This window comes from Myotis nattereri (assembly GCF_964212035.1).
Source record: "Myotis nattereri genome assembly, chromosome: 10".
Classification (NCBI taxonomy): Eukaryota; Metazoa; Chordata; class Mammalia; order Chiroptera; family Vespertilionidae; genus Myotis; species Myotis nattereri.
In genome coordinates this window covers 59,539,915-59,684,093 of record NC_138085.1, presented here as the reverse complement: position 1 = coordinate 59,684,093, position 144,179 = coordinate 59,539,915, and the positions used below count along the sequence as shown (strand labels likewise).

Genomic DNA, 144,179 nt, shown 5'->3' with positions numbered 1-144,179 from the left:
AGGAGAGGGGAGAGGACTTAGTCTACACTTGTAGAAGGGAAGAATATCAAAGAGTTTGTGAAAATATTTTAAAACCATCACAGTTACAGACCTTTTCTTTTTTCTTTTTAACAAGGGAAATTTCAAACATGCGCAAAGGCAAAAAGAATAGTATACCAGCTCTGAACAATTATGAACACAGGCCAAGGGTATCTTTGTCAGCTTTATTGAGGTATAAATGACTGCACACATTTAAAGTGCACAATTCAGTAAGTTTTGACATTATGTTTACACCCGTGAAACCATCACAACAATCAAGATAATGCGCGTATCCATCACCACTGAAAATTTCCTGTGCCCCTTTGTAATCTATTCCTGACCTCCCACCCCACTTCACCCCATCCCCAGGCGACCCCTGATCTGCTTCCTGACATTGTGAAATAGTTTACATCTTCTAAAACAGTATATAAATGAAATGATACAGTATGTACTCTCTCTTGTTGGATTCTTTCACTCGGCCTGATTGTTTTGAAATTCTTCAGTACTGTCCTGTGTATCAATAGTTTGTTCCTTTTTATTGCTGAGTAGTATTTCATAGTAGAGACACACTAAGATTTGTTTAGCTATTCACCTGTCAATGGACATTCGCATTGTTCCAAGTTGGGGACTGTTACAAATAAAGCCGCTATGAACATTCATATGCAAGAATTTGTGTAGACATCTGATTTCATTTCTCTTGGGCAAATGGCTAGCAGTGGAATGACTAATATTATAAAGGTATGTTTAACTTTTTAGGAAGCTGCCAAATTCTTTTGCAAAGTGGTTGTACTATTTTACATTCCCACCAGTAGTATCTGGGTTAGTTGCTCCACATTGTCACTGACACTTGATATGATCCATCTTTTTAATTTTAGACACACTAAAATTAGTAGTGGCATTTCATTGTGGTTTTACTTTGCTTTTCACTAAGGATTAATGAAGTTTAGCAAATCGTTTTTATGAGCTTATTTGCCATCCCTATATTGTCTTTGGTAGAATGTCTATTGAAATTTTTTGCCCATTTTTTTTATTGGGTTGTTTGTTTGGTTCTTACAGAGTTTTGAGAGTTTTATGTATGTTTCAGATAAAAGATCTGTCTCAGAAATGTGATTTGCAAATATTTCCTCCCAGTCTGCGGCTTGTCTTTTCATGATCTTAAATGTCTAAATTTTGATGAAGTCTAATTCATCTCCTGTCCTTTTTTAAAAACCCCTTTTTAAGTAAAAGGGATCATGTTTTTGGTGTTGCAGCAAAGCAACCTTTGCCAAACTCAAGGTCATGAAGATTTTCTCTTATGTTTTCTTCTAGAACTTTTATAACAACTTCAGATTTTACACTAAAGGTTTATGAGTTAGAGTTTAAAATTTTATATATGGGTCAAAGCATGGCTGAAAGCTCCTTTTTGTGTGTGTGTACATATATCCAGTTTTTCTGGCACCATTTGTTGAAAAAACCCCTATATTTTCTCCATCTTTGTAAAAAAACCAATTGGCCACATATTTGTGGATTCATTTCTGGGCCATATAATTAATTTATTATAGAGTCTGGACTCCATTAATTTATTTACCTACCTTTAAGCCAATAAATACTGTTAATTGCTGCAGTTTTATAAAAAGCTTTTTCCTGTTTTGTTTTGTTTTTAAGTTGGGATATAATTCACATATCATCACAATATTCACATTTAAAGTATACAAGCCAGTGGATTTTGTGAATTCACAAAGTTGTGCAACTATCACCACTGTCTAATTCTAGAGCATTTTCATCACCCCAAAAAGAAACCCCGTAAACATTAGCAGTCACTCCCCACTCCCTTCCCTCTCTCACTGCGCCTCAGGCCCCTGCCAGCCACTGATCTACTTCTGTCTTTATAAAAATACATCTAATGATGTGGACGCTCCTCACAACTAACCTTTCCTTCCTTCTCCCCACATTATGTAACAATAATCCGAAATCTCTCTTCATTTCCTTGTCCTCCTTTTTAAGAGTCTTTATCTATGTAATTCCTAAAATGTTATTTTTAAAGTTTTTACTTATTTGTAACTTTATAAAAATGATGTTATGCTACATGTAATGTTGAGGGGGGAGGGCTTATTTTTTTTCACTTGCTGTTGTACTGCTGAGTTTTATTCGTCCTGTTGTCTGTCGCTGTGGTTTCTTTTAACCCCTGTGTGAGAATAGACTGCAATATAATCTTCTACTCGCTGTAGATGGACACTTGGGTTGTTCCCAGGTTTTTGCTATTGTGAATAGTGCTGCTATGAATACTCTTGCACATGTTTCCTGAGTACATCTGAGTGAGTGAAAATCTAGGGCATAGGTTATGTTAATTTTCAACTTCAGGAAATAACGCAAGACTGTTTTTTTTTAAAAAAAAAAAAAACGGTCCCACCAAGGCACTCCCACTGGCAATGTGCAGAAAATCATGTGGCTGTGGCTGCACATATGCCCTAACTTGGTATTGTCAGACTTTTTAAAAAAAAAATTTGCCAATTGAATGGGTGTGAAATGGTGTTTTATTATGTCTTGATTTGTGTTTTCCTGGTCACCACTCATGTTGAACATCTCTTCGTATGTTTATTGGCCATATGTGCTTCCTTTCTGTAAAATCTCTGCTCATGTCTTTAGGTCATCTTTCTGTGGCTTTATCAGCACCATCTTTTTATTTTAAACTAGAGGCCCAGTTTGGGTTCTGGCAGGCCCAGCCCCAATCGGGGGGTTGGGGCCTGGCCTGTTGGGAGGAGGAGATGGCAGGAGGTTGGCCTGTGGGCCTGCCCTGATCAGGGGCTGGGCCGGCTGTGGGGAGGGGCTGCAGATGATTGGCTGGTGGACCCCGCCCGGGATTTGGGTGGAGGGGATGATCAGGGGTGGGGCTGGCCATGGGGAGGGGCTGTACATGGTGGGCTGGCCAATCACCCCCCAAATGGGGTGGGAGGGCTGATCGGGGACCAGTGGCCTGGGGGAGGGGCCATGCGTGGTTGCCAGCAGGTCCTGCCTCTGATTGGGGTGATGGGGGGGTGGGGGCCATTGGGAGCAGGTCCGGCTGAGGGGAAGGGCTGCAGGAGGTTAGCCGGCTGGCCCTGACCCCTATTGGGGTAGAGGGGGCCATCAGGGGCAGGGCCGGCCAGCGGGAGAGGCTTTAGGCTACTTGGGGTGATGGGGGCCCATCCCCTGGGGGGAGGGGCTGCAGGAGCCACACCACTGGGTTCTATTTCTTTTCTTTTTCTGTGTGGGAGTTTTCTTCACTTTCATCTTTTGGTTTAAGAGTTCATTTCTCAGCTGTAACCATCCTGCTATTTATTTACCTATTGCAGTGATTTTCAACCAGTGTGCTGCAAGAATTTTTAAAACATGCAATACCTGACTATCTAATCAGGGGCACTGACCTCTTTTCCCTTAGATTGTCAGACTAAAAAATGACAACAGCCAACACAATAATAGCCTTCAGGTGTGAATGCCTTGTATGGAACCATAAATATATTGATCACATCACATAATAAGATTGTCTCTGGTTGGTTAATTATTGGTATTAGATAGCCTTATATACAATAACTAGAAATTTGTGCATGGGGGGTGGGGATGTCCCTCAGCCCAGCCTGCACCCTCTCCAATCCAGGATCCCTCTCGCAATCCAGGGCTGCTGGCTCCTAACTGCTCGCCTGCCTGCCTGCATGATTGCCCTTAACTGCCCCCTGCCAGCCTGATTGCTTCTAACTGCTCCCCTGCCAGCCTGATCACCCCTAACTGCTCCCCTGCTGGCCTGATCGCCTGTAACTGCCTCTGCCTTGGCCCCTGCACCTAGGACCCAGGCTTCCCTCCCTCTGGCCGGCCGCAGGCGCCTGGGACCATGGGTGGCTTCACCCAGGTGGCTTCGCCTGGGCCCCAGCTTTGTCAAGAAGGACATCCAGAAGGTCGTCTGGAAGATGTCCGGTTTATCCAGTCTAATTAGCATATTTCCCTTTTATTAGTATAGATAGGAACCTGATTTTTTAAAAAGTCACTTTGGAGCAAAAAGGGTAGTTAATTACTATTATTATTTTTCTAAATCAATAAAAATTATACCAATTTTTGGGTCAGATTGGCAAAAAATATATTTTTGGAATACCACAGAATTTTAGTAATTAGTTTATGTGTGGCATGAGATGAAAAAGGTTGAAAATTGCCAGTCTATTCTGTTCTTTATTTTAAATTGTACATGTTTATAACTAATTTAAGGAGGAGTGGTGGTCCTTAAAGATGCAAATCTTATTTCAGTTCCTCACTCACCTGGCTGAAGAGCATTCATTGGTTTCCCATTGGACTTTTGGACTCTTAACTTGACTCTTAAAGGCATCAATCAATTATAAATGAAACAGGAGGCTTTGGCTAGAAATAAATGATAATGATTTATACAAGGGTCTTTGGGTTTGCAAACCAGAAACCTAGAGTGTTCCAAATTGAAAGAAAAGCTTGAGAATTTTATAGTAAAAAGTCCATTCTTGAGAAGAATCAATCCTACATTCTTAGCCTCTGAATTGGTCTTAGATGGTAATCTTCCAGGTGTCTGGTTAATGGATGTCATGTGAGTTGGACATGGAACATTCTTTCCTACGTCCTTCAGGGGCTACTAGGGGGTTTTCTAAAGGATGTATATATTTGCATACCTATCTCCAGGCATAACTGAGGAGGTTAAAGTTTAAGATCCTATACTAGTTAAAGCAGGAGTAGAATTATTTCCTCTTGCCTCTGTCTACTTGATCTTAGTAATTAGCAGCTTGACTATAGTGACTCCATTTCATCACTCTTTCATCATAGGAAAAATTTATTGTAACCTTGGCTCCTACCCTCATCCTAGCTCCCCGCTAAAGAGAGTTACTAACTCAATGCTTAAAGTTGAGAATTGCTGATTTGGCCTCATGGAGAAGTGGGTGGAAGTGCCATGTCTTAACAAGTCATATGCATCCACTTGTCTTCCTCCATCCAGCTAGACAGACAAGTTGATTTAGTAAATTAGGCCACATCTTGCTCTTCAAACCTAACTGTATTATTCCCACCTCCTTAACTTCCTCCATACAACCTCAGACGGAAGTTGGTGAGCTCAAAAACTTTGGATTTGGGCCAGGGGGAAGTAGGAAGCCTTATTCAGCTTAGAGTCTAAGGTTCATGCTTCAACCCAGCTTTTGTTCAAAATCTGCACTCGTGCAGCTAATAAGTGTGATTTTGATTCCTATTTGGCTCCTGTTCCTTCCAATGGGAACTTTCAGGGGCTGAGAGGAAGAGAGAAGAAATGATATGCAGGTCAAGTGTCTCAGTTTGCAGGATTCCTGAACGCAATGTATCAAATGCCAATAGTACCTCTTCACCCTTGATGATCAAGGTTGAATAGCCCCTCTGAGTTGGCTCCTGCCTTATCATTGCAGTATTCTTGCCATTTCACCTCAGTATTTGGTGCTGCTGATATACTGGCCCATATTGAGTGATTGAGTGTCCCCAACATTTAACATAGTGCATATATACACTGAGTGTCCAGATTATTATGACCAGCCAGATTATTATGACCACCCCATCAGTACAATGAAATGAATTAGTTATGCAAATAATAATAATAAAACCTTGAGAGTATTTGCTTAGGAAGTTTTCCATATTCAGTATTTTTGGAAGTGTCAATGAAGTACCGATGGGGTGGTCATAATAATCTGGCCAGTCATAATAATCTAGCCACTAAGTGTATATATACATATATATTTAAATAAAATAGAAACTGTCACTCCCATTTCCTGAATATAACTCAGAGAAGCTAAGTAATTTACCCAAAGCCACACAGATCTGAGATTGAATCAGGTTGGCCTGATTCCCAGTCGGTCCTCCTCTCCACAGGGCAAGGCAGAGAGCCACTTTCCGTGGCATGGCCCCATGTGCATCCAGACAGGAAAGCTTGGCCTAGCGGAGATTATGTGCCCTGGTGCTGACGGCTTGCTTGTCTCATCCACTTATCTGTCATCCATCTTCCTTACTAGTGGAGATACTGTGGGCATAGTTCTTATTAAATTAAGCGCGGGATGAAATCATTTATTTAGTCTTTTACCTGTCCATTTCCCCAGGGCAGTTCTTTATTAAGTGATGTCTCACATTTTCCGAATGACTCAGTCACTTTGATGGGTGGTGTGCTAGGAGACGACGGAGGGAGGAGAGAGACAGGGAGACACTGAGAGCTAATAAAGGCCGAGTGGGTATTTGGAAAGAACTAGGGATAGGATGCATGGGAAGAGAGTATCTAAAGCCTACGAGGAAGGCCCTCTGCTCTCAAAAAACAGATGCGAGCTTCTGCAAATGCCTTCATTACAAAGTATTCCTTTTCTGAGCTATTCCCTTTTAAGTGCTAATTTCCCCCAAGAGAAAAAGCAGCTGATCTTTGCTGTGGCAGGAGGGCCTCAGGGCAGAAGGCAGGTCCTGCGTTCCCAGAGGCATGGAAAGCAAGTTGGAAAAGTCTAGAAAGGAGAGGGAAGTTGGAGCCAGATTTTATGCAAAGTAGGGTGTTGAGGAGGCTGGACCCCTGCAAGAGAGAAAACCTCCCTAGAGTGGAATTTGAGGCCTGACATAGAACCAAAAATAATTGACCAAGGTCTCATCACCACTGCTAACAAGACGTTGAGAAACTCCACAGGAAGAGTGAGGAGAATCTGTTGAGAGGAGACGCAATTGGACTGGAAACCAGGACTCTGGGCTGGCTAATACTTTGCTCTCTGGACTTGAAGTTCCCATGTGTGTCAAATGGAGGCGTTAATCTGATTGTTCTCTCGGGCTCTCCAAGCCCTCGGTAGGCTCATCTGTCTGGGCCAACGCTTCCTGATGATGATGCTTTCTGAACCATGACCACCAACTTGACCACCAAGAGTATCCATCATGATCCACCACCATGTATGGATCATATAAAGGGTCCATGAGGCTCGGACTCTGCCCTGCACCTCAATGTAGATTAAACATTTTCGTATACACCTCAGAGCTTGCAGCAGGCTGACTGCCCAGATATCAGGGGTAATACCAGCTTCCTGTGTGACTTGTTCAAGTCACTAATATTTCTGGGCTTCAACCGTAAAATGAGGAAAATAATACTCACCCTTCCTACCACCTGGGATTGAGAGATTTGAATGGAATATGACTGAGAAGGAGCTTGGAAGAATATAAAGTTCTCCTGCAGAGCAAGGTGTGATGAACAATACTAACTATAAAGAAGAGATCCTAATACCTCAAAAGAACATACACTTAATTTTATGAATGAAGAGGTGTTTTTCTTGGATTAATTTTAAAATATATAATTTTCTTTAAAGATTCATTCCAGACTAGCTGGACAAGGTGTTGGTCAGAAACTGACCCTACTGGGAAGCCCGGGTGCTGCCATGCCACACCCTGAGAGATTCCCATTGGGGGGTCATCAGGCTTGGTGCCACATGACACACTTTTTGGCTACAGCCAAAAGGATAAGGGATAAGTATATGCAACCCTAGGCTGGCAAGAGAGCACATATGTAAATTCTGCGTCCTTCCCCTTGTCCCTGCAAGGTGTGTGCTCCCCTGGATGCTAACTGAGTGATCCACAATGCACCTAGGTCCATTCCCCATCCTTAAAAGTCCTTACCCTAACCCATAACCCTACACAGCCATGGCCTCATTCTTCTACTTCATTTTATTTCAAGACTCCTTAAGGAGTTGTCTAAACTCAGTCTTCTGTAAGGAGGAGCTCTTCTCCTCTCCTTATTTTTTAAAACTCATTCTAATTAGACTTCTGCCCCCCTCTTTCCACTCTTGAAGGAGACATCAATGGCCATCATGTTGCAGAATTTATAGTCGATTCTCAGCGCCCATCTTCTATATCCCAACAGCTTTGATACAGTTGATCACTCTCTTCCTTGAGGTATTTCTTATTTTGATGTCCAAGACCATTCTTTCTTGGTTCTTTTTCAACTCAACTCACTTCACTTGCTGCACCTTCTTGATCTCTCTCTCTCTCTCTCTCTCTCTCTCTCTCTCTCTCTCTCTCTCTCTCTTTTTGCATGATCTACTTTATTTTCTCTATCTTTGAATGTTGAAGGACCCCAAGGCTCAATCTTCAACTCTTCTCTTCACCATCCATATTTGCTCTCTAGTTGAGTTCTGCCAGTTCCACATTCAACCATGAATATACTGATAATCCCAAATGTATTATTCAGTCCAGAACTTCCCCTAATTACCATTCATGTATTCAATTCCCATTCAGATTGTCAACTTGGATATCAAACTAAATATGTTCAAAACCAAACTGCTGACATCCCCTACCCCTGCCTCCTCAGTATTTCCCTATCTTAGCAACTTTATTCTTCCAATTACTCACACTAAAATCCTTATGTTGGTCCTTGAGTCTTCTCTCTTATTCTCTAACTGTAATCCATCAGCAACTCTTGTTAGCTCTACCTGACTACTTTGTACACTACCCTGGCCCAAGTTACCCTCACCTCATCTAGAAATCTGTAATCGCCTTTTCACTGCTCTCCTTGCTCCTTGCTCCATCCCCATCCTTCACTCACAGCAGCCAGAGTGATGCTTTTATAACACAAAGGTAGATCATGTTATGCATATGTCAAAACCCATAGGATATACAATAGGAAGAGTGAGCCCTATTATAAACTATGAATTTTAGTTAATAATAATGCCTCAGTCTTGGTTCATCAATTGTAACAAATGTACTGCACTAATATAAGATGTAAATAATAGAGGAAACTTGGGGAAAGTGTATGTAGAATCTCTCTGTCTTTTACAATACATTTTTCTGTGAACCTAAAACTGCTCTAAAAAAATAGTCTATTAATGTGGGGATAAAGTAAATCACGTCACATCTCCGCTCTAAATCCTCCTAGGGGTCTCCATCTCACCTTGGGAGGAGGGACAAAGCCCTTTACAATGGCCCACAAGACAACCTGTAGTGGGATCTCCAACCTCACCTCTCAGCCTCTCCTTCCCCTTGCCATACTCCAGCCAGTGGCCTCGTCACGCTTCCTCCATACAGACAGCAAGCACACTTCTCTGCCTTCCCCACTGCTGGAAAGCTCCTCCCCAGCTGTCTCCTTGGTTCACTTCCTAGCTGTCTTCAGATCTCACCTTGATGTTCACCTTGTCAGAGAAGTCCTCCCTTACTGCTCTATGAAACACAGCACCTCCTCTCCTCCTCTCTTCCTTTATGATGTGTTATTTTACTCTGCATGTAACACCATCTGACTTTTGGCATATACATGTGTGTGTAATTTTTGTGTGTCTTTTTCCACTAAATGGAAATAACCATGATCCCAGGGACTTTGTGTATTTTTCCTAATGCTATATCTTTGGTGCCTAGAAAAGAACCTTGCTCATAATAAGTATTTAATAAATTTTGTTGAATTAATGAATTAGCAAATGATTAGAACCATTTATATTCTTTCCTGGGAGTCTGCTCTGGAAAGGCTCAGAAAGTCATACAGTCAGAGGACAGAGAGTGTTCCAGTCACAGCAATGATGGATGTGACAGAAAAAGCTCCAGCATGTGTTGCTGAGGGGCTGGCCAAATAACCATGTCACTACAGCTGTGTTGTATTCTAAACAATCTAATCTTTCCCAACTGGTGGTTCAGCTCCCTGAGACTTGACTGTTTAGTACAGGGGTCCTCAAACTTTTTAAAGAGGGGGCCAGTTCACTGTCCCTCAGACTGTTGGAGGGCCAGACTATAGTTTAAAAAAACACTATGAACAAATTCCTATGCACACTGCACATATCTTATTTTGAAGTAAAAAAACAAAACGGGAACAAATACAATATTTGTATTTGCATGTGGCCCGCCGGCCGTAGTTTGAGGACCCCTGGTTTAGTACATTTGAGGTTGTTTTTTTGTTAGTTTCTGTTTGTTTTTTTTAACCTAAACATGTCTCCTCTATTTGTAAACAGAAGGACCTAACTCATACAGGGAGGTATAGAACCACCCTCATGCTAAGTCTAGAAATTTAGTATTGTGTTTAAAATTATTTACCTGTTTATTTAAAAGTATTTACCTGCTCAATTTGTATTAGGTTTCAGAGAATCAAAAACAAAAGATGATAATATTGTCTCAAAATGTTTGATGTTATAGATAACATCTCTTGAAATAAGTTTTTCTTTACATCTCTGATTATTTCCTTTGGTTGTCTTCCTAACAGTAGAATAATTGGATTATGCACAAGTGTAAGATAAGGTGTGTTTTTTTTCATCCTAAATTATTCCTTGGAAGAGAGGAAATCACTAATTGTCAAGTGCTTATGAATGCTTTTATTAGCAGCACTCTTTTAAAATTTATATTTAACATGAAATATTTAGTTTTAGGTGTACAACATAGTGATTTGACATTTATATACCTTACAATGTGATCACCACAATAAGTCTAGTACAGGGGTGGGCAAACTTTTTTACTTGAGGGCCACAATGGGTTCTTAAACTGGACCGGAGGGCCGGAACAAAAGCATGGATGGAGTGTTTGTGTGAACTAATATAAATTCAAAGTAAACATCATTACATAAAAGGGTACGGTCTTTTTTTTGAATAGTTTTATTCATTTCAAACGGGCCGGATCCGGCCCGCGGGCCGTAGTTTGCCCACGCCTGGTCTAGTATCTGTATCTGTCACTATATAAAGTTATTACAGTATTATTAACATATTAATATTCTCTGTGCTGTACACTCCATCCTCATGGCTTATTTATTTTATAACCTTCTTCACCCATCCCCTCACTTCCCTTCCCTTTCTCTGTATCTATGAGTCTGTCTCTGTTTTTTTTTATTTGTTTTTTCATTTGCTTTGCTTTTTTAGATTTCACATATAAGTGAAATCATATGGTATTTGTCTTTTCTCTGACTTATGTCACTTAGCATAATACCCTCTATGTGCAACCAGAGCAACACCCTTTAAATAGCTTTACTTTATTTTATTTGTTTTCCTTTTTTATTTACTTAACATATTTTTCTTGATTTCAGAGAGGAAGGGAGAGGGAGAGCGAGATAGAAACATCAGTGATGAGAGAGAATCATTGATTGGCTGCCTCCTACACACCCGACCCTGGGGATCAAGCCTGCAACCCGGGAATATGCCCCGACTGGGAATCAACTGTGACCTCCTGGTTCATAGGTGGATGCTCAACCACTGAGCCATGCCAGCCGGGCTAAATTGCTTTATTTTAAACAGCAAAGAGCTGTAGGAAGAAGATACATAAATTAGGGTTTCTCAACCCTGGCAGGAATCTTAGGGGTAGTTAAGAAAAACTGATAATTGGGTCCTACCTGAAACCAATCATGTCAGAATTTTGGGGTGATTGTGCTGGACATTGGCCTTTTATAAAACTTCCCGGCTGCTTTTGTATGCAGTTAAGACTGAGCGTCCCTGTCCCTAAAATGACCTCAATTCTTGCTAATGTATATTTATAAAAGTCACTGCTTACAGCCAGTGTCCAAGGAGCTAAAGACATTTAGCTTGGATTTTGTCATTTTTTCTGGGGAGTGTGACTTCCTTCTCTTCTTATCAACCCATTCTCAGGAAACTGACAAGCTTAGTCACACTGACGTGTCAATGACTGATAATAGCCATGTGTTAGTTAGCCTTTTGACGGACATCCCTTGCCCTAAACATGAGGAGCCATGGGGGCCTTCTGCTTCCATGCTCCTTTCTCTCCTGTCCCTCTGGCTGCCTCCCCGAAGGCCCATTTGGATTCTTGAGAAATTCTCTAGGGCTTCCAACCATCAAAATAAGGCATTCCAGGGCCATAACCAGCTCTGGGCCTGTGAGCAGCAGTGTCCCTTTAATTTGCTGCTGGAATTGGGCAGCATCTGAGATCAGGACCTTTTGAAATATTTATCTGCTTGTTATTTATCTGGGCAGGCTGCAGAGGAGAGGAGAGGTCCTGGGAACTATGCCCAGAGCCAGAGAGAGCACAGGGAAAACTTTGCTAAATTTGTTTTAATAACTTTTACTGTACTTCTTTTTATTAGAAAAGTAACAAATCTAGAGTATAGAGAAGAAACACATAAAGTATAGAGAAGAAAAAGTATAGAGAAGAAAACACATCATCCATAATCCCACAAGCCAGAGATAGCCACTGTTAAAAGTTTGGCATATTTCCAGGTAGCCCTCATTTAAGCACACACACAGGCACTGGACATAATTATATAGAGAGTTGCATCCTGTTCTTTTTCCTTTAACATTATATCATGAGCACATTTCTATGTCATCCAAAGTTCCTTTAAAACATAATTTGGAATGGCTCCATAACATTCCCTCATTGGCTATCTTACAATTTATTGAACTAATTTCCTATTCTTGGATATTTAGGTTATTTCCGAGTTTTCATTTTAATGAAGAATAATGAGGCTAGCATCCGTCTGCAGCTCTGCTTGCTTTGCTGACTAGTTTTTAGTTTATTCTTTGGCCAGAAAGGCAACACACTATAGAGAAAAGCACATTTTTCTCATACATATTTTTAATTATTGAAGCAAAATTTGCATAACATGAAATTTAACCCTTTTAAAGTGTGCAAGTCAGTGCCTTTTAATACATGTACAATGTTGTGTAACCGTTACCACTAATTCCAGAACATTCGCATCACCCCATTCCCTCTCCCCCCAATCCCTACAGCCACTAATCTGCTTTCTGCCTTTATAGACTACAGCACACTATTCTTGTACTCAGGAATACCGTTATTCAAAGCCTTATTCACCTACTGGCGAGGCTGGTGACGATAAGGATGTTAATGCGCCTTGTTCAGCCTCAGAATTCTCATATCTCAGAACTGAGTTCTTGGCAACATAAATGCGATACAGTACGGGGAAACTCATAGTAGATGCTCAATAATTTTAAAAATAAAAATATTACATATGGACTTTTGGGAATAATGTAATAACAGTCTATTCTACAGATGAGGAAACCAAGGCCTACTGGGTAAAAGTAGCTGGGGCCAAAACCGGTGTGGCTCAGTGGATAGAGCATCGGCCTGCGGAATGAAAGGTCCCAGGTTCGATTCCGGTCAAGGGCATGTACCTGGGTTGTGGGCACATCCCCAGTAGGAGGTGTGCAGGAGGCGGCTGATCGATGTTTCTCTCCCATCGATGTTTCTGACTCTCTATCTCTCTCCTTTCCTCTCTGTAAAAAATCAATAAAATATATTTAAAAAAAAAAAAGTAGCTGGGGTCTTCCCAGTGTAGCTGAACTAGAGCTTATGTCTACACTAGTTTGCATGCATGTTTTGGACTGACAATGCTCTGCTTTTTGTGAAAAATATAGTCTACACTTCTGATGGTTACAGACAGCTCTCATCCCAGAGGCCAGCAGCTTTCGGAGGCCCCCAGGGATTCCAATGCACCTGGCCTCAGATTAGTGTTGGGGAACCCAGGCATCTGGTTACCACTGTACCATTGTCTGTTTTGTGTTCCCCAAACACCTGCAAAGGTGCTAAATATACCAAAGATGACAGTCAAAATATCACTCCCCAGATGACTTGTTAGTTACAAAGGGAAAACGGTAATTTACAATGGAGAAACCAGTAGAAACCGCCTTAACTACATGATCAAACTTGGCATCACCAATAAGGGGACAAATTGATGTCATGTGCCTCCTGATGTGATGCGCGGAGAAGGACACAGAGTCATCGTGTGGTGTTTTTGCCAACAATGTCTGACCTTCTACTCATGAGGATACATAATCAGACACATCCAGAGACAGTCTCGTAACAACTGGCCTGGGCTCTTCAAAGTTGTCAATGTCATAGAGGACACAGGAGGACCTGTTAAAGATGAAAGGGCACTCAAGATGTGTGTCAGTCTGGATTAGATGATGAATTTAAAAAAGAAAGCTTCACAAAGGAAATTATTGTGACAACTGGGGAAGTTTGAATATGGACCATATATTAATATGATATCATGTTTAGTTTCTTAAATGTAGCAGTCATATTCTGGTTATGGAGAATTATATATCCTGCTCTTAGGAGATACCTGCTGAAGTATTGCAGGGTGAAGGATGATATGTTTGCAACTTACTCTCAAACATTCAGCCAAAAAGGATTTGTGGAGAAAGAGGGAGAAACAAAGCAAATGTGGTAAATGCAATAATCGGTGGGTCTAAGTGAAATTGGAATATGGATATTTCTGTTACTCCTCTTTCAACTTCCCTGAATTTGAAATTTTTCAACATAATAAACTTAGGGCCAAAAATTAAAAGTAATTGATTCTAGCCCATAGAAACATACTATATAAAGTTTACAGTGTTTAAAAATTTTTGAGCCAGTGTTTAAATATTAAGGAATTTTATTTAAAAATCTAATATCCAGTTTCTTTTAGAAAACTCTCAAATCTGGTCACACTACGCCCACATTGTCAACAGGACAGCAATTGGTGCTGTTGAGGGGTCTCTTTCTGATTTAAAGGGTCCACCACTCCAAGGATGCATGCCAGGGCTCTTACACTCACTGGCATTGACCTGGAAAACCTTGGTTATGGAGAATTTGCACATCAAGCTCTATATGGGGAAGGAAAAGGTTCTGGATCAGAAACCTACAGAGTGGGTTGAGGTGACAACACTGTCAATCAAACCAGAAGGCCCCTCACAGTGTGACTGTGGCACTCCTCCCAGACATCCTCCCACTGAGGATGGGGCTGAGCTACCTCCTTCAGACTTGGGGACACCCTCCCCACCCAGGGCCTTGTCCTCACCAAATGAGGGACTTCCATGAGAACAGAGACCATAGGCTTCTGTCTTTATGTTATTTCCAGAGAAAGGTGTTTGCTAGGGCACAGAGCCTTGAGAACAGGCACACAACTAACATTTTAGGAATCTCAACCACATCAGCACCATAATGACCACTCCTAACAAAATATTTTTCTTGGAAGCCTGTGGGCTATTGGTGGCCAACCCATCACCAAAGTGCCCATCAAATTGGCCAACCAATCACAGATCAAAGCAGGCTGGGGCAAGGGCAACACCTCTTGTCCTCCAGAAGATTATGACACTTAATTGGCTAAAATGAATCTAATCAGGAGACACATATACATGCCTCACATGACATCATCATAATAGGCTAATGTCCTTGACACTGGGGGAAGAGAAAAAAAAAAACACAATTTTGATTTCAGCTTTACCTCTGACATATTCTACAACATGTATGAGATACTTAGCCCAGCTGAGACCTCATTTATTTCATTAATCAATTGGAGATAATTGTTCCTGCCTCATCTATTTCACAGGGAGGTTGTGATGAGAGAATAATACATAGGAAGGTTTTGAAAAGTACTTTAAAATACTAAATGCTATTTATTTACTATTTGGGGAATATATAGGGTGGGGCAAAAATAGGCTTACAGCTGTGCATATAGAAAATAATACAATAATTAACAAATAATAATACAAGAATAAAATCTGTTTCATGTATTCACAACTATAAACCTACTTCTGCCCCGCCCTGTATTGTAATTTTTTTTCTCCTAGAGATACCTTCCCAACTTCAAGATCACCTAGTCTGTTTTGTTTGTTTTGTTTTGCCATTATCTCTCCTTACTCCAAACTTCCCCTCACTTCATCCTGGAATTCCTAAAGCTCTCAAGGATAACATTCCTTGAAGATTATAGCCCAAACGAGTATGGACACTTGAACTTCAGGATTTCTGCAGGAATAGGAAAGGGCCTTACCTGTCTCTCTAGCCCACGACTCGGCCCTGCACCTGGCACAAGTAGGAGGATAGTATTTGTTTGTTGATTGAATGAGTGAGTGATTTAGGGATGTGGGTGGGCCCTGCCTAAGTTGGAAAGGAAGGAGGCAGGCCAGGAACCAGCAGCCAAGTTCTGTGCAGCAGAATGTTGCATAGGGTAGAGCGGAAGGATCGGTATTTGGAGCTAAAAGAGAGCCAGGCCTTCCAGTTTGTTGTGTTGGTAGCCTCTGGTTTGGGCAAACTCCCTCTGTCACATTGGGTGCCCTGGGAGCCAGTTGGGCAGTGTAGAATGGGTTAATAATGAATGATCTGCAGTCAGGCATGGCTGAGAAACCCCACACCTCACCTGCAGGCCTAACAGGAGGGGCCTCCAAAACCACTGCTCTTGGATTCACTGGGTGGACAGGAATAAAAGTCCCCCAAACCCTCAAGGCACTTCAGTGACAAGAAAAGAAGTGAGAAACTTATGAGAAAATAAGCAGTCATTGTGGGGCTAGGGATTTGAAGCACCAGGCCTCAGGGCTCTGGAAGGCATGCTTAGCCCGGCCCTGGGGCCATGGCGGCTTCCTGGAACAGAGGAGAAGGGGATAAGAGCATTAGATAGGGGTTGTTTGACATCAGCTTTTTTAAGAGCCATACTTTTGGCCTGTGTGTAAGCACACACTTGTGATAAGAACAATTTTACTTTTAAGTTGTTATTTCTAAATCCTGATCTTAAATGCTTCAAAACAAGCGAAGAGCTGGGAAGGAAGATAGTGTACAAAAATGCAAGCTATATAGGCATGCATGCAGATTTAACGAATTCAGCCCTTTTCTCCTCCGGTAATCATAGTTCTCCTCCTCCATCTCATTCCCTCAGACGTGATCATGTCTCTTAGGCAATCCCATAGTGCCTGTCACCTGTGATATGAAGCCCATTCTTTTAGTAGTAATTATTTCCTTTGTTTAACATGTGTTTGTTTATGGAGGACCTGCTGTGTGCCAGGCACTGTTCTAGGGGCTGGGATACATCCTGAACAAAACAGATAAAACCGATGCCTCATAGGGCATATATTGCAGTGGGAAGAGATAGACACGTAAAGAAATAAAACAGCTTATATTAATAACGTACGTCAGATGGTGATAGATACTATGGAAAACATGAAGTAAGAAAGGGGGCTAGGTAATGTGCATCTGTGGAAGGCGTTGGAGGGCAGACTGGAATGTCGCACTAAGGGTAAGTTTGAGAAAGCCTCAAGGAGGTTGAGGAGTGAGCCACGTGTTGATCTGGAGAAAGAGTGCTCCAGGCAAGGGCAATTACAAGTGCAAAGCCACCCCCAAGTAAGAGAGTGCCAGCAGGAACAGTGGGGGCCAGGGCGGCTGGAGTGGAGTGGAGTTGGGTGGGGTGGGAGCTTTAGTGGGAGATGAGGTCAGAGAGGCCACAAGGAACCACATCACACAGGACCCCAGAGGGTATGGTAAGAACATTGGCTTTGATTGTTTTAGTGGGGCCGTGACATGACCTGACTCCATGTTAACAGGTCCACTTGGGTTGAGAGGAGATTGTAGGGGACATGAGGAGAGATGACAGCGGGTTGGACCAAAGTGGTTGTGTTGCAGCTGGTGAGACGTGGTCAGCTTCTGGGTATGTTCCAAAGCAAAGCCTGTGAGTCTTGCTGATGAATTGAACATGGATATAAAAGAAAGAATGAAGTTGAGGATGACTCCAAGGCTTTAGGACTGAGCAACCAGAAGGATGGGGTCACTAAGTGCAGGCAAGACAAGAAGGGCTGATGGGGCTGGGGAAGAGCAGGAGTGTGGCTTTAGGCATTTCAAGTTTGAGATGTTTATTCGACATCCAAGTAGAGATAGCAGGTAGGCAGTTGGCTATGAGAGTGTAATTTGGGGAAGTGGTCCAGGACAAAGACATAAATTTGAGTCATCAGATTTATATTATTTGTGTTTGAGTAGGTCCATCAGGGCAAAAACTATATTTTAATTATCTTTGAACCCCACCTAACCTAGGAGTGGCTTGCCTACCCATTGTAGAGACTCAGTAAATATTTATATAATACATGGATACATCTGTCTGTGAAAATAAAGCCAGGATTAATTGAGTTGTGGAAACAATGGCACACACACACACACACCCCCCCCTTCCATCATGTATAGATAATAGCAAAAGACTAAGATCTAGAATGAACTGATCTAGACATGAGTCTTAGTTCTGCTGCTATAACTGGGTAATCTTGGCCAACTCACTTAACCTTTCCAGGCCAGTTTTCCTCATTTGTAAAGTGGGAGCAATCTCAAAGGCTACCTCAAAGGGCAGTTATGAAGGTTAGAGGAGATCATGAGTATGAAATGTACAAGATGGGAGTTAGTTGTGAGAATCAGGCAGGGATTAGTAAAGACAAGATTCCATACCTCAGGTTATTGATATCTTCTTGTCCACCTGCAGGACTTTGAGTAGGTGCCTTCAAGCTGGGTTCAGAATGCAGTGGCCAGATATTCCTTCCTGCTATAGAGCCAGTTTAACACCATCACTCCCTCACTGCACATCTACTGCCTTCCCAGTCACTTTTCTGGACCACCTGAACCTAGGCCGAGCTGTCCTTCCTCCCCTCCTATAGCAATGGCCTCCAAAGTGCCAATAGTTTATCTACTACTAGAGTAAATCTAGAAAGTACTGGAGCACTTACTCATATTTATTTTTTATCTTTTTTTAAAATATATTTTATTGATTTTTTTACAGAGAGGAAGGGAGAGAGATAGAGAGTTAGAAACATCGATGAGAGAGAAACATCGATCAGCTGCCTCCTGCACATCTCCTACTAGGGATGTGCCCGCAACCCAGGTACATGCCCTTGACCAGAATAGAACCCGGGACCTTTCAGTACGCAAGCCGATGCTCTATCCACTGAGCCAAACCGGTTTCGGCTATTTTTTATCTTAAGAAATGACTAAATAAAAAATTCTCAACATCAGTCATTAGGGATATAAATGAAAGTCATAATGAGATAACACCACACACATTAGAATTAAAACTAAACAAAAAGCATAGATATCCATAATCTTGACAATACCAAGTGCTGGTGAGAATTTGCAGCAATTGGAATTTTCATATATTTCTGGTGGGAATGCAAATGACACAGCCACTTTGGAAAAACAGTTTGGCAGGCCATCATAACATTAAACATACACTTAGCATATATGATCCAGCAGTCCTACTCCTAGCTATTTACTCAAGAGACACAAAAACTTACGTTCACACAAAACCTGTGTGAATGCCTGTAGCCCCTTTATTCATAAGTGTCCCAAACTGGAAGCAACCCAGATGTCCTTCAATTAATAAATGAAAACCAAACTATGGTATATCTATAAAATGGGTAGAACACTATTCAGCCATAAAAAGGAAAAAAGTATTGATTCAAACAATATGGATGACTGTTAAATGTATTTTGTAAGTGAAAGAAGCCAGAGCCAAGAGGCTCTATATTATACGATTCTGTTTCCATGACATTCTAGAAAAGGCAAAACGATAGGGACAGAGAACAGATCAGTGGTTGCCAGACATTGGGAGGAGTTGATGGCCAAGACAGCAGGAGGGAATTTGGAGGTGGCAGGATTGTTCTGTATCGTGTGCATGTGGAGGTCAATACATTGCTTGCTCTAAGCATTTTTCAAAACCATAGAATTCACTATAGAAAGTGAATTTTACAGTATGTAAATTAAGATAAAGAAAGAAACAAAACAACAACCAGGAATCAGGGTGAACTTAGAATAGAATATGAATTGTAACAAATGAACTTACCTGTATTATACATGATATATGGATAAAGGAGGTAGGGAAGAAAAGAACTAACCTACTGACTTTTGGAAAACAGTATTTTGACTGGCTATTTGATAAAAACATGAACTGTACACAAGTAATGTGAATAGTAAATTTGTTTCTCACAGGAGTAAGCATTAGCCATTCTGAAAATGGATATATGTGGATTGAACAAATAAGTAAATATGTATAAGGAGAGCTAGATTTCTCACTGTCAGAGAAAGAAGTTACAAATAAGAGAAGGGGAGCCCAGAATGAACTCTGTGGTGTTGGATTGGATTCAGAGGTACCAGCATGAACTCTATTTGTTTTTGTGGTATAATACACATAACATATCATTTATCATTGAACCATTTTTAAGTGTAAAATTCAGTATTATTAAGTACATTCATAATGTTGTGCAATCATAACCACTATCCACTTCCAGAACTTTTTGTTCATCTCACACAGAAACCCTGTGACCATGAAATAATAATTCCCCAGTTCCCCATCCTTCCAGACCCTACTAACCTCTATTCTACTTCCTGTCTCTTTGGATAATCCTGTTCTAGGTGCCTCATGTAAATGGAAGTATACAAATTTGTCCTTCTGTGGCTGGTTTATTTCACTGAGCATAATGCTTTCCATGCTGTCGCATGTGTCAGAATTTCATTTCTTTTTAAGGCCGAATAATGATCCATTGTGTGTATATACCACATTTTGTTTATGCATTCAGAGAGACAGTTATGGAAATAAAGAAACGCGTATAGCCACTTATAAGTATCATGCATGTGTTTCCTCTGTTGAGAGGGCCTATAAACAATGACCCTCCAGTAGCAACGAGCACCCATATCTTGGTTTCTAAATACCTTTGTCCAGTAAAAGGAACTAGGGCTCTTTGGAGAAGTGGTTGATGTCAGGCCTGGAGCAGGGAAAATACGAGAGGAGCCTGAGCATCTTGTGGAGCCAGAGAGTAAAGAAGTGCTTTTAAAAGGTTGGGAGCTTGTTAAAAAGGCACAGAAGGCAACCTGGAAGAAGTTCCAATAGCCAAAGTTAGGACAGTTTGAGGAATGAGGTAAATAATAATAGTAATAATTATCTTAGATTACAACCACACCGCTATCCATACATTCATACTGATGTAGAGAAATAATTGAGTGAATAAATAAACGGAGGTGAAAGAATAGCTCCTCCTTTCAGAAGAATCCCAACTAAATGCATTTGAATAAACTTCCTCAAACAAAAGCCCTAATACCATGAAAATAAAAGTTTAAAGTGTTTAAGAAAAGGAGAATTCCAGCTAATAAATGTAGAATGAATGAAGGAAATAGAAAAACCACTGTTAGGCCGCCACAGCAATAATCACTGAAGGCAAAATCCACACAGATGCTAAAACTGGTGGGCAGAAGTTTGAGGAGAACATGGATATTTGCATAATCACAAAGTACATGTCCCAAGATATTTATCGTTTATAAAGGGAAAAAGTGGCCCTGCCAGTGTTGTTTAATGGTTAGAGCCTTGGCCCATGCACCAGAGGGTCACAGGCTTGATTACTGCTCTAGAGCATGTAGCTGTGCTGTAGGTTCAATCCCCAGCCCCAGTAGGGGCACATGTAGGAGGCAACCAATCAATGTGTGTCTCTCTCTCTCCTTCCTTCCTCCCTTCTACTCTCTCTCTAAAAATCAATGTGGCAAAATAGGGGAAAAGTGTAGTTTCACAGTGGGGAAAGCCCAGCAGTCACCACCTTAACCAAGTGATCAAAGTGGACATCACTAGTAGCAAAACACGTGGGCATCCTGGAGAGTGCGTTAGGGTACACTGAGAGGAGCACATTGTTGCTGTGGTGTTCTTGCCAAAACTGTAGAACCATAATCTAAACATCAGAAAGCCTCACACAAATCCAAATTGAGGGACATTCTACAAAATGTCACAGTCACGAAAGGCAAGGAAAGACAGTCACTATCACAGATTGGACCAGGAGACACAGGCAGCATGACAAGTAAATGATTTGGGATTCTGGACTAGATCCCAGAATGGAAAATGCATGCTAGTGGGAAAACTAGTAAAAATCCAAATAAAGTCTGTAGATCAGTTAATAGTATTTTACCCATTTTACCATCTTAGTTTTGATAGTTGTCCTGTGATTATGTAAGATATTCGCAGCAACTGGGAGAATACTATGGGAACTACTATTTTTGCAAATTTTCTGTAAGTCTAAAATTTTTTCAGAATAAAACATTTAAAAAAAGGAAGGGCTAAAAGATTTACTGCTCTCTATATGTTTTAAAATACACAGTCTATTAGTATAAGGATGTATGTGTATTAATTTATAAATTAACTAAAGGCCCGATGCATGAAATTTGTGCAAGGGGCTCGGCCCTTGCAGCCCTGGCTTCGTCCAGAAGGTCGTCCGGGAGGTCATTCTGCTGTTTGGTCATCCAGTCTAATTAGCAAATTACGCTTTTATTATTATAGAGTAGAAATGCGTATAGCCACATATTAGTATCATGCATGTGTTTCCTCTGCTGAGAGGGCCTGGTGCACAAAATTTGTGCAGAAGAGAGGGGATCCCTCAGCCCGGCCTGCACCCTCTCCAATTCAGGACCTCTCAGGGGATGTCCAACTGCCTCTCACAATCCGGGACTGCTGGCTCCTAACTGCTCGTCTGCCTGCCTGCCTGATCACTCCTAACCGCTCTCCTGCTGGCCTGACCGCCCCTAACCGCCTCTGCCTTGCCCTGCATCCAGGACCCAGGATTCCCTCCCTCTGGCCTGCTGCAGGCACTCAGGCCCTGGGACGGCTTCACCCGGGCCGGCCGCAGCCGCAGGGGACTGTGGGTGGGCAGCTTTGCCCAGGCCGCAGCCACAGATGCCAGGGCCACGGGGCATGCAGTTTATCCCTCTCCCGGCCCGCAGCCTGGCTGGCTCCCATTCCTCTCTCGCGAGCTCATTTGTGCCTGGCTGGTCCCCATTCCTCTCTCCCCTGTGTTGAGTGTCTGAGCAGTTCCAGTGAGATGGTGCGAGGATGTGAGGATGTGATGGCCATTTGCATATTATCTCTTTATTATATAGGATTATAGGTACATTGGTACTGTATGTGCAAACTTATTTAACTAATGGGAGCTCGTGGTTAAAAAGATTTGGCGACCACTGTCCTTCAGCATGAGCAAAAAGTACTGCAGATACCTGGAATGGCCAAACTCATAGAGACAGGAAGTAGATGGTGGTTACAAGGGGTTGGGGGAAGAGGGAATAGGGAGTTAGTGTTTAATGGGTACAAAGTTTCAGTTATGTAGATGAAAGAGGTATGAAGATGGGTGGTGGCGATGCTTGCACAATGTGAATGCACTAATGCTGCGGAATTGTACACTTAGAAATGGTTAAGATGGTAAAATTTATGTTTGTTTATTTAACCATACATAATTCAAAACAAGGACTGCAGAGTTTACGTGTGATTCGATTCTGCACTCTCTTGTTCTTACATGTTTATTGCAGGGTAGACTTTTCTTCCCAACCACACCCCGTGTGATCTGGGTCTGGAACTCTTGCTATGTGAGACAGAGCTGAGTATTCCTTCTTGCCAAATCCACAGATAGGGATCGACAGGAGATGGGAACGGCCTGAGCGCAGAAAGAGAAATCCTGTTGACTTGGGGAAAACTATTAACAAGGCTTCACTGCAGGTTATCTCAATCTCCCAGAGATAAGACAAGCCTGTCCTCAGATCTCTGAGGCTGGTTACTGGAGGCTCCAGGGTAACCTGGAGATGCAGGCCACCCTCCATCTTCCTTCTCCACCTTCCTGGGGGGTTGGCTCAGGTGATGTGTATTCCTTGGTTCTGTGAGATCTTCCTGTGGGATTTATGCAGGAAGCCATCTGTACAGGCAATACTGTGGTAGTAAATAAGCCTCAAATATCAGTGGTCTAAAACGTTAGAAGTGTATTTCTTACTCATTCTCTATACCTACCAGGCTGAGTGGGGCTCTTCTGTGTCACGGTCCCTCTGGGGTCCAGGATGACGCTGCAGCCACTGCTGGGGATGCTGTGGTGACTATGGTGCTGGCTCTTGCAGCCTTTACCTGGAAAGGACTCAGGTGACTTCTGCTCACATTCCCTTACCTAAAACAGGTTGTATGGCCCCGCATGACTTCCAATAGGTGGGAAAGTATAATCCTGCAGGGAGAGCACTGACTCATGAGGAACAGTAAATACAGCCCACTGCCCTGACCCAGGCCCCCCCACCCCCCCCCCCACCCCTCGCCCCAGTGCTTCTCTCACAGGGAAGAAATTTGGGGGCTGGAGAGAACTCCATCTCCACCCTCCCCTTCACCCTACACCTTCTGCCCCATTGAAAGAACCCTTAAATGCCTCTACCTTCTGCAGGTGAGGCCTCAAAGCCCAAGAAGGGGAATATTTGGGGTTTAGAGGTCTCTGTTAGTCCTCTCCATGCCTGTTTGTTTCTTATTTCATTTCCACACTCCGAGCTGCGTCTGCCCGGATGGCTTCGAAGGTCCCATCCAAATCCCTCTGAGAGCAGACTCATGGTCATTGACAAGGAGCACATGCGGGCTGCCCACAGGGGCCAATGTGTGACTCACTGGCTTCCCAGAAGCTCATCAGCAGACTGTTTATTGGTGATGCCACAGCCTATTTTCCCCTCTGTCCTTACTGGGAACCAGAGGCTGCAATCCTGGAAGAAGAGGAGAAATCTTATCACTTATCTGCATTTTTAAAGGCAATAGTGCCTGTTTTTTGTTTTTGTTTTTGTTTTCCGCTTCTTTTTTCTTCTTGACTAATCTAATGTAATCTAAGCAGCAGAGAAAGAAAGATATGGGAGAATGCAGCGAGTGTGTATCTCTGTGTGTGCCTAATTTCTGTGATTTAGCTGTGATTTCATTTTAAACTAACTTATCATATTACTCATTTTCTCTAAAAATTCGTAGCAGTCTTAAAATAGTCAGCTCCCATTGTGCATTTCACATACTAATTGTTCCATAAAAACCTTATTTATACCCAACTTTTGGGGAGCATTGTTCTTTTATAAAGCAAAGCCTTACTGTGCTGGAGTTTCTCAGCAAATTCTTAGAATTACAGACAATATGGGAATGGAGGTTCTTGGATACAACAATTGGAATATTGGTGACTCACCCCAAACTTACTTCCCTTTTGGGATGGGGGATTTCTGGGAGGAAACAGATTCATTCATTTGTCTAACAAATATTTGTTTTGTTGAGTGGCTTCTAAGAGCTGAATACTCTGATAAGTACTGTAGAAGATTCGAGGAAAGATTGGCTCACATTACTCCCTGCTAAGAGTTTACAGTATGATGATTTCATCATATTTCATTTGCATGACATTCTTGAGGCATCTTCCTGCCCCAAGACCAGATGAGGAAACTGAGACCCCAAAAGGTCAGGCCTTTAGCCCCATTGTACACAGATCGCCCCTGGCTAGAACCTCCTCAAGTCTAACTTCAGACTTATTCCACCACACAAATCCCTCAGCAGATGACAGCTGCTGATGCTCCGGGGCCCTTTAAGCAAACCCTGCCCTTTTCTCCTGGCACACCTCCCCTCAGAAGCTGTCCTTGGCACAGCTCCCTCCACCAACCCTGTGGCTTCACAGGACCTAGCCCTGGCCCCAAGGAGAGCAAATCAACCTGACACACAGAGTGTCCAAGCCCAGGCTTCTCTATTTGCTTAAGTTCATCGTTTGTTATTGTTTGGCATTAGCATCTTGTTAAATCAGGGTGGGCTGGGATTGGCCTGTGAGTGTGGTAAGAGTAAATGGCTTTGCAGAGCTAGGCATAGGCATGCCCTGGGGACAGAAGCCAGCACCTTGGTTTGTCCAAGTACAATGGTAGTGGTGGCAGTGGGTATAGCCCGGAGCAGTTCATCAGGCTTGGGAGATCTGGTCAGTGATGGTCAGGCATCTGGAAATGGCTGGTCCGTTCTCTAGGGTGAAAGCACGTGTTGCCCCAAAGGGCAGACAGTTCTAACACAGTACTCACAAGGCGAACCTCATAAAAAACTTCTCTAAGCCTGACCTGCCATTTGCTTTCAAGGCCTTGTATCTTTGCAAAGGGGTTGCGAAGACCACCTGGGCTCCCTGGAGGCTGTCCTGCTCTGGTTGTGCGGAGAGGCGGGGAGAAGCGAGCTGGCTGACTTGGGGCTGGGGTGGGATTGTTGTTTCTCTCCCTGAGGGATTATTGCTCTAAACACAAACACCCCTGCAGTTATACTTTGGGATTTTTTTGTTTTTAATTCTCAGACTGAGGATCAAATCCATAATCCAGATATGTGTCCTGACCAGGCATCAAACTGGCAACCATTCCGTGCCCGGGATGATGCTCAACTAACTGAGCCCCAACTGAGTCACTCTGGCTGGGCTACGATTTGGGATTTTAAAGGGGATTTAAGCAGCACAGCCCCCTCCCTCAGGACAGCATGTCATTTATGCTTTATGCTTAGTTATGCTTCCCTACATTTCCTCTCGTTGGGGCTCCCCTCATCTGCTCAGCTTCAGTGGAATGTCCCCCTGCAGACATGGTGCTCCCTCCTCTCATCCTGCAAGCAGACCTCAATCCCAGACAGCACACTTCGACTGACCTAGTTGGGAAGGGAGAAGGCAGGATCTTGTAGTTCCTGTTGTGGGCCCAGACCCCAGCACGGTGCCTGTCGCAGGGGATGCTCACACAGCGCTGCGGAATGGAACCCACGGCTTCTTCCCTGCCCCCGCCAAGAGACTTACCGTCCTCCCTCCATGTCTCCTTTCCAACTCCCCCAGCCGGTTCCTAACCCAGTTCTTACCCCGCATCAACCTTCTTTCCTTGGAAATAAATTGCCGGATGGGAGATGGCTTCTTCCCCACTCTCGTGGTTTCCATGAGGAGGGCTTTACTGTGCCCTCCTGGCTGCTGGCTCCACCCATACCCTCACCCACAGGGGGAACTGTGTGAACTGAGGGAAGAGCTTGGGGGGCGAGCAGGGCCCAGTCAGGTAACAAAAGGTGACATTTTTACCTCTATCTGCTGGTTCTGTATTTCAGAACTTGGGTGGGGGAACATGGATGTTATATGTTGACTCCTGGAGCCCCGGAAGGCCCAGAAAGGAACAACAGAGGCATTTTAAAAGCTGTCTTGTGCCCCAGAGGCACATGGCAAGGTGTGCCCAGGGCCTGGCACCCATGTGACTGAGCAGCTCTTTGGGTGTTTAAATTCATTCCCTATTGTTCCCCCTCCCTAGGGCCTCCTTCCATTGCCCAGGAAATTGCTCCTTGACCCTTTTCATGGTGCCAGGCTGGTTGCCCAGCCCAGGCTCATGATCCAGAGTCAAAATGAGACATCAGGCAACCCAGACTGAAAACGGCTCCCTCACCATGCCCACCATCTACTGAACGAAACCTCCGGGTAAGGGTGGAGGTAGAGAGAGTAAGGAGCCAACAGGGAACTGGACTAGACTCTGGGTGAGACAGGAAGGATGCTGAGGTATCTCAGGAAGAAAGTCAGGACCTCCCAGCACCCATTCTTCCATTGTAATTAGAGCCCTCACCCCAAGCTCTCTCCCTAGAGAGCAGGAGTCCCGGCCAACACCTCCCGATCACAGCAAACATTTACTGTAGCTGGATTTTGTGGCCAACTCCTGAAATGGGGACATATGAAGGGTCATTGAAACGAAATAAAATGTGTATTTTAAGGATTTTTGAGTTAGGCTACACTATCTATTTTTCTGAATTAAATGGAGAAGATTCCTAAGCTTTCCATTGCCCAGAGAAATTGCTCCTTGGCCCTTTTCATGGAGCAATAACTGGGTGAATATTCCTGGAAAGAAGTCCTGAAATTTCTGAGCCCACTGTGGGCCCAAAATTAAACAATTCTAAGAGGTCACTCTATACTCAACCAACTCTATAGCCCAGCTGAGCAGGAAATAAATAGCTCTCGGTAATTTTACTGCTCAGTTAACGCCAAGCTGTAATTTCCATGGCTGGTGGACTGACCATTTATCACTCTATAAAGAATAGCTCTGTCAAGCAAACCTAACCAATTCTTCTCTGATGTGTCCGAAGTCTTTCAGGATACTTTGGGATTTCAATGTCCTCTTGGGAACATGATTCACATTGCACAGACCTGTTCGGTCAGAGGGCAGGCAGCCTATGGGAGGAGCCAGGACACTTAGCCTAGAGAAAGGAAGACTCAGTCTACAGATAGGGGGAGGGATGCCTTGTGGGTCAGGGCCAGACAAACTTAGTACATCTCAGAGAGCAGAACAGTGTTCAGTGGATGGAGATAGTGAGCTTCCTGCCACTGGGGAGTTAAAAAGGGCACTACATATGCATCACTGAGAGCGGGTGTTTCTGTCACCCATGAGGGTTGGCTGCCATGACACTTCCCACCTGTTTATGGACTTAATGTTTGTGTCTCCAAAAATTCATATTTTGAAGTCCTCACGTTCAATGTGATGATATAAGGAGTTGGGGCCTTTGGGAGATAATTAGGTTTTAGATGAGGTCATGCGGGTGGAGCCCCCATGAAAAGGTCAGTGTCCTTATAACAAGAGGAGGAAGAGACTAGAGCTTCCTGTCTCCATCATGAAGTGAGAAGCTAGCTGGCAACAAGCCATAAAGTTGCCTTCGCCAAGAACTGAATTGCCTGGCACCCTGCTTTTCGACTTCCCAGCTTCCAGAACAATAAGAAATGACTGTTTGTTATTTAAACCAACCACTCTTGGGTTTTTTGGAATAGCAACTACAACTGACTAAGGACACCCTCAGAGAGTCATTGATTTTATGGGGGTTTAAGAGGTAGCACCAAGTCTACCCCAACCTTATGGGCCCTATGAGATGCCCAGAACATTATAAAAAAACAACAAAGATTTCTCCCTTGTCTGTCACGAAAGCAGAAGAAAATCCTTCTATGGTTTATACTTTCATTGGATTGTGGATAAATAGGAATCTGCAAAATGTGCATGTGTTTTCCTGGGACCTGAAAGGTGCTATTTGGGGGTGCTGAGTTTTATTGTACCTCATGAGCCCATGAGCATCTTTGTAAGTCCCCCCTCATTCAGAAATTACCGGGACAGATATAGACCTGTTACCAGGTGATGATATGGGGTCCACCCCTTTTGGCTCAGACCACCTCACCTATGAATTTTCTCTCATCCAACTCCTCTACGTTCCCACTCATGTGACAGCTGAGGTCTCGCTCAGAAGCAGAAAACAGAACATGCAGGAAACCAAGGTAGCGGGCCTGGCCTTTATGTGGGAAGAGCAGGGAGCACTCTGGTTAGTAAGACTAAAGATACTCTTAGAAGCTGCCTTTGACTCCAAATCCTCACCCTACCCATACTTTGACACCCCCCGCCCCCCCCCCCGCCCCCGCCCGCAATCTCTTCTGCCCACAGAACTGCCATGGTGCCTTGGTCTCCCAGATGGTTCAACAGCAGCACCCAGGCCACAAACCAGGATATTCATTAATCCAGAAAACCTCCGGGAATCATCATGGGGGGAAATGAATCCTGTCACTCTTTCTTATATATATTTCATTTTAATCTCAAGACATTTTAAAATTACAGAAAAGTGAAAAGACTATGACAACCAGCATCCACATTTTCACTACTTAAAATTTAGGATTTTGTTCACCTTTGCTTCCAATCATTTTATTACCTAAGAGATAACCATTTCAGACTGGCTGAGTGCCCTTGTATTCATACCCTAATCCTAATCTTACATTTCTCTTAGTTTGGATAGCCTTCTATTTGTCTAAGAAAATAATAAACGCAATGTAATTCTAAAATTACAAATGGGAACCTGGACCCCATGGTATTTTCAGTGCTTGGGGCCCCGTTTAGGGGGTCTCAAGGAGCCAGCTGTCGCTCAGGGAGGGGTGGTCTGGAAGACCCTACGTTCTTTCTCCTTCTCTGAGTAGGAGGAGGCCAGGCAAGTAGGGGCCACTTCCTCGAAAACCCCACCCAGGCTTCCTTGACTGCTACGTCTTCCTGTGAGCCATTGTGCCCAAGTCCGGCTGAGCACTGACTGAGGGGAGGGTTTCCGGGACCCATGGCCAGGCAGCCTGGCAGGGCAGTCCCGCCTGAGGAAGCACTGGATTCTCCAAGTGGCACGTTCGCCTCCGGCTGTGCCAAGTGCCCCGCTAGGCGGGGAGGGAGTATATGTGGCACCACACTAGGGTCCAAAGCAGGCCTTTACTGGTTTGCTGTGAAGACCCGGTGCACTACCTCCTTGGCCCCTTCCTTCCATTCTTCCTTCCTTCCTTCATTCCCCAAGTCATTATAGCACTTCTTACTGCCAAGCTCTGTGTGTGCCAGGCACTGTTCTAGGTGCTGTGGCTGCAGGCAGGGAACAAAATACATAAAGATCTTTGCTTCCTGGAACTCCCATGCTAGCAGAGAGACAATGAATAATAGACGTAATAAATAAGGATGCTATACTGCAGGTGGCAAGTGTTACGGAAAGAAAGAGCAGAGTTCGGTAGGGAAATCAATGGGGGTGGCTATCTGGAGGAAGAGCAGCAAGGTAGAGGAAACAGACTATGCAAATCCCTGAGTGGGGCAGAAGTGACTTATAAACAGAGGCACCTGTGTGTGCCTCACCTGGACTCCCAGAGCTCAGTTGGAGGGGAAAAAAAACCTCCCTGAAGCAGGGCCAACAGTGAGTAGCCACAACCGTGCTCCAATAGCTCCCCACGACCTGCAGGATAATTTATACACCTTGGGATGCCCACAGATACCCTCATTACCTAGACCTTGTTTCTCTCTCCAGGTCCATTTCCCATCCCTTTCTTCTTGCACCTGCAACTTGACCCATGACTTGTGGTTTCCCAGGTGCACTGTGCTGCTTCAGGCCTTGGCACATGGCATTCCCTGGACTGCTATTCACTTACCTTCTACCCGTGTCCACCTGACAAGCCCTTGCTATTCCTTCAAGATGCTGTTCAACATCACTTCCAACATGAAGCTTTTTTCCCCACTTTGCCCTGAAGGTTCCAGCCCTAGCCTCTGCTTACGCCTGGCACAGACCTCGACTGGCAGATGTCTGGCTGTATTGCCTTTATGTGTTGACGTACCCAAAGCCCAAGGGGGCTGTGGCCCTGTCTCCCTCACCTCTGTATCCCCAGCATCCAGCACCTTCCAGGCACAGAGCAGGTGTTCAGTAAAGGCAAGTCTACTGAGTTCTCAATGCTTGGCAGCTTTGGTCCCTGAAAGGGGGGACCAAAGTCAAGCCCTCTCTTGTCTCCTCTTGGCTATTTAACAGACTGTATTCACAGCTGTAAACTCCCAGGACACGGATTTCCTGTGGGTGAGGGGCTGGCATGGAGAAAGGCCTTCATTTTAACTACAGAAAATGGCTGGCTTAAGGGGCATTGTTGTCAGAGAGAATAGGAGAGGCTGCCCTTTTCCCTGGCTCCACCCTTGCCCTGAGTGCTGGTCTGTGGCTGGCCACACAACTCCTGGAAACCCTGGTAAGAAAAGTGCTTTCTCTCCCTTTCCCAGGAACTCCGCGCACTCCTGGGGCAGTGGCATGTACATAGAGTGCAGTGAGCTGGCTGGCCAGCCACCACTCAGCCCCCGAGGACTGCCCAGTCTTCCCTTAAAAGTCCCTGTCCTTTATTTCCCTTCCCATTTCCACAGTCCTAATCCACGTCCCTGTCTTCACACTTGAATGGATGGTCTAGATCAGTGGTTCTCAACCTTCCTAATGCCGTGACCCTTTAATACAGTTCCTCATGTTGTGGTGACCCCCAACCATGAGATTATTTTCGTTGCTACTTCATAACTGTAATTTTGCTACTGTAAACAATATGTAATTATATATGTGTTTTCTGATGGTCTTAGGCGACCCCTGTGAAAGGGTCGTTTGACCCCCAAAGGGGTCGCGACCCACAGGTTGAGAACTGCTGGTCTAGATTGTCTCACTGCCTTGTCTCTACCCCCTAACAATTCCTACCCTCTCCTGCCAATGTTAGAATCATCTGTCCTGGGTTCATTCAATTATATCCTGCTTTCCCTGCCTTCTTTGCCTGGGTATTCTGCCAGTTCTAGACTTAGGAGTAGAAAGAGAAAAAGGGAACCACCCATTTACAAGGAAGCTCACCTCTCACTCCTTCACTGCATGCAAACTTTACCCCACCCTAGATGTCATCCCTGAGAAGAAACCATGTGCATGGGTTGTCTGAGCAGAGGGAAGCAGGTATCATCCCGTTCCTTTGACCCTGGTCAGCAAGGCTGCCGGGCACTCCTACCAGCACCTTGCCAGGAAGGAAGAGCTGTGGGAAGGAGCTAACAGACCCACTGGGAAGACAAATGTTCCTCAATGAAAGGAGAGAGAGATAGCGCCAAATGTGCATAAGGTTCAGAATGGGAAAGATGGGTGTGGGGGGAGGAGAAAAAGAGGGATGATCTTGCATTTATTGAACACCTGTTGGGAGTCAGTCACTATGCTGGTCACACTCACATCTGTTAACCTAATTTAATCTTCCCAATGATCTTGTGAGATAATGATCATTAGCTGTATTCCCAACACGGAAGTTTATTTCCTCTCACACCCTTTCTCCATTATTGTTTTTCCTTTTCTAGTCATAAAGTAATTAGTGTACATTATAGACATGTTATAAGAAAATAATATAAAAGTGCAAGGAAGAAAAGAAAAATAATCTATAAAGTCACAACAAAGATATAACAATTATTAGCACTCACATTGTATATTCCAGTTTTTTATTCATTTTAAACATATGTAATATCACATTGTATATACAGCTGTCTATTCACATTTTAAAAATGTATCTTTATGAGAAAAATGTTTTCATGTCATTAAAAATTCTAAAAAAGCATAGGTAGTGCCTTCACAGTGCTCCATGATGTGGATACACAATTAGTTTCTTAGCTTTTCCCCAATTGCTGAGCATCAGTTTTTTTATCTTTTGAAATGATAAATAATGGTTCAATAACACCTTTGTTCCAACATCTTTCTCTGCATTTCTGATTTTTTAAGGGATAGTTTAAAATACAGTGAGTCACTGGGTCAAAAAGTGTAATTGTGATTTTAAATAGTAGTTTTATCTTCTGGCTTTAAATGTAACAGTTGTTTATTGTGAAAAGTGACAGTTGTTTATTTTTAAAAAGAAAATATCATCTATAACCTGTCAAATTACTATATTTTTAACCTTTTGAGGTGTTTATTTCTCAGTCTTTTTTCCCAATGGTATACATATATAAATGTAAGTAAATATAGCTACATAAAATTGGTATTACACAACATATACAACATATACATATATCCTGTTTATCAGCAAGCATTGTATTGTAATCATTATGTTATTAATTCTCTTTGAAAATATTATTTTTAATAGTTGTGCAATTCTACTTTAAGAATGCAGCCTATAAATTTAAGTGTCTTTTTACTCATAACCATTTGGATTTTTGTTTCCAAATTTTTCTATTAATAACTCTGTTATGAATATCTCAACATCTGTGAATATTAAACTTTGACATCACATCTAATTATATCCTTCAAATATATTCCTAGAGGAGGAATTACTAGGTCAAAGAGTGCAAGCCTTATCAAAGCATAGGCACATATTGCCAAATTGTATTCTGGCTTCAGACCACACTAAAGCGCCATCCTTTTATCTCCACAAATGACACACCCAAAGGGTGGATTCATCAGGCACCAGAGCCCTGCTACAGTGAATCCCACTTTAGGAGGTCAGCCCCCACAAAACAGCTTGTCCACTACAGTCATGGCCAGTCCCCACAGCCAGTCAGCCTGAAGTTCTCTTCTATCCATTAACATGTCACTAGCAGTCAAGCTACAACTACAACAGGAGGGCACACACAACTCACACAAGGGACACCTCTAGAGCACCTGGCTTAGGTGACTAGGAAGACTGTGCCATTTGATCCTACAAGACACCTACTACATAAGACCACCCTGCCAAGACTGGGAGACATAGAAGATCTACCTAATAAATAGAAACAAACACAGGGAAGCAGCCAAAATGAGGAGACAAAGAAACATGTCTCGAATTAAAGAACAGGGAAAAAAAACCTCCAGAAAAACAATTTAAACAAAATGGAGGCAAGCAATCTACCAGATACAGAGTTCAAAACACTGGTTATAAGGATGCTCAAGGAACTTAGTGAGAACTTCAACAAAGAGATAGTAAGCATTAAAAAAGGACATAGAATCCATAAAAAAAGAAGTAGCCAGAAATGAAGACTATAGTAACTGAAATGAAGAATACACTAGAAAGAATTAGTGTGTTCCGCAGATTAGATGAAGCAGAAGAACAAATCAATGATTTGCTAAACAAGGTAGCAAAAAAACACCCAATCTGAACAGCAAAAAGAAAAAAGACTTTTAAAAACTGAGGATAGTTTAAGGAGCTTCTGGGTTAATATCAAGCATAGCAAAATTCACATTATAGGGGTACTAGAAAGAGAATGAAAAGAGCAAAAAATTAAACACCTGTTTGAAGAAATAATGACTGAAAACTTTCTTACCTGGCAAAGGAAATGAACATATAAGTCCAGGAAGCACAGAGAGTCCCAAACAAGATGAATCCAAAGAGTCCGACACCAAGACACATCATAATCAAAGTGCCAAAAGTTAAAGACAAAGAGAGAACCTTAAAGGCAGCAAAGACAGTTAGTTACCTACATGGGAGTTCCCAAATTGTCAGTAGACTTCTCAACAGAAAGTTTGCAGATCAGAGGGACTAACATGAAATATTCAAAATGATGAAAAGCAAGGACCTACAACCAATATTACTCCACCCAGAAAGGCTGTCATTTAACATTGAAAGAAAGCTAAAGAGCTTCCCAGACAAAATGCTAAAGGAGTTTATCACCAATAAACCAATATTACAAGAAATGTTATAGGGACTTCTTTAAGAAGAATTATTAAAGATCAAAATCTATAATAATAAAAGTGTAATATGCAAATTGACCAAACGACTGAACAGCAGAAAGACCATCTGGACGACCTTTTGGACAACCACACTATGACACCCACTGGTGCCAGGCCAGACAAGGCAGGTGCAATTCAATTGGTTGGGGGCCTGGCCATTGGCCCATGATCGCCCTACAGAGGGAGGCCCAAGCCACGGGTCAGTGGGGCAATTGGTCAATGGAGGGGCTCCACGATTGCCCCAAAGAGAGAGGCCCAGGTCACCGACCAGTGGGCTGTGGCAGGTGGGTGGGGCCTCTCTCTTTGGGGCATGATCTATTGCCCCAAAGAGGGAGGCCCAGGCAACCTGGCCAGCAGCACTGTGGTGGGTAGCCTGGGCCTCCCTCTATGGGGGTGATCCATTGCAGAGCCCTGGCAGAGTGAGCAGGGCCTACCTCTTTGGGGCAATCCATCGAGGAACCCCAGCCAGTTGGGTGGTGCCTATCTCTTTGGGGTGATCAATCATGGGGCTCCCAAACTGTGAGAGGTCACAGGAGACCTGTGCCGAGGGGACCCCTCCCCACCAAGTGCACGAATTTTGTGCACCAGTCCTCTAGTATGAAAAATAAAATGGTAATAACTACATACCTATCAATAATCACTTTAAATGCTCCAATCAATGGCTGAATGGATAAGAAAACAAGACCTATGCATATGCTGCCTATAAGAGACCACTTCAGATAGAAACACACACACAGATTGAAAGTAAAGGATGGAAAAGGATGTTTCATGCAACTGGAAATGAAAAAAAGAAAAGCTGGGGTAGTAATACATTAGACAAAATAGACTTTAAAACAAAGGCTATTCATAAAAGACAAAGAAGGACCCAGCAATTCCACTTCTGGATATTTACCCAAAGAAACCCAAAACACTAATTTGAAAATATATATACATCCCTATGTTCATTGCAGCAGTATTTACAATAGCCAAGATATAAAAGCAGCCTAAGTGTCTATTGATAGACAAATGGACAAAGAAGAAATGATGCATGTATGCAATGGAATATTACTTGGCATAAAAAGGAATAAAATATTATTTACAACAACATGGATGGACCTAGAGGGTGCTGTGCTGAGTAAAATAAGTTAGAGAAATGCAAATACCATATTATTTCAGTTATATGTGGACTCTAAAAACAAAAACAAAATAAATGAACAAACAAAACAGAAACAAACTCATAGATATAAAGAACAAACTGATGGTGCCAGGTGGGAGGGGGTTTGGGGGACTGGGTGAAAAAGATGAAGGGATTAAGAAGTACAAATTGGCAGTTACAAAATAGTTATGGGGATGTCAAGTACAGCATAGAAAATATAGTCAATAATATATATATATATACATATATATATATATATATATATATATATATATATATATATAAAAGCCTAAGCAACCATTATGACCAGATGAACGGCCGGTAGCTATGTTGCACACTGCCCACCAGGGGGCAGACGATCAACGCAGGAGCTGCCCCCTGGTGGTTATGCGCTCCCTCAGCCAACCTCCCACAGACTCTCCCCCTAATTGCCCCGATTGCCGGCCAGGCTAAGGGACCCCAGCCATGCACGAATTCATGCACTGGGTCTCTAGTCTATAATAATAAAAGCATAATATGCTAATTAGACCGGACATCCTTCTGGACAACCTTCTGGACAAAGCAGGGCTGCCAGCAGCCAGAGGGAAGCCTGGGTCCCAGGTGCCAGAGGGAACCCAGTGCCAGCAGCCGGGGGAAGGAAGGCCTATTCTTGCATGAATTTTGTGCATCGGGCCTCTAGTATTATAATAACTGTATGGTGTCAGGGTTACTAGACTTATCAGGGAGAGCACTTCATAAGGTATATAAATGTCTAACCACTATGCTATACATTTGAAACTAATATAATATTGTATGTCAACTGTAACTAAAATTGCAAATAAAAGTTCAGCCATGAGACCGGTATAATATGGCACAAAACACCCCCCACTAATCACAGCAGTTGGAGTAAGTTAAGTTTACTAGTTCAAATGGCTAAGTTTTTTCTTATTAATATTTGTGGAGAAGACAAGATTTGTTTTTGTCCTTGGTAAGGAGCCTTGGAGCCAGAGGGGCAGTTTGTGCTTAAAAAAATCCCTCATTTTCTATTTTTTCTCCCTTCAGTGTTAGGAATTGAGGATGGTAAAGATAAGTGTGTTTTGAACTGCTGCTAGAGTTACATTTCTGGTTTCACCAAGATTTGTAAGATAAGGACAATTACTCTCAATTCCCCCAAATTGCATTTTGACTAAGGTGACATCATAGGGTGATCTACCCATACAACTGTATCATTCCTAATTTGTTTCTTTCCCTTTGAGTACTTAGTTTTATTTTATCTCAGGGGAGGAGGTTTTATTCTTTTAAAAAAATTTTTATTAGGCTTTGAATATTTAGCTTCCAGTTTTGCCTAGTTTCTGATAAAAAAAAAAAGTTATTAAATCCTTTCAAATATTTTGTCAGGTTTCAAGTGGGAGAAACAGTAAAAAATTTTAAAGTACCTGCTCAGATGGCTTAAGTTTCTTTTAGGATCCTTTTTGAGCTGATTTTTTAAAAAATATATTTCTTTATTGATTTCAGAGAGAAAGGAAGAGGGAGAGAAAGATAGAAACATCAATGATGAGAATCATTGATTGGCTACCTCCTACACGCCCCCTACTGGGAACTGAGCCCGCAACTGGGGCATGTGCCCTTGGCCAGAATCAAACCTGGGACCCTTCAGTCCGCAGGCCGATGCTGAGCCAAACACCTAGGACTGAGCTGATTGTTTTACAAAAGTCATTTGTCTTTTAGAAGCTTCTGCATATTAATCAAAGAATGCATCCCACTGTTCCCTAGAGGTTTGGTATTCTTTTTTTGAGGGATGGTCCTGCAGGTGGATTTAAAACAAAGGTTTTCTTGATTGGCCATTAGACTTTTAAATTATTTAGCTAAGTTGATACATTTTATTTTTTTTAAAAAAAAGCACAAGAGGAGGAACCAAAATGTTTGTATATATAATTAGAGTTCCTGAGGAAGAAACTTTTGGGGAACTTTTGTAAGAGGGTAAAGGTCCTATGTTAAAGACAAATCTCCCTAAAAGCTGACATGGTGGGACAAAAAGATGAGAAGTTTAGGTGATATTTGAATCATTTAACTTATTAAAGGCCTCTAAATATATACCGAAAATGCTTCCCATTCAGCTTGTTTAACATTTCCAAGATTCTCTAATTGTGCATGTAAATATACTAATTTTGGAATTTCCAAAGATCCCTAAAGGGGCCACTGTAATTCTAAATTGTTCTTTGTATCAGAAGTCCATCAAAACAAATATTTACCAGAAGATGGACAGTAAATCCAGCAGGCGTTCCAGAATGGGGTTGTCCTTCCCATGCAGAGTTAGAAAGAGGATGCCCCATGACAAAGACCAGTATCAGAGGACCCAAGAATAAAAGATCTCAACCTCAACAAAGGAGGGAGGTTTAGAACTGAGAGAATGCACCACTGGAATCCCAGAGCACAAAGGGCTCCAGCAATTACCTTGTCCGGATCCAATAGTGGAACCAGAAAGCAGAGTGTTCTTTAGATCATACAACCCTGACGTCTTAAATGTCAACCTAACAGTAAAGAGTCAGGAGGCTTTAGCTGGAAATAAGTGGCAAAGATTTATTCAAGGGTCTTGGGATTTGCTAACGGGAAACACAACCAGGCAATAACCAGTGTTGCAAAGAAGAAAGAAAAGCTGATGTACATTCTTGAGAGTCCTGCATTCTTAGCCTCTGGATTGTCCAAGATGATAATTTTCTAGATGTGCTGTGGTCTGGATAATGAATGTTAGGCAACGTGGACATGTGGGCATTTTTTGCTAAATTCTTCCTTCTTTCTTCAGTCCTTCAGAGGGTTATCTACAGGAATTTATGTATCTCCAGGCATTGATGAACAACTGAAAAGTTCAAAGTTTAGGTTCCCAGGACCATTAAAGAGTATCTTAGAATACTTGATTTTAGTAACTTAGCAGTTGGACTATCGTGACTCCATTTTATTTCTTTACTTTTTCTTCAAGCGTGAACAAAATCCCTGACCCCACCAAGCTGATACTCTGACAGTGAGAGACAAGAAACAAACATGATTCCAGAGAGCAAAAATTCCAGTAGTTCAGAGGCCTGGAAGTCTGGGAAGACCCTGGGATTGATGAGAAGCAGGCAGGCTGTGAAGACCCGGCGAGGGAGAAGGGGCAGCATGAGAAAGGCCTGGTCATGGGCCAAATGCAGCAGCACAGCCCGAGAGGCGAGCAGAAGAGGAGCTTAGAGAAGGAGCAGCAGCTGCACCAGGTAAGGCACCTGGAATGTACTCTGCCCCTAATGAGAAGCCATTGGACATAAGGTACATACAAGGGAGCGCCAGGATCTCCCTAGCGATTTGAAAGATGACTCTGGCTGCTGTGTAGAGGATAGTCTGTAGCAGTGGCAAGAGAAAACCAAATAAAACTAAACAATAGACTAAGAGATAGGAGCCCTGGATTCCTCAATATGCTGTGTGTGATCTTAGATATGCCCCTTAGTCTCCTGTGTTATCTGTCCTTAAAATGCCAGTGGTCATGTCTACGCTCTTTCTATCATAGAGACAGGGTGGCAGTCAGTGCTAGGCTGACTTAAAAGTTACTTTTAAAGAACAAAGGGCTATACAAAAGCAAAAGCCATGGTATTTTTCTTTTCCCTTTGGTGTAAACACTCACTAAATTCCATTGATTAAGTGGAGTCTGTACAATAATAACTCGAGTTAATTTTCTACATGAACCTTGTGGCTTCTGAGACTTCACTTGCTCATGGCGGGTTAGCTAGTTTGGGTAAGGAGGCCAAACAAGTGAGTGACCCCAGTGCCAGCTGGATCCTTTTCCTCCTGATCCATGCTGATCAGACAGTTTTCGATTGGATGTCACTGGTCACACCAGCCCCACCATGTTATGTTAAAGCTCACTGAGAGCGTGGCCCTGCCCCACGGCCAAGGCAGCCCTGTGCGAAGGCGTGAGAGCAACATCGGGATTGGAGACCAGCTTCAAGCCAGCTGAGTTGCTTCACTGTCTTCCAGGGTGATTTCCTCTCAGGCTAATAGGGGCAAGAACCTTGTCCTGGTTTCCTCACAGGGAGACGTGGAATCAGCAGAAACCCTTGGGGACATACTGGCAGCCTAGCTGTGCTGCCGCTGGGCTGAGAGAACTCCTGTTGTCAGTGGATTGGGAAAGAGTGCACGTGACACATGTCACCCTGCACCCAGCCCGGGCCCCGCAGGTTGAATTCCAACAGAAGATAATTTTTCTGAAAATACGTGTGCACAAAGCAGAAAGCAAAACAAAACACAACAGTAAGAAGCCAGACTTCATTCACATGTACACTTCGGGTGGTATTTAGGTGGTTTTTAGCCTAAGCGCTATGTGTTAAAGCTCACTTAATCATCACATAATCCCCTCCAAGTAGGTGTCAGTGACTGATATTCAAGAAGGTAATGGATTTGTCCAAGGATTCAGAAGAATTCCAGAGCTGGGAATTGGCCTAGGTCAGCCTACTTCCAAGGCCTGAAGAGCTCCATCCTCAGGCTTAGAGTCCTAAAGCATTCGTTATGCTTCTCCATCATTCTTTCCATGCAGGCCAGCGCTCCAGGCATCCTGGGAACCCCTCCAGCCAGAGATAATTGAGGGCAAGCTTAGACCTCTTGGGGTTGGTTTGTCATTCAGTCCTCCAAAAGACAAATAACCAATCACCCATCAAGTATCATTTGAGGGCCTGGGTGAGAAGTCTGGCAGGGGAGGCAGGAAGTGTACAAACTTAATTCAAGAGCAAGACACAGCCACATCTATGCCCAGTGGAGGGACAGTGCCAGCCACTGAGGAATGAGTTAACCAGGGTCTTAGGGTGAGGCAGGGACTATGTATACAGAAAGTGGAAGAGACCTGGCTGGCGTGACTCAGTGATTGAGTGTCAACCCTTGAACCAGGAGGTCACAGTTTGATTCTTGGTCAGGGCACACGCTTAGCCTTTTATATATATAGATGTGGTTGTTATATATATAAAACAGGGTTGCAGGCTTGGTCCCCAGTGTGGGACATGCAGGAGACAGCTGATAAATGATTCTCTCTCATCACTGATGTTTCTATCTCTCTCTCTCTCTCTCCCTTCCTCTCTGAAATCAATAAAAGTACATTTTTTAAAAAGAAAGAAAGTGAAAGAGGGTGAGGCCATGGGCTTGGCTGCCTCCATGGGAAAGCCAGAGGGCCTGACTGCTTCCCTTCCCTGGGCCTGGGACTTAGGGCCCTGGATCCCTTCAGTGGTCACCAACCAGGGGTCCATGGACAACTGGTGGTCCGTGAGGTCTGAAAGGTTGGCGACCACTGCTATGGAGCACAGAAGAAGGCCAGGGCAGGGCCACTGGGAGTGCCATGTACAGCCTGTACCCACATCTCAGTCTGGCCGAGGTGACTCTGGCCCCCACCATCCACTTTCCCTACAGAGCCATCCTTTCAGTGTGGCCAGCTCCTAGCTGATTATGGCTGGGTGACTGAGGCTGCCTGGGGTACAGGTGAAGGAACCATGTTAGGAGAAGGGATTTCTTTCTTTGTCGGGGAGGCCCCTGGAAAAAAGGGAAAATTAGTGGGAAGGACAGATTCTTGTGGAAAGACTCTGTGGGGCCAGTGCAGTGCCCTCTAATGTGAGCTCCTCTGGGGTGACAAGGTGACAGGGTGTGGGGCTCAGCCGCTGGGTCTGCCTTGAGACTACAGGCAGGGAGGGAGGCAGAAGAACCTGCCCATCCTGTCAGGTGGGCCTCCCTCCCTCCTTCTCTCAACACTATTTTAAAAATGTAACCAGAGGCTTACCTTGTCCCACCCATCTGCTCAGGGAGAAGGGGAGGAAGTTTACCTAAGAGCCCAACCTTAGAGGGTGGGGAGGGGAGCAGGCTAATTTAGTAATAGCAGAGACAGCAGGGGAGAGGGATCCCTCCTGACTCTAAAAAAAAGCCTGTTAATTTTAATATAAACTGATTTTAAACAATCTCAAATAAAAACTAAGCTTTGAAATATACAGAATTTATATTAACACAGTGTGCAAGATTTCATTTTTTTTTAGTCCATTTTGAGACTATTCTCTCTTGCTGATGCTCTCCCTTCGGAGATCCATAATGATATAAGAAACTATGATATTGATAGGATATTAACAACCACATCTATCTATCTATCTCTCTCTCTCTCTCTCTCTCTCTCTCTCTCTCTATATATATATATATATATATATATATATATATATATATATGTATGTATTAAAGGCTAAGCGACCGTCCAACCATCTGACCGGCCAGTAGGTATGATGCACACTGACCACCAGGGGGCAGATGCTCAATGCAGGAGCTGCTGAGCTGCAGTGACTTGGCAGTGACGGTTCTTGGATGACACACCCCGGAACCAGAGAGGAGGGAGCCTGATTCCTCTCAGAGCCATGCAATTCCACCTTCAGCTGTGGGTTATGTTGTTGCTGGGGCACTGTCAGCCGCAAATCTGGTTTACTGCTGAGCTGCGGTGACTGCAGATGCCCTTCGAGCCACAGCACCATCCAGGTGCGGCCGGCCAGGGAGGGACCATGGGAGGTTGGCTCCAGTGCATGTCCAGTCCTTCTCACCCAGCCCTGCCCCACTAGCCTCCTTCTAATTAATTTCCTTTCAATGTGCATGAATCCATGCACCGGGCCACTAGTTGTATTATAATTTATAAGATGTTTCTGGGCACTGTATTGCATCTGATCCTGTCTACTTCACAATCTTAGGGACATCTTGCAGATGAGGGAGATGTTGACTCAGAGATGTGGTGGTCATCTAAGAAGTGGAGATCATAACCTGGACTCCAGGCTTCAGACTCCAAGCCCCACGCAGTGGGCTCTACAGCATCCTCCCATATAGAAACTTCTGGGCCTAAAGGAGAAAAGGGAAACCTTTAAACCACCTCCTCTTCCAGTTTCACTCTAGTCCAGAGCACTTTAGCTCACACGGACCCAGTTCAGTCAGATCAAGCCCTTGTTGTTATATAGGGTTTTAGGCTTTTCCCATCTCGTGTCTCACTTAATTTTTCATCCTGTAAGAAAGACAGGTTTCCTTTAATTTGGAAGAAAAATTAATGTAGGAAGAATGGGATCTGTTTGTTTCTGATGCCTTCTCTCCAGCTCTCTCTGCCATACCTCTCCAGGATCTGTTGTTCCCGTGCCCTCTCCAGCACCACCCCCAGACTGAGCATGGTGCTAGGCTCCTTGGCACTGGCCTGAGTGGCTTCCAGCCACGGAAGGGCTGGAGCATGACCTTCCACTTGCACACCTTTCCCTACTGCTCTTCATGGGCAGTCCAGCCAGGCCTGCGACAGGGGCCCATCCGGTTCTACTTTTTCTTATGCAGAGACTCATGGAAAAGGACTTCATCCCTGTGATCATCATGACTGAGAAGAGTCTGGTCATTGAAAACCTCAAAGTCAAAAGAAACTTCTGGAGAGAAATGACATATTCACTGGGAAAGAGGAATGGGCAAAGGGGAAAGAAGAAATGGAGAGGAGAAAAAGAAGAAAAGGAACAGGCACAGAGCGCAGGGGAGGGGCGGGGTTGCCCAGGGCAATAATTGAATGGAAACCCGCAGGGCTGGGCACTTCCTCTAGGTCCACTCTTCCCAGAGGTAGGGATTTCCTCGTGCCCACAGTTAAATAACCCCTGAGTTGGACTGGTGGGGGGGGGGGGGAGAATTTGATTTGTCTTTGACCCTATTGCACCTCCCCAAGATGCAATGGCCTCCACAGCCACCCATTTATACTTCCAGGGCCCTATATAGAGACAGTGTCCCCTCCAATGTCAGGGCTATAATAATTGGCTCCTTGCTCAGAGGGGGCATACTCAGGAGATTCTAGAATCCACAGAAAATTTTCCTCTGATGCATGTGGTTATTGAGCAAAAATTTCAGTATAAAAGAAGCATGCACGTTTTCTAAAAATTGGGCTGAACAAGATTGTTCTGGTGGAAGACTGAGCCAAAGGCTGCCCAAGTCAAGGACATCAGTGCTCTGTTCTACAGATGCTTCTACAGTTTGCAGAGCAATACCATTATACTTTGGTGTCATTACTGCCATCGTGGCCACCTGATTATTGGGAACAAACCCATGGTGCCACTGAGATGGCACCCACTTTGCAAGGTGCCTGTTTCCCTCAATCATGAGATTCAAAGTCTGAGCAGATATATCTAATTCAAAAAACCTGGGTCCAGCCCTCCTAGTGTGGCCCAGTGGTTGAGCATTGACCTATGAACCTGGAAGTCATTATTCAATTCCCGGTCAGGGCCCATGCCCGGGGTTGCAGGCTCCATCCCCAGTAGGGGGTGTGCAGGAGGCAGCTGGTCAACGATTCTGTCATCATTGATGTTTCTCTCTCTCTCTCTCTCTCTCTCTCTCTCTCTCTCTCTCTCTCTCTCTCTGAAATCAATAAAATATATATTTAAAAAGAAAAATAACCTGGGTCCACATTCACACCCAGGTTTCCAGGGAGGCTGAGAATATCTGGCATTTTTACTTTCTATATCTATAGTGAAAGGAAGGCTTTGTTGTGTAACGTAAGTGAGTTATTCCCCAAACATAGAAAGATGCTAAGGTCTAGATGCTAAGGGGCTAAGAAGAAAAAAAAAAAAGTCCATTACCATGAATGAATGAAGAAAATGTATGGTGCAAGATGTATGGTGCACATTGAACATTTGGCTGACTCTCGCAGCATGATGCCCCTCCCTCTTGCGGTCTCTCCATCACTTATTTCTGGGAGTCCCCGAAGCATTCTTTTTTATCTGTGATTGCTATTTGCTTCCCAATCTTCCACAGCACTTCCTGTGATGTCCATAGTTAAGGCCTCCTTTAAAATTGAGTCAGTATCCTTGCCACAGCCTCCTGGGCCCACCTTTTTTCTTTTTCTGGGCCATTTCTTGAGTCTCTTCCAATGAGTCACCAGATTGTTGTGGCTTCTGACATCATCCTCATGCACAGACTTGAAGGGGCCCAAAGGCCCCTGGAGTAGTTATCTTGAACAAGTAGGATTTGTACGGTACAATTAGAAAGCAACGTTATTATTTTCTCCCATTAAACTTTTAAGTAGACTATTCCCTGGATTATTGCATTCCCACTTTGCATAAAACCTCATTTAGGACCCAAGAATTTTCTAATCACTCTTAAATAATAAAAATAGACATTCCTTTGCTCACACTTAATCAAGTACGAGTTCAGCGTAATAATGAAAACTCTTAAGCTTTATCCTAAATTAAAGCTCTGTCTTCCCCAACTCAGACCTCTTTCAGCCTGTGTGGACAGGAGGAGAGATGGTGTCTGTTACTTGCAACTTAGAATCTTGATGGGTACAGTCATTTGTTCATTTGTTGATACATTCACACATTCATTTGGTCGCATTTACCGAGTGACCATTTTATGCCAGGTGCACTGTTAGGCATTAAGGATCCTAAGATATTTCCTCCCCTAGCACCTCTGCTCCCATCCCCCTAATAGTCTACCTAAGGAGTAAGAAAGCTTTGTTGTTTTTTGCTACCATGGGCATAATCTCTGGTTTTCTCTGGCCATAGCAGCTGTTTCCCTTGTTGGTGTCTTAGTGGGTTCTTTGACTTTTCCCCCGTTGATCTTCCTTCAGTCAGCCACTGTGATCGACCGCCAATGGCACCTCCACCTTCTTCCACTGAGATCTATTTGAAGAAGCTTACATGGAAGGATCCCCTTAAATATCCTAGATGGGTTTCCTCCCGTAGATAACCATCTCTTCTGCAGACAGTGTGTGCTGTGCTAGATCTTGTGATGCTGCCTAGATCACGCTTCAGGAATGAAGGACATTCTCCCCCAAGTGCTGTTGTCAAAGATCCCCCCTCCCTCCCCCCCGAGGGCAGGCCAATGTCTTGGGACCTCAGTGGAAACCGAGCTAGAAAAAGTCCCATTTTAACCCTCGTTAAAGGCTGAAGACACACTACAGGAGTGGGAAGGGTATCTCTGTCCCCACTCAGTATCATTCTTAGTGATCTAGGCTGCAGGCCCAATGTCATTATTCTTTACTCACTGTAGCACCTTCATTTCTGTTGTGCCTTTTTCTCTCTAAGGTGGGGCTGGTATGTCCCTCCTATTGGCCATTCCTCTCACATGGGAGATATTTTAACACCCCAGAGATATCACCTTCCAGCCTGGAAGACTGGTAAGTCGTTTCTTAGTCCTAGCAGTGGACATGGCTGGGACTGTAGCTTTTTCTGCTTTCACACTCACTCACTCACTCACTCACTCACTCACTCCACCTTTCCACCTACCACCACCAAATTCCCACAACACCTATTGTTTAAATTATATGATTTTTGCTCTCACTTTTTATATTATTTTAATTAAGAATCTATAAATTGTCCCAAGCTGGTTTGGCTCAGTGGATAGAGCCTTGGCTTGCAGGTCCCAGGTTCGATTCCAGTCAAAGGGACATGCCTGGGTTGCAGGCTTGATCCCCAGTAAGGGGGGTGGGAGGGGGGGGGACGTGCAGGAGGCAGCTGATCAATGATTCCCTCTCATCATTGATGTTTCTATCTCTCTCTCTCCCTCTTTCTTCTTCTCTGAATTTAATAAAAGTTTAAATAAAAAAGAATCTATAAATTACATATATGAATTTAAAAAATAGTTTTGAAATCTACATTAAAAGGTGCTTATTGATTTCGGAAGCCTTAAAAAGTGAGTAAATGTGTAGGCATAATCTGGGAAATGCAGTGTGTATACAACTAAATTGTTTGCTCCTGGAGGGAAGGAGGCAGCTGGCTCTCTTTTCCAGCAGATGGATGCCTTCTAGTCTCCCATGGGCCAATGACTCCTTTCCTCTTAGTTGAATGACAGAATGAAAAACAGACAAGACCTTTCATGGACCAAAATCTCATCCCCAAATTTAGGAATGGAAGACATTAGTCTCTATGTTATTGATAATCCAGGTATGAGGGGTGGGTGGCGCTGTGGTTCTTTAAAACGGGATCCTTATCAGTAGAGGGGAAACAAAGCTTTACCCTTTTCTCAATAAGCGTCACAGAACTCTTTTGGAAAGAAGACAACTTCTGGATTTGCCACGGCATTTCATGGTAGCTAAAGTTTATGTCTCTGTGAAATATCCCACAGCTTTGGCCTGAGGCCCAACACAGGGAGTATGGTTTCCTGCCCTGGAGTTCAGTGACAGGGAGAGATTTTGGGTAGTCACCATTTAAGAGCTGGTTTTGTTTTGAGGGAATAACATGCAAGTGTGAGGGAAGGGGGTGACTCGGTGAAAGCATTTCAATAAAGGAGGAACCATGGCTTCTGCCAGATAGGCCTTTCCTCCACCTCCACTCCCTGGCCTGCATGCTCTCGCCAGCCCAAAACCAACTAAATGGCCAGACCAGGGCCAGTTGCAGAATCCTAGTGCAGGGACTGGCATGAGACCCTCTTTTTCACCCAGGAGCCTTCCTTGCTTCACTGCACTGAAAATTGTAAAACAGGGAAGAAATAGCCAAAATCTCTTCTGCTGTTAGATCCAATCCATCCCAGCTTGATTTCCAACCACATCCTGGACCATCCTGCCTGTATGTTGATGGGATGACTGACGCCCTCTTTCTCCCACCTGCCCACTTCATCCCAGTTGCTGCCTCTCTACCAAGCTTGTAAACTAAGTCCTTATCTTCATGCCACGCTCCTAAGGGTGCTCTATGGAGGAGAGAGGAAGCTAGAGACCCAGTCTTGTCCTCTGTTAAAACAAGCGGGCATTTCCCTGCTGCCATGGCCTTTGTCTCTGAGCAGTCCCCACCAGCGACCAGCGTAGGGAGACAGGTGAAGAGATTAGCTGGGAGATGGGCAGTCCGTCCCAGCTTTAAGCAGCTGGGAGCTTGGCTTAGCGGTGCCCTCTGCTGCCCTCTATGGCTAACACATCCATGTCTCCAGAGACACTACTAGTAAGTCCTGGGACCCAGCTTTCTCATCATCTCTTAAAGCGTTTCTTCTTTAGTTCTCCATGGGCTTTAACAAGTAAAATGGGACACTCTATCCCAGCGGTTCTCAACCTGTGGGTTGCGACCCCTTTGGCGGTCGAACGACCCTTTCACAGGGGTCGCCTAAGACCATCCTGCATATCAGATATTTACATGACGATTCATAACAGTAGCAACATTACAGTGATGAAGTAGCAACGAAAATAATTTTATGCTTGGGTCACAACATGAGAAACTGTCTTTAAAGGGCCAGAAGGTTGAGAACCACTGCTAGCCGCTAAGCCTTTGTCTGGTTTATACTCCCAGCTCCTTCCTGCAAAGTTTGTTGAACTGGATCCTGGAAGAAGTCTTAAGAGGTCATTGGGCCCCTCGGCTATGCTCTAAGCAAGGCTGGGTCCAAGACTTCTGGGAATTATACAGGCTTTGTGTGATTCTCCTGACACTGCCAAAATCCCAAACTTCAAAGTTACTCACTGGGATTTCCACAAAATCTGTCCAATTGTTTGTCATAGCTTGGGACCTTTTGCTTAGAGGGCACAATCCCAATTAGAAAGATGGGCAGGCTGGCCACGGGAAGGAGCTATATTAATATGGCTGCTGTGTTCTTCAGTGACCTTTCACCTTTCTTCTTTCTTTCCTTTTAAACCTTTCTTTCCTTTGGGGACCTGGAAAAGAACCTGTTTCTTCTCCCACTCCAGCCCCAAGTGAGATGAGTAAGCTTATTGCTGATTAAGGGAGCACCTTGTCTTACCAATTTGAATTCCTCATTGAGATAAATGTGTCCATTAGGATCAGCTGGCTGGAGAAGCCCAATACGAAGTCACCCCATTTTTTTGAAACCCACCAGTCCCAAGAAATGGCTCCCTAGAGAAATTTGCAATTTTTGTTTGGATGCCTGACATTTGATTTTAAAGTCTGCATGCACAGTTCCCATTGGTTCTAGGAAAATGAGAAAATGTGCCTGAGTCCCCAATTCTTTCCAGGTTTTTTTCATCTCTCCCTAATTCTGCTTTTCCAGAGGCTTGTGAAAGATACCCTTTTCTCTGTTACTATGTGCAAGGGAAAAATAGGTGTTTATTTTGTATTTTGGTGGTGACACAAAACTATACTCCCCAAATTCCACTTAGGTTATTTTTTCTTTTTGTATTGTAAAAATACACAGCCTTAAATTTACTATCTTAACAATTTTTTAAGTGTACAATAAATATACTCCCGTTGTGGTGCAACAGATCTCTAGAACTTATTTTATCTTGTGACACTGGAACTATATACCTGTTGAACACTTCTTCCCACCCCTTCCCCTGGCCCCCCTCAGCCCCTGATAACCACCTTTCTACTCTGTTTCTAGGAATGGCTACTTTAGCTACTGCGTATGAGTGGAATCTTGTGGTGAAGTGAAGCGGGGAAAGGCGCAGCACAGTTTCCAGTCCCAGGGAGGACCACTTCCCTGGCCCTTGCTTTCTCTACTCTGATCTGTGAAGCCTTTGGGCCCTCTCAGAGCTTCAGAGGCTAAGAGCCTCCCCGAGATACCCCTGCTGGAGCCCCCTCACATAGGTAGGGAATGGGGTGGGATTCTTGGGACAGTAGCTGAGCACAGGGCAGGGGCGCAGGGGCGGGTGAAGGCAGCATTTAAAGCGCAGCTGAGATATCCCTGCGCTCGAGCCACCTGCCCTTTAGAGCTTCCATGTACCCACACCGGACACTCGCAGCCTCCAGTCCGACTCCGCGGGCACATCAGGCAGGCCTGCGGTCTCGTGATTGGAGGACACGGTGTCAACTCTTTCCCCATGATAACACAGGGAAGCCGAACTCGCTTGTCCAATTCTGAACGGGCCGGGTGGCCAGGAGTTATGAGCAGGGTTTGACAGACCAGTCGGTTCCGGTTCCGAGGCCCTCTTCTCCCTCATCCCACTCAAAGCCGGTATACCTCCTAGCACCACCCCGCAAGCCACGAGGACAGCAGAGCAGGCGCAGCCCCACCACTTTCACTACACTGTTTCCCCAGACCCGACAGGAGCAGGTGATCGGTTTCCCTGTCTCTTTTCCCAAAAGGCAAAGTCAGGGCGTTCAGCCGAGAGAAAAAAAGAAAAAAGCGCAGCGCCTGGGCCCCCAGCGCAGCAGCTGGCCCCCTCGGAATTGTCCCCACCCGGCCTTAGCGTCCAGGCAGCGGGCCGGGACTTGCCGATGGGCTCTCTCCCGGCACTCGCGCCCGGCCCTCGCCCCAAGGGCACGGCGGGGGCGGGAGGGCACCCGCGCGGAGGCGCACTCCCAGGGACCGACGTGTTGCGGTCGCCTGGCCCGCACACACACACGGCCCCTACCTGGCGCGGAGTCCCACCTCGCTACCTGCCAACCTCATAAACAACTCCCGCAGCTGCGGGGGGAGGTGGCGGGGTGGGCGGGCCGCGGCGGAACCGGCGCCGGGGCGGGGGGCGGGCCGTGGTCCGGGCAGCGGCGCCTCGCCATTGGCCGGGGCCAGTGGGCTGCCCGTGCTCCGCGGGCGGGGCCCCTCGAGGCGCCCGCCCCGCACCCCCGGGGCCGCACTGCCCGTGCCTCCCCCGCGTGGGCCGCCGGAGTTTTTAAAGTGGGGGGTAGGCAGCCCGGGGAAGCAGACCTTCGGGAGCGGCCCGCAGCACTGCTCCGGCGCCCGCTGCGCTCCCGCCCCGCGCCCTGAGCCGGCCGTACAATCCTCGGCAGTGTCCTGAGACTGTATGGTCCTCTCGGCCTGCGCCCCGGATCCTCCTGACTGTGGGCGTCGGGGCCACCTCTCTGCCTTGGAAAGAGACGCCTAGGAAAGAAGGAACGTCGGTGCCCTCCTCGCTGCCCTCTTTCTGGCGTTTGACAACCTCCTCCCACTCCCTTCCCTGACCCCGCCTCCCGGCGCAGGTTCCTCCCTGTCACCTTTCTCCACTCCCTGCCCCGCACCTCGCCAGCCGCCCGCAAACTTCCACCTGGCCGTGTGGGGCTCGCGGGCCTGCGAGCACTCAGGACCTTTCACACCGGCCGGACCTCGGGGAGAGCGCCAGGGCGCCCGCGAAGGCAGCGGCTGCAGCTCCCACCGCGCTCGGCGTCGGCAAGGGCCACGGCGACAATGACAGCTGACAAGGAGAAGAAAAGGTAAGCGGGCGGCGGACCGGCCGGGGAGCTCGTCCGAAGGGGTGGCCGGGCTTCGCGGCGCCGGCGCGGCGGAGGGCAGCGGGGGGAGCCGTGCAGAAAGGTCTGCGAGGCCCGAGGATAGATTTGGGAGGTTTTTTGAGGGGAGAGGGGAGCAGGTGCTCCGTCTGGGGACGCGGTGCTGCAGCTTCGCAGTGGAGAGTTCTGTAGCCCGAAGGAAGCGGGAATCCGAGCGCGCACGGAGGCCAGGAGGCCGAGGGAGATGGCCCTGCGGGTCGGAGGAGCTCCCGCGGCCCCGGACTCCCCGCGCCCGCAGGTGGAAATGGTTTTCTAGGCTGATTTAACTCAGGTCAACAACTTTCGACTCTCGCATGCGGGGCAGTATCCACGTCGGACCCTTTGGGTCCTTCCAAACGGGTTGCTGTGTTCTCTCTGCGCCCCAAACTGGCGAGGGGTCGGAGGCGGAGCGCAGGGGCCAGGATGCAGCAAAGGGCCCCCACTCCGGGCCTCCAGATCCCACCGAAGTTTGGAGAAACTCCTTGCCTGATATCCTCCCGCATCTTGACTCCGTGAGAGGCGGGTGGCGAACCCGGCTCCCTCGCCGGGGCAGGTGTCTTGGTGCGCGGCGAGGTGATGGCTACACCGGGAGCTCCCGGCTGGTCCCAGTGTTTCTCTCCCGAGGACAGAGAAGGGCAGCCGCGATCTGTCTGCTGCCGGCCCTCACAAGCCTCTCTAGGCACTGGGTGAGAGGCCACTCCGGCCAACACTCACTGCCCTCCCGCCCCCTCCCGGCCGCTCCCCGCCCGGCCCTCGCCCAGCCAGGCTGAGAGCGCAGCGCGGGGCCGCACTGACCTGGGTACCGCTTTCTTCCCTAATCGTGCACCGCGGGCCGCCTGGCCTCACTTCTATCTCCACTGGTGCTGCCCCGGCGGCTGGAACTTTCAGCGCCGCGCTTGCAGGCAGCCTGGTAGAGCTGCTTGGGGGACCGGAATGGAACGCACCGCCTGTTGAAAGGCCTAAGCCTCGGAGATGAGCTTCTGGCCTGGGATGAGAGCCGCAGCGACAAAGGGAGGGGGTGACTGGCCTCGAGCTGGGGGCCCAAAGAGCTCAGTGCCTGTGCTGATTTGCTCCTGTTCTGACTTCCACTTGGAGATCAGAGCCAAAAACCGTGTGGAAAGCTGCGGTTCCCACCTCGGCGCACCGATAAGAATTTGATAAAAGGGAGTGAAATGCGCCTGTTCTGGACTGGCGCCCTGACCCTTCGCTCTCTGATCGCTGGGAGCAGGGGGCTGAGCCCGCTCCCTCTTCCAGACCCGCAGCTCCCCCTCCTGCATCACTGTGGCGCCCCCCGGGCCTGAGATGGGAGAGGAAGCTTTGGCCCAGCCACCCTGAGCCCCCAGACCGCGCCCCTGAGGCCTCAGAGCCCAGTGAGGCAGGGAGGAGAGTTTAAGATTCTGACACATTTTGTAAAACCAATGTATCCTAATTAAAAATACCAATAATAATGACCGAACAATCAAAAAACAAAATTAGAGTCAGTTCCCATGCATACACTCTAGGCCCCTGAGCAGACGCAGGAACTTACTGTACATTTACAACTGTGATGCCTCTTGGTGAATGTCAGGATGGGGGACTGGATCGAAGAAGGTAATCCTGACAGATATTCGAAGTGTCAACTTCCCCATGTGGCTCAGCGCGGGTTCTGTGCTATTATGTGTATTAATTGTCACAAGAAACTTGGGTAAATTATTTCAACACAGCTGGCCGTAGTGCCTCCTTCATTAAAGATACAGGCAACCATAAGGGGCAGGAAAAAGTGGGGTAATCAGACTGAATTATTCGTGAAAACCACTGCCAGGATTGCCTACCAGTTGCCTAGGAGGCCCCTTCGGCTACAGCACCCAGTGTGCCTGCCCTTTGCGACTTCCCTTGATTTTTGTGTCGCAGACTGGCAAGGCAGAGGGCATGCCCCTCACCATCCAGAGTACCTGGAAGGGTTGTCTAATTCTTGTTAGGCTAATTGTGTAGAGTCATATTTACTTTTCATGCCTGGCTCTGTTTGCTGGTGCAGGCTCCTTACAGGACAGAGGTGTAATTAAAATATGTGAACTGATACACTGAAAGTTAGTGTGACACGTAAGCGGTTCTCCAAGTGCAGTGTGCTGCCTGCCATGAGGGCTCTCGGATGGTGATTCTGCACATTAATTCTTAACAGTTTTGATTCTTATGGTTCAGCAGAGCCATTTCTTCCCCCAAATTCAAGATGCACGGATACTTGCAATGTTCCTTCTAACAGCCCTTCAAGAAGTGGGCAGGATCATGTTGTTCCAAAATGTTCGTGTGTTGATGGGTATGCTAATGTTTCATAATAAAGAGTTTGCTTTCTAAGAGTTGGCTGGCCGGCTGGCCTTGATAGAAGGTATCAAAGGGCACTTTTTGGGTGTTAGTGGCATTCCCGTTGATATCAGAGATGGTCAAGTGAAGGGTGGTAAGGGTGCTGCCCTCACCTCTCGGCACTGATACGTCAGGAGTGAAGTGGAAGCCTCATGAATCAAGGTTCCTGATTCCATGAAGAGCTGGCAAGTGTCTGGGTGTCTAACCTTCCGATAAGACAATTTCTGAATCTCTTCCCTGGGAGAGAAAAGAGTCTGGAGGTTTTTAGGTACCTGGAGATGGGAAAGTGGTTCCAGTGAATGTAAACGAGATCCTTGTATAGTCAGGGATCAAAGACCATCCCCAAAGCCAGACCCAGCTCAGAACACCTTCTCCAAGGAAGGCTTAGAGTACTGAGTGTGGGGCCAGTGCTGGAAGGAATCGGAGACACCTTGATCAGAAGTTTTCAAACTATCTCCTCCCCTCCCTGCCAGCTGGACGACGTTGTTCCTCTGCTAAAATAAAACCCAAGTCCAGTTTTCTCCAATACTGAAGGCAGAAATATTGGTGGGTAGGTTTTCTCAATTTACGTATATCTTCTATAAATATCCCTTCAGCATTTGACTTGTCTCTGTTGCATTATCAGAATTCAGGGTTAAAGAATGGATGTAGGTTCAGGCATTTTAACATTTAATTTGTACAGCTCTCATGAAGTTCAAAAGAATGCTGTGGCTAACAGCTTTTTTCAGTGTCACTGATGGAGCTTAGAATTATTTTATTAGGACCGTGGAAATCATCTAGTCAAATGTTTCCCTTTCTGGATAGATCATGGAGGCTCAGAGAGATGACGTGACCTCCAGTCACAAGGAAAGTTAGCTCTGGTAAGAATTAGAACCCTGGTTTATTACTTTCAACTAAGTATGTATTTTCCTATTGTTGGCAAAATAGTACCTCCAGTCCTGAAGTGCCTAGACCAAGCATGTCAAACCCGTGGCCCACAGGCCGCATGCCTCGTTTATTTGGCCTGTGTTAGCTTTTGAGTTTGACATGCTTGCTCTAGACCAGTGGTTCTCAACCTTCCTAATGCCGCGACCCTTTAATACAGTTCCTCATGTTGTGGTGACCGCCAATTTCATTGTTACAAATTGAACATAATTAAAGCATAGTGATTCATCACAAAAACAATATGTAATTATATATGTATTTTCCGATGGTCTTAGGCAACCCCTGTGAAAGGGTCGTTCAACCCCCAAAGGGGTCGCGACCCACACGTTGGCAACCCACAGGTTGAGAACCGCTGCTTTAGACAGTTCCAAAGGATTACAGTGCCCACCTTCCCCAAACGCTGAACCTTAGAGGAGACTTGCTTTGCTAGATTATAAAAGACTTCAGGCTGCACCAGGAGGGATTCTGTTTGCTTTTTGCAAAAAAACAAACAAACAAAAAAAAAATGGGGGGGCGCGGGGAGTCGAGTTGGTTTTGGTCCCAGTGTCTATAAACTCTGGGAAGTATGAATTCATTGCTTTAGTGCTCTCCCTGTATTTCACTTAGAAAAAACTTTTCTTATATGTGGAGCTCATTAAACAAAAACAATGAAAGGTCTCCTCCCCATTGGAGCAGAGGGCTTTGTGAAATGGAGAGCTCCCAGTCAGAGGAGACATCCAAGCAGCTATTAGATTGATTCCTATATTGAGTTAGGTGGCATTTTCACTAGAAATGAAAACCACAAGACTAAAACTGTTTAATTCACTTCAAATGTAAATCAATCAATAGTTCATCCTCTCTCTCTCTCTCTCTCTCTCTCTCTCTCTCTCTCTCTCTCTCGTGTGTGTGTGTGTATGTGTAGGGTGATCCTAACTTTCTAGGAATCTATTGTATAAAATGTTTACACATAGAAAGGACCAATCAGATCATCTTAGTGCTCCAAGACTTTAGCCCAATACATTTGAAAATATTTACTGTCATTAATTATCTCAAGATTTAGGCTTTTCTACTTCTCAGGAAATCTATCTAGTAGTATTCACTTTTTTTATATTTTTCCCATTTCTATTCCATACCAGCTTTTCATTTTAGCCTAATGAATCTTCCGTGTTGCTCTTAGTACTGACCATCACTGCTGATGCATAACAGGCAGGCTTTTCCCAATAATGTCAACTTAGCAAAGTTTGCTCACTGGGCTCCTGATACCCTCCCCTGCCCAGTACTATGCTGTCTGTTCTCATGATGAAAACCAGCTCTGCCATTCACACCATGATATAAATCAATAAGACAACAAATATCTATTGAACACCTACTCTTATTCTGGATAAAAGATCGAAGAGGAAACTAAGGAATAGGGGAGGTGGTCCTTGTCTTCAAATTGCTTAGTTTGGTCAGGGATGGGGGGAAAGACATACCAGGGAGTTTAAATAAAACTCTAGGTAGCTGGCAGCTTACAGGTGAATTTTCTGTTGGGATTAAATCTTTTGAAGCTAAAGGTAAGATGCTCTCAGTAGCATTTCAGGCAGTTGTAACCATCCACACAAGCATACATGATTATTAAAAAGTATTGTGTGTGTTTGGGGGTGGGAGGGTTGGTTCATAGTTTTCCCTGGAATCACCCAGGATACGTGCTGACCACCAGCATAAAGACTGGCTCTGAGGGCAGGTCAAATTCGGGTAGTCAGTGTCGGGGATAATGAGAGTAAAGAAAAAGCTGGAGGGTTCAAGAGTATTCCTTGTCATGTACTTCGACACCATAGTCAGAAAGACCCCCAGTGATGAATGAATGTTTGCTGTTCTCTACACACTTGTTCTGGGCACGGAAGGAGTCATCTGATAGGAATGGCTCCAGGAATGAGAGGGCTCGAGGTTCTGGTACCACTGTGGAGGCAACCATGACCAGGAAGGCCAAAGGAGAGGGAGCTTCTTAAGTTGGACTTTATGAATGGGCTTCAGAGGATGGTCTGTGAGCCTTTGAAATTCACGCAAGGTATTATGTATATAAGTATGTGTGTGTTTTCTCCCTCTGAGGGAAGTCTGTGCAGCTCTAAATAGCCTTTCAGAGGCTCATGATCTGGGAAAGGCAGGCTCTGGCTCTTAGACTCGGTGACTGCCTTACATTTCAGTGTCTTTCTGTTTGGGTCCCAAACACTTCTGATGTGAGGGTTGGTGTGCGCATCGAGTACAGGTGCTGCGGTGCAACCTCACCTTACCTGTACCCCACGTCTGCCCTCAGTCCTGGGAGGAAAGGGAGCTGAGGGCCCTGCACAGTTACTGGGAGGTCATTTTATGCGCAAGGAATGCATGTGTGTGTCCTAGGGGAAAATTATATATGTGATAGGACGAAACAAAAAAACCCCCGAACACTTAGTCTTATTTGTGTTGGCACTGTCCTTAGAACTTTACATGGATTAACTTTTAATCCTAATAACAACCTTGTGAGATATGCCCTGTTATTATCCCCATTTTACTGAAGGGAAAACTGAACTATAGCAAAAAAGAAAAAAAAAAAAGAGCAAACTCATGAACATGGACAGCAGTGTGGTGATTGTGGAGGTAGAGGGTAGGGGCGGTAGAAGAGGGCATAGAGGAGATAAATGGAGATGGAAAAAATGAAATTAAATTAAATTTGAGAAAAAAGAAAGAAAAGAAAAAAAGAAAGGAGAATTGCCAAAGGTCAAACAGGTAGTATGGGCTGAGCTAGGATTTGAACAGGTCTATACTCTTAACCAGTGATGCACATCGCCTTACCTTCTTTAAGATATCTGTAAAGTATTTATTATCATTCCTGACTCGTGGTAAGTACTCCATAAATGATAACTGCTTTTGTTGTTGGATTTATAATTATTATAGTTACTTTCCCTTTTATGACTCATCACTCGTATTGAACCTTACACTCAGACAGGGATTGAAGATCTGAAGGGTGGAATTGGCAGTCCTGGAAATTTCGTGGATTTTATTTTTCATGGACTTTCCTCAACTCTGGCAGGAGGCAGTTCCTTCTTGCCCTTAAGAAGTTCAAAGCTTTCCACCTTCCGCCCTTAGCTGGTGGCAAGACTTCAATAATTACTTTAGCCTTCGGACTCCATTGTGCAGGAGAACCTGTTAGAAGCCTTCCTCTGTGGCTTCTGAAGAACCATCTCCAAATCAAGATGCACAAGACTTCCTCTGGCTCTTTTGATCTTTTGAAATTGCAAGCACAGGAAGGAAAGAATGGATAGGGGAATAAAGAATAGCTGTCGTTGTTGCAATAATAATGTTGCGTTTTTACAGAGCCCTTTCTCTCATGAGCCCAGAGCTTTCACAGCCGTCACCCCATTGGCCTCTGCATTGTGAACCTAGAAGTCATCGTGAGTGTTTGCAGAGCTGTGAAACAATTGCACAGACACATACAGCACCAAGAGAAGCAAGCCATGGTGGCAATTGCACATCACCGTGGGTGTGGTAGTCATGCATGGGTGCATGCCGCTCACAACTCTGTGATGTTCAAGTAGAGGTTGGGTGTAATTTGGTGCTAGTTGTCTTGTCCTGCAATTGGCAGTGGTCTGCAAGCAAGAAGCGTGGCAAGGCCCTCGGAGATCTCTGGAGCTGAGGAAACAGTTGTGGAATGGACCGGAATGTTATCTACTTCTAAGTGGCCTGGTTGTTTCATCTGATTCCTCAAGAAATACTGGTTTGCTTGACTGCCTTAGGCTCTTTCTAGAGGCTACTTGTACATTAGCAAAATTCTTATTATATGGCATGAGCACCAGAAACATCACGTGTTACCGGGAGGCACACCCCCACCCCTAGCCTCCACCTCCCCTCCCCCCCCCCCAACACACACACCTTTCCCCTTAAATGGAAAAAGTCTTCTGTTTTAAAGTTACAAGTAACTTCTGTGCAAGATAATGACTCTGGGAAACAATTGCTTTCCTCATGTGGGAAGATATTTTCAGAAAGGGTAGTTCCTCAGTAAGGAAAATGACTCCATTAAAAACATATTTATTTGCCATTTACCCACCTGCCATTTTCTCAATTCTACAAAGCCATAAAAGTGAATTGTTATAACTCTCTTCTTATAATCCTCAAGTGAATCCCCTCCAGGGCACCTCCCCTCCCTCACACCCTCCAATAAAAAAACCAAACCTGCGAGGTTAGTGCTAGGAATCCTAACGGATCAGGGATTGTATTGGGTGAAGCTGTGCGATAACACATAGGAGCGGAAAATGACTCTGTATGCTTCACTCATGATTGTGATGCTGGAGGCTCGCCCCTACTGCCCACATTGCCGGGAGGACAGCCAATAGTAGACTTTTTTTTAGAAATTAATCAACTCTGTCATGGCTTTAGTTGACTCTTTCAGTCTCATTTCAGTCTGAAGTGCCCTGCTCACCTGTGATCCTGCGGGGTGGGTGGTTTGCTACGAGTAAGAGGACATGGGCTCAATTTGAGACAGTTCAGAAACAGTTTATAAATCCTTTAAAATATATAAGTGACAGTACATGATTTTCTCGGTAGTAATCATTTCAATCGCTGTGCTATGTGCTTAGCCAGATGGTGTTCTCCCTGTGTCTCTTGTATTTATACTAACAGATATGCATATTTTACTCTTGATAAAATAATTTTCATATTGCCACCACTTTGAATAAGATTTGTCTTGACTGCCTCTGGGGGAGGGGCAGAGAGGGAAGGAAAGGCATCACGTTTACCTAATATTTGGGAAATTGAGCTGCTGAAAGAAACAAACCACGCCATCTGCAATGAAGTGTAATACTGGACCCTGACATCCCTGGTGAGGCTAAGCCCCTAGGTAGCACCCCAGGCTCCTGTGACATGGTAATGAAGAGGCCGGAGCACAAAGGGGCTGACTCAAATTTTAATGCTAACTATCCTCATTATTAATGAGTAATTACAGCAAATATTTACAGACCTCCTTCCTACCTTTATGACTTCCTGTTGCTGAAGCACTTTGGAGTATTGAGAAAGACTGTCCTGGAAAAATGCGTCACACACAGATGCAGAAAGAGTGGCTCTAAGCACACACACAAAATAGGTTGCCTGGCTCTGTTTATGAATTTTATGTGCAAACAACAAAAAAAATTATGCTTGGGAACCACAATGTTTCATGATATTTTTAGAGAGTATTCCAGAAATATCAGGACTGTGCAAGCTAGTAAAGTAAATTTTTGAATTAAAGCACAGGCCATTTGATGAACACTCTTTGAGGAACACATGACCTGTACATTATTTTTCTGAATGAAAACAATTTTGCTTAATGGTATCAAATAAGGTGTATATAATAAGCTACGGGGCGGGAGGGGGGAGGGGACTCAGGGAGTTAGAAGAGTACCACTTACAGAGATTCTAGAATGAACATTGATAATGCTCATTTCCTTTTTTAAAAGAATATATTTTGTTGATTTTTTACAGAGAGGAAGGGAGAGGGATAGAGAGTTAGAAACATCGATGAGAGAGAAACATTGATCAGCTAGCTGCCTCCTGCACACCCGCAACTGGGGATGTGCCTGCAACCAAGGTACATGCCCTTGACTATAATTGAACCTGGGACCCTTCAGTCTGCAGGCCGATGCTCTATCCACTGAGCCAAACCAGTTAAGCCAATGCTCATTTCCCTTTTTTGTTTTGTTTTGAAAAGCACTCCAGTGAAGTTGCTTTCTTCAGTAAGTGTCTGTAAACTACTGAACCCTTGTATTTCTCCCCTGTGTTTCCAAGAGTTCTCCGATGCTATTTTAGAATGGCAGCATTCACTCCAGCACTGGCCGAGGTTGATGATGCTAATTTTGGTGCCCAGGGTAAAGGAGAGAGACAGCATGGGCAGTGCCAAAAGGACTTTCTGGTGCCTGGGTTTGGAGCAGTGTGGTGTTACCGGACACACCACATTTCACCTTTAGAACCTTTATTTGTGTGCTTGCACAACAGATGTTTACCCAGATATTAAGATAAGAAAAGTATGAAGGTCACATTTCACTGGTGACAAGAGAGCTTCTATAAATGTAACTATATCACCGTGTGGCGGGAGTCTGTCTTTTATTCTATACCAGTTGCTTAGGGGAAGTAATGGTGAGAGTGGCATAGGAGCCAGCTGAGGTCCTTCCCAGTATTTGGCTTTCTTGCCTTCACTCTGGATGCTCTGGCTAACCTGGCATGCCCCTTCCATTTGGTGGGGCCCATTGGGGTGGTCAAGAAGTGAGGGGGAAGTTCCAATGTACTCGGTGGGCTCCCCAGGCTCTGGAGTTTTCTGGTGCTCCATGGACATTAGTGTCCCCTGCATTTCCCTGCTATCTGACCAACCGGGAAGCACTCAGGCTGCTAAGGCAGCTCTCCTGCCCCTCAGAAGAGGTTTGCATGGTGCCAAGGCTACCCCTGTTTTAGGCCTATTGGGCAGGGTTGTCATGTCCTCAGAGCACAGAGTCTTCAAGGCGGGAAAAGGGTGTCTTTTATGGATTTGAGTGCTTCCCTTAAAGATCTTCAAGGATTAGCTAGACACACTCAGACCCTGGATGAAGACGTGGATCCTTGGTCCAATTTTCCTCCCAAGGACAGTCTATACGGCTGTGGGAATCCACCTCGCTGACAGTAAGGGACCACGCCCCTCCAGCTCTCTCACCCCATTCACCATCATCCAACGTGTCTCCTGAGCTCCAAATATGCAGACCTCCTTTCTCGCCTCAAAGGCCTGTCTGCCCTGTCTCACAGGACTCGTTCCCACCTCCGTTCTCTCACCCTAGTCCCTCCATCCTGGAGGCGCCTTTCCTCGATTTCTACTCAAATATCTCCCACTTTCCTAGTGTGAGCCCACGTCCCCCAGTTCCTACAAACCCTTCTGTAGTAATTCCCACGGTGGCACCTCCCCCTCCACTTGTTTCTAACACTTGGTTGTGTTTGCCAAAGAGCCTGCCTGATTATGTTTCCTTGTTATCTAATGACATTTTATGTGTTCTTGTCTGTCCAACCAAGATCGCATGTTGCTCAAGGGCAAGGATGTCTAATTTCCTGATGTGTCCTGTAATATCTTGCATATTTTGAATCCCTAAAATTCTAATTTTAAAAATGTATAGAATTGTTTTGTTGTTGTCCCTCGGGCTTTTGGAAATCCTGCCTCTTGGGCTCTGCTGTTTTCATTCGTGTAGATTTGAGCTCTTTACTCATTTTGCTTTAAAAAGAAAGAAAAAGGAAAAGAAAAAAATCAGGGGGACCACAGGCAGGTCTGGATAAATGATTTTACATCAAAGGCAAATATCAGGCTAGTATTATGCCGATGCTTCACTTCAAGAATGACCAGTACACCAAGGCAAGGAACAGCCCAACAAAGCACTCCAGCTTATTCTCAAAAGTTAAAAAAAAGCCAGGCAGGAAAGTGTGCACATAGAGTCCCAGCTCTCTGCAAGAAGTCCTCTTCCCAGGGGAGCCCTCCCTGATTAGCAGCACACTGGTCACCCCTTATCTATATGGTCTTCAGTCTGTATTTTATTATTTGTCTGATGCTTTTGCAACTTTTGTTGTTGTTGTTCAGTGTGTGTGTGTGTGTGTGTGTGTGTGTGTGTGTGTGTGTGTGTGGTATCTGTCCCTGATCACCCCTTGGGTGGTAAGCCCTCCAAGAGCAGGGACCTAGTCATCTTTTTGCTTCTTCTTCCTAGAGACAGGCCTACATTTAGATGCCCAGTAACTACATGCAGACTCACTAGTTCTGTGTCAGAAACCTTGGGAACTCAGTGCAGTGGGTTAGAGGCACAGGCAGAAACCTTCACTCAGATCAACTTACCCCGCCTCCTCGGTCACCCAACATACATGTAGTGAGTTTGTGGGGAAGTTGGCAGCATCACTGTGTGTAAACATTTGTAGATTACCTACCAAATTCAGGTGCCATGCCATACTGTGTGGTTATAAAGAGGCATTAGATGGACCCCCTACCCTCAGGAGGCTTATAGTCTAGTTGGAGAGTCAAGAAGTTCATAAGATTCTTTTCTTAAAACATTGCAAGATGGTTTTGTTAACAGAGGCCCTAGGCCAGTGATGGCGAACCTATGACATGCATGGCAGAGGTGACACGCGAACTCATTTTTTTTGGTTGATTTTTCTTTGTTAAATGGCATTTAAATATATAAAATAAATATCAAAAATATAAGTCTTTGTTTTACTATGGTTGCAAATATCCAAAAATTTCTATATGTGACACGTCACCAGAGTTCAGTTAGGGTTTTTCAAAATGCTGACACGCCGAGCTCAAAAGGTTCGCCATCACTGTCCTAGGCCCATCCTTAAGATGTTACTATCTTGTTAGTCAAAACTATCTCAGATAAAACATTAAGCAAATGGAAGATGATTGGCAGTAATTAAGTGAGAGTGAATAAGGGTAAATAGGTCTTCTTTATAGATCAGCATAGATTAGAGGGAGGTATAATGGAGGAGCTTTAAAACCTAGGTCTTGAAGATTAGGTGGAATTCTGATAGGCACATGGGTTTGGGGCATTCAGGTTGGGGTGAACGGCTTGAGTCAGTGAGGAGGCAGGAATACACAGGGTGTGCAGGTGAGGTCTGCCTCAAAGGCCTGTCCGCCCTGTCTCACAGGACTCGTTTCCACCTCTGTTCTCCCACCCTAGTCCCTCCATTCTGGAGGCGCCTTTCCTCGATTTCTACTCAAATATCTCCCACTTTCCTAGTGTGAGCCCACGTCCCCCAGTTCCTACAAACCCTTCTGTAGTAATTCCCACGGTGGCACCTCCCCCTCCACCAGAGTCTAATTTGGAGTTCTGTTAATGGGTGGGAGAGGAGGACCAGGCCTGGGCTGGTGCTGGGAAGTTTAGGGACAGTCCTCTCTGAGTCATGTTGTGATGAAATCTTTGGGCAGCCTTGGGAGCCTTTGGAGCCATGGGAGCAGTTCATGCCTCTCTTAGGAATTAGTGGAACCAGAGGGAGAGATCTTATTCCCTTTCTCACTCCAGATTCGAGATTTTTGAATCTGATCACTGCAGAGAGATAGGACAATCTCTTCTACATTCCCCTTTTTGTAGGGAGGAGGCCAATTCAAAACAGACCACCCCTTTTGTCATCTTTACCAATAACTGTCTGTTTCATGCCCTGTGGGGAGCACTGTAGCCGAGCTCTTCCCTGACCTTCTCCTTTCCTGCGATGTGTCACACCGTTCCTTAAAGCCTGAGCTCTGATGGTCTTTGCCGGATGCTGCCAGAAGAGAAAGAAAAAGGGGCCACATTTCTGGAGTCACCTGAGTAGGGCAGCTGGGGCTTTTTCCTCTCCCAATAGGTCTAACCTTTCCCCTAGAGGTATTTAGAAGCTCTTAAGGTCATGGCTGGACACTTTCGAGCAGGGCCTTGGCCAGAGATCCCAAATCACTGGAGAAGATCCCACACCAGCAAAGGCCAAGCAAGTCACTTGAGTGTACCCTGTCCAGTGGTACTTTGAGGGAGGCTGCAGCTCCGGAATGCTTGACTTGGAATTTAATCTCATCATGACAACTTCATGTCTCATCTCATTCCTTTTCTATCCCCTCCATAATCAATAAATGAATATAGAACCGGGAAGCTGCTGCCCAGCCCAGGCAGAACTCCTTTATTCAGTGGCAGACTTGTAATCATTTAAATACCTACTCTGTGCAGGATACTGAACATTGGATCTGAGTCCTGGAGGAACCTCTGGAGCCAGGTGGAAGGAGCCCGCCTCCTCCGAACTTCAGGGGGCAGCCGAGCCCAGACGTAGGGCTATCTGGGGCCTTGGTCATTCCCCCGGGAGCTGCTTCAGGGTCATCCTAAGAAACCCATAGATTCGAAACTAGTGTTCACTTGAATCTAGCCAAAGTTAGACATTTGAGTCTAGCATCTACCTTCCTACAGCTGCAGACAGACCTCAGGAAGGCAAAGGACGATGTCCTAACCAAGCTGATCTGTGACTATACTGTTAGGGTATAAAAACCCATAAACTTACCATGTTTTGTTTTGTTTTTCTTTTCTCTTCTTTTCCAAAATAAAGGTTCCTTTTGAAACTTTCAACTTTGTTTCTTCTGAACTCCTAGCAAACTGTTTTTCCTACCTGGATCAGAGAGGTGATGGGACCTGGGCACAGCTGCCGGCTGGCGTCGGGCCTTGGGAGTATGAGATAACTGTGAACGTTGATCCCTTCTTTTCTGAGCTATTCATTTGAGCACATTAGAAACATTTTCCATATTCAGATCAACATAGCCCTATGATTCTGGGCTACCCGTAGCTCCTTCAATGGATCCAAATGTTATGAGGGTAATGATGACAGCTTAACTCTCCTTGAATTAGATCTTCCGGGCCAAGGCAGAGTACATGTTTATTTTGGAAAAAGACAAACTTTCACCCACTTGAATTCCTCCAAAATTAGTGTCAGGGGCTGACCACAAGAGTTCCATATTTCTTAGCTTTTGTTTTACCAAACAGATTACAAATGCTCCCGTGACACCTTCTTTTGAGTCCCTGGCAAAGCCTGCCTGCACGTGAGGTTCAGAGGAGCTCTCAAGAGGGTCTAGGAATCTGTTTGGTAAAATAAAGGCTAAGAAATATGGAACTCTTATGTAACCTAGAACAGGTAATTTAACCTCTCCGCATCTTCCCCATTCCTAATTGGGGGTTAGACACACTAACTGCTTTCTAAGAGGACTATTATGAGGTAGAAATGAGCTAGAGTTTCAATAAAACCATGCATTTAAAAAGTATATTACACTTTTAAAATCTTTTTGCAACCATTATCTTACTAGAAAGACCTTTGAAAAGTTTAAAGTGCAGACCATTAAGGCATCATTATTAATAAGCAAGCAATATAATCATTTGGCACATCATTACCTGTTGGAGTGGTTTGTCTGCAATTGGGAGTCTTAGGAAAATCTAAAAGGAGATGCTTGTTCCCAGGCCTTTAAGTCCCAATCCCCCCAGTCCCGCCCCCGGCTGGGCTTTTCACGATTGTGGCTTCTTTCCAATAGTGATTTCAGGGTATGAGCTATATTTCTGCCACACTCTGAGATTCAAGGAAACCTAACAACACCAAGAGACTGAGGAGCCCTCCAGGACTCCTGAAAAGTAGTCTGACCTTGGATGTGCCCCTTCCATGCCTGGCCGTTCTCCCTCACCTGTGAAGAGAGAGGCTCCACACCAGCTGCCATCCTGTATGAATGAGAATTTGCCCTTAGACTTAGCACCCCCAAATCTGTAGACTGAAAGGCTGTATCCACAGTATATCTGCCAGGTTCCACTTGTTGCTTTCATCTTATATGCAAGACATCATTTTGGGCTCCCGACATGCCTGACCCAAGGTCTTTAAAAGGTCAGACAGCTTATTGGTGGGTCTAGAGATGAGGCTCATGCATGCCCAGAAGACACCTGGGCCTGCGGGAGTTACTGGGAGTGGAACGAGGCTTTGTTTGTGAAGGGCCTGGCTTGGCCACGTAATGATCTGAGACTTGGCTGGTCAACTCTAGCCTCAGATCCATCATCTTTAGCACCCCTGATACCTTGTCCTTGATCTTGCCCTTCCCTCAGCCCTACCCTGCATCAGGCCAGCTGACTTGGGCCTTAGGTCTCAGTTTAAATACAACCTTCTCAGGAAAGCCTTTCTAGACCTCCCTCAGTTAACCTCCATCTCTATACTATTTTCTTCTTCTTCTTAATAACACTCCCCAAATGCTGTAATTTATTTGTCTGTTTATTGTCTGTCACTTTCCCCTAGTTTGTAAGCTCCTTGAGGTCAGGGACTGTGCTGAGTTGCTCAACACCAAATGTTTTGTGTCTGGGGCAGCGCTGAGCACATATAAGATGCTTCTTAAGTAAAGGTTAAGTGAAATATCAGCCCAGGCTTGTAGGTCTTTGTCTTCAACTCTATTATCATTTCTTACATTTGTTCAGTGTTTGTTTTTACCAAAGCTCAGGATGTAGATTAAAGCACTTGTCATTCTCATCACACAGATGAAACAACTGAGGCACAAACATGGGATCCCCAAACCAGAGAGTGGTACAGCCCATGTTAAGAGATCCCTGGCCCCAGCCTCTTTCCACTGGCTGGTGCCGTCTCTCTAGGCACCTTCTTTTTCTGTCATGGCGATGTTATTGTCGTATTTGGCAATGTGTTTACGCCGGAGGAGTCGGAGCCATTGTGTGTTTGTGGCGTCTGGAAATACACAGTGGAGTCCCAGGAGAATGCCACTGTCGGTCCTTACCACAATTAGCAATTGTCAGGCCAGGGGTAGTGACTGGGTGGGAGTCATTCCCTATGTGGCTGATTCTTCCAGTTAAAACACCACTGCCTGCTCCTAACAGTGGCAAAAGGGAGTGGGGGAGGAGGTGGTCCTAGGACCACAGCCCCACTTCTGCCTGGTACCGTCTACCCTACCACACGGACCTAGGTCCTTTCTGCTTGAGAAATGTCTTGATGTGTCTAGTGGAATTCCTATGGCCTGATGGAAAGGAAAGAGGAGTGCTAACCAGCCAGGTGACTTCTGGGCTTCAGGTTCTCCATCATGAAAGTGGGCCAGTAGGTGGGAAGCAAACAAGATAAACTCAAGCATCCTTCTAGGGTTCCAGTTCCATCGTGAAGTAAAGTCTTAGCGGAGCCTGGTTCTGACACCTGTTTCCAGGTGCTTCCTTAGGGAAGGAAGATGGCAGGTTAAAGGTGATCAGTGAGGGTTTGGAAGAACCCTCTCCAACTCCCCTGTGACTCCCCTTCTACAAGAGGAGGTTCTGTTACGGTGGAGTGGGGCAGAGACTTGGAAATCACTACCGAGCGAGAGAAGGATCTGGATCCACTTCCACAACAGCAGCTGGAGCACCCGTTAGAAGGAAGTGGGTTGAGGTGTGACAGAATGGGCACTGCCCAGTGGTTTCTACAAAACAGAACAGCTGTGTTATCAGGAGGGACAGCACTGGTCCCCTAATGCCAGGGAAGAAGGAGGCTGGCTACTGGGGGGAGTGAGAGTACCCTTCACTAGGAGCCCTGGTTCCCACCTCCAACACGACACCACGCTGCAGCCTGTCATGGGCTCATTCTCAGCCTCGGCTTCCCATCTGTCAGATGGCTGCATTAATTGCTGCCTTGCCAATTGGTTTGGGCTTGATAAACTGCTACAAAAGTGGGGGTTATTACTGCTGTGATTTGCATACACACACACACACACACACACACACACACACCTGGAGTGCTCAGGGTTGATACTGATGTGAGGTGATTAACACGATCCTGTCACATACCCAAAGGACTGTGTCTTTTAATCTGAGGCAGAAGGGAGGGGGGGGGAGAAAGAACCGAGTCAGAAAGCCGGTGGCCTTGAGAGGAACAGGCTTGAAAATTACTGAATGGAGCTGCGCTGTATTGGGGAGGCGGGGGAGAGCTCTGTGGGACAGAGGTGAGTCACAGTGCATGACTGTTGGGGAGTCACCTTGAAATTGTGCCAAAAAAGTGGAAATATTGGGACTTGGGTTTATCTGCCTTTCATCAGGTACATCAAGTTCTGGATGGCTTCCCACTGGCCAGAGACCTGAGGTGGACGGCTCTCCCCTGCCGCCCTGGGAAGGCTTTCTGCTGGCTTCGGCCCTGCTGAGCAAAGTCCGCCTGTTCGCTGGAGTTCACACAGACTCTTTGCCAGGCCTGCCCAGAATCCTGTCTCCTCTGACTTCCTGTGCTCTTGCATAATATTTCCTTGCTTCTTGAATGCCTGCCCCCTGTGTGGGAGCAGCTCACTGACGCTGCTGAACGGGGAGCAGGATGTGGAGGGAGGACAGGGATGTGGGAACATCACCCAGGGGTGCACTGGGCCCTGTGGATGGCAGGAGAACAGGGCTCCCCAAATTACTTGGCAGAAGATTTTAGCATAAGGGCAGTTAGGGAGACTGTGCAAGTGTGCACACATACACCAGTCCTCATAAGTTATCTTTCCTGTAAAATTGTTTTTTCAAGTAGCTAAGTTGTTTTCTTCTGATTATAAAAAATATACGTGTTCTCTGTGAAAAGTCACAGTACAGGAAGGCATCCAGATAAAAATCACCAAAATTTCACCACCTAGAGGCAACCCCTGTTAACACTTTGATAAACATACTTTTTCTATATAATAAATATGGATATGTAATTACAGAATCCTATATAATAAAAAGCTAATATGCAAAGGAGAAAGGTATGTTCGACCACTCGCTATGACGTGTGCTGACCACAAGGGGGTGGTGTGGAACATGGCGGGCAATGCGGCACTGGCAGTGGGCAGCAGTGGAGGCACTGTCGGCACTCATGGGCCCCAACAAGAGCAGGACCGCAGCAGCAGGATGGTGGAGCAAATGAGCGGGCAGCGCCAGGCCAAGGTGGGTGCGAGCAGGGGTTCAATCACCCTGCCAATCACCCCATAAACAGCAACCAGCTGCAGCGCTGGGGGCGAGGAGAGGGCGCTGCCCGGCTTCCAGGCGCTGAGGGAGCTGGGCTGGGGACCGGCCCCAATCGATCGCCCCATAGACAGGGATGGTGGAGCAGGTAAGTGGGTGGCACCAGGCCACAGTGTGGTGCCAGGCAGGATTGCGGGGCTGTGAGTCTGCAGGCTCAAGCTGGGGCCTGATTTCTGCAGGCCACCCAAGGGACCCCACCCATGCACGAATTCATGCACCGGGCCTCTAGTATTATATGCTGTTGTGAAAATGCATTTCTATACAGCAATATATCAGAACTAGAGGCCCGGTGCACAAAATTCGTGCACTGGGTGGGATGTCCCTCAGCCCAACCTGCACCCTCTCTAATCTGGGACCCCTTGGGGGATGTCCAACTGCCCGTTTAGGCAGGCAGTCGGACATCCCTCTCACAATATGGGACTGCTGGCTCCCAACCACTCCCCTGCCTGCCTGATTGCCCCTAACTGCTTCTGCCTGCCAGCCTGATCACCCCCTAACCCAGGGGTGGGCAAACTTTTTGACTCGAGGGCCACAATGGGTTCTTAAACTGGACCGGAGGGATGGAAAAAAAGCATGGATAGAGTGTTTGTGTGAACTAATATAAATTCAAAGTAAACATCATTACATAAAAGGGTACGGTCTTTTTTTTTTTTTTTTTTAGTTTTATTCATTTCAAATGGGCCGGATATGGCCCGCAGGCCATAGTTTGCCCACAGCTGCCCTAACAACTCTCCTGCCAGCCTGATCGATGACTAACTGCTCCCCTGCTGGCCTGGTCGCCCCCAACTGCCCTACCCTACTGCCTGGTCGCCAATAACTGCCCTCCCCTGATGCCCGGTTGCCCCTAACTGCCCTCACCTGCTGGCCCGGTCACTCCTAACTGCCTTCCCCTGCCAGCCCAGTTGCCCCCAACTTCCCTACACTGCTGGCCCAGTTGCCCCCAACTGCCCTCCCCTGCTGGCTCGGTCACCCCCAACTGCCCTCCCCTGATGGCCTGGTCCCACCCAACTGCCCTCCCCTGCTGGCCATCTTTGAGGGCAGGGCAGTCAAATAGCATATTCCCTCCTTATTGGCTGTGGGCACCACCATCTTTGCGACAGTGTGAGTGTCAATTAGCATATTCCCTCTTTATTAGATAGGATTATCTCTGGCTATCAAGGCACATAGATGTAATATAGCTGTATTAAGTTCTACGCATGGAAGTATCATAATATAGCCCCTGTTCATTGACATGTCCCAGCTCAGAAAATAGGCTCTCACCAGCCTAAACAGTATTCTCAAGCCTGAAAACAGCCTCTCTTCCATATGCCGGACCAATATGTTTGTTAGCTCTGGTGTCCCAGAAATAACTACAAATTAAAAGGTTTTGTGCTCATGTAGGCCTTTCTCTAGGCTTAGAATAATTCACGTGATTACAGAGAACAGGCTGCGGCCATGAGGCTGTCAGGGCTGGGCTGGGTCTCCCAGTGTAGCCCATGTGTCTGCTTTGAGCAAGAAGCCACTAGCTGGGAGAACAAGTTTTCCCCCAGTGGCCTTGCTGTGCCTAATATTTTAAAGCTCCATTTGAAATTTTAATTGGTGATTGTCCTTCTGAAATTTTGTGACATAATCCATACCTTTCTCCTTTGCACAGTAGTGTATTCACTATACTGAAAAAGTTAATGCATATTTAATATCATTCATATTTGTTACAGTTAGAAGCTCTAAAAAAATTTTTTTAGTTGAAATAGATGCTTTCAATACAATGTTTCTGTCCCATCCTTGAAAGATATATATTATAAATAAAGATATATATTATTAATTTATCTTTATTATTGAAAGTATTATAGATGCCCCTCCCTTTTTCCCCATTGACCCCCTCTACCCCACTCCAGCCCCCTCCCAGGCCTTCACTGCACTATATTTTTTAAGGGTTGTGATGAGCTTTATCTCTCTGCTGATCATGGTTGGAAATTTGGTCTAAATTTACAGTAAAGTTCAACATAAAGATGACTCATGTTCACTTGGAAGCCAGGTGTCTATAGCATTTGCCTGTTTTCTTTGAATCATTTTTAAGTTGGATTGTTGTTGTATTTTAATTTATTTAATCAGGAGTTTTAATATGAGGCTGGGGTTCATTGGAAATTGCTTGTTAGGTTTACTTTTGTTTCCTAGCGCTGTTTCAGACTCTTCTTCTAAACCAAAATCATGATAATGCTAGTCAATTTAAACACATTTATTTTAAAGTTCTCAGGCATCATTTAAAACAAAAACTTGCAACAGAATTTAGCATCAATAGAATCTAAGTATTTTCCCCCATTTTGTTTTATCTCCAGGGAAATAACTTATTATGACAATTTACACAATGATAGTTGCTCCTTCAATTTATTCACCCAGGACTCCTTTTCCTAGAATTATTGGCCAGACTGTTATTACATGAAATTCTTGACTGTACTCCTGAGGGGTTAGGAGAGGATAGGAGTTAGGGAGAGGAAATAATATCACCTTTGCCTGCTTTACAACCTTGTAGGCATGTTGGCCTTTAGCAAGTTGGTTCTGCAATTGCTCCTCTTCTTGGTCATTACCTGATGTTGGGCCGGGAGGGGCAGGGGGTGTCTTTGCCACGTGTGCACATTTGGGAAGTGGGGAGGGACAACAAGACTGAATTGGTCCTCAGAATTATGAAGCAGGACTTGGTTGGAACTGATACTTCTGTACAGTGAACGTGCAGCAGCTGTTGGCATGGCAACCCCTACGTGGAAAAGCGCACGCTGCTGGCAGATGACTTTTGCAGTCCTCAGTGTTAATCTGATAAATGGCTTTTTTAATAGTAGTTTGTGGGCTAATGGAAAGGTCGAAGCAAACCTTCATTAATGGGAAGAAGGATGGGGATTTTGAAGTCACCGAGTGCACACAGTGGAAAGCCACAGCCAAAGTGTCTCTTGTTCACATCAGATGTGCTTGGAGCATGGCAAGCCGAAGCGATGGGGAATACTGTTTGTCTTGAAAGGGTGTAGCTGCCATTATCATTTTAGATTTCAAGCATGGGGAGGTTAGGGAGTCCTTTTTATTTAGGGCGTGAGAGTTTAGGTTTCCATTATGGTGTTTTTACTTAGGTGGTGGTGGTGGGGTGAAGGTGGGCTTTTTTTTTATTGTGGTAAAATATATATAACATAAAATTTACCTAATTTTAACCATGTTAAGTGTACAGGTCAGTGGCATTCAGTGCGTTCACATTGTTGAGCAGCTATCACCACCATCCATCTCTAGAACTTTTTCATCTTCCTAAACCGAAATGTCTACATCCATTAAACCACAACTCTCTAGTAGCCACCACTCTACTTTCTCTATGAATTTAACTACTCCAGGTACCTCATAAAGGGGAATCATACAACATTTGACCTTCTGTGTCTGGCTGATTTCACTTAGTCTAATGTTTCCAAGTTTTATTCATTTAGCATTGCCAGAATTTAATTCCTTTTTTTGTTTGTTTATTGTTGTTGTTTTTGTTAATCCTCACCTTTCCCATTGTTTTTTAGAGAGAGTGGGAGGGAGGGAGGGAGAGAGTGAAAGAGGGAGAGAGAAAGAGAGAAACATTGATGTGAGAGAGACACATCGATTGGCTGCCTCCCACATGCTCCCCAACCAGGGCTGGGATTGAGCCTGCAACCTAGGTATGCAGCCTTGACCAGGAATCTAACCCATGACCCTTGGGTGCACAGGCTCATGCTCTCCCACTGAGCCACACCAGCCAGAGCAGAATTTCATTCCTTTTTAAGGCTGAGTAATAGTCTATTGCATGGATATACCACATTCTGATTATCTATTCTGTAAATGGACACTTGGGTTGTTTCTTCCTTTGGCTATTGTGAATAATGCTGCTAGGAGCATGGGTATTCAAATATCTGTTCTAGTCTCTGCTTTTGATTGTTTGGGGTATAGACCTGGCAGTGGAAGTTCTGGATCACACGGCAATTCTATGTTTAATTTTATTGAGGAACCACCGTGGTGTCTTCCACAGCAGCTATATGGCTTTACATTTCTGCCAGCAACACACAAGGTTTTCAATTTCCCCACATTCTCACCAACACGTATTCTTTTCTGTTTTTTTCTTTTAAAGCCATCCAAGTGGATGTGAAGTGATATTTCATTGTGGTTCTAACTTGCATATCTCTAGTGATGAGCAGTTTATTTGCCTTTATAAATGTATTGCCTCTATGGCCTGTGTAGGAATGGAAATCACTGCCCTATTGTCAATACCTGTGTGGGAAATGGTACTATCCATGCAGTGATGTTTATCGAGAGTGGCAGGTGGAAGGGAGGGAAGCACCCTGTGATTATTATATACCGTATAGACACCTCAGTCAACCTGTTTCCAAAGTCTGTGCTGTGGGGCAAGTGAAGCTATTTTAAAATAGAGGCCGAAGTAACAGCAACTCTTTGGATGAGGTTGAAGGAAGCCTGCTGTGGGCTGGGTCTGCCCCGTATAATCCTTTCTGCTTTAGCGTGATGTCTGGGCGTAAGTGTCCCTCTTCCCTCAGAATAAGCATTGTCGTCATTGGCTACAGAAGCCTGAGCCCATCATCCTCTTTCCTCTCTCTGGGGAGGAAATCCCCCAGACATCTTGCCCAGGGTTTTCTTAGTCTTTAAACTACTCCACTATCTAATTGTGCCCCCTGAAACAATACACAGACACACCCCTCTTCCCCACCCGCTAGGTTCTTGTGCTGGCTGCTTGTATTTTGACAAGCGAAGGAAAGAACTTAGAACTAATTGAGCACTTTGCTAGTCACTGGGTAGCAGATGAAAACATGGCATCCCTCTTTAAAAGAAGTGCTGCAGGACTTGTAATTTCCTATGTGACTGCTTTACAGCTGGAGATCCCAACATCAGCAAACATCAGAAGGACTTCTTAACAGTCAGAGCGCTGGGCCTCCTCCCCGGAGTTTCTCATTCAGAAGGGCGGGGGGGGGGGGGGCGGCGGGGGAGCTGGAGAATTTGCCTTTCTACCAAGTTCCCAGGTGATGCTGACACAGCTGGTCTGGGGACCACGCTCTGAGAACCACTGCTTTACATCAATCCTGTGAAATAGACATTATTTTCCCTTATAGGAGGATCTGAGTTGTCAAAAAGTGAAATGACTTGCCTCGAGCCATATAGGTAGAGTGCTAAGGCCCAGATTGGAAGCTGGAGGTCCTCACCCCAAAGCCTCTGCTGTTTCCATGGGGCAGTGGTTGGCGGATTGGAGCTGCAGGAAGCATCACTGTCCCAAAGTGCGTGGGGAGCTCTTGGCTCATCAACTGAGCCTTCCTTCAGCACCCAGGCAAGACAGGATCCTCGGCCAGGAGCCCTTACCCTTAGAAGTTTAAAATTTAGATGACATTAATAAGGAGAGGGGTTTTTTTTAAGTTGCCATAATTTGTCGAATTTATATCTGCCATATTTTGTTCAGAAGTGATGAGCCATTATTTGGCTCTAAGCTCAGTGATGGATAGAAAATAGTGCTCAATACTTGTTAACAAAAATAGACATAAAGTAGGTGCCAGAGACAACTGTGTTCACTTGATGAGGTCTTTTAACAAATGGACAGGAGGAATAAGAATGAACAGAGATGACACACCTTGAGTTTATGTAGCACTTCTGAGTTTCAAAGGCATTCATAGAGTTATCTCTTCTTTGCAGTCTCATAAAGTGAGAGACTAGTAGAAAATTAGTCAAATGGACAGATCAAAGGAATATTTTTCCCCTCTAAAAACCACGAATTATATCAAGCATTGCCATTGTTATGTCTCTCAGACCCTTTTCCAAAGGGAGTTAATGGGAGCAGAATTTTACACAGGTCAAGGGTCTTGTAAACTATATACCTGAGTGATTAAAAGGAGCATTGTGTCATGTGTCATTGTACCATCTTCTGAAATAACCCACCACTGTCTTTTGCGTGTTTCTGTCAGCTGTCACGACGAATGGCCCACGTCATCACCAACAACAAATATTTAGTCTGTTTCAGTTGTGTGTACAGGGAGCTATCGAGTATCATTTGCTGTTTGTAAGCAGCTTAAAAGCAAGGGCAGGCTGAATTATGTTTATATATGTCTCAAGTGCCCACCATCCTTAGCAAGGCCTATGTGTAGTAGATTCTCAATAAATATTTATTACCTGAAAGTTCAGATCTTCTTTAAAAACACTGGGGAAAAGAAACAATGTAATGATCGTTAGCATCCGTGTAAGATGTGCTTACGTGTATACATCTACCCTGTATGTCTGATATGAGAGTGAGTCCGTGTCTGTTGGTATTTGTGTGTATGCACTTTTTTAAGTGTTGAGTGACTTTGTCTTTCAGATCTGAATTGGGCACCTAATGGGCTTGAGGGAAAGATTGGAGCTGAGGTCATGTGCCAGCATTGAAACGAGCAAGGATAGGGAAGGTGTATGTTGCAGGGGAAAGTAACCCTGAGAACAGATAGGTCTAAGGCTGACTGGCCAAACCAGGATGTAGTTACAGGGAGCATTCATTTCTGACCTTGAAGAGCCTTCCTTGGTTTTGCCTTGTTGGTTGTTTTGAGAGGAAAAACTGTGGTACTTGACTATCCTAACCTTGGAGACCCCCTTTCTATAGAAAATTTAATTTCTCTGTACATTCTTAGTGCCTGTGTTTCTATACGGCACGCTTATAGTCATGCTGTCTTTTATCTTGTTAAATAGGACCTCCTGGGTAGCCCAATCAGCAAAAGGTGGAAGGAAACTTCATCTAATAATATATCCTGAGACAAGAAATCTTTCCAAAATACAGCATGGGCTTTCGATGATGCCATTGATGAGGTTGAAAGTCAGTCTCATGCAGACATACCACGGTGACTCAGTTGGCTATTGAAAGCCATTGACCATAGTGATGCAGGTCAAAGGAAATGGATCAATCAGTACAGATTATTTAGTGGTTAAAAACTTGAATATAGGGCCTCTAGAGAAAAAAAAAAGAATTCCTTCATGATGTCCCCTGTCCCGGCTGAATCGTATGCATACTTGGACAAATCCCTCTTGGTTTGGGAATAGCATGATGTTGGGAGCCCAAGAAAAGGAAGCACATCCCCTCCGCTGCTCACGTTGGCTGTGGTGATGCCCCGTGGTGGGCAATCCTGGGGTTGGTGAGAATGAAAAGTGGGTCTTTGAGCCACTCCGGGGTGCCAGGGTTTTTCCGCATTAAGTTTTAAAGCCATGTATTAAAAGCAGCTACGTAAGTGGGGAACTAGCGGCACCTTATAAAAGGCTTTATAGGAGAGGCAGAGTCCTCCTTTCGGAGCCTGTTTTGTTCAGTGTCAGGGGAGGGAAAGCCAAAACCGGTTAATGTTCTTGTTCTGCACTGAGAACGGCTCGCCTGGAGCCACTCCCGCAGCCTGCACGAGCGGTCCTTCTTCCTCCCTCGCGTGGGTGCAGACTTGAGCCAAGGGTTGGATTGGGAAGTTCCCCATGGACAGAGAGGCTGTTTACTATTTAGGTATATGCTCGGTAGCTTGTTTCACATGGAAAGAGAAGAAAAACTATCCAGCTTATTCTCAGGGTGGGCTGGGCCTTGCCAGGTGGAGCAGAGAAATCCCCTAAGGATGACCCCGGGGAGGAGCATAGTTCTACCTGAAGGCACCGAGAAGGCGGCTCCCTTGGACCTGGGTGACCCATTGCTTTCCAGTGGGCAGTGGTTCTGGGTGCTCTAGGTCAGAGTCTTAAACGATAAATAGTCCTAAGGAATCATTGTTGTATTGTATTTGAATATTAATGTCCTTTGAAATTCTTTTAGATAGTTGTAGTGGTGGTGGTGGGGGGGGGATGCTTTGCCCTTCCCCTGGAGATGGGAGAGGAGCATGCAAAACAGAGCATAAAAACAAGATACTGCTGATGTGGGTGTTTCCGGGGGGCTGGGGGACTAGGACAGACATTAAGGGTGGGCTCCCCTGTGGTCAAAGCCCTAATAGTCTCAGGGTAAGAATGTCCTGTAAGCAGGGGAAGGATGGCCTGATTCACTCTGGTGGTGACCTGGTGGTTCAGCTGAGGTTCAAGGTGAATCAGATCAATAGGGGGTCATTAGGCGGGAGATGGTCAGCCCTTCTGTTGCTCAATGAGAAATCGGGCCTGCAGGCTGTGGTGTCGAGCAGGTGTTGGAGGAAGAGTTCCCTCAATGTTTTCTCTGTTCCTGCTACAGGAAAACTCCATCGAGATGTGCACCTTCACTTCCAGGAAGTTTTATGTGCGTTTACCCATAGCTGCTGCGTGGGGTGAAAACGTCAAAATTCAATTATGATGATGTTTTTTCCAGAATCCACATTAGGGCTTTTTGTTTTTAAAAATGGGACACAAAATGTAGAAGAAACAGAAAACAGCTGTCTACAAAGTTAGTGAAAGCCCCTCACCTCCACCCCCTTTAAAACCTGAAGAGAGAAAATAGCTGAGCTGTAGCGATTACTTCCTGCAAAGAAACTGTAATTATGGGGCCCAGTTAGTCTTCTTAAGAGGCAGCCTTGGAATAGCATGGGTGCTATTTTGAATATTTGAGAAAAGGGTGACATTCAATGCGAAATGGAAATGAGTCTGGCACTGGGGCAGTTCCCGCCTGGTTCCAGCTGCCCCTGAGGGGAGCCCAGTTCCCTCTCCTGTGTGGAATCCAGTCCTCACTGCTGACTCTCCCACCAGCAGGGGATCGACTTGGGCTCCTGTGAGAAGTTAGGGGAATGGTGAATCTGCTTTCCGCTCAAATTCCAGGGCCAGCTGCCTAATATCAAGGGAAATGAGATTTTTTTGGAGTGGTTTAAGTATGGGGGCCAGGATGGAGTCTTCTGTACAGAGCGAAAGAATAAGGACATAAAAGCATCCATAGGCTGCAGAGAGAGTGGCTGGATCACCTGCCTGTGGGATGAAACTCCCCTGTGACTTCATGGTTGTGCAAGAGTTGGGCAATGTTTGGCCAGGGTAGAGAGGCCTTGGCAAAGGCATTTGTGTTCCTAGTAGATTCCAATCTCCCCTCACTTTCCCCCTCACCCCCAAGCCAGCCCAGGGAAAACAAGTACAGGCAAACCTTGTTGCATTGCGTTTCGCTTTATTGCACTCCACAGATGTTGCGTTTTTACAAACTGAAGGCAAGGCCCTCCACCAGCAAAAGAATACACCTCGCTTTATTGTCATACTTGCCTTATTGTGGTGGTTTGGAACCAAGCCCACAATGTCTCCAAGGTATGCCCATGTTAAAAGTTATGCACAGCATTTTAGGAGGGAGAAATGGGTTGCCTTACCTAGCCTAGCATACTTTATTTGTGTCTTCCTAGAGTTTTATCCAACAAACACCCATTCTAGGGGAGGCACTTGGCTGGAGACCCCAGGAATTAAAGGAAAATCAGATGTCTTTATCCCTGCCCATAAGAACTGCAGTCTAGCCCTGACAGGTTTGGCTCAGTGGATAGAGCATTGGCCTGCGGACTCGAGGGTCCCTCCCAGGGGCATGTCCCTTGGTTGCGGGCATATCCCCGGCGGGGGTGTGCGGGAGGCAGCTGGTCGATGTTTCTCTCTCATCGATGTTTCTGGCTCTCTATCCCTCTCCCTTCCTCTCTGTAGAATATCAATAAAATATATTAAAAAAAAAAAAAAGAACTACAGTCTAGTGGGGAGTGAGTAAGGGAAGACAAGCATGCAGGTGATCACAGTCAAGGCAGGAGAGGGTAAATGACATGATAGGGAAGTGGGGGAAGTGGCTCTAGGCCCGCAGGGGTTCTCAACCTTGGCTGCACATTAGAATCACCTGGGAATCTTTTTAAAATCCTCCGGAATGAGGCCCAGTAATTAGGATTTTATAAAGATTCCCAGGTGATTCTAATGTGCAGCCAAGGTTGAGTACCACTGCTCTAGGGCAGTGGTTGGCAAACTGCAGCTGGCAAGCCACATGCGGCTCTTTGGCCCTTTGAGTGTGGCTCTTCCACAAAATACCGCGTGCGGGTGCACATGTACAGTACGATTGAAACTTCGTGGCCCATGCACAGAAGTTGGTATTTTGTGGAAGAGCCACGCTCAAGGGGCCAAAGAGCCGCATGTGGCTCTCGAGCCGCAGTTTGCCGACCACTGCTCTAGGGGGCTCTGAAGAGGAGAAATGGGATAGAGTAGTAAGATGGTAGGCCTTGGAGCCAGATGGCCTGGGCTCAAGCCCTGCTTCAGTTGCTTATTAGCTGAGGCATCTTGGATAAGTTACTTAAACACTCTGTACCTCTCTGCTTCCTCAACTGTAAAATGGGGGTCATTATCGTATCCATGTCAGAGGGTGTGTCTTGCGGTTCATAAAGTTGGTCTCAGCTCCAAGCCCAGAAAGGAGGGCCTGTGCTGGCCTTGGGCCAGTGACTGACAACCTCTAGGTCCCAGTCTTCTCATCTGGACATGAAAGGGACTGGATTGGACTGGATGAATGCTAACATTTTGCTTATTCCAAAATGCGATTATTTTGTCACTCAGGATGTATTAAGTGCCTGATGTGTGCCCAGTACTGTGCTGAGCCTGGTGAACAAAAGAGAAAGGAGAATACATAGTCCCAGCCCTCAAGAAGCTTTAATCTAAGTAAGGAGAGGCCACTACTCTTCAGGAGACTATTAGGGAATTAAAGAATATTAGAAGTTAAAACTTGGTGGTGTGGTGGTAAGAGACTAGGGACAGAGCTTGCAGTGGACCAGCGTCACCGGGAGGTTTGATAGCAACCATACATCCAACATATAGAACCACAAAGACCTCAGATTTGTTTACCAAATCCCAGAATGCTGAAGCTTGGAACATTGCATTAATATTTAAGTTAAATGGTGGGAAAATGCCAGTTATCTTTTTAGAATTTAGATGGGACAAGATCTATAAAACTCCCTGCCCAAAGCAGTAGTGTTGTCTGAAACTATACAGAGGCTTACACTGTTTTTTGTTTTGTTTTTGTTTGTTGTTGTTTTTTTTCTCATGGATTCCTGGATGATTATCCCAGTAGAACATAGTGTCGGGCACAACACAGGCACAAAACAATTCACCTGTTGAATGACTGGTGGAAAATGGTGGAAAAACCCAGTGCTCTGCGCACTTCAGCTTTGAACTGCCCTGAGCATTCTGGTGATGTTCTCAGCCCCACCCCCACCCAAGGGGCAGCACAGAGAGGCGCCCTGTAGAGCCCTCCAGCCACAGCTTTTCTTTTCTTTCCTTTCTTTCTTTTTCTTTCTTTTCTTTTAAGAGAGAGAGAGAGAGACAGAGACACATCAATTGGTTGCCTCCCACACATGCTCTGACTGGGATCGCACCTCAACTTGGATATGTGCCCTGACCAGGAATCAAACCCACGACCTTTTGGTGTACGGGCTAACACTCCAACCAACGGAGCCACACCAGCCAGTGCCAGCCACAGCTTTGTTAGAGTTCAGTGTTGTTGCCTCCTGCCTCCTGAGCCCTCCTTATCAAGATGAATTCTCGTGCTCCCTACGGTTTCCCCACTGTAGGGATTGCAGGGCCTCTCTTCCCAGCAGGGTTTGAATTTAGGTTTTGAGGAAACTTGGCAACAGCCTCAAATGTTTCCTGCCACCTGACTATCCCGTAGTTCCTCAAGGTCGACATGCAGATTGAGCCACTAGTGACCCTGGTCTACACCGGGGACAGGAGACCACAGTGCTTGGCAGAGACTGCTGCTTGTTCCGAGTGGTGCCGACAGTGAGGTCACCCCAGCCTGGCAACTGAGGGCACCGTGCAGGGGGTGAGCGAGGCTTGAGTGGGCCTTGAAGGGTGAGGAGAGGCCAGGTGGGCCACGCTCTTCTTACTACTCCTCACCAACCAGTTACCAGATAGGTCTGGGGCCTTATTCTGCAGGAAAGAAATGAGATGGAAATGACAGATGAGGCACAAGCATGAAATCCCTGGCCTGAACCAGTGACTGAGAATTCCCACTCGTCCCCCAAGTCAGCGGTGGCATCCTGACTCCAGAGGAGCAGACCCCAAACCCTCACAGAGCTAGCTCTCTGCTGCTGCTTCACAGTGAAGAGCCCAGAAACCCTGGTCACACCTGTCAGTGCGTTTTATTCACGTAGCACCCTCTGTGCAGGCGCAAGCACATATCATATCTGCCATCAAAGCACACCGTCACGTAAGCACCCACAGAGGCAGGGAGGCCAGATGGGGTCATGCTGGTTCAGAGGGGTGAGAGGCACAGCGACGTGCCGTTCTAACCCTTCAGAGAAAATCAGAGATGAAAAACGGGCAGAACTGGAGTCTGCTTTCCAGGCCCTATTCTAAGCACCCTTTCTTCTCTCTCAGATTTTACTCTTGTCTCATTCCCCCTTCCCCCTCCTTTGCTTTCACAAAAAAGGTTCCCCCCAACCCCCCACCTAAAAAAATAAGCAAGATGGAATCAAACTTTGCAGCCTCCAAATGTATGAAATAAACATTATTCCTAATGAGTCTCTGGGAAAGGGCTCACCTTTGAACTTGGCCAAGGATTATGGAGGAAAGAAAAAGTCTAAAGAACTTGATAGAGTGTTAGAGCTTCCTGGGTTTTTTAAGTCCAGTTACATATGACATTTCTTTTCCTTAATAAGGTCAGTTCTAGAAATCCTTCCTGGCGGATTAGACCATGTCCAAAAGCGGAGACCTGGGGTTGGCTGCTGACGCTAGACATCTGGGTGCTAGGCAACAACCGGGTAGGAGGTCCCGTTTCTAGAATGCTCCTGCTTTCCTTGGGTTCAGCCCCTATTCTCTCCATCCTTGCAAGCCAGGAGAGGGGCATGTAGGCTCTCCTAGTTTGAGGGAAGTGGGGTGCGGGGGGTGGGGGGGGGGGAAGGCGGGCGAGGCGGGCCAGAAAAGATCAGGAAGATGCTCAAGTGAAGCTAGCAGCTAAAAGTAATAGGACCCAGGAACTCACCCGGACCAGGACTTTTTCCTGGAGACCTTGCCTGTTTGTGTGCTCATCTCTATTTCTTTTTCTAAGGAATAATAAAAATAGCAAGATTTCTTTAAAAAAAGAAAACTTTCCTAAAGATAAAATACCACTGGCTACCTGTATAGCCTCTGCATGCCCCGTATGAAAGAGTACACATTTTCATTTCCCTAATTATCTATGCCCCACAGCCAGGAAGTTCGCCTATAGGCGTCAGGGTGAATCATTCCCAGAATTACTTCAGTCCAACTAAGAATGTGTAACTGCTGAGCATATTCCGATCACGGTCCCAGAGCATTTGTGGCTGCCCTGTGTTTGTGGCAGAAAAACCAGTGCGATTTTGTTTCCCTTTTCTCGAACCTTTTCTTCCAAGTTTCCATCTTAATGCTTTTACTCATGGCAGATCCAAACAAATTCTCTGCTTCCCACCCGGTGATGGCACAAACTGCGCCAGGCACTCCTGTCCCCACAGAGGTCTCGGGGAAAAGGCTTATGGAATCCAGAAACGTGCAAGATCCTTTCTGAGCTGTTACTGCCTCGCGGAAGTGGCTGCCTTTCTCTTTCCTCCAGTCCCTGCACCCAAAGCCAGGCACATGGAGATGCTTAGCACATGCCCATGTCCATGCCAATGCCACTGATCTTCCAAAATAAGCCATCCTGGCCCGGCCTGCCTGGCTCAGTGGTTGAGCGTTGACCTAGGAACCAGGAGGTCACGGTTTGATTCCCGGTCAGGGCACATGCCCAGTTTGTGAGCTTGATCCTCAGGGTGGAGTGTGTAGGAGGCAGCCAACAGTGATTCTTTTTCATCACTGATGCTTCTCTATCTATCTATCTCTCCCTCTCCTTCTCCCTTTCCCTTCTTCTCTGAAATCAATAAAATAAAAACAAACAAAAATAAATAAATACATAAAACAAGCCAGCCTGCAAAGAGCAGATTGCCTGGTGGCCTTGGGGTTTGTCGGAGGTTCCCTAGAATTGGCAACTTAGCTGTGACCTCAGAAGCCTTGGCTCTGGCAAGGCAAGGTCTTTGCGCTAAAACAGGCTCAGTGCCCATGGAGATAATCACTTCTTGTAATATCCGCACAATCATCTCATTGTCAAAGCCCAAGAAATGCAAAAGCAGAAGCAATGCTGCAACGGGGCTGCCCATGGCTCAGCTAACCCAGGATTCTGCTCCTGGCTGAGGGCACCTTGGGACACCTCGGGACACCTCGGGAGGGATGGTCCCAGCCTTGGTTCTGGAGGTCAGCCCCCACTGCTAAAGGCCTGCACCCCTAAAACCTGAGCCGAGTGCCGCTTTAACAGGCCTCACGTGCCTGATTCCGCTCTATCTTGGCCCTTTCACTGCCTTTGCCTTGGCTATTCCTGTGTGTCCTTAAAATCTTACAAGGAAAGCCCGGCATGAGGCTCGCTTTCTCCCGCCTCGGGTGGTGGCTATGCTCTGTGCTCCCTAAGCTCTCATTCCTGATTTCTGCAGCAATAGCTTCCACACGACCGAGTGCCAGGCATGTGTCGGGCCCGGTTCTGAGACGGCTACACATACACATCAGTTATCCTTCAGGAGTGCTCTAGGAGGCAGGGACTCATAGAGTAATTGTTTGCAGGACACGAAGGTTTAGAAAGACTGAAGTAACTTGTCCTGGGTCACAGAGGAAGAGTCTGAGCCCCCAGCCCAGGCAGTCCCTCTGGCCCCGGGTCCTGGTCTGCTTGTCTGTCTCCAGCACGAGGCTGTCAGACAGCTCATTGAGGGCAGCCTAGTGTATATACCTCCTAGTTCTGTATCCCCAGTGCCTGCCACAAAGTAGACACTCAGTAAACGTTGAATGAATGAAAGCTAAGGCTCACTGCACACAAACACCAGATGAGATATTAATTCCAGAGAGCCTCATTTCTTGCAAAAATGTTAAAATGCAAAGGAGTACTTGCTCTCTTAGCTCAAGCTCGGCTTTTTAGAACCCTGGTTGCTTCAGACCTTGCTTCTCGATGCCACAGAGTTGTGGGAGGTGGCTGCAGTGGGTAGAGGGCAAATTGGTCCCAGTCTTTGAGGCCATGGGAAATCACCAGATGAAAGGAAAGCAAATCTGGCATGATAAAAACACTTAGGAAGCCCTAGCTGGTTTGGCTCAGTGGATAGAGCACCAGCCTGCAGACTGAAGGGTCCTGGGTTTGATTCTGGTCAAGGGCACAACCCTAGATTGCGGGCTTGTAGGGGACGTGCAGGAGGCAACCAATCAATGATTCTCTCTCATCATTGATGTTTCTATCTCTCTTTCCCTCGCCCTTCCTCTCTGAAATCAATAAAGATATATTTTTTTTAAAAAATACTTAGGAGAAGGCACTAAGCAGGGGCACAGAAAGAGCATCTCTGAGTTGATTCTGGAGGAATGAACCTTTTCCGGCAGCAGAACTCGGAGTGTCCCGGGCACAGCTGACAGGCGGCTCGAGAGAGCCCCTGGAGTTGCGCAACCACTCCGCTCAATTCTCCCCACACTCGGGCTAATCTTGTAAATCGTCTCAGGGAACACGGGGCAGTCTTGGAGGCTTCTGGGACTTTGGGGCTTTTTTTTCTGGGGCTTAAAGTCTTTCTCTGCTGCTGACTCACATGTTAATTATTGCTTTCCTCAAAGTAGAATTAACATTGCGTCCGCCTGCCCGGATATGATACAAGTGTTTTATCTGCCCGGTAGACCTGGGCATGCAGGACGGCCGCTGTGGAACCTCGGTCCCTTCTTGAGCAGTCAGGGCAGCGAGAGGCACAAACACAGAAACCAACCTTTCTTTGCTTTCAAGTCGCTGGGGCAGAGGCTGCTGGGGGTGCTCTGCTCGGCCCAGGAAACAGAGGGCTAACTGCCCGGGGTTAATTGACCAAAATCTTTTGAAAAGTGTGGCCAAGAGTTTCAATTTGCTGTCACCCTCAGCATTAATGGACTGAGCTGGCGTTTCAAAGAAAAACTATCCACTTATTTTCCCTTTGACTGCTGGATTGGATAATGAAGTAAAAATGACATTATCTCTAATAAAAGTGATTTGCAGCAATCATTGATAGAATCTCAGTAGCAGAGATCTGCCATTAGCACGTTAGCCAGATAAGAAGAGCAGCTGGAGTCTATTAACCCCCTCCCGAGCTGGTGTGTGTGTTGGGAGGTTAGGATTGAGGTTTGGGGGCTAGATTTTTAACCATTAAACTTTGGGCTAATGAAGAGTGTTTACTCCAAAGTGGGTCATTCTAGAACCTCACCTGCTGACCTTTAGGGTTGTCATTAGGCTTTTAATTTGTTTGGTGTGTTTTTTCTTGGGATTTTTGTGTTTAGTGGTTTTTGTTTTTGATGTGTGTGTTTTTGTGGTGTGTGTGTGGTGATTTTTTGTTGTTGTTGTTTTGTTTTTTTGACTCATTTTCTCACCTCCATGTTATAGCACCCAAGGGTGCAACCCTGGCCAAGGCCTGGCATCCTCCCTGGCAGAAATCTTGCTGCAAGAAGAACATCTACACATGTGATGTGAGGGCTTTGGGCAATGGGTGGTTTTGGGCAACAGATTCTTCTGTTGTGTCAGGAGGTGGGATCGGAGGCAGAAACCTCCCTGGTCTCTTCAGGGGATGGGGGAGGGGCCGCCCCGTCCAGGCTTGTTCCCTAGTCTCAGTGAAAGCTGACTGGCATCTGGCTCACCGAACACCCCCTGCAATAGGGCAGCCGGCACAGCCAGCAACTTCTGTGTGAAAACATCCTTAGGGGATGGGGATCAGCTTCCTGGGGACAGTGCGGAGACACCGGATATTAGGTAACCTAGCGATGAATGAGCCACTACCACTCCTCTTCATTAACCCACTTTCTCTGGTGCTTTGCTTTGGAAAGCACCACAGCGTTTTAACTCTGCGATCCTAAGCCTGCAGCGGGGCCACTCCAGCCCTCCACACTGTGGCTGTATCTGAACGAGCTGGACGAAACTGTCCTTGCTGGGGTAAGGCACCGTGCCAGGCTCTGAGACACGTAAGAAATGTGACATTTTGTGCCCTCAGAGAAGACCTCGAGGATAAGGAATAATGAAGTGATGCTCCCTTGCCGTTAAGTGGTTTAGATCAATTCTCCAGGCAGGTGTTCAGGGCCCGGGTGGGAGGGGAGGTCAGTGTGGGCTGGGTAGAGTGATCAGGAAGACCTCTGTGGAGGTGGTGGGTCTCTGTTGGTTCTGAAAGCACAGTGTTTGGAATGTAAGAAAGGAAGGATTGGATTTCTGGGGGGAGGGGGTCCCTGGGTGGCAGGTGGGAGTGTGGAGTGGAGGGTGTCCGTGCAGAGTGTAGGCTGGCTGGAGCAGGTAGGGTGCTACGGGCTTGTGGGAGTTCGGTTTGGAAAGCAAGGTCGGGACTGGCAGACCTCAAGGGGTGTCTAGATGTTGGACTTCAATGTGGGGCAGTAGGAAGCCACTCCTGTTTTTAAACCCGGAGCGACATGCCAAAATGGTTTGGGGGCTAAGGGGGTGTAGACTGGTGAGTTATTCCTCTCCCTGGGTTCTGATTGGAAATGTGTTCTGTTTGATCAGCAGTCAAGGAGGCAAGGGGCAAGGGGAAACAGCTGGAGGACTGGGGCTAAAGTCTTTGAAAATAAAACAGGACTGGAGCCAGAGGAGGCGTGTGCCCTTGGTGAAGTTTGCTTTTCATCCCACGGGTCGCGTTGAGGAGTTACTGTTCAGCAAGAATGCCTCCCCCAGGTCTCTGTGGGCTGAGCTGAAGCTCCAGCCTGTGGCGGCCCAGGGGTCGCTGCCGTATTTAGAGCTCCCAGCAAAGGAACTCGCTCCCCCGGGCTTTGTTGGCGAGCGAGAGGGCTTCTCATACTTGCTGTACAGTGTGACACGTGCTCCCCCAGCAGAAGAGGGATCCAGGCTGGGTTCTGCCCTGCCCGTCACCTGGCACATCAGCCACCAGCAAATCAATAGCATAGGCAGTCATCAGATCCTCTGACTTCATGTACCAGTCCTTTCGTTGTTGAAGGCCCTTGTCTGCGCTGGGCACCTTGTGGATACTCAGTGGTGTTTGTTGACTGAATTCTCTCCACTCTGACTTTCCCTGTCTTGCACCCTGCCCTCCAGCCCATCTCCTGACCACTGGCACCCCTCCCTGTGCATGCCCAGCAGCATCTCTGTCCTTCTTGTCCCTCCTGCTCTCCTGATGGCCTCCCCATATCTGCTCCTTCTTCAAACCCCACCTCCAGCACGGAGCTCCCCCCCTCTCCCTCCCCCCTCACTCCCCTCACATCACTGATACCAGGCCTGTCCCTTAGGACTTCACTCTCCACTTCTCTGCAACCTCCCAGTTCCAGGTCTCACTCCATTCCTGACAGCCCCAGCACATGAAGAGGTAAATATTTGTTGAATAAGTAGAGAGAGAAGAAAAAAAAAAGCTATTGCTGGGGGGCGGGGGGGGGGGGGCGCGGGGGGTGTACAGCTCTACATCCCAAATTGCTCCATATTATCATTTGAGGGTGTGATAGTAACTTGGGGAAGACTTCCTGGCATTTCCCGTGGCTTTTGATGACTCCTCTACGAAGGAATGGAACGTAGTTTCCTAAATGTGCAGGAACAGCTCACGGCTCATCGGCTCATCGCAGTGTGACGGGCAGAACTGGGAGAAAGGACGAGCTTTCACTGTGGCCATGAACCAGATCCCACAGCTCTGGACTGCGGCCATGTACATAGGCTAGAAATCAGGGTTCTAAAGGAAGCCCAGGAGGGGAAAGGGTCTCTGAGTTTCTCTCCGGCTCTTTTCTCTCTCCTTTCCCTTTGCTTTCTCTCTTCCTTTTTTAAGTAGGGAGACAGAGCTGTGGAATGAGGGGAGGAGAATGAGAGCTCCTGTGCGTGCCCCCACCCTTTCTCTCGCATTTGGAAATGCTTTAAATACCAGGCCCCCCGAGTTCTGGCGTCAGATTAGGATTAGTAAAGCCAATCCTAGGGTACTTCACTATTAGCATATGATGAAGCACCAGACCCGATGAAAAGATGAAACAAACGTTACTTCCTTTGAAATTCAAGAGACTGAAATAAAGAGAGAGAACTGACCCTTAAAATCATATTCTTCTGTACTTGAAAAGAGGTCTCTCTGCCTATTCCAGTTATGGCTTTAAAATTTTTTTTTTCACCCAGAATGTCTGACGACATGGCCAGCCAGGGGAATTTCTGCCCCCTCCTTCCTGAATATACCCAGCACTGGCCCCTGAGGTGGCCCGGCTGTTTTCTCATGACACGATGATTATTTTTGGCATCGCACATACTTTCTCTAATGTTATTACCCCCTCCCAACTCCCCCCCCCCCCACCTTGGTTGCCTTTTGATGAGCAATTGTTTTGGCAACTCTGCATAAATCAGGGATTAATTTTAGTTCAGTGTGGTGGCGGGGGGGGGGGGCGGGGGCAGGGGGGGTGTAGTAGGAGAAAGGAGGACCTCTGCTTTTGCCTCCTCTGCAGCACCCAACCCCCACTCGAGTGGGGGCTGCAGAGGTCCACGCCCCCCCCCCCCCCCCCCGACTCATGAAAGAGCTTGCTTTCACTAGGCTGTGTGCTCACCATTCATCCCTTTGCCGGCAGGGCATCAGGGGATATCTAGAGGTGACGCTGGGGGCTGCACCTCCGGGATGGCATCTTAATGACTTGCCTTGGCGGGTGTTAGAACAGCCTCATTCAGAGCGAGTCCCCTCCCTGTGCAGTTGGCTCGCTCAGCCTCTGTCCATAGATGTTCTCTTGTTCACGCTGCATGAGGAAATGGAGATTTCCAAGTGAGAAGAAGCCTTCCCAGTGCTTTAACTCTTCACTGAAGGGAAGAGGTGCGACAGCGAGCTGAAACCTAAGCTGGCCCAGCTGCAGCTCCCGGGAGAGCAGCGAGGCCCCGCCCTGGGGATGGAGGCCAAGCCCGCTGGGATCACTTTTTCTTTCCTCCCGAGAGGGAAAGGAGAAGAGTAAGGGGCACACTTGGATTGTTTTTATGATCAATTAGCAAATATTTACCCAGGTTGGTGCCATGGCCCAAGTCCTGTGATGGATGCACAGAAGGTGATGTTGTGCCTATGGCCTGTCCCCCCAGGGCACCAAGCTTGCCTAGAAAAGCCAGCGGGACAGGGAGGCCTTTAATGAAGGCAAGTGAGTAGCACAGGAAGAAAGCACCTTGGAGAGAAAGTGAGGGTGGCCAGGGAAGAAACTGGGGGAAGTAGAGCTTGAACTGGCCCCGAAGATGGAGTTTTAAGAAATAAGGGATGAGATGATAGTGGTGGGGAGGATGCGAAGGAGGAGACATCAAAGTAGGGCTTAGTGAGTCCTAGCTGGTTTGGCTCAGTGGATAGAGCATAGATCAGTGATGGCGAACCTTTTGAGCTCGGCGTGTCAGCATTTTGAAAAACCCTAACTGAACTCTGGTGCCGTGTCACATATAGGAATTTTGTGATACTTGCAACCATAGTAAAACAAAGATTTATATTTTTGATATTTATTTTATATATTTAAATGCCATTTAACAAAGAAAAATCAACCAAAAAAATGAGTTCGCGTGTCACCTCTGACATGCGTGTCATAGGCTCACCATCACTGGCATAGACTCATGGACTGAAGGGTCCTGGATTCAATTCCACTCAAGGGCATGTGCCTAGGTTGTAGGCTTGATCCCCAGGGCCGAGTGTGGGAAGCAGCCAATCCATGTGTCTCTCTCACATCGATGTTTCTCTCTCTCCCCTGCCCTCCCACTCTCTAAAAATCAAGGAAAAAAATATCCTCGGGTGAGGATTAACAACAACAACAACAACAACAAGCATCTCTAAGCAGAGAGAAAGTACTCTACTGGGCCTGGTCAGTCCATTGAGGGCTGACCTAGGGCAAGAGGGTGATCAGATATCGCCTTTGCTAACTCCCAGATCAAGAGCTCATCCAGGAGTATCCTTAGAGGGCTCCCCACGCCCTGCCCCAAGCCCCGATAAATCCAGCTCAGCTAAACCTTTTGACCCTACAAGAGGGACTGCCTATGCACATTTTGGGAAAAGCTGCCCAATTTGAATTAAGAATATTAGATATTGAGTCAAAGGATCGGTGTGAGTGCTGGCTCCATCTTGGTGACACTGGGCATGTCACTGACGTCCTTGGGGCCTGTTTCCTTCTGTGTAAAACAGGGATGGGACCATAGCTTCCTTGTGAGATGGTTCGGGATGGAAGCAGAGGCAGTGCGATGAGAGTTCATCATCAGTCTGCAGGTGCTGCATGTGGCTCTTTCCCAGCCGCAGCTGCAGCCTGTCAGCTGGCTGGGGATAAGGGGTCCCTCCCCCGGGGTCTGCACAGTGTAGGGGTCGGGCAGTAGCAGGCATCAGAGGCCAGAGAGAGCAATGGAGAGATAGGCACATGCCTGCTGTGGCTACTGGCTGTCCTCCCCTTTTCGTGGGTGCAGATGCCATCGAGTCTCCTCTGTCAGTGCCCTGGGTGTGGTGAGATGGCGACAGTTGGAAAAAACATTGAACAACAAAGAGTGGTCACCTTCGCAGACCTGGATTCCCCAATTTCAGTAGCTGGTCATCCCTGTTCAGATGCTGTAACCTGGACATGGCAGGAGGGAAAGAGGAAGCCTAAGGGGGTGGGGCGGGGGGTGACTGGGCAGAGAAAGCTGCTGAGAGGGTATGCACATCCTGAGTGCTTCCCTTCCCCCGTACCTGTCTCTGCATCTCCAGCTCCGGGGCTCCACGTTCAGTAACGCAGCTGGATACGTGTTATCTTTTATTATACAGAACAAATTAAAACGCATCACCTGATAAAAGGTGAACATCATAGTGTTATTTATAACAGCTAGGACTTAGGAACCATATCTGAACAACAGTCAAGTGCATTGTGGTCCACCCACACAACATGATATTGCTGGCTGTTATAAATGTGTTTTAAAGAATTCTTTGAAATGTGATAAAATGTTAAGTAAAAAGCCATAAATTCAATGGGATTTCAATTTTTTTCTTTATACCTTTGTGTATTTTCACAGTTGCCTACTTAGATATGCATTACCCTTGTTCCCACCATAGCCTTCTTTTAAGAGTTTCATGCTCTACCAACTGAGCTAGCCAGGCACCCATACCATAGCCTTTTTTAAAAAAGGAAATGATCTGTTACAATAAACGAGGTTATGAGATGGTAATGCATGATGAAGGCCCATTTCCAATTATGTGGTAGGTGTAGTGCTGGTTGGCAATGAGCTCTCTATTTGTGTGTTCTTAAAAGAGAGCACAAGGATTTTGCTCCAACTCCACACCTTTCTGGGCCTCAATTTTCCTCATCTCGAAAATGGGTGACATGATATCTGCTCTTTCTATCCTACTGGGAAGATTTATGGATCTACTTGTAAAGCACTTTATAATGAATGATACAGGCTTACAGTGGTATTACTCATTAATAGGTTGAACAAAGAGAACCTGCTAATGCTTGGGCTTGGTGAAGCTAAGCATAGGGACAGTTTGTCACTGTTACTCCTGTACGTGCACGGCTTCTCCCAGCTGGGCTGGGGACTGCACACGTCCTCTGATTATGGAAGGAGCTGGGTTATCTGGGGCCAGATGGGCAGTACCGATGGGACTGCGCAGTAATTGGATCTGCTGCTTTCTTCTCCGAGGCTGCCTGGAGCAGAGAAGGCCACCAGATAAGCATCTCCAGTGGGCCCCAAGCAGAATTGACCATTAGAGGGCCATGCGGGGTGGGCCTCAGACATTACTGTCAGCTCTGAATGCAGTCCAGGCCTTCCCTCTAGGGGCACAGAGTGAGCAGGGAGCTGGGGCTCAGCCCAGAGGAGTGGAGGTGGGGAGGTTGAGGTATGAGACACTTTCAGGATTCCTCATCCAGGGAAGGCGTCAGTGCAAACATCCATTCCTGTTTTAGCCACTCCAGCCCTCACCTCCTCTGTGTATCCCCTCTTTAGGACGTTTGATGTACTAGCTAGCCTGTAGTATTACTATCTCCCAGCAGGCCATGGTCTCTTTCAGGGCCGAGACCGGGTTGGTTTGATCTGCCCAGTTCCTCCTGAATTAGATTTCTTCCATTTTGACAGGCCTATGTTGATGCCCTTTCCTCCTCTTTATAATAGATCCCCCTGCTGATCATTACTGCCTTTGGATGACATCAGAATGTCTCCAGAGAGCTGGCCACCAGAACACTCCCTCTTCTAAAACATCTTTGCCACGCCTTTCGGATTGCCCGCAGAGCCAAAGGCCATTCTTTCGGAAACCTTCCATTGTGGCAAGGCCTTATCTTTGAGGGCACATTTTATTCTTTTAAACAACCAAATTCCATCCTCGGGGTGGGTAAACGGGAGAATATTGTTCGGAATTTAAAACGAAGCATGGTTTATGAAGTATTATGACTGATTTTCTTGTGGGGCTCTGTAACTAATTCTAAAAAGACCCCCCAAAATGCTTAGCACATCGACCGCTTCTCAGGAGTGAAGTTTGTAGCTTCTCCCGAGGTGGCTGTTTTGAGGGGCAGCTGCTTTTTCTGTGGCAGCCATTCAAATCGCTGCCTCCTTACCTTTGCCTCTCTCTGTCAGCTACAGCATCTGGTACAGTGATAGGCACACAAGCTCCCCGATAAATGACTGGCTGTTGGTGGTGACTCCAAACCTGCTGGCCATAGTGAATGCGGACACGGTGCGTTTCAGAGGGAAAGAGTGTGGTTAGGGTTAGGAAGCAGGCTGGGTGTCAGTCCTCCAAAGAATTGTGACCACAGCACCAGAAACCTGTGGTTTTATAAGCCGTAGCCTCAAGTTGCAAACCACTGCTAGGCAAAAAGACTGCGTATTTTAAATGAGGGTCAGATGAAATGGTTTAGGGAATGCACCTAGCCCCCAGGGCTCAATCAGTATCAGTTTCCTTAGCCTTCCACCAAGAATAAAAGGGGGGGCGTTTTATCTTAAAGCTGACTGCTTTGCCACAGCGGTTCCCAGCCCTGGACATCACATGGGAAGCTTTAAGCCCCTGGTGCTCAGGCTGGACCCCAGATCTATTCCATGGGAATCCACAAAGGACCCAGGCGTCAGTTTATAAGGCTCCTCTGATGGTTCCAGTGAGGAGCCAAGATTGAGAAGCACTGGCTTTGGTTAATCCACGAGGCAGTCACCCCCTAGGTGTGCGGGCCAGCCACTCATTCTCTTCTCAGGGACCTGAAGCCGGTGTGTTCCTCCCTCTGGCAGCCTCATGGTGGGTGGGGGGTGGGGGTGGGGGGGGCGGTGGTCATGGGAGCTCCTCCTCATTGCATTTGACCTCATTTCCTCCATTCACAGCTCCTGCACACTGGTACCCGCTTAGAATTTCACCACCAACCAACAGACTCATCCAAGATGGTTTCATTAGCTTCAGGCTCTCCCCCTGACCCGTAACCCATTCTGCTCCTCAGCCATCGAACCTTATAGGTAGTGGACATACAGTTTTGACACCCTGATGGCCCCCAGGTGTTACTTGGGGCAGTCCTGATCGTACCAAACATCAGGAGACAGTCGAGAATTAAGCAAGCAGCCCCGTGGGTGCAGCTGGTGACATCCTGAACATCCCGCCAGGCTATTTCACCTGGAAGCCAGAAACCAGGATCAGCTTGCACAAGAGCTGACAATGGTGCCATCTTGGAGCCATGACCCAGAGGTTAAGGAGACATTTTTAAGATGACGAAGCCCTGGACCAAGAGATTTGTCTTGGTTGAACTGTAGCGTGTACCTGCTGGAGCTTTAGGACTCGTTTGTTTTGCCTATTGATACGCTGCCTGGCTCTCACCTGGATACTTCCCTCTGGTGGGATCCGATGTCTCAGACTTTGAGTTTCCAACTCGGGGGACTTAACTATAAATTTGTGTATATTAAGATGTAAAAGAAAAAAAAATACAGATAGAAACTGCTTGTTCTCCATGGAGAGAGACACACATGCAGGTTGGCCCCGCAGCTTTCAGGGAGCACCAGGGAGTCCCTTCTGACACCACCACCCCAGCCCAGCCTCTGCAGAGAGGGAGGCAGCCTCCTGCGGAGCCCACCGCACCGATTCCCCTTCTTCCTACTCACTCCCCTTTCGAACTCCGAGATGGGTTTTTAGTCCTTCTCCTGATGTCTAGGTCTTTTCCCTGCGTGAGTGGGTGCTCACTTAAGGACAGAGTCTCCTCCCATCCCCCGTGGAATCTTGATGTCACTGTCTCTTTTCAAAGCTCTAACCCTCCTCTCCCTCCTGTCCTGTACACAAACATCCAATTTGTGGGCAAGTATCTAACACAGCACCGTGCATTTCGAAGGCATCCAATAAGCAACCGTTTCCTTGCTGCCGGTGGAGAAGAAACCTTTGATCCTGGAGACCCAGATGAACTAGGTCTGAGACAATATCTAATTTAACAAGTTACTCAATCCCTCTGAATCCCCACTTCTTGGGGATGAGAGTTCCTGTCTCTCAGGGCTGTTGTGAGACTCGCATGAGATAACACAGGTAGGAACAAAAAGTGTTCTCTGAGCCCTGCAAACACCACCAAGGTATTGTTATGTGTCCTCCTAGGATCAGCTGAAACCCTGCCTCCCTCACCTTGTTTACTCACAGCTTGCTTCTTATCTTAACCACCCATACAGCGTATTGTTTGTACTTGTTTTGTAGTTAATAGAAATGTTTCAGGTTGTTGGCTCCCTAACTAGAATGCATTCTCCTTGAAAACAAGGAATGTACTTCTTATCCACCCTGCAGGTCCACGGGTCCAGCACAGAGCTCGGTAAACACCTCTGTGTCTGCGCGCGGGCCCAGGTACCCAGGGCCTGGTTTACGCTGCGTGTCCCATACACAAAATATCGTGTCAGACCAGCCTGTGGTCACAGCAAGGCCACCAAGAAAGACAGATGTAGGGACTTTGTCAAAAGAGCAACGCGGAGTAAGAAATACATTTCGGAGTCTTTTCTGAGGATTTGGAAAACTTAGGATAAAATATCTTTTTACAAGAAACCAGAGTATTCTAACATGCCGTGTCTAGAATGTTCATTTAAAAAAAAAAAAAAAAAAAAAAAAACCTGGTCTATTGCAGTTAATTCTAGAACCCATCTAGGGAGCGAAAATAAAGTTTGAGTATTTTAGGAAACAAAGTCTCATTGACCGAAGAAGGTTCAGCAACATGACCCAAAGAACTGGTCAAGATCAGCCTGACACCAAATATGCCTCCAGCCCTGAGGCGGTTTGGCGATGAAGAACAGCTGTGATGGCCAAAGTCTGAATGTGACTAATACTCATATTAGCCAGATAACGGAATCGTTATTGTCTGTCATGATGGTTTCCATTTGTGGAGAGCTTTCTGGCACAGGCATACCTCAGAGATATTGCGGGTCCATTTCAGAACACTGCAATAAAGTAAGTCGTAAGCTTTGCTTGTGGAGGGTCTTGCTTTTGATTTGTAAAAAAAACACGCAACATCTGTAGAAGTGCAATAAAGCGAGGTACACCTGTACTTCCTTTTACGCTCATCTCATTTGATCCTTACAAATAAGGCATGAGATCTCTCCCATTTTACAGATGAGGCCATAAGGGCACAAAGAATGCGCTTTTTTGTCCCAAGTTAGATGGCTAGATAGTTTGTGGCCAATATATTAAAACATCAGTCCTCCTAACTTTCAGTCCCCTATTCTATTTGCTAAGAGACCTAACCCATGATAGATGGTGTGAGGAAGTAGACTGTATATGCAGTGGTTGGGCTTAGGGGCGGGCGGAATCTTACCTTCACACTCGGCATTAATTATACTTGCTCTTCGGTGTTGCTAATGAAATCATGACAGTGTTACACATGGCAGTGTTGACTCTTCCCAGAGTCAGCATTAGGCAGATAACTCTGGGCTGTGTCAAGTTGAACTAGATAACTTCATTAAAGTCACGTTAGTCCCCAAAGTGCAACTAAAAACCAGGTAGCTAAAATGGAGTCATGACTTTTAAAAGCCAAAAGGCTGTGTGAGATTCTCAATCTTTCTTTTTCTAAATGTTAAGATGTTTCTGGATCTTTATTTCTTGCTAAAGCCACTGTCTCCTACCATTAAGCAGTGGGAAGTGTATCGGCCTAGGAAGAGATGGGTCCTAGCCCTAGCTCTGCCATTAATCAGCTAGATGGCTTTTGGTAAGTCACTTAACTGGGCTGGGGCTCAGTTTCCAGATCTGTGAAATGGGGACAGCAGCAATTCCTGTCTTGCCCATCTCCCAAGATGGTTGTGTGGATGGAATTAGACAGGGAGCACCCATGTGCCTCAGGACTTCTAAGCGCCTTGCTCTCTAACAATCTCCAAGGGCTTATGCAGACACTTGCTTTGTGATTTGGGGCAAGTTGCATATCATGTTTGAGCCAGTTTCCACATGTGTAAATTGTGCTCACAAAACCCTACCATATTGTGTTGTTAGGAGGATTATAATGATGTAATATCTGTAAGGTACTTGGTGCAACACCAGGCACAAAAGTAGGTGTCAATGAATATTTGCAGGTCCAGAGAACATGGTAGGACCCAAATGTCAAATGCCATTACCAGACAGAGCACTGACCCCAGACTGCTTTTCCCCTTCCTGGTTCTCTCTCTGTTTCATCTGCTCTTCGCTCTAAGGAAGGGACAATGGCGAAGGGCCATTCTGCGCACACACACACACACACACACACACAATGGTGTTAATGTCACAGCCTGTTCTGGGGACCTTTCCCACCCCAGGATGGCTTCTCTAGGTGCCCCTGACGACTGGTCACGTGTTGATGTTGCTTGGGGTTGCCAGGGTTGGTGCTGGAGAATGGAATCAGCATCTTCGAGACACTGGCTTTCATGACATACAGGGTGATGTGTACAGTTTTAGTGTCCTGTGCCCTTCCCACCCTTACTTCCTGTGCCAGGATGCCTGCGAACCTTGCACAGCTGCTTTTTCTCCACAATCAGAGGTCAGAACTAAAATGCAAGTGGGAGAAGCTAACATGCAAACTGTCAGGAAAGGTCGGGTGCCAAAGCAACTTGATCCTGAGGCAGATCCGAGAGGGTGGTGATGGGTGGGGTGCAAGGGAGGGAGTTCTGGGAATTGGAAGTCGGGGGGAGAGGAGGGACCAGGGATTAGGTGAAGGAAACATAAAAGAGAGATAGGACAAGAAAGAAAAAAAAACCACAACAGTTCCACCCTTTTCACAGTTTTTCGGAAGGCTCTTCTTGACCGTTAACAGCTATTGGACATTCTTTCTGCCGTCTGGGCAAATGGTGCTTAATCCATCCAGGGAGCTGGATGTTCTGTTTTTTAAAATGAAACATGTTGTAAAGTCAAAGCCGTGCCTCTGCCCCCGATCCTGAAGGGTTTGAAAGGCATGTCCACATTCCACGAATCCCAAAATACAGATTTTCTGTCCAGATTAGAGGCGGCGAAGCCAGACAAGAGGAGCACAGCCCTGGCCTGGAATCTCAGGCGGGAGAACAGAGACAGTGAGCTGGAGCCGGTTGGATGAGGCCTTGAGGGCCATACTGCACTGGACACTTGAAAAAAAAAATTGTTTACCAACCACACAATACATGTTCTTTCTAGAAACATAAGAAAATACAGATAAGCACGAAGGGAAAAAAAACAATCCCCATATGCTCACCAACCTAAAACTGCTACCGTATTAGTCTATAGAGAGACAAGACAATCAATCCTCCATGGTTCTGGGGCCCACCTGCTGGTGCCGAGCCCCACTTCCCCAGGTACCTGCAGAGAAGCTGCAGAGAAATTGGCCTCGATGGACCCATTTCCTCATCTGTAAATTAGAGACGACTTGCAGGGGTACTTGTAAGAATTAAAGAAGCTACAGTAGTAGTGCTTAAACCAGTGCCTGAATATAGTAAGCACTGCACATATGATAGCTATAAGAATAGTAGTTATTTTATTCTATTTTCTAGATTTTTTACAATATACAAGAACTGTTCTATATATTTCTATGAAAATTGGGTTGTACCGTAGACTTTGGCAATGTTTTTATTCTCATGATCGTCCTTTCATGGGCAGATTTGTTATTAACATTAGCTAACATTGATTGCTTCCAGTGGAGATAGGCCTGGTGCTAAAGGTTTTACATAAACTGTCATACGTAATCCTCACATAACGCTGTGGAGCATAAGTACTGTTATGACCATTTTACAGATGAGAAAAGTGAAGCTAAGGAACTTAGATAACTGGAGTGTATAGGACTGCGCATTCACTCAGCACCAAGATAGCCAGGACCAGGGCCAAGGCACTGCCAGTGGGTGAATTTAGTTGGCAAGTCTTTGCTCAAACCCCACCATGTGAAGCCCAGTCTGGGCAGACAGGAGGAGCAAAGCAGGCGGGAAGACAGTGCCCATGGCAGCAGAGCTCGCAGTAGAAAGCAGGTTGTGATGTTCAGTTGGCTGGTGTGAGCACGTATTGGTTCAATGTGAGAGCTTGGTCGTACCCTGGGTGGGGAGCCCTCAGGATGTCTTAATCAAGGGTATGATGGAATGACAGTGACATTTTAGGGACTAACCCCTTCTCTCTCAATCTAGGAGTAGCTCGGAGAGGAGGAAGGAGAAGTCCCGGGATGCAGCAAGGTGCCGAAGGAGCAAGGAGACGGAGGTCTTCTACGAGCTGGCCCACGAGCTGCCCCTGCCTCACAGTGTGAGCTCCCACCTGGACAAGGCCTCCATCATGCGGCTGGCTATCAGCTTCCTGCGAACACACAAGCTCCTGTCCTCAGGTGAGGCTGGTAGACTCGCCCAGGAGGCTCCGTGGTGCCAGAGTTAGAAGGCCACTGGGAAGGTCTCCCCACCCGGGAACTCCCACTCTGCAAAACGTCCACCCACAGAAACACCATCACTAGTGCTTTCCTCCTCCATGTTACACTCCTCTCTTCCAGCCATGACCTTCACCATGAATACAGCCATGAGATGAAGGGCAAGGACGGGACCAAAGAAATGCAGGGGCACCTGGAGGCTGAGAGGAGAGGGGGGCTGGGAGAACAAAGCAGCTTTTGCTGGCCTCTAAGCTGCCTTCCCATAGGCCGTACGACCCACGCTCCACTCTAGGAAGTGTTTTAGAGCTTGTCTCCCAGCTACTCTCTCCAAAAGGGCAGAGATGTGCCCAGACGGGCTTCCCCTCTTCCTAGCCAATACGCCAGGCTAATTATTTGGTGTCTCTACTCTTGGTTTCCTCAACTGTAAAAAGAGGTTAAAAATGCATATTGCACAGGGTGTCGGTGAGAATTAACCAAGATGCTGTCTGTAAGGCACCTGGCCCAGCCACACTCATTCACACTGGGGTGTCTTTGACAGATAACCACCTCCCCATGGAACTAACTCATTCTCACCCTCCCTGGTATCTCTGTAAGTCTCAAGTTCACAAAACATTTTTTTTTCTCAGAGTTTACATTCTTCATAAAGCCATTTCCTGTTAGTCCTGACCGAAAGAGGTGGCCTCAGGAATTTCCCAGTTTCAGATCCTATGTGACAGTCCCGATTAGTCGGTCAATTTTGTGAGAAATCGGGGCAGTGGGTAGTGTCGCCTGTTGTGGCACTACAGGTTGGCAGTGTCCAAGGTAGTGAGGGCGAGGGAGTCGGGCAGGGAAGGGAAGGTTCTTTGGTGGTTGGTTTTCAGTTTTCCCAAGTGAGCAGGGTGCCTTGGAACCGGGTGGATTCCGCCATCCTGTTATGAAGTGGCTATTCTGGGAAAGGAACCCTGAGCAAGGGGAATCCAGCGTGAGGTTGGGAGGCCAGACGGACAAGTGCTATTCTGGGCCCTGGAGCACAGGAAGGATGTGAGGAAAAGACTTTCAGAAAATAGGCTGACAGCTCAGTGGGACCGAGGGCTGGAGGGCTCAGCCTGTACTGTAAGTGTAAAGAATCTTGGAAAAGTACAGATGGGAGGGGGAGAACCACGGGCATAGACAGACTCTATAAAATACTTCCAAGGAAACAGGGCAAAGCTGTGGGAGATTCATTGTCATTCATGCTACAGAGAGAGGGAACAATGGGCTGAAGTGTAGGAAGGGCCTGGAGATGCCATCTCAGGGGACACGTGTCCCTCTTTCTTTTGAAGAGGCTCATGCCCTGGGACAGGTGAGGGCAGTATCTGAATCTGCTCTACACAGACACAGAGTCAGCAGTGGAAAATTTAATAACTAGATGAAGACCCTTCCTATTACCCAGAAACATCTTCTCAACTTCCTCGTAATGGTACTTGAAATTCTGCTCTTAGACATTTTATTAATTCCTTTGGGTTAATCATTGATTCCTTCCACCACCATCCCCCATTCCTCCACCAACAGAGAGCCCCAGAAAGATTAATACATTAATCCTGGGACACCTCTCAGATTGAATTGGGACTGTAGAATGTTTCACAGATGATGAAACCTGAAGCACAGAGAAGCCAAGGTTGCCCAAAGTCACACATTTGGGACGGGGAGAATCTGCACCTGAAATTCAAGTCGTTCTACATCAGCCGTGGGCAAACTACGGCCTGCGGGCCGGATCCAGCCTGTTTGAAATGAATAAAACAAACAAAAAAAAGACCGTACCCTTTTATGTAATGATGTTTACTTTGAATTTATATTAGTTCACACAAACACTCCATGCTTTTGTTCCGGCCCTCCGGTCCAGTTTAAGAACCCATTGTGGCCCTCAAGTCAAAAAGTTTGCCCACCCCTGTGCTACATCTTGGTCCATGGGAAAAACACCCAGGAGGGCAGGTGCCTTCTGCAACCTGGGCAGGCGAAGATGTTGACAAGGACTGGGTGTGTGTGGAAGAGGACGGGAGAGGCAGGGGAACCAAAGTTAAATGGAGGTTCTGGGGGCCGACCCTAGCAGTGGGGAGGGGAGGAGGTCCTCACGCATTCAGTGAGTGTTCCTGTCCTTTCTCTTAGTGCATGGCCTTTTTTCCATGTTCTCCCACACATAAGCCCCTCCGTGGTTCAGAAGCTGACTTTGAGAGGAACCTGCATCAGAGGCTGAGCACGTCTTTGCACGTGTGCTGACGGGAACCCCCTGTGTGCCAGACACGCCAAGGGAGATAGGAGCAGAGTGGCCACAGCGAGACCTCACACATCCCCACTCGGGAGCCTTTGTTGCAAGTTGTGAACACAGACTGCCTGCCCTCTGGCTGGGCTCAGCCCCAGACCAACAAGAGTCCTCAGCCTGTCAGCTCTGGGCCTCTCTGTCCCAAAGTAAGAAATGGCAGGAAAGGATACAGAGCCATCTGGTCCTGGCGTCCTTGAAGGAGCAGTTCTCATACAACAAGCATCGCCCGGGGGAGGAGGAGATAGATGGCTTTCGGTGTCCCTTTCTCTCCCCTCCCTCCCAGGCTCCCACCACACATTCCCTCAACCTGTTGTTGAAATTGTTTCCAGGAATTGTGTGGGAGGCACAGGACCTTTTTCTTTCCAAGGCATGTGTGTTGCTTTTTCAACACACATGGCTCAATGAAAAGGAGCAAGAATTTGTGGGCAGGTAGACCTGCGTCGGAATCTCAGTCTGGCGGCTTTTTCTCTGCAGCCTTGTGGGAATTTCTTTCCTGTCTTCGAGCTGGACTTTCCTCCTCTGCACAGAGGGGATAACAGGACTTACCAAGCGATGCTGATTAAGGATTGAGAACATGGATATAAAAACCCGTTTCCTCTTGCCTGCCACATACTAGGCTCTTGATAAGTGGTAGCTTAGAAATCAAAATTACTAGCAACAATAAATCGATTGATAGTAAGTATACATATAAATAACATATATAATAACTATACTATCTTCTTGCCTACCTTTCAGCAAATTCTGTCAAAATGCAGAGTTGCCACGCTTTTCCAGGTCAAAATAGACTCATTATTGAAACATTTCTAACAAAGGTGAGCGCTGATGCTGGTTCGTTTTGTCATAGGAAATAGCTGGTTGCATACCTCAGAGTTCAAAAGGCTAAAAAAGACGAGGTTTTGCTTTAGAAAAGTTTCTTCTTTACTTAGTAACATGTTTCCCTTTGATTCTCACAGTAGGCTGTTCTGTGTGGGAATGTTGAAGAGGAAACCTCAAGGCTAAGAAATTCAGGCTAGGAGTCTGGGCTGCCGAGTGAGATTTGTATCACCGGAAGCAAACTGAAACAATAGCTTTATGATATTAGCTTCCACGCTGGGCCGAGAACAGAACACACTCTGACGGGAACATCGGTGGAAATACCACTTGATTGTCTTAAATCCCCTTTCAAGATGAGCTCTGCAAACCGTGACCAGATGAGGGTCACCTGCATTTGCAGGGCACTGAACAACTGTAAATATGCAAAATTGGCTTTTCACCTTAAAACGGATTTTTTTACATCCCCACACGCGTATGTGGTGAAATCAAATTCCTTTTCCACGAGAGCTGGGGGTTTGTGTCAAGCAACGTTTCTAAAGAGAATTGTCGGGTTGATCATTGATTCATTGGCATTTGCTTAGTGGAGACATCAGTCTTAATAAGAGATTCTGATTTCCTGATCTTTAGACTATTCAGGGAAAGATATTCAAATGTGGGACAAGACATTTTGAAGTTTTTACCCTGACCTGTTCTTGCAGGAAGAGTGGAGCCACGGGGGGAAGGAGTGGAGGCAGACGTGGCTTCTGGTGCCTTCTTAGGATCACTTTCATGCTTGTTTTCCCTAGGTTTTCACCCCCTACATTTTTACCTCCCCCCGCCTCATTCACCCTCCAAACCAAGGCCTTTTTCTATCCTGTTTGAAGAGGAGCCAATAAGCTGATTCAGGCTAGGATGTGAATGTCTAGGCGTAGCTAATGGATAATCTCTTCTAGAGATACTGACCTTGTGTAGATCATTTCCTTAAGACTTAAACCAAAGAAGGATCTGGTCAGTCAGTAGGTATTCGCTAACCCCAGTTCCGTGCTACGGCTTATGAAGGTTAATTCAGAGAGGAGAGATAGGCTAGTAAGTTATGTAAAGAACAACGGAATGACTCTCTAAGGGTGAACTTCCAAGGCCACTGCAGAGGCCAGAAATAATAGGTGAAACCAATACCTTCTGCCAAAATGTGAGTGTAGCCCAAGCCTGCTCCCTGGTAATCGTGGCGTTTACAAGTGTGGCTAATGATCCAGTAAGGGATCCCAAAATAATTTCCTTGTGGCAACGAAGACTGCTCTTGCAGCCCGTACCCCCCAGGAATTGGGGGTGGGGCTTCTGTGGCCCTGGGAGAGCTGGAGGAGAGGAATCCGTCTAAAAGGAATGAGAACTAAGTGGGGACTGTCTGCCAAGCACATCTGAACCAGGAAGATCTCAGCAGGATGGCTTTAACACGAAGAGTCAAAGCAGTGCGGGGACCTCTCAGAGTAGGAAAGAGAGAGGGAGGATGGCCCTGGTGGCGTAAACGTGCACCCTGACCAGCAGCAGCGCCTTGGGACAGCCTGGTCAGGAGCGTGTGCCCTGCTACCCTGCTACCCTGCCACCCACTCACCCCAGACGCCCAGCTCCTGCTGCCCGAGGGCCCGCCCCACGAGGGCGGTGCTGCCTGAAGGAAATGAGTGGTGCTCCGGAAAAAGTGCTCCGAAACCTCAGCCCGCGCACATCCTGGCTGTGGGGAGTCATCAAAGCCTGTTTACAGGGGCTATTTTTAGCATTAAAGGATCTTGTTGTGCTCCCTGGGCTGCGCCGGCTTCAGCTCAGCAAAGTGCCTCTGATTGTGGTGACCTGCCCTCTTCTTTGGGGTCAGACTCTGAAGGGTCTTGGGAAGCAAGTAACTGAGGCCGAAAACCTAAGGCCATTTGAAGGCGCCCGTGGGCAGCGTGCTGAGCGCCCCCGGTGGTGCTAGCCTCACAGCAGTATATCTTTGTCGCCACCAGCACCGTCCAGTCCTTGGGGAAGGGGTTGCTCTCACACCTCTCCACACCCTGTACTCCCTAGGCCAGGACTGAGCACAGAGCAAGTGACGCTTGGTGGCAGATACCTAATGTCCTGCTTTGTGACTAGCCCAAGGCAGGCACATACATAATGGGGGCATAATAAGTGCATAATTTCCCAGGTGCCTAAGGCCAAGTCAGAGACTGGTGATGCCTTAGGGAACGCACATGCTCGCAGGAAAGAGCGAGAAAAGGCAGCGGAGTCTTCAGCCGAGAGCGATGTTCATGACCCCCGGCCTCTTGCATGAAAGTCTGCCTCTGTCCCGCAGTCTTCACCCTCAGCTCCAGCCGACAGGGAGCCAGCCAGGTTCCTTCAGGAGCCCCCAGAGGAGAAGCAGGTGCCGTGGGGGCAAACAGTCCCACAGAGGAAAGAGGCCCCGCTGTCCCAGGGTCCCCAGGGACCCGGCCTGCTGGCTTCCTGGTCCTCCAGCCATTGTGACTTCAGTTCCAAGACGTTCTGTTTCCATTCATGGCCCCCCGAGTGCCCCTCTCCCTCTCCCCCCTACCCTCCCTCCCCAGAGGCCAGCTGGCCAGCTGCTGTGGCTAATTTCGCCACCTCGTGGAGGCAAGTGTCCTGGGCATGGATGGAAACCAGTTGCGCTCTGTCAGAACTGTTAAAAACAGGAAATTTTAAGCAGAACTATTTCCTCTGGGCCTAGTTAACTCAAATAAGGTTGTCTTGGGATTACTCCAGATTTTGAAGTCAGTGTTGCCACTGAGATCAAAGAAATTAAAGAGGAAAAAACCTCCTTCATAGGCCAGAAATCACAGGGCTGGCCTCTGCTGTCTGGGGGAGGTGGTCACCTATCTGGTGTGACTTACATGGTGCTGAGAGCCTCTCCTCACCCACCCCCAAATAGGTCACCCCCTGCCAGCACAGGCTGATTCCCCCAGCTTCGGGGTCACTCGCAGGGCCTTGAATCAAGGTGGTGATTCTCAATCTGTGGTCCGAGGGCCAGCAGCTCCGACGTCACCTGGCAGCTTCCTAGGGAAGCAGATTCTCAGCCGCGACTGGAGGCCTCCTGGATCAGAACCCTGGGGACGGGGCCCCTCGAGGGCCGCCTCGTGCGGTGGGACTGTGCGGGCTCCACACTTAGAAAGGTGCTGGGCCTGGTTTAATTTTTCAACAAGAGATCCCACATTTTTACTTTGCACTGAGCCCTCCAAATTACATAGCAGTCCTGAGCCCAGAAATCCTTGTTTAAGGAAGCCCTGAAGGTGATTCAGGTACCTGCTCTGTCTAATTGGAAAGCACGGAGTTCAGTCGTCGTCTTCCTGAAGCTTCTGTTCCCGTGTAGACCTTAACTGAGAGCCTAACACTGTCAGGGGCACCGCCTTCACCTGGCCTCCAGTTCATTGCCATCAGTTTAGCTGACTAGTTAGTTAGTTGGCAGTCACCAAGTGAGCAGGGATCAAGTGTGGGTATGTGTGCAGTATAAGGCCATTCCCAGATGGTCTCCCTTCCTATCGGCTAGCTTCCTGCACCAGAGTGTGGAGAGGAAAGAATTTCCCTCCTTTTGTTCCATGATTTCAGTAAAACAGAGGGGAAGCCACCAGGATACTACTCTGTAGGGCCCACTCTTGACTCTAAAGGCTGGCCTGTCCCCGGACGGGCCTGTTCTAGTCCTCTGTAGAAATAGCAGCATCTGTGACTCGGGCACATTCGCCGACCCTGTGTGCTCATCCCAGGCCCCCTGTTTGGGCACGTGGCAGACACTTAGATGGTTGGCCGTGTGCATTTCCAGAAAAGCCCCACTCCATGACTGTGCGCCATCCTTGGCAGACATCCGTCTATGCCAATCACATCTGTGTCAACACCACATTCATGCAAGCCATTCAACCCCCCTCTCTTTCCAGTTTGCTCTGAAAATGAGTCCGAAGCTGAGGCTGACCAGCAGATGGACAACCTGTACCTAAAGGCCTTGGAGGGTTTCATTGCCGTGGTGACCCAGGATGGCGACATGATCTTTCTGTCGGAAAACATCAGCAAGTTCATGGGACTCACACAGGTGACCACCCGCCTCTGGCTCTTTCACAAAGGGGAAATGTTTCTATTTGGGGGTAGAAATTAGTGGAAGGTTCTGATCACATCCCTCCTGACCTGTCTCTGCACATACCCCCCTCCCCCCCTCTCTGGTCCCCAACCACAGCCTCAGAACCACACTTTCACCCCCTGGCCTTGGGTTTGGCATTGCCGAAGGCCATCCTGGTAGACAGCTCTGCTGACCAGGCTAACAGGCCAGCTCTTGTGAATCAAGTCTCTGACATCAAGGGCAGTCCTGTTACATCCGCCTGTCTGTGGACTTCACACCGAGCTGGGAATCTGAGAAGATCAGATTCAGTCTCTTTCCTATGTCCAAATCTAGAAGGTGGCTCAGCTTCCTCTTGGACCCTTCTGTTTCAGTGTTAGGAATACTAAAGTCCAGCCTTGTTTTTGAAACAGGTGGAACTCACGGGACACAGCATCTTTGACTTCACTCATCCCTGTGACCATGAGGAGATCCGTGAGAACCTGAGTATCAAAGATGGTAAGGTATTCTTTATTGTGTCTCCTTCCTTCTTGTGCCACCGGGAGGGGATCTGTGTTCCTTTTGTATAGGAGTACAGAAGACATGGATCATGAGTATCATGGTCCAGAAAAAACCGACACGCAACACACTCCAGAAGAGCCTGTGAGAGATCGAGTGCATGTACTAGTAAAGGACCTGATACTCAGAAGTCTCCAGGGCAGCCAGACTCCTTACGTGGCAGCCCAGGGCTCCCCAAAGTGTAGAAGTGGAAGCTGCCAGAGTGATGCTGAAGTGGGCACAGCATCACTCTTCCCCGTTCTGTTGGTTAGAGCGAGTTACAGTCCAGCCCCGAGTCAGAGTGGGAGGGGACTACACAGGCCGAGAATATCACGAGGCTGGCTCATTGGGGCCACCTTTGGAGACTAGCTACCTTGGAGCCAAAGACTAAATCTGGTCCCCTGTGGAGACATAAGACAGGTAGATTTTGATGGAGAAGAAATTTAAAAGGTTTAGTGTATTGCACTCTCCCTGTGGGGCACCCAGTAGGTGCTGGTGGGTGGGAGAGCCCATGCAAGCAGAAAGCACTTTGCAATGGCAGTTGGAATTGCTGCTTCATCTCTTATAAATGGGGAGATTCAAGCAAAGGTATGAATGGGGATATTATCAAGACTGAGGCTTTGGGCAGAAGAGGAGGTCAGTGACTTTCAAGGTCCCGTCTGAACTTGACATTGATCATGGCCCTGGGCAGATTCTGCCCATGTCTAAACATCACTTTTAACATCTCCCACCTGTCACTGCCATGATGTGTGCTTGTCCAACCTGAATAACAGGGAAGTGATACTAAGCCTGCAGGGTTTGGCTGCTGTTACTGTACACTCTGCAAAAGCAGACATTTTATTGGCCCACTTCCACCCTTGTTATAAACTGAGTTTACAGCCTGGGCCTGCAAAATGCAGAATTCCAACCTCCCAAACACCCCACCCACCCACTGACCTCTCATAAGCCCCATCCTCTCCACCTGAAGACCTTGGACCACCGAGCTCCTTGAGCACACAGCCTGGAGAGCACTCCATGGCTGTTCCATGTCTTACCTGCACTGTGAGAACTTCTTTTCTGGTTCTATGGGCAAGGGGCTACCAGACTCTGAATCCCTTCCTAAAGCAGGTGTGTGAAGCCTGAGAAAACCAAAGACTCTTTTATATTCTCTGCTCCAGAAACCCATTGGTCCTAGGGTTCTCAGTCTCTAGCCTCTGTCTGACCATGTGACCTGAACCAAGTCCCTTCATTACTCGGTTCCTTGGAATCTTTCTTTTCAAATTGGCAGTATTGAACCAGGCAAAGTCTAGGACCTTCCAGCTCTCCAGTGCCATGATTCACAGCATGATCCTAGTCTATTTATCTAAGTAAACTTTAGGTCTCTTGGTCCACGTATCCAGGACTTGGTATCAAACTCAGTAAATCAGCAAGCAGCTCCTTATTGAAGGTGCCGGCCTGAGTGGACTCATAATCTGGAAGCAAAGGGTTAGTCTGAGCACCAAGAGGAAGATAAGACAAGGAGGCAGATTGTGAAAAACTTTGAAGGCCAGGTGGAGGGCCTCGAACTTTATCCTGTAGACAGCGGGGAGCTATTGAAGGTTTTTGAGCAGGGGTGGAGTAATCTGATTGGAGCCGTGTTTAGAAAGATTAATCAAAAGGTAGAATGGCAAGAATCCAGAGGCTAACAAGTTAGGAGGCTACGGGAATAATAATCCAACCTACAGCCACACTCATCTCCAGCACTTGAGCTGGTTTTGGTGGTGGGCCAGGCCCCAAAATATAAGAACATCTCATGATATGCCAACCCCACCTATGAAAATTAAAATTGTAGGAAACATCATTAAGTATGGAAGGCATGGTTTTATTATCACTATGGAGGAATATTCTTTCATTAAAAAAAAAATCCACCAATTTGGTCCATTACTTAGTAGGCTCTCCTGGGGATGTATAAGGTAGAATCAAAGGTGACACAGTTCACTGGACACACAGATCTTTGGGGACATGACAGTCATCACAGCCCTCAGGAGGTTTAGGTGCAGAGGCTGGTGGCTGTGCCTGGAGGGAGGAGTGTGAGTATTTGAAACAAGGCTCTGAAATGTTCTCAGATGCTGGGCAGGGGGCAGGGGTGCACCTTGGGGACTCAGGATCGGGATGGTGTGTAAGGAAGAATTTAGACATGGACAAGGGGACTCAGATGACACTTTCTGCATTTATCACTTTATTTTACAGAAAGTGGAGAAAGTTCTGAATGGGCAGGCTACTTGGAAACTATAAGGAAGGAAGCTATATTGTTTGTCTTGGTGATTTATTTAATTCTGGCTGAGAAAGGATATCCATGTTGAGTTAATTCTCAGAGTGGACTTGCTCACCAAATCCCAGGAGATTTCTACCAGAGGTCTCTCTTGAGTTTGACATAAGTCAGTTGAGGGGGGAAAGCTGACGGCACATTATCCTGAATGCAGCCATGGTTGGTGGGAAATAGGGCACAGGAAGGTACACATTCCTGTGGGATGGGAATGAGGAAAAGACAGGTGTGTGTGAGGGACATTTCTAATCTGAGAGGCATATTCCCTTGGTGTCATTGTGGACTCACCTAGACTATCCCTTGGAATTCCTCCTAGGGAGGCTGCACCGGCCCCAGCAGAGATGTGCTGAGATTGTGGCCAGTGGTCACTCATTGCCTTGCTGCTCTGAAGGGAGCACCTCCCACGTGCTGGGTGCAATGGGAAGAAAACAGTGTAACACCCCTAGTCTTTAGGTGCTTGTACTCCAGTTGGGGGGCAAGCTGGAGATGAGAAGGCCTTAGTCCTTAGGCCAAGATGGTCTAAGTGTTCATGGCAAGCTACAGGTGCTAAAAGAGCAAAGACTTGGGAAATACAAACAATACGTTGAACAGACAACACTGCAACTGGGTCCCTTTTCTGTATATAAATGAAAAGCTCAATGGTTCTGTCCACTCTTCCTCACCCAGGCTCTGGTTTTGGGAAAAAAAGCAAAGACATGTCCACAGAGCGGGACTTCTTCATGAGGATGAAGTGCACTGTCACCAACAGAGGCCGCACCGTCAACCTGAAGTCCGCCACCTGGAAGGTAGGGCAACACCAGGCACGGGCTGAGCCCCAGATGCACCCCGCCCCATGCTCTCAGCCCCACATCTGACCCTCCATGGCTGGTCTCCAGGTCTTGCACTGCACCGGCCAGGTGAAAGTCTACAACAACTGCCCCCCTCATGGGGGTCTCTGCGGCTACAAGGAGCCCCTGCTCTCCTGCCTCATCATCATGTGCGAGCCCATCCAGCACCCGTCGCACATGGACATCCCCCTGGACAGCAAGACCTTCCTGAGCCGCCACAGCATGGACATGAAGTTCACCTACTGCGACGACAAGTAGGGCCCAGGAGTGTGTGTGCTGCGGGCAGAGTGTCTTACGTGTGTGTGTGTGTGTGTGTGTGTGTGTTGTGCCAGTGATAAAGGCATGGGTCTGGGGCATAAATGTTGTATTGTTGGGTGCCAGCTTGTGGGCCTGGGTCACCGTTCCACATTCCACGTTCCACTCCATCCATGCAGCTAAGGGATGCCTAACACCATATTCGGCTGCTCCCCATTGATTAGCACCAGGGTCTGACTGCAGAGCTGTTCTGGTGTGCGGCTCTGTTGTCATTGTTGATCACTGTGATGCGTACATCCCTCCGCATATGTATGTGTCAGGCTCCTGAGGACATTTCCAGGTCAGTCTGCTTCCTCGGGAGATGAGTGGCAAGAGGTCTCCATCAGTACCCCCAATTCAGATGCCAGCTGGGAGCCCGGGCTCTGGCCAGGAGACTGCCCCATGCCCGCATGTTCTGCACATATTCTCTTCCATTACTGAGCTCTTCCTTCAGTCTTTGCTCCTTCTGTGTCACCTCTGCTCTGGCCACTATCCAGCCTAGTTTTGAAGGCTTTTTGATAAAGAGACCTAAACCAGACTCTCATCCCCAAAACCAGACCCAGCTGGAAATTCTCTCACCCACAAGACATCCGGGGGTATCTAGCTTTCTTGGTGGGCAAGGCCCGACTTTTCAGGCCAGGGTGTTTCTTTCCCCTGATTCTAGACTAACCTTATGTTGGCTGGCACACCTTCTTAGGATTGGCCGACCCTCTGGGACGATTTAAATATGTTTGTAACAGCATGCTTGAGTCATTCCTGTCCCCCGGTTCTGACCATCATGGTGCCAGGACTCACAGCTCTTGGAGGTGGTGGGAATTATATAATTAGAAAGAAGCACTCTCACCTCAGAGGGAGAAAATGCCATGTATGAAGACTTTTGCCCTGTTGCTGACACCGTCAGCATGAATTATAGTTGTTAGCACTGTTACTATTGTAACAATGATGATGATTAGAGGGAAAGGCTGCCCCAAAGGCAGGCACCGAGAAATCCACGTGTGTGTAAGGGTGTTTAGCAGAGGCAGTCTTTGTATTCACATGAACGTTCTTGGCAGGAGACAGTTTTGTAACATGCACCCCTCTGTGTAGTCTTCTGAGGTGACGAGGGACATCCCACTGCAGAGCCCACCCTGGCTTCAGATGAGCTGGTGCCCCTGAGGAGCAGCTGTAGCACCGTGGACAGTGACAGCGGCCTGCGGCCCTGTGAGGGGGTAGCACAGCCATGGGCAAACTACGGCCCGCGGGCCGGATCCGGCCCGCTTGAAATGAATAAAACTAAAAAAAAAAAAGATCGTACCCTTTTATGTAATGATGTTTACTTTGAATTTATATTAGTTCACACAAACACTCCATCCATGCTTTTGTTCCGGCCCTCCAGTCCAGTTTAGGAACCCATTGTGGCCCTCGAGTCAAAAAGTTTGCCCACCCCTGGGGTAGCACGTCCCCACTGTCGCCCACACGCACCGGGAAAACCCTGCTTTCCTAGAAGAGAGCTTGTCATGCCTAGATAATAGAAAAGAGGGATTTATTTTTTGTTGTTGTTTGTTTTTTGTTTTTTTGTTTAGCTTAAGATTTTGATTGTTGTTACAATGAAGGAAAAGAATCCTCTGGAAAGGGTAATTTGAAGTTATTCTTTATTCATTATCTTGTTTTGAATGTGTTTCAGGTCATTTCCTGAAAGCAAGCAACCTTTGGATAAAAGAGGAGGGGGGACATGAGGAATGTGGGGTGAGCGTGATTAGAGAGGAAAGGGGCACAACCCTGGTTAGCTGGGTTCAGGGCTGGCAGGCCGAGGCTGCACTGGCTGGAAGGGATCTGTGGTTTAGGGCTTTTGAATGTGGAGGCGATACTGAATGAGAGTTCTATTGGACACAGCGCACTGGAAGCAAAACCTTGCCTTTCACGAAACCTAATGATATGGCCCACACTCTGAATTCAGTGGTGCCGGAGAGATGATGCAGAGGTATCTGAAGACCTAGAATGCTGTGCTACACAGAAGTTATGTTTAACCGATTAGCAGATTAGTTAACAAGGGCACAGACGTGGCTTAGACAATTTATAAAGTGACTATTTTAAGTCCTTAATCCCTAAGTATTATTTCTCAATTGCTTTGATGAGGACTGGTATTTTTTAGTTTTGGTAGCTTGTTTTGTTTTCATTGTTTGTATTGGGATAGGGAAAGCATATTTGTAGTGTCTCTCTCCCCCCACCCCTCTCTCATATTTTCCTTAATACCCTTCCAAGATCAGTGTTTCAAAAACTAACACTTGCATATGAAAGCTAATGGGAGGTGATTTCCCATTTTAATCATGGAATGCACTAGTTTAGTGGCATCTGGCACACACAAAGGGCTATGATTTCCCACAAAGGGATTTTTTTTCCCATAAGGAAAATTAGAAAGAATCTCAAGAAAATGCAAGTCAATCTGAATCCACAAAATCACTTTTGAGACCATTTGGTACTTCTTCTTAGATGTATTAAGATCACAGACCTAATCAAACAAACAAACAAAGGGTCTTAAAGAAAAAAAAAAAAAGGAAGAACAGAGAGGAAAAGGGGAAGAGAAATTTAAAAAGAGGCAAGAAGATAGGATTCTAATCTTGTGTTTAGCTCTCAAGTTTCCAAAATCAATTTAATCTGAAACATCTGAAACTGAGTGAAGGAATATATGTCAAATGCGTTCATGTGTACTATATAGTCGACTGCTCTAGACAGGGAGAGTCAGGTTGAGTCACAAGGTTAAGGAAGAAGACTGTCCCAGTCATCAATATAACTGATGATCTCATCTTCGTTTATACTCCATTTCCTAAAATACTGAGCAACCAATTAATGAACTCTTACTTATTGAGCATCTACACTGCATCTAACCCTGTGCCAGAGACTTTTATATTAAAGAAGTGAAAGAGATGGTCCCTGACCTCGAAGAGTTTACAGTTTGATACATGAACAACTTGATGAAACCACAGTGAATAGTACAAAGTAGAGCATTCCATTCACCCAGAAGGAAGACAAAATGTTTTCCCAGGCCATTTAAATTGGATTGCTTTTTCAATTCAGGTGGAGTTGCCCTCTAGTGGTGAAAGAGAGTAACTGGAAGCCACGCCATCAAGGAGGGCACAGCAAAATCTGTATTTTACATAATCCCACTGTGATTTTGTCAATTTTATGAGTCTTCCTATACCATAGAAGTAAATTATAAAAGCAAATTATGTGGAGAGGATCCATAGTACTGGGAATGGAGTGGATGGGAGGCATCAAAAGTACAGTGAAAATTTGAAAGTAACAAGAAGGGTCATGTAATCTTTATAAGCAGAGTTTGAGGGCAGTCCTGTTTTGTTATTGAATTAAGGCAGCATAGGCATAATAATATCAGAAGCATAATAAGTTTAAACAGTCAAGATGCCTGCATTTTAAATTCTGTGGCTCAAATTTGAGTTTTTTATACGAAGTGGGAATAGCAAAGGTAATAATAGTGAAGATGATGCAGAGAATGTCAATGAAGACAATTAGAAAGAGCCATGAGTTATAAAATAGATACACATCAGAACACCTGGAAGGCGAAAATATCGAAGTCTAGGAAGAAAATAGTTTGCTGACTCAGGCAAATTAATAGTCAAAGATTATATACTTTCATGCATATTGAGAAACATTTAATAAATTGTTTTATTTTTTTAAGAGGATGGGTGGCATCTTTAAATTCAAGGTGATCTTTTCAGATCAATACATTACGTGTCATTTTTTTAGTTTAATATATAATGTATTCTAAATATTTTTGCCTTTTCTCTAATTGGCTTTTCTCTGTTCATCTTATGCAAGAGGATATAGTGTGTTTCTTTAAATCCCTGAGTTAGAAGAAACTTTAAATGCTCCCCTTGTGCATCTGTGTCTCCGGCAAATGACAGTCTTTTTTTCTTTTAATGACAACATCTTGAAATCAGCCTAACAGAGTCTGAGCATAGACATATGAGAAGTGCTCAAGTGCGACCTGTCTAATCTAATCTGCTTAAGATTCTCCCTGACAGGGGCAGCCCTACAAATTCTCTTTGGAATTTATTTCAAAGTTTACTAGACCTCACAATTCAAAAGCTATTCCTCCTACACACTCTGGTTCTTTCTTGCTATAATTCAAGACAAATGTCCTCTAACTGTGCGTGGGCTCCAAGGCAATGCAAGGCAGCCGCAGCATTTGGTGGCGCTCAGAGCAGGGTCAATCCAGGATTGAGCCAGGGCAACCTTCCTAGGAATAAATTAACCTGTCCGGGGACACATCACACGGACAGGATGGAAACGGATCGCCCACTGACTACAGCGCTGGCTGTATAGATTTCACCTGATTGTGTCATATATGAGGAAAGCACAAGGCTAAAAGTACTGTGGTTTAAAACAAACAAAATCTGGATAAAAATATATTAAACCAGAGGGCATTTGAAATCCGAGTTAGTGAATAGTCTGGATATGAGGAAATGCCATTTCAAAGCTGATATGCACATATAAAAACCAAACGGGGCGAATCGAGTCTAGGAGAGACCATTGCCCAAAGGGGTGGGGGTATGGGGGGAGGGGAGGAAAACAGGCAGAGACTTTAATAGAAGTGTGGTTTATTAGCAAGTACATTCTTTGAAAAACAAATAGGTGGTTCTAAAGAACTTAAAACTTTTATCCTCTTTAATAGTTTCAATACTCTAACCCAGTGGTTCTCAACCTTCTGGCCCTTTAAAGACAGTTCCTCATGTCGTGACCCAACCATAAAATTATTTTTGTTGCTACTTCATAACTGTAATGTTGCTACTGTTATGAATCGTAATGTAAAGATCTGATATGCAGGATGGTCTTAGGCGACCCCTGTGAAAGGGTTGTTCGACCGCCAAAGGGGTCGCAACCCACAGGTTGAGAACCACTGCCAGTCTAACCCATCTGGTTTACATGATTACTTTACTTAGCAAATCCTTTACTTGTGTGGGGAACTGGGTTTAAAACTGCAGCCAGACCTCCTTTGACTCCAGGCAGTGGCTCCCGGAGTCAGGCGCTTGCTGCTGTGTCCCACGGCGACCGGACCCTGGCAGTGTCACTGGGAAAAGCAGCCGCCGCCTTATTCCTAGTGGGTCTCTACTGCCTCTTGAGGCGATGGCACTGACACTGTAGCTGAGAGAATGATTTTCCTCCACCTCTTGGTCACAGGCAGTCCGCGTTGGAAAGAGCCTCTGATCATTTTTAAGGGGAAAGGGCCATTGATGAGCAATGAATCCCTGTCATTTTGCATTGCGAAGGCATGACTGACTCTGAAATCCAGCCCTGGCTGGTTGGAACCTTGTATTTACTTGGGATAACGTGAACTTCAGAATTCAACAACTGTTCTTTCCTCTCTATTTTGTTTTCTCTTTTTCTTCCTTCTTCGTCTGCCTCCCACGGTTGCCTACGTCTGCATCTCCCTCCCAACCTCCCCCCGGATCTTTTTCTTTTTCCATTTTATTATTAGAGGGTGACCTTCTTACTTATGAAATCTGGTAGGTTGATTTTTATATTTCCTTCTTCTCTAAAAACAGAACAGCCCTACTGAGTCGACTTCTCCCTTAGTGAGCCCCAGGGGCTCTTAATTAGAAAGAAAAAAATAGTTTTCCCGTCCCCAGTGGACAGAACAGTTGAAACTGTTATCATAGCTCCGGAGGCTTCTCTGGGGGGGAAATTAGCCGGGAAGGCCCTTCCTTCTGTGCGTAGTAGCCGGACCCTATAAACAAGCCGGGTTCATTACCCTCCCCATGGCGTCTGCATGCCTACAGATGGAGGGGAATGACCATTAGCTTTAAGTTGGGGTTTCCTGGCTTTGTGAATGTTCGTCAATTGTGTTGGGGGTACATGCGTATTTCCCAGTTTTTATAGTCTGTTTAAAGGAATGAAGAAAGAGACATTAAATATTTGTTTTAGCTGACAAGATAAATGAAGGCTGCTACTGGGAAGATAGCTGGCCATTCTGAAATCTAGATTTGTTTGTCCACTTCCAAAACATGCCCATTGTGTGCCTTTGAATGGATGGTACATTAATTCGATTAAACATATTTTATTATGAGGCAGATCATAACAAACATTCGCTTTGAACATTTTTATTTAAAGATTCTAATCTTGAAAGAAAATTGAATTTCTTCAGGGACTAGAATCCAATCTTTTCCAGAAGAGCCTCATTTTTGAGAGTCTCTCTAAAATTCTAGACCTGTCCAGGAACGAGGTGGCTTATCTGGCACATCTGTGTCAGCAGGGCCCCCAGCGCTGGTCCCCAGGCTCAGCTTTAGAGAGGCACTGACCGACAGAGAAAAGATACGTGGTTGTAGGAAAGGAGGGGCCCGCACTGTTCAACTGTCTCCTCATTCCCCCAGTTTCCACCGAGGCTAAGGTGCCACGTTGGGTGCCAGCCCTGGGGAAAGGGTGACAAGGAACATGCCCATTGCTGAGGAGTTCAGAGATTCTCAGAGGGGACAGATCCTCCTGGTGTATGACCAGCTGGCCGGTGCAAAGCTCCTGGCATCTCCCTGGAGAGACCTCCCCTGGGCTGAAGCAGCTAAGACCCAAGCTTCTCAGGCCTGTTCAGCTGTCCCTTGTTGGACACAGGCTTTAACCCCCAGTCTCACCTCAGCAGAGAACTTGCCTCTTCTCTGCCCACATCAACACTAGACACACCTTCCAGAAGAGGTGGATTGAATATCTCGAGGGTTTGTGCTGGAGGGCACGGTGTGTGTACCAGCCTGCATTGAGGTAGTTCATCCTGTTCTAGGAGGAAAAGTAGAGAGAAATGGTGCCCAGATTCCTTAGTACTGGGACAGGCAGGGCTCTGGTTTAGGTCCTAAGAGAGAATCCACTGGTCAGCTACTCAGGTATATGCCCATGTAGGGGAGGCCAAAGGAGAAAGTGTTCCCTGAGTTCAGGGGTTGACAGCCTAGGTGGGATGTGGAGAGACAAATACATAATTCTCTGTGGCATTGTGTTTGCCTGTACGGACTTCATGAGGAGACATCGGCGAGGCGTCCAAGGAGAAGGTGAGGCCTTGAGCTAGCCCCGCAATAGTCAGGAGTTAGAAAAGAGGGGGAAAGAATGCATCAAGGTTCTGCAGCAAGAATGAGTTCACTGGTATGGGGAGCTCTGAGGAGAGGGGTTCACCAAGGCAAAAGGTACAAGACATGCTGAAGGTTAGTTGAAATCAAATTGCATGGGAAATGGAAACTAGAAATTAGAGCTTTTTTGCTCCTGATATGGTTGGAAATGGGTTAAGCTGTAGACGCTTAACCAGGGGAGTGGCAGGGTACAGGTAATATTTTATGATGATTTATTCTGGTAGATGTGTGCAGACCCCTTTGGAAGGGAGAGCAGAGACACTGCTCCTGCTTTCCTCTTCATATTATTAATCTCCAACACAGGTAATAAATGATGGAGCCAGACCTAAGAGTCATGCATCTGACACAGAGCTTGGAGTGGTGAAGGTAGCATCACTTCTCATTTGTGATCGGCCAAATTAATGAGACAATGAGCCCATTAGAGAAAATGTGTGAGATAACAAAGGTTATGAAAAAATAATATTTAGGTATGATGTGGTGATGTGGCTAATCTGGTGGTTCTTGGACAGGGCTGGTTTATTTTGATGACTCCACAGAGCTAAGGGTTAAGTGGTTCTTCATGGTTCTCCATTCTTGCCTTTTCTCTGTCTGCTTTCCATCAGAAACAGACACTTTACAAGGGGAAGCGAGGCACCGTTAGGACAGCCAAGCCTGGTCCTGTTAGAGCTGCACATTTATTGGAGAATGTAATGAGGAGACACGTTTCTATGGCTGTGATTTTATATTTCTTCCTCTCCGTACCTCCTGCCCTTCTACCATTCCTTGAAATTGGGAGGGACAAGTAGAAGAACCCATGGAAGGCAGGCCGATGTCCAGGAGGAATGTGAGGTCACCGGGCAGGACAGGAGGAGAAGCACCCAGAGGAGTGAAGCTGCAAGCACAGCTGGGGTTCTCCCTGCCCCAGGTGCAGCCTCACTCTGCAGTTCACACACGGGCAAAGGTCATCTCCATGCTGTTCCCCACTAGGGGCCACGTGGTTTTCACTTTTCATTTATATCCCCCTCTCCTAGAATAAGCTTGACCTAGTAATCAGGAGGCCTTGGATACGTGTGGACATCGGCAAATTGTCTACTCTCCCTGAATCTCTACTCCCTCATCTGCAACTGGGAGGTGGGGGTGAAAGCATGGTTGTTGGAGACTGGGTATATGTGTATATTAGGGCTGGGGGTAGGAGTCCCCTGAGGAGCTGCCTTTCCTTCCTCCCCAGACATGACTTCAGGAAGGGCAGGGAGAGTGGAGGTTGGGCAGACCACAGCTGCAGGTTGACCACCGTGTTTTTTGCATGCATGAATGGTGTGACCAGGAAGCCTGTAGTGTTTTCATCTGAATGTGTGCATTTGACTTACCTTGTGGATTTAGCTCCTTGAGCCCCTGCCCACATTCATATGGTTTCTCTTCCCCACATGCTTTTTTAAAAATTTCAGAATCACAGAACTGATTGGTTACCACCCAGAGGAGCTGCTCGGCCGCTCAGCCTACGAGTTCTACCATGCCCTGGACTCAGAGAACATGACCAAAAGTCACCAGAACCGTAAGTTCCTGGAGTGTCCCATGTGGCTCCCTTGCGTCTGTGGAATTTGGCCTTGAGTGGGGTGTGACTGGTGAGGCAGGAGAAGACCTGGTCACCTCCCTTACAGAACCACTGTCTTATGCAGCAGTAAGATGTACCCTCGGGATGGTTTGATTAGAATTTCTTTTTACATGCCCTGGACCGGAATTGAACCCCGGACCCTCCAGTCCTTGGGATGTCGCTCTATCCACTGAGCCAAACCAGGCAGGGTCAGGATAGAGAACCAAGGCTGCCACTAGCCTATATGACAACTTCATGCAAATTACACAAAGGACTCTTCCTCTAGGGGGACACACCCACACCAAGCCATGTGGCTTAGAGAGTAGAAGGTGGGCTGAACCTCATTCCCCATCTCTGCTGAGCGCCCTTGCAGATGGAGTCCACAGTCTGCACAGCCTATGGAACAGCCCGGTAGAGGGTAACTGAGACACACAGTCACCTTGGGTTATGTGCTCTAGAAGTAAGTGCACCCATTCAGAGAAGAGGAGGGCTGGGAAAGTGCAGAAAGGAAAGGATAGGGCACTAGAGTTGGACACCTTAAATGAGAGGTGAGGATGAGACAGAAGGAAGGTAGCAGGGCCTTGATAGAAGTATTGAGGCAGGCCATGGTTCCCTAAGAGCTTGCTTGCTGGATCAAGAGAACTCAGTTGGAGGAGGATGTCCAGCAACCCAGTGAGGCATATGGAGACTGCTTTGCAGCCAGAAAGAACCCGAGTTAGACCTTTCTGCAGTGGAAATGTTCTACATCCACATAGTCCATAGGCGGCCTGTGCAGTACTCGAAATATGTCTAGGGAAACTATGGAGCTGAATTAAACTGAAGTCGCTACACTTGGCTAACGGCCACCATTTTGGGCAGGGCAGTTCTAGTGCACTCACCTGGCCATATCCCCAGCTCAGGCTTCCCATTTGCAGGCAACCCAAGACGATTTTCTTGAGTCAATACAGCCCATCAACATGCAAGGACTCTGGGTTTATAACCCTACACTCGGTCACCGAGGATGATAGCACTGACCCCTGCCCTAAGGGATCTCATTTCTGAGGGAAAAGGAGGGCTGTGGGCTCCAAGGGAACCAGGTGGCTCATTCCTTTAGCCACCTTAACTAGCACAGTGTTAGATACAGTACAAGCACTAAATGAATGATAAACCCAAAGGCATCAAACATATTTGGAAAAGAATACTTCAACGTAAGTGCAGACAGAGGATTGTAGAAGGATTGAAAACGGGTAAGTCTGCGAAGATTCCCCGTGGCTCTGCAGGTCTTGAGCTCCCAGGATTAGCTGTGGCCTGGTGTGGCAAGAAAGAAGAGGGAAGTCCAGCTATTCACCCTCTGTTCCTCAATCCATCCATCCATCCCAGGGTTAGGATAGCGTAAGTTCAGAGTAGCTAGCCCATAAGCGGCATCTGATCACCATAATATTCTCTTACAGAGTGAGGTCTTGTCTTTCTATTTGGGTTTCTCTGCTGCTTCCTCGTGGTTTTTGGGTTTGATCTCACAGTGAACAGGAGCCTTGACAATATCTCAGAGAAGTTTCTCAGAAAACAAACGACCTAGACTCAGCCCCATTAATAGACCAGGGATCGGGCAAGCAGGTGGAGGTACCCTTATATGCCCAGCCCACAGGGGTGGGTGTGACCCAGCCCCAGCTTTGAAATTGCAGCTGTGGTTCCAGCCTGCATGTTGGGGTTCCTCATGCTTTTCTGCTCTGTGACTGTCCCTGACACTGGGACTCAGAGAGCTGGGCTCTGGCCCAGCCCCCACAGGCTCCCCAGGGCCAGGCTTCCTGGACCTCCCCTCCTGTAGATGAAAAACCGGGGAAAAAGTCCAGCTTTTCTCATCAGCCAAGGGTGAAGTCAAAGCGAGGACGAACGTAAGTTTCTGGGAATTCTTGGCAGACAGTATTATACTTTATCTTCTGGGTGGGAAAATAGAGGAAAGAAACTATTTCCAAGGTAACAAAAATGATGACTTCTCTCTAGGCATATAAGAAGGATTTTTTTTTTAAATCTTCTTTTTCTTAGAAAAGCTTTGATTCATATAAAAAGAGCTGGGATAAAAGTTTGTCACGTCAGTTTTCCGCTGACTCCAGGGAAAATGTGCTTTTTATTGAATCTGTGTATTTAAGCATTAGGCACACGTAAAGGTAACTCACAGCCCAAACGGAAATCACAGGCTCCCTTCTTCCCCTGGTGGAAGCAAGTCAAGCAGCTCTGAGCTCAGAGGCCTGTACCCAGCCAGCAAGCCCAAATCCAGCACAGGGAAATCTGCCTCCGCCTGTCTCTCTCCCTCGCTGGGTTTGTGCAAATATAATCGCACCACAGACCCACACAGATGCTGTGAAATAGCTGGAGGCCAGGTTTGAGGCTGGTCCACGTTGACACACCAGCACCCTGAATGTCCGCACCCATATATCTTAGCCTGTGAATGCTCACGTTTGAAATTGCTGGGGAAGCTCAGCCCTCAAACCAGATTCAGATAATTGAAAGCCATCGTTCCCAAATGGATTGGTAATTTATACATCGTTAGTCTCCGAGGGGAGGGGCTGGGGGGTTGGTTTCTCTTTGTTGTGTGAGCACATTATGTGCTCTTAGGAAAACAAGATTAAAGGTCATAAAAAGCCTATCTACCAAGTAGCAGGCCCCGCACGGAGGCTGGCACTAATGAACAGATGATTAGAAGGTGGGCCTAATTATATTCTACTGGCAGAGCAGGCCCTCGCCTGCAATCGCTAGAAATGCAGTTAAAACCTTTGCTCGCTGCACCGTTTCATCAAGAATAAGAGCCGTCTAAATAAGTTAACTCCAGCCACTTGAAATTGTGCAAGGGTCGTTTCACTGCCACAGGGGAGCCTCAGTGGCGCAGATAACGGGAAGTCAGGGGAGAACAGAGTTATTTCTTTGGCTGAAGAGCCCACGACAATTCAGGACAGGAGCTGCCCATATGAGTGACTTTGGGGAGGAGGTGGCTTTTCCTATAGAGCATTTGTCAGTGACATTCAGTCCACATTCTTGCACCTAATAAGCCAAATTTGGCCCTCAGTACAAACAGCTGTGGTAGCTAATAATGATTATCTCATTACTCTAATTTTTATCGCATTCCATTTTTCAGGTGAAGAACCAAAACCAAGAAAGATTATTCTTTTCCCCAAGTGCCCAGGCTAGCAAGATCTGGTCCTTCCCCTATGCCTCTTTCCAATTCTTTGCGATTTGGGAGAGGCGGGGGGGGGGGTGGGGGGGGGGGGTGGGGGGGTGTCTGAAGAATGAATTCCCAGCCAAAACCGGTTTGGCTCAGTGGATAGAGCGCCGGCCTGCGGACTGAAGGGTCCCAGGTTCGATTCCGGTCAAGGGCATGTACCTGGGTTGCGGGCACATCCCCAGTGGGAGATGTGCAGGAGGTGGCTGATCGATGTTTCTCTCTCATCGATGTTTCTAACTCTCTATCTCTCTCCCTTCCTCTCTGTAAAAAATCAATAAAATATATTAAAAAAAAAAAAAAGAATGAATTCCCAAGAAATAGAAGTAACTGGGCAGTTCAGGAAATCACCAGAAATTCTAACATTAAGTGGACTTTTGTTTAAAGGGAGTTATTGATTCCTTTTTAATGGAAGCGGATAGAGCATTCTGGACTGGGGAATAGGACAGTCTGGGATGTGGGACCCCTTCACTACTGTCTTTATACCGGACGCACAAAAGTTAAATGAACATTTAGAATGATCTGAAATTGGAAAGATGTCTTAAGCATGCAGCCTCGCTGGGAAGCTGGAAAGAGGAGTGGGAAGGTCTTATCATGGTTTTGAAGAGGCTGAGTATAGGCTGTGTGTGTGGCGGGGGGTGCAGAGGGCAAGCCCTTACCTCTGCCTTTGCTATGGGTCACACGTCTTCTGTGGCCCATGGTGGCAGGCCTGACAGATGACCTGGGACAGTCAAGCATATTGTTTAACAACTATTCACTCACAAGCTTTTAGTATTGGTAGTGCATCCAAAGGGCTACCCCGAGGACAGGCTTTCTCCACGCTGCTTGCAAGCACCCACCCCCAACCTGGAGAGCTTGACAGAGGCTCCCCCGGGACCCTGTGGGGGGCTCCCTGGGGAAGAGTAGGACAGAGCCAATGGGTGAGCAGACTTGTCAGGGAACTGGCAATGATTATTGCCCTTGGACAGCCTTGGGCAAGTCACGTAAGCCCTCTGGCCCTCCTCTCCCTATATGTAACACGAAGAGTTGGGTGCGATGATCTCTAAGCTCCAGTCTTCATGGTCTGGTGCCTAGTCCTGTCCATTTCCCCAAAGACTGCCCTCCCGTGGGGTCTTCAGCCCCCCACCTCCCAGACCTCAGGTTCCTTCTCCTCCCATAGTGTGTACCAAGGGCCAGGTGGTGAGCGGCCAGTACCGGATGCTGGCGAAGCATGGGGGCTACGTGTGGCTGGAGACGCAGGGGACAGTCATCTACAACCCACGCAACCTGCAGCCCCAGTGCATCATGTGTGTGAACTACGTCCTGAGGTGAGTGTGGGAGGGCCAGTGGGGCATGGGCTGTGAGCGCCCCACACTGAGGATGGCAGGCCCTGGAACGCCCAGCCTCTCCTCTCCGCAGGCTCTCTGTGAGCTCTCTGTGGTGCGGGTCCTCGGGACCCAGAGGACTTCCATGGATGATGCGGGAACAGTGGGTCACTTGGGACTTCCCCTTCCCAGTGCTTCTCTTCCCCTTTCCCTAGTCTCTCATCTGTGCCAGGCCTCTGACCCGCGTGGGGAGGCAGGCAGAACAGAGTCATTCCTTATAAGCATTTTGTGAACGTGGAAAAACAGGGATGTCTTTCCACACTCTGTAGCCCCTGGGAAGAGAGCTGGGTAAAGTCATTGCTGGAGTGAAACACAACAATCTACAAACCCGGGTACACCATGCAGTGCCTGCCCATAAAGCAGGATCCAAGACAGACTCATGGTCTGAGGGCACTCTCGATGTTGCTGCCTCAACTCCAAATTCCATTGTGTGGTTCTTCAAGACATGACGACACAGTGTCCATACCCACGCATTTGGCTGAGAGGCTCAGCCGTCGGGGTGTCCCTGGGTCTGCGGGACAAAAGGATCTCGCTAGAAACGTGGCAGGCCTGACGCACCCTCTTGTCCCCTCAGTGAGATTGAGAAGAACGACGTGGTGTTCTCCATGGACCAGACGGAATCCCTGTTCAAGCCGCACCTGATGGCCATGAACAGCATCTTTGAGAACAGCGACGAGGTGGCCGTGTCCGAGAAGAGTCACTTCCTGTTCACCAAACTGAAGGAGGAGCCGGAGGAGCTGGCTCAGCTGGCGCCCACTGCGGGAGATGCCATCATTTCTCTGGACTTCGGTGGGTGCCCCTCCACTGAGCTGGGGGACGTCGAACTCTCTTGAGTGGGGGAGGTTTTTATGGTCACAGGCCTCCCTGGCTACAGCTTTCCCTTAACCAGCGGCACCCTGTTCCTTCCCCGAGTCTTGCTAATCATCTGTTAGTGGTCAGACTGGTCTGTACTGGATGCAAACGAACAACGCATGCACCTGGCACGGAGTAAGACCACAAAGTGCCGAGAGGGAGGTGGGGAGGGGAGGGCAGGTTGCAGGGGACTGCCTGGAGGAGTCGCAGCCCCACCACAGGGGCAGGAGCCTGCCCTGACAGCAAGAGCTGCTCGGAGGTCACTGGCACGATTTCACAGCGAGGGCAGCGCTTCACCTGGGCCTTGAGGGACAAATTGCTTTTTTGGAAGAGGCCTGAACTGAAATAATGTTGGGAGAAATAATTCCAGAAAAGATTCAGGGCCAGATTTAGCCCCCGTAGGCACTACTTCTTTAAAACGTGTGCCTGTCCCACAGGGACTGAGTCCTTGTCGCCACAGAGAGTTTTCAGGCCTCCCCGATCCACACTGGAAGCACCTTCACGTGTCCCGGGGGCCCTTGCTCCCCATGTGGGACCCGCAGCCTGGCCGTGCTGCTGAAGGAATAGGTGCAGCACCTGTGCTCGCCCTGTTAGCTGTGTCCCCGAGAGGCCACGAGAGAAGCAACAGAGGATCGTAGAGGACAATCCGGGATGAGAAGGCTCGCAGCCTCCGTTCACTGAGGCTGACCGCCCTCTGTCCTCTCCTGACCTCTCACCTACATGCTGGGCTGCTCTTCGGGGAAGAGCGGCTCCTAATTCACTTAGTCTCTGACAAGTAAGTGCTCCAGGAGGGTGTCCCCTTGAAAGGGAGCCGGTACATTGAGCCGGAGCCCCAGTTAAAGGCCCCTTTGTCCCAGTCAAGCTTCCAGGGCTGAGGGCCCAGCCCAGGCATGACTTCCAGAAGCTGTGGGGATTTCTCGTGCATCCTTTGGGCTTTTCTCTGTCCTCGGGGGTTTTCCATGGACCGGACGAATCCCTGTTAACCAAGCCAGACTCTTGTCTCCACAGGAAACCAGAGCTTCGAGGAGTCATCAGCCTATGGTGACACCTTACTGGCCCCCAACCAGTCGTGGGCTGAGGAGCTGAGGAGCCACATTGCCCAGAGTGAGGCCAGCCTGCCCGCCTTCACCATGCCCCAGGCGGCCGCCCCGGGGGACACCAGCCCCAGTGCCACCAGCAGCAGCTGCTCCACGGTGAGTCCCCTGGAGTGAGGCCACGGAGAGGGCAGGCTCCTCCTCTGGCCACTGCCGTACGGCTGGTCAGTCTGGACAGAAATACGGCCCACCTCCTACTCAAGTTATGCTAGAGTCCCGTAGAGAGGTGGTGACACATGCCTGCAGGTACTCTAGCTGTTTGCTTGCTGTCAGTATCCAGTCCCGCCCCCACCTAAATGACAAGCTCCCGGAAGGCAGGGGCTGAGTGGCACACAGTTTTGAGCCCCCAGCTCTGTCCCTGCTCAGGGCACAGACCTGTAGTCTCCAGAGCCCTGCTGGCCATGGCCTTTATCCCACTGGCTCCTCAGGACAGGCTCATTTGATGAGGTGACTGAGGTGCAGAGAGGTTGATGAATGGACATAATTTACACAGCTCACAGGGAGTGGCCTCTCTACAAGTACTTGTTGGGTGGGACGGAGTTGGTCTGTGGGCCTAAGAATGTATTTCTCCTTCTACCTTGGATGTTGGGGAGACCAGTGTCATACGCTTGACATAGTCACTTCCCTCCTGGCCCCCAGCCCGGCAGCCCTGAGGACTATTACACGTCTCTGAATGACGATCTGAAGATAGAGGTGATTGAGAAGCTTTTTGCCATGGATACAGAGGCAAAGGACCAGTGCAGCACCCAGGTAGGCAGCCACGGAGAAGTTGGGCTGGTGTGCCTGCCAGCGGGCGGCGGAGATGCTGAACCATGGTCCCTAACTGGATGAGGGTGCAGGGAAGTGGAGCCTGTAGAGGTCCCTCCTCCCACTTCGCCCTCTGCTTTACCTGTGTCAGTCCAGCTCTTCTACCTGTAACTCTCACCTTGTTTATCTCCTACTCACGGAGGGAGCTCCCTTAGTGCACACGAAGACCAAAACTACGGCCGAACGTTTCTTCAGAGAAGCCCAACATTTAAAAAGTACATCCAGACATATGAGACGTTTATAAGCAAAGGGAACATGTACTCCCTTCACCAAGTTAGGAGTCTTTGAACTACTATTTTAGTTTAAATGCATTTAAAAATGATATCGGAGCCCTGGCTGATTTGGCTCAGTGGACAGAGCATTGGCCTGTGGACCAAAGGGTCCTGGGTTCGATTCCGGTCAAGAGCAATATCTCTCTGGCCCAGGCCCTCGTCGGGGCTTGTGCAGGAGGCAACCAATCAATGTGTTTCTCTCACGTTGATGTTTCTCTCTGTCTTTCTTTCTCTCTTCCATTCTCCCTAAAAACCAATGGAAAAATATCATTGGGCGAGGATTAACACACAAAAATAAAAATACCAGAATCAAATTTTTATTTGCATGTAACTTTACAGGAAAGCATTTATTACAGAAAGCCAAACGCTCTTGCAAAAACTGTCTTGCTCTGTGTCTCCTCAGCTGGATTTCAATGAGCTGGACTTGGAGACACTGGCACCCTACATCCCCATGGACGGGGAGGACTTCCAGCTGAGCCCCATCTGTCCCGAGGAGAAGCTCTCGCCCGAGAACCCGCAGTTCCTCCCGCAGCACTGCGTCAGCACCATGACCAGCATCTTCCAGCCGCTGGCCCCCGTGCCCGCTCCCGGCCCCTTCCTCCTGGACAAGTACCAGCAGCAGCTGGAGAGCAAGAAGACGGAGCCCGAGCACCAGCCCATGTCCTCCATCTTCTTCGATGGCGGGAGCAAGGTGTCCCTGCCATCGTGCTGTGGCCAGGCCAGCACCCCTCTCTCTTCTTTGGGGGGCATATTCAACACACAGTGGCCCCCTGATCCACCCTTACATTCCAGGCCCCCCAAGTGGCCTGGAGGAGATCAGCACGCGGAGGCTTTGGGGATATCGCCGTCGGGGCCCCCTGTCTCCTCCCCGCAGCTCTCCATGTTCAAGAAGAGGTGAGTGGCAGTGACCCTTGGCTGCTTCAGCAAAGGCTGGGCTGAAAAGGGAGGGGACAGGGGGGAGCCCACTAGGGGGTGATCTAGGGCCCAGAGAGACTTCCTGCCCCATCACCAACTCCTGCTCCACCGTGGCTGGTCCTCCAATGAGCCCTGCTCTGATCCAGGAGCTTAGGCTGAGAGGAGTCACCCGAGGTCTGGGAGGCCCCGAGTGCAATGTTTTTTATCAGAGCGGAGGGGCCCAAGAGGTGACTGAGGACAGGAAAAGGGAGAGAACTAGCTTGTCCCCCCTTGCACACCCATGTCCCTCTCCCCAGAGCACCCTAAAGCACCTTGCTTACCTAAACTTCATTACAGAACACAAAAAGTTACCTGGGCAGTGGTTCTGTTTCCTCCTGGAACCCTGGTTGAGAAAAGAAAAAGATGCCCATGCCTTTTGGACGTCCAGCATTGCCTTCCCTGTCCTCCTCCTCCTCCTGGCTCCTTCAAATCTCCCCAACAAGCTCCATTCCACCAGCTGGGAGCTCCCGGGGCTGAAGCACAATGGGTGGCATATGACCTCTGCTCCCAGGGCACATTAGTTACACTGCCCTGGGGCACGTGCCTGTGAGAGAGCAGCCTCACTCGTCCGAGGGGGAGCAGCTTGGCAGGGAGAGATGGGGCAGAAGAAACCCTCCTAAAGACTGATGCCACCCAGCTGGGCCGCTGCACCCAAGGTCAGGCCTGGAGGCTGCCTGGGTCCCGCTGGGCTGGCGGCACATGTGACTTGAACCCTTGGCATCTTGGCAGGTGGGGAGACTGGGGAAGGGCAGCGGAGTGCAGCTCGGGCCCTGAGGCCCGCGCCCTTCCTCTGAGCCTCTGCCCTTTGGGTCAGACGTATTAGTTCTGGAAGGGCCCTCCAAAGGCCCTGCATGGCGTGGGGCTCCAGACCCCCTCACAGCCCACTCTCTTGGGCTTGGCAGGTCTGCAAAGGGCTTCCGGCCTCAGGGCCCAGACGCGATGAGCCCGGCCATGGTAGCCCTCTCCAACAAGCTGAAGCTGAAGCGACAGCTGGAGTATGAGGAGCAAGCCTTCCCGGACATGAGTGGGGTGAGCCATCTCCTGACTGGCGCTGCCTTGGGTCAGGCTGGGCAGGGAATCGGGGCTGAGAGCAGAGGGCCCAGCTGGCAGGCAGCTCTCACTCTGAGGCTCAGTGGCCAGCCAGGGGCAGCAGGGCGGGGTGGGGCAGTGGCCTCTCAGACAGCTGCGCTGAGGCCACCCACCCCGACTCAGTCTGACCACGGGTTCTCTGCCCCTCTCACCCCCAGGGGGACCCTCCAGGAGGCAGCCCTTCACATCTGATGTGGAAAAGGATGAAGAGTCTCAGGGGCTGCGGGAACTGCCCTCCGATACCTGACAAGCGGCTGAGCGCCAACGTCCCCAATGGTGAGCAGTAGGCCGGGCCCCTCTGGGGCTCAGGGGCACATCTCGGTTCTTCCACTCACCACCTGCCCTACCATCCCTCCTTCCACACACACAGCTTCCCCTTTCCACTCTGGCTCAAACTACACCATCAGGAGCCTGGGCTTCGAGGCCCGGGGGCTGGCTCTGAGCACCTTCTGTGAAGGCAGGGAGGGTGCTGGGGGCATCACGGTCTCTCCCCTCCTCGGGCTGGCACTGCCCTCACACTCCAACACTGACCTTTCAGATGAGTTCACCCACAATCCCATGAGGGGCCCAAGTCAGCCTCTGAGACACCTGCCACCACCACAGCCTCCGTCCGCCATGAGCCCCGAGGAGAGCGCCAAGAGCAGGTTCCCCCCGCAGTGCTGCGCTTTTCAGTACCAGGACTACAGTCTGCCCTCGGCTCACAAGGCGGCAGGTGGGTGCCCCAGGGCCTGCAGCCTCTGTGCCGGCGTCTGTGGTGTGTGGGAGCGGTGAGGGCCAGGGGGTGGACATCCCAAGGCGACCCGTCTCCCCTCAGCATGACTTGCTGCCCTGAAAGGCTGCTGCCGTAAGCAGTGCAAGCCCTCCTTCCCAGAAGAGTTGCAGCAGGGGCTGGAAGGCCATCTGCCTACAGGGTTTTAGAAGGAGCCTTACAACAATCAGGTGACATCCAGGGCTCTTTGGTCCAAAAAGCCCTCGAGCCTGTGTCTTTTCCTCGGTTCTTCATGCTGCTGAATTGCCTCATGTCCCACTGGCCTCTGGGGCATCCCTCTGCGTTCAGGTGGGAGCTGAGCTGAGGACATGTGCGGGAAACATGCTGCCAGGGGCTCCGGGAAAGGTCACCCTGCTGGCCCTTCTGGAGGGTTAGTCACCTGGTGCCTGCCCTCGGTCCTGGGCCTCCTAGGTCAGTTACCATCTTGGGAAACAGAGATGTTGTCACAAAGGATTGCATAAACATAGTGGGAGGAAGTGGTGGAACATACCAGACCCCTGCCCTCAAAGCGGGTAATTTCCTCAGCACTAGGGTTTGGGGAGATCGCTATTCAGTGCTTCAGAACCCAGACTCCAGCGCCACCAGACAGCCCTGGGCTTGAATCCCAGCTGTACTCTCCCAGCCACGTCTTTGCGTGGGAGGTTTGCATTCAGTAAATAATAACTGGCATTGTCCTGCCTGCTGTGAGCCCACGAGTTTCCTTGAGCCTTAGAAATCAGGGGGAGACTATTTCTGACAGCACGTACAAGAAGGGGGCTCCAGAGGCCTGAGACCCACCCCGTCCACAGGGCGTGAGGTCCAGGGGACCAAGGGAAGGGGCCCAAAGAAGGGCTTCCAGGCTGTCCTCTGGTCCCTGGGCCTCCTTCCGGGGAAGTGGGGTTTGGGTGCTGAGAGATTCCCCTTGCAATGTGTGTGCATGTGTGTGCAGGCAGCAGCCGGTTCAGAATTCCCTTTCCCCTCGGCCTTCCCTCCCTGTTGCCAATGCGCGGTGACACAGGTCAGGCTCTTCCTGATGTCTCCTCCTTATGGCCAAGAAGCCTTTGTGGGCTCCCTCCACACAACACCCTCTAGCTGCTGTCTGCACCGCACACTTTCTCTCTCCCGTGGGGCTCAGCACCCCACCTAGTGCTATGGGTCCTCCCAGATAAGATTACAGTGAAGAAACAGAGTAAAGTTAGGGCTGCCCTATCTATAACCCCGAGTCACAAAAACTGGAAAATGCCTCTTGCTCTCCGCAGTGCCCTTCTCATCCCTGCCAGCCTCTTATGGAATAGAGCCTTTTCCGGATATCCGGTTTGGTTTTTAAAATACGGTACCAAACATTCTTTCAGGTATGGCAAGCCGGCTGCTCGGGCCCTCGTTTGAGCCCTACCTGCTGCCCGAATTGACCAGATATGACTGTGAGGTGAACGTTCCTGTGCCGGGAAGCTCCACGCTCCTGCAAGGAGCAGACCTTCTCAGAGCCCTGGACCAGGGCACCTGAAGCAGGGCCTTCCGCCAGGGCAGGTGTCTCTGCCAGGCCATCCGCCAGCTTCACTCTCTGCATCTATTTTTGCAACTAGGTATCTCTAACACCAACACACTTTTTACAAGGTGTACTTAACCTGGCAGACTTGCCCAGGTTACCACGTAATGGCCTTTTCCTGAAGATACTCACTTTAGTATCCATATTTTTAAAGTACACAATTGTTTTACCTGCTGTGTTTTACTCTGTCAATGAAAATGTTCTTAAATTTTGTAAGATTTTCCCCCAACTTCAATTGCTTCTAATTTATATTATCTAGAGGCCTCTCTCTTTCTCTCTCTCTCTCCTGCACACACAATATTCACACTAACAAGTTGGGTGTCTGTTTGTAGGGAAAGCTTTGGCTTCATTGAACTAAAAAGATGTTGTTGTTGCCAAAGAGAAAATGATTTTTGCTTTCCAAGCTTGATTTGTGGCCTTGCTCCCTCGCATGGCCCTTCTCCTTTAAAACTAATCACTATAATTGGTAACTTCAGCCTTTTTCAAAAACCAACTCTTTGCTCTAATTTTGATGACTTTTGGTGAAAAATAAGAAATGTGAAGGGTGAAGTGTATGTGCTTATCTGTGAGAGTTGCACAGGGAGGCTTTTCCTAAACTCTTTGGTGTTTTCTTCTCTCCCCAACCCCCCACATTCAGTGGGTTTTTTTAAAATTTATATCTGGGTTAAGTGTTTATCATATATATGGGTACTTTGTAATATCTAAAAACTTAGAAACGGAAGTGGAATCCTGCTCACAAAATCACTTTAGATCTTTTTAAGCCCGTTCCTGCCGACACCGCAGCACTGTAAGGCACCCCCAGGCCGTGCCAACACTGCTCAAGGTTGCTCTGTGGGCCTTTGCTTTTGGGATCTGCCATAGCGTGACAATCCATCCAAGGAGTGGAATCATTAAGTGGGAGCATTGCGAGCTGTCCTTTCCTCATGTCCTCTGTGTATTATGTATGTATGTATATATTATTATTGCTGCCAAGAGGGTCTGATGGCACATCATGTGTTAAGGGTGTGGGCTGGGCAAATCCAAGGGAGAGGAAGTGCTTTAACTTTTCTTAAGGTCTTGTTGCTGGCCCTTCAAGTGCACTGAGCTATGTGACTCTAATGGGCTTTCATGTGGCGCACTGGGATATTTCTAAACCTGCCCTGAGACAGTTTAGATGGAAATTCACGAAAGGAAGGAAGGATTCAGAAACGGGGTAGTGACCCAGGCCATGTCTTCCCAGCTGACCACCTTGGAGCACATGGAGCTGGGCTGAGAGAAGGGCAGCCGGTGCTGAGCAGCCTGGCCTAGTGCCCTTCCTCAGATCCCCCTGCAAGGCCGAGGTGCGGGGGCCCCCACTGACGAGCAGCAGGCAGGCCTGGGGACAGCCCAGCCCCAGGCCCTCCCGGGTCTGGTTGTCACTTGAAGTGACTTGTATAGGTAGGAAGCACTGGAAATAGTGTTCTCAGAGCACTTTAACTCACTGCGTAAGAGGGACTACTCCTTTGGTTTCTAAACACCAATCACGTAGAACTCACCTGTCCTGGGCACAATGAAGACGTTTCTAGAAACACACACCCAAAGCACAACAGGCCAAGCACTGGGCCAGCCTGGGTGGACTAATTGTCAAAACACAGATCTAAGTTGTATGAGAAATACTATCTACTCAGTGTGTTGCCCAAATGTACGTAAGCACCGCAGCTTTGCCCGGAGGGCCACGGCCAGGTAAACTGGGGTTGGATTCCTGTGTGCGCTGCCTCGGCCGTGAGGGTGGCTCACCCTTGCAGTTTTACTAAAACACTCTGAGAAATATTCCGAGCTTCAATATTAACTTTACCTGTCAATGTAACGATTTCATGTACATTATTATTTTGTTGAATTCCTACTGACATTATTACTGTATGGGAGCTTAACTTTATAAGGAAATGTATTTTGACACTGATATCTTATTAAAGTATTCTGATCCTACCCCGGCTGGTGGCTCGTGTTTCCTGTGGATTTGTGATGGGTCACCCCGACAGAGAGCAAAGGATTTATTAAATAGTTTCCCAAAAATGGACATTGGCACTGACCTTCAGGAGACAAACGAGGCTAGCCGACAGGAGGATGGGTGAAGGGAGGGAGACTAATATTAATACTTGGCAACTGCTGAGACTGAAGGCCATGTTATCCCGTCCATGTTTCTATCTGCCACTGGCCCTTTTTGTAGCCAATGGGAGACCTGAGGGGAAAAGGCAGGTCCCTGCTTTCAGGAAACGACATAAAGCACTTAGAGAGCCCAGCTGGCCTGCGTGTGTGAACACTCTGGGCTCTCGCAGTCAGAAAGGACTTCTTCAGTCTGAAGGTGGCGGGGGCTCACGTGGGGACTTCCCAGGTAGAATGTGACTGGGAAGGGCAAAGAAAGAAAAAAACAAAAATAAAACAACCAAAACTCAGCCAGAGACAGAGCACAGTGAAAGCTCCAAATTGGAGATGCGCATGATGGGTTCCCTAATTCACATTTTACTTTTCCAAATCATGACCTGCTGAGGAACAGAGCTATCGTCACGGTGTGACTGGGGAACTAGGGGGAGACCCAGCAGCAGCCTCTGCTCACAATCATGCACTGTGTTTGCATAGCAGATCAGTCCACACAGTGTGGTCTCCCACTTACCTTATTAGCTCTCTTGATCCTCAAACTGGGGAATCCTGTGAGCACCCACTTCACAGATGAAACAGTCGCATTAAGTGGCTTCCACAAGTCACATTGTATTAATGGGAGAAATGAAATGTAAGCCCAGTCTTAGCCATACTTCTCACCTCTCACACCAATAAGAAATAGCACTTCCCTTATCCCTTTCTTCAGCTCCCCTCCATTTCCCTGCTTCCCTTCACAGGAAACCTCCTGAAAGAGTTGTGTATGGCTGTGGTCTCTAACCCCTGCCAGCTCATTTCTCAATCCACTCCCATCAAGCTACTGTCCTTAGCTCTCCACTGAAACTTCTGTGGCCAAAGCTGATGGTCATCTCCCTGTGGCCCAACCCCAGAGCCATTTTTTCTCCTTATCTGGCTTCCGCATGACTTCTACCAGCAATACATGGTCCAGAGCTCATTCTTAAGACTCTACTCTTTGCCTAAGCTCTTATCTCAGATTATATATATATATATATATATATATATATATATATATATATATATACTAATAAAAGAGAAAAATGGTAATTGGCGTACGGCGATACCGTTTTCATTGGCTAATCAGGGCTATATGCAAATTAACTGCCAACTAAGATTGGCAGTTAACTGCCAACAAGATGGCGGCTAATTTGCATATGTAGGCACAATGCAGGGAGGCGAAAGGGAAAGCAGGAAGAAGCCCCCTGCCACTGACAGTGATCAGAAACCCAGGGGGGAGCTAAGAGCTGGGGGGCAGGGCAAAGGCGGCCCTGGGGCCGCCTTTGCCCTGCCCCCCAGCCATGATCGGAGAATCAGGCGCCTTTGCCGCCCTGGCCAGTGATAGCAGGAAGTAGGGGTGGAGCCAGCGATGGGAGCTGGGCACGGTCGAAGCTGGCAGTCCCAGGAGCTAGGGGTCCCTTGCCTGGGCCTAAAGCGAAGCCCACGATCGCGGCGCCCCCGCTGCCACTGCAGGTCCCCGCTGCCCGGGCCGGACGTCTAGGCCAGAGGCGTTAGGCCTGGGCAGGGGCGGAGCCTGCAACCGCGGGGAGCTGGGGGTCCCCTGCCCAGGCCTGACACCTCTGCCGGAGGCCTCAGGCCTGGTCAAGGGGCCGATCCGGTGATTGGTGATCGGAGGGTGATGAGGGTCAACTCCTCTGGCCAAGGCATCAGGCCTGGGTGGGGGGCGGAGCCGGGGATTGGGGGGACATGATGGTCCCCTTGCCCAGGCCTGAAGCCTGGGTCAGAGGCATCAGACTTGGGTGGGGGGTGGAGCAAGCGATCAGAGGGAGATGGGGGTCCCCTGCCCAGGCATGATTCCTGGACCAGAGGCCTCAGGCTTGGGCGGGGGCCAGAGCCAGTGATCGGGGGAGGTGGGGGTCCCCTGTCCAAGTCTGACACCTCTGGCGGAGGCGTCAGGCCTGGGCAAGGGGCCGATCAGGCGATCGGAGGGTGATGGGGGTCAACCCCTGAGGGCTCCCAGTATGTGAGAGGGGGCAGGCTGGGCTGAGGGACACTCTCCCCCCCCCCACACACACCCCCAGTGCACGAATTTCGTGCACCGGGCCCCTAATTAAAATATATATATATATATATATATATATATGATTTCAGAGAAGAAGGGAGAGGGAGAGAAAAACATCAATGACGAGAATCATTGATCAGGGATCAAGCCAGCAACCCAGGCATAAGCCCTGACTGGGAATCAAACTGTGACCTCCTGGTTCATAAGCCAACATTCAACCACTGACCCACCTTGGCCTGGCTAAGAGGTATTATTTCAACCAATCTCGTGGACTTAGGTACAACTTGCCTACTGTTGATGCACAAATTCATACCTTTAGCCTTAACCCTATGAGGTAAGGACTATTATCATGTTTCTTTCACATGAAAGCAGATAGGCTCTCAGATATTAAGGGGTTTCTCCAGTGTTACACAACTAGAAACTGTAGAGCCAGAATTCGAACCTGGGTCTGTCTGACTCTCTTTTCATTGCCAAATAGAATATTCCTGTGTTTATTACTTTAACCTTCAGTCCTTCTTCTGGTTCTTCTGTTTACTCTCATCATCTCTTCCCTTCTTTTGGTGGTGCCTGGACCTTCAGATTGGCTTTTTTGGGCTCTGCCCAGCTCCTATCACCTTTGCCTGCCATCTCAGACTTTCTGAAAACCTCACTGTTTGTTTTTATTTGTTTGTTTGTTTGTTTTCTGAAGCTGTTCTGTGAGTGACACATCTCAGCCAGGCCTTCAATAGCAGAATTGCCTTTGAGCATTGACAAGTTCAGGACTCAGGCATGGATGGGCACCATCCTGGAACCCAGCAACTATAGTGGGCTGTGGGTCTACAAAGCATCCTTGGGCAAGGTGTTGTCTTAACCACTTGAAGACTGTAATTGTGACCTCCAGCCCTGGGGGTGGAGGCAGCTCCAAGTTATTTACTTACAAGTCCAGCAAGGGGGTGGTGGGGGGAATGCAACAAGGACATTGTCCCACTGGATTACAGGAACCTGGCCTCCAGAAGCATTCAACCCCAAGACAAGCTCTCCCCACTTCCTTCATGTTTTGTCTCAGGTAATCAGTGAAGATGGACTAAAATGGTTCTGATTTGCTATGGGCAGTTAGACACAAGCCGAGCAAGGAGATAGACCAGGTACAGAAGGTCACCAGATGGAAAGCCCCTGGTGCCTAACGATGGACAATCAATTATAGAACGGGACCTTGCCCCCAGGGTGATTGTTCCTTCCCTAACATATCACTGGTCATGAGGTTTGGACCCCTGACCTTTCCTCCCTAGAGATAACAGCTACACCTCAGTTGTATTCCAGCTCCAGGCCCAGATAAGCAACAAAACCAGCCACAGCTGCTGTCAGATCCAGTTGCATTGAATAACCCCGTGCCCTGGGGTTGGCCAATCAATCAATGGAGACCACATTGATTGGATACCCCTGGAAAGCTACTGAATATTCTGTTAAGATCTTTCCCTAGGACCCCCCTAAGATCTCCACCATTAAAACCTTTAGGACTGAGGATCCAGTGTGCTCTCCTTCCCTGCATCCCAGCCCCAGGGGCATTACCATTAGTTTCCTCACTTTGTTAAAAGGACAAGGATTTTTCCTCTTTTTTTCCAGATACAAGGAGATTTATTTTCTTTAAGCAATTTGGTGAATTATATATATTTCTCCCTACCTTATCCCTTCAGAATTTGGCAATACTTAATGAGTGTGTCATAGCAATACATTTCTTTACATGAATTCAATAAGACCAGTTTCCAATTATGGTTTTATTAACCAAGACTCTGACTGGAATGTCATGTCTAAGCGAGACATGAAGGAATGAGGCCCATTTTCTTCACAACATGCAAGAGTCAACCATTCACATCCTGCTCTCCTCAGCCCTTGGCCATCCTCTGCTTCCTGTGAAAAAGAACTTTTATCAGGAGGCCTGTATAAGAATGATTAACTTGGCTTTTCCATTCTTGAGACAGGGGTGGCCCCAGGAGGATGGGACTAGATGTGTTTTCCCAGATTGACTCATAATGCTAAAAAGGAGTAGGCACATACCTGCTCCTAAGCCATCTGCATTTTGAAAGGTAAAATATGAAATCCAGAGCACTTAAGTCCGTCTTCACTGGATTACCCGAGACAAAACCTGAAGGAATCAGGAAGAGCCAGAAATGATGTAGCCCAACCCCATCATTTAGTTTTTCAATCTCCACAATCTCCTCAGTTTAGAAATGAGACAGAGGCCCAGGGAGGCCAAGGAGGCTTGCCTACAGTTGCACAGTGAGGGTGGCAGGGCTGGGCACAGAACCCAGGCCAGCATCATGGGGACAGAGGTCAAACTCACCGTCATTGAAAGGGGCCAATGTTCCAGCCCCAACACATGCCCTCTGCCCATGACATCAGTTCTCAATTTCTCAACCACTATATAGACCTCCACACACACAGTTCTCTCCTTCCTCCCCACCCCGCCCCCAAGCACCACCTCACAGGTCTCCAGCCTCTTCCTTGTCTCTTCCTTCAGGGCACTTTCAGTTCCTCAAAAATAATCAAGATCACAGTGTCAAGCCCATTTCTTCAAAATATTTCTTTGAACTCAGTGGCCCCTATGAGAACTGTTTGGCCTCTCTGTGACCTTGGTGAAGTCTAAATCAGTTCCTTCACTTCTGAACTGAACTTTCCTTGGCTTCCCAGGACCCAGGAGAACAGGGTTTTGAAGTACAATTGACCCTTGAACAACACCGGGGTTAAGGGCGCTAACCACCAGCACAGTCGAAAACCCACATGTAACTGAAGTCAGGCCCTTTGCGTGTGCAGATTCCCAACTGTGGATCAAACTACATACTCCCCTAACCACACACATAAACACCCTTGTTTTCAGTGATACTTATGAATTCATGCTCTCTCAAGAGCTCACCAGCTTAGTGGAATAAACAAAATAAAAGTAATCCGGGTAACTCAGACCCCTCGAGATAGTATATAATAATGGAGTCCTGTGGCCCACACTTTCCCAGGCAGTCTCCATCTCAGATACTGTGCTTCAATGTCCCCAAGTGTGCCCTTTACTTGGGCCAAGGGCCCCCATCTTGGGTTCAGAAAGCATGAAACATTTAGATACAAATGAGCCCTCAGTGGCCTTGGGGCAGGGGGAGGAGGGGGCAGATCTGGGTCCTATGGGAGTTCAGAGGAGGCCAAGAGAGATCAATCTTGGCCTCAGGAGTAAAGAAATCCCCACCAGAGCTGGGAGGGAAGAGGATTGGAGAGGTGGAGTGGGGGGAGGCAGGGGTGACCAATCCAGAAGTGGACAAGGGGTACAAAGTACAAGGCCAGACTGAGCAGCACATGCAGGAGAGCCTGGGGAGCAAGCAGGACAGGGAGCTGGGATGGAGGGAGAAGGCAACAGGGCAGCCTGGTCACTCACAGCACAGATCTGGAGTCATACAGACCCAGGTTTGAATCCTGGCTCTGCAGCTTCTAGTTGTATAACATTGAAGAAGCCCCTTAATGTCTGAGAGCCTGTCTGCTTTCATGTGAAAGGAGCATGATAATAGTCCCTACCTCATAGGGTTAAGGTTGAAGGTATAAATTTGCGCATCAACAGTAGGTAAGTTGTACTTAACTCCATGAGATTGGATGAAATATACCTCTGAGATAAGGGCACTGTCAAAGAGTAGAGTCTTAAGAATGAGCCCTGGGCCATGTACGTGCTGGTAGAAGTCAGGGAGGAACCAAATAAGGAGAAAAATTGGCTCTGGGGTTGGTCAACAAGGAGATTATCATTGACCTTGACCCAAGAAGTTTCAGTGGAGAGCTATGGACAATAGCCTGATGGGAGTAAACTGAGAAATGAGCTGGTTGGGATTGAGAGGTAGAGACCATAGCCATACACAACTCTTTCTGGAGATTTCCTGCGAAGGGAAGCAGGGAAATGGAGGAGAGTTGAAGAAGGGATAAGGGAAATGCTGTTTCTTTTAAACATTGAATGAACTTTTGTTTTAGAATAATTTCAAACTTACAGAAAAGTTGCAAGAATAGTATAGAGAGTTCCTCCACCCAGTTCTATTGCTAACATTACTATGGTACATAGTATTGGTTGGTTGCTAGAGGAAGGGGGTGTGTGTGAAGGAGATCAGAAGTACAAATTTCTAATTATAAATTCAATAAGTCACAGGGATATAATGTACAGCCTAGGAAATATAGTTGATATAGCATAACTTCGTAATGTGACAAATTGTTACTAGACTTATTATAGTGATCACTTTGTTGGGTATATAAATGTTGAATAACTATCTTGTATGCCTAATTCTAATATAATGCTGTACATTAACTTTAATTGTTTTTTCAAAAAGCAAATTTTGAAAGTTCAGAGGTGGCTTAAATAACATGGAGGGGAAGGCTCGATAAGTAAGGGCCACAGGATGTGGTCAGGGTTGGTGAACTGGTGTTACAATGACATTGAACATATTGACGGAAGAGAGATCTGAGCTGGGAACTGAAATCACTGAAGGAGGAGTGACCAGAGGTCAAGGTTCACAGCTATGAGGAGAAACAAGAAGTTCAATGACATGAGTGGGAGGAAAAGGGAGAAGAGGAGGTTTGGAAGCAGCCTCAAGAAGCGAGAAGGGCCCTAGCTGGTTTGGCTCAGTGGGTAGAGCATCTGCCTGCTGACTGATGGGTCCTGGGTTCAATTCCCATCAAGGGCACATGTCTAGGTTGCCAGCTTGATCCCCAATAGGGGGTGTGCAAGAGGCAGCTGATCAATGATTCTCTCTAATCATTGATGTTTCTCTCTCTCTCTCTCCCTTCCTCTCTGAAATCAATAAAAATATTTTTTTAAAAAAGCTAGAAGGATCCTCTCCACCCTTGGGCCCTGTCCAACACCTGCCTGTGGGAGAGAGAAATTAGCCTCTTCCTGAAGTCAGCAGTGTGGGGCTCTAGTTAAAAAAAAGGTGAAGACACATTCAGAAAAGAAGGGGGAGGATCTAGAAAGTAGCTGATGAGCCTGCAGTGGAAGGACCTGGAGGGTGTGAAGGGGTGGGAGATGGGAGAGAATGAACTTTCCAGAAACAAAGGCCAGGTGGGGTGACAGGTGGCCTAAATGCCTTGGTCTGACACTGGTAACTGATGTAAAGAGAGTGGAAGAGATGGGGTATCATTCTGAGGGGCTCTCAGAGGTTCAAACCAGAAGACTAGGGACGTGGCAGGGAGGCACAGCAGCTCCTCTGCGGTGTCTGCAGGACTTTCCTTATCTCCTACAGCACCTGGGGGCCATCACACACGTGCACTCAGTGAGTGTAAGGTGGGATTGTTTCTTTCTAAGGCAGATATCAGGGTGGCCAGGGGTTGGCTTTCCCTCTCTGTGGGTGGGCCCTGGCCAGTGTGGCTCAGTTGGTTGGAGTGTTGTCCCATAAACCAAAGGGTTAAGGGTTTAATTCTCAGTCAGGGAACACATCCAGGTTGCAGGTTTAATCTTTCTCTCTCTCTCTCTCTCTCTCTCTCTCTCTCTCTCTCTCTCTCTCTCTCCCTTCTTCTTTCTAAAACAATCAATAAACATATCCTTAGCTGAGGATTAAGGGGAAAAAAATGTTTTCCTTTTAATCCTGTGGGTGGGCCCAGCATTTGCAAGAACAAAGAAAGATGGCTGCAGTTGGAGGACCCATTGGCCTGAAATGAAGGGATGTTTTCCACTCCTCCTTAGCCTGGTTGAGACAAGGGCAGCTGAGCTTGAACATTGACATCATTTTGCGGAGTCTTGCTTAAAGGCCAAGGCAGGGCTCCAACTAAAGATTCAAATCCAGATGAGAGAGATGACTCAGACTGCTCCTGCTGCTTCTTAAATGTGGAGAGGCTGCTGTGCTGACCAGGGTGGTCCTGCCATGAGGATCCGTGATGCCCACCACCCCACGTATCAACGATCTGAAGGTTAAGCACCAGCTCTGAGCCCTACTGAGCTGTGAGACCTGATAGTTCCACAATACCATGGACGTGGCAGCAACCCCAATATGTTATGTCCCTCTCTGGGCACCATTCCTTTAATAGACATATAGATAAATTTATTCAAAGAAGGTGACTAAAATGGTGATGAGACTTGCAATGGTGTCACAATTGACTGGAGAAGTTGAGACAGTTTGTCCAAGAAGAAGTAAGATTGGGGGAGGGCAAAAGCCACAACTATCTACAAAAGCATAGTGTGGGGAGTTTTTCTGGGTGGCCCAGAGGAGCACTCGGTCTGTAAGTTCAGAAAAAGAATTCTGCTCCATTCAAGTATGCTCAAGAGGAAACCTCACGCCCCCTCCATGTCAGTGCGTACTTGCTCAATAGATCAGGGAAAGAATAGCTTTCCTCTAATCACCAAAGCTACTTAGAGGATGATATCATCTAAACGTACCTAGCAAAGATCAAGAAAAGCTATTAATTTCAAGTCTTTGCTCAGATCTTTGTGGGACATAGAGGACCCATGGAATTCAGATGAGCAGAGAACACTGTACGGGCAGAACAAATTATGTTGAATTTAGACTTTAAAAATGTTTTTTCTTAATATGTATTTATACTATATAGTCACCAAGAATGCCGGCTTCACTTTGGGTGATACTGTGGAGTCATATGTAAAGTCAGTGAGCAAAGCAAAAACCACCTGAGTCAAAATTGCCCTTAAGAACCCCCACAGAAGGTGTGACCAGGCTGGAAACTGACACCCATCTCTCAGTCAGCCCAGCACAGCCAGTTTTTCCTCCGGTGTCAGAACAATTGTGGTTTCTTTGGATGAGCACCAGGTGAGATAGTTGGCTGGTATCTAGGGACCGTGTTGTAAAGAAGAGGCAGGTCTTTAAACACAACTACACCCAGCACAGCAGGATGCTCACACCTTGCCGGGGGTGGTGACAGACACCCTGAGGAAACATCTGATCCACAACTCCTTTCTCATCCTATCAGGGACTTTTGGTCATTTACTGAAATGGTCAATGGGCAGAGTTACTCACAGTCAGGGGTGGATCCAGATTTTGAGGGACCTGTTAATTGTATGTACCTTGGACATGATGAGATAAAAAGGACAATTTGCCTCTGTGGTTCTTCATCACTAAAACCTATAACACCAGTCTAATCTCAGGAAAGACATCAGACAAATCCAGATTAAGGGACATTCTATGAAATATCTCACTGATAATGCTCAAGACTGTCCAAGTTATCAAAAACAAGTAGACTGGACTGTCACAGCCAAGAGGAGCCTAAAAAGACATGATGATTTAAATATGAGTTCTTGAATGGGGAAAAAAAAAACATTAGGCAAAAATAGAGGAAATGTGAATAAAGTATATACTTAGTAATAATGTATCAGTATTGGTTTATTAACTGTAAAAAAATATACCATAGCAATGTAAGATATTAATAATAGGGAATGTGGGCACAAGTCTAAAACTATTCTAAAAAGTAAGGTTTATTTAATAAAAAAAAAATAATGTCGCTAAAAACAAAGAAATGCTGAAGGGAATGAAGAACAAAGAAAGGGATAGGTAAGTGAGTAAATCTAAGTGAATATTGACTGTTAAGACAATAATAATAATATATTATGGGGTTAAACGTGAAATTAATGTAAATGTAAACAGCAGTACAAAAGGTAGAAAGTGGTAAATGGCATTAAGTGGCTTTTAGTCTTTGCATTGTCTAGGAAGTGGTAAATGTACTAATTTATATTAGACTTTAATAAGTCAAGGTAATCAGTAGAATGATCATTAGATAAATAATGTATAAAATAATGTGTAACTAATAAGCTAATAGAGCAGGGAAATGGAATTTTTAAAAAATACATGATTATTCCAAAGTAAGGCAAAAGAAAAGAGAAAATGAACATAAAATAAGTGGGACAAATAGCAAACAAATAATATGATACTAGATTTAAATCTAAATACAGGATGTCCCCTAAAAATGTATACACACTTTAACAGCTGATATATGTGTGTATATATATATAGTTTTGATTTTTATAGAGAGAGGGGAAAGGAGAGGGATAGAGAGATAGAAACATCCATGAGAGAGAAACACCATTGATGGGCTGGCTGCCTCCTGAACACCACCTCCTGGGGATTGAGCCTGCAACCCAGGCATGTGCCCTGACTGGAAATTGAACCAGTGAACTCTATGGGTCAATTTTCAACCATTGAGCCACACCGGCCAGGCAATAGGTGTTATATTTTGAAAATTAAATGTACTTTAATAAACACTGCGTTTATAATTATTCAAAGTGTAGTATACATTTTGGGGACACCCTTTATATAACTAATTGCATAAAATATAAATGGGTTAAACATTTCAATTAAATGAAAAATATCAGACTGGGTTAAAAAATAAATATAAGCTGCTTACAAGATATATCCCTTCTAAATATGGACACAGACAGGAGAAGTTAAAAGGATGAAAAAGATATACAAACACTAAATTTAAAAAGCCATATAGCTTACTAATATCAGATGGATAAACTGTAAAGAAGAAGTATTACTAAAATAAAGACAGACATGATAAAATGTGTCAATGCAGCAGGAAGATATTATAATTCTATATTTGTATCAACCTAAGCCTCAGAAATCCATATTACTACAAGGAAAAATAGAAAACCCATCTCTCAAAAACTGATAGAACAAGCAGGAAAAAGGTAAATAAGGATCAAGAAAGTAAAAGAACAACCCACAAAATGGGAGAAAATATTTGCAAGTCCTATATCTGACAAGGACCTAAGATCCAGAATATATAAAGGATAGTTACAACTCAACAATTAAAAGGAAAACAACCCAATTAAAAATGGGCAAAATAATTTAGACATGTCTCCAAAGAAGTTATACAAATGGCCAATAAGCAGATAAAAAGATGCTCTAGGGAAGTGCAAATAAAAACCACCATAAGATACCATTTCAAATACTACTACAATGACTAAAATCTAAAAGATGAGCAATAACAAGGGTTAGTGAGGATGTGGAGAAACTGTAACCCTCATACATTTCTAGGAGGAATGTAAAATGGTACTGCACTTTGGAAAACAGTCTGGAAAGGGGTTCTTTCGGGGGTAATGAAATGTTCTCAAATTAGATAGTGGTGATGGATGCATAATTTTGTTAAATACAAAAAAACACCAAATTGTACAGTTTAAGAGAGTCAATATTATGGCATGTGAATTATTATCTCGGTAAAAAATAAAGTAGATAAAGATATAACAGATTGAAGTACTCAGTTAAGAAATAAAGTCTAATTAACATATGTAAACCCTGTGCCCAACAACTACAAAATAGACATTCTTTTAAGTGCACCTGGGTAATTTACTAAAATTAGCCATATGCTAGGCCATAGTATTAGTAAGAAAGCCTTAACACATTTAAATGTTTTAAATGACTCAGAGTCTACTCCCTGACCACAGTGAAATTAAACTAGAAGTCAGTAACCAAATGCAAGTTTAAGAATTACAAGATGTTGAATTTAAGCAATACATTTCTAAATTACCCATGGGTCAAAAAATGTCACATTGGAAATTAGATTATACTTTAAGTATTAATAAAAGCAATATAATGAAGCTTTTGGGATTCAGTTAAAGCCATTCTCTTTTTAAAATATATATTTTTATTTATTTCAGAGAGGAATGGAGAGGGAGAGAGAATTGTTGATCGGCTGCCTCCTGCACACCCCACACTGGGGATTGAGCCTGCAACCCGGGCATATGCCCTGACTGTGACTGCCTGATTCATAGGTTGGCACTCAACCATTGAGCCATGCCTGTTGGGCCACTCTTAAAATTTTCCCATTCTTGAAGAGAATTTTATAGCTTTCAATAGATATATTAGAAAAGGAAGGAAAACTAGTAATTAAAGCATTTATACCAATAAATTAGAAAACAAACAGAAAAATTAAACCTAATAGAAAAAAGAAATAAGGAAATAATAAATATGAGAGGAAAACTTAATGAAATAGAAAACATATGCAAAATAGAGAAAAATCAACAAAGCTAAAGGTAGTTTTTTGAAAGAGTAATAAGATGGATAAATCTTTGCAAGATGTATCAGGAAAAAGTGAGTAGCCACAAATTACTAGTATCAGAAACTAAAATTAAAGATTATCAAAGAATATTAGAAACAACTTTATGGCATTGAATGAGGTGAAATAGACTCTATGAAAAATCAAACTTATTAAGACTGACACAAGAAGAAACAGAAAATATGAATTTCATTAAATTTAAAAATTGAATCCTTAAACAAAACTTTCCCACTAAGAAAACTAGTCCCAGATGGCTTCACCATTAAATTCTCCAAAGTGTTTGAGGAAAATCACTTTCTCAAACATATTTAATAAATAGATTAAAAAGAAACACTTTGAACTCATTTATGAGGCCAACATACCCTTGATATCAAAGCCTGACAAGCTTTTAACAAGAAAAACTTACA

At 46.7% G+C, this 144,179-nt stretch overlaps 1 protein-coding gene across 2 annotated transcripts; it reads left to right on the top strand.

Annotated features, from left to right (window-relative positions):
- Window positions 1-50,041: 50,041 nt before the first annotated feature.
- On the top strand, window positions 50,042-131,579 carry EPAS1 (endothelial PAS domain protein 1). Of its 2 annotated transcripts, XM_081100550.1 has the most exons (16): window positions 50,042-50,593; window positions 97,730-97,920; window positions 104,935-105,086; window positions 105,521-105,605; window positions 108,595-108,713; window positions 108,804-109,009; window positions 117,571-117,677; window positions 122,069-122,216; window positions 122,848-123,062; window positions 124,134-124,318; window positions 124,859-124,969; window positions 125,702-126,192; window positions 127,155-127,281; window positions 127,500-127,617; window positions 127,880-128,053; window positions 129,442-131,579. In XM_081100550.1, exons 1-16 carry the CDS (start codon window positions 50,568-50,570, stop codon window positions 129,591-129,593), a joined length of 2,607 nt encoding a protein of 868 aa, XP_080956676.1. In that variant the 5' UTR covers window positions 50,042-50,567; the 3' UTR covers window positions 129,594-131,579. The 2 variants fall into 2 exon arrangements, with proteins under 2 accessions (XP_080956676.1, XP_080956677.1); XM_081100551.1 differs by lacking the exon at window positions 127,880-128,053.
- The last annotated feature ends 12,600 nt before the right edge of the window (window positions 131,580-144,179 follow it).

What these genes read in the sequence shown, in the direction of transcription:
- EPAS1 (XM_081100550.1), top strand. Translation starts at nt 50,568, where the DNA reads ATGACAGCTGACAAGGAGAAGAAAAG. An exon ending in TTCACCTACTGCGACGACAA is followed by an intron (nt 109,010 to 117,570) that starts GTAGGGCCCAGG and finishes TAAAAATTTCAG; the next exon opens with AATCACAGAACTGATTGGTT. An exon ending in AGGACCAGTGCAGCACCCAG is followed by an intron (nt 124,970 to 125,701) that starts GTAGGCAGCCAC and finishes GTGTCTCCTCAG; the next exon opens with CTGGATTTCAATGAGCTGGA.